Source organism: Centropristis striata, chromosome 4, assembly GCF_030273125.1.
Source record: "Centropristis striata isolate RG_2023a ecotype Rhode Island chromosome 4, C.striata_1.0, whole genome shotgun sequence".
NCBI classification, from domain to species: Eukaryota; Metazoa; Chordata; class Actinopteri; order Perciformes; family Serranidae; genus Centropristis; species Centropristis striata.
The window spans coordinates 33,734,940-33,879,118 of NC_081520.1; positions in this window are offsets into that span (position 1 = coordinate 33,734,940).

Below are 144,179 nucleotides of genomic sequence, written 5' to 3' on the forward strand. Positions count from 1 at the left end.
TGACTTTTGATGGTTTAATAAAGCCTTTTAATAGAGTTTTCTATCTACCCTGTGTGTGTGTGTGTGTGTGTGTGTGTGTGTGTGTGTGTGTGTGTGTGTGTGTGTGTGTGTGTGTTTGCTCTCACGTCACGTGGACATATATCCATTATGGAAGAAAAATATCCCCTACACCCCAGAGGCTCAGCATGTCTTTTTATCAGTTCCTCCATTCATTAAATATACTGCTACTGTTTAACCATTTGACCTCACCATACTGTACCTCTTGTGGCTATTTATGTGCACTCTTCTTCCGTCAATCCAGCCTCTTTTTATTCCAAGCCATTACTTTAAATGACCTTTGGATTTGTCTTACATGTGTCAACCAAGCCTCAAGGAACAGTGATTGGCTTTGAAGCCAATTTGACATGGTGACCAATCTGTGTAATTACCACATCTCGGCCCGTCATGTGATCCCATAGGACCCAAAAGTTGTTTTTCCCATAGACTTTTATTGAGAAAGAGAAGTAGGCTATGTAAATCAGTGACAATTTTTTGAGGTACCTCAACTCCCCAGTATGAACACTCAAATTGCCCTAATAATTATGTGTTATTTGAGCCTGAGACTGAGCGGCCTGAAGGCAGGGTTAAAATAAATGCTAGTGTACTTTCTCTATAGAAGATCCTGGTAATTTTATCCATGGAAGTCGAATATTTTCTGCTTCGTGACTAGTTGTATCTAGTTCTCTTTATACATCCATTATGTCACCTGTTCTCTGTTTTTAAACCTTGTATACTTTCATTTAAAAGTCAATATGATGGAATTTGTGTCTTTGTTTAACCAGCAAAAGTTCCAGAGTATAAATACTCTGCTATGATATTTTTTGTTCTGTTTTACATGGTTTTCCTGAATAAAAAGTAATTAATTGACAAATTCTTGAGCCTGGCCAGCCACTCACACAGTCAGGCATCATGTTTGAGCCTCACTCAGACCCAAAGAAGAAGTCTGTTATGCACCAAGATCGGCAACTAGCAGATTTATCAAAATGGTAAGAATAGTTCGCATATTTTCTTTGTTTATGTTGTATGTGAGCTTGTAACTGGCAATGGCTGACACATCCCATGTCTTCACCCTTTGTAGCGATAACTCCTCTCGGCACTGGAGGTCTTAGGTTTCCTTGGCATCTTTTAAATATGTGTTAGCCTTTCCTGCTCTGTCCCTAGTCTGAGATTACAGGGGAGACTTTTGTTCACAGATCCAAGCTGAAGTATTTAACCAAACTTCGGGGTAAACTCCCTTTCCCTTCCGTCTGCAGTTGGCAAGCAAATGAATGGCAACTTGATTTGGGTCCAAGGATTTATTTGCCACACTCATTGTATTAATATAATAACATAGATGTGCTCCGGTCGCAATTACACGCGTCTTCTATCCATCCTTTTCCCACAATTCTCTCTCTCTCTCTCACACACACACACACACACACACTCTCTCTCTCTCTCTCTCTCTCTCTCTCTACCACACACACAGTGTATATGCTGCTCCTTCTTAAAGGACCAGTCCCCCAATTCTACAACATATGTGACGTACCGTACATTTGAATCTCAGGTGACGAATATGAAAACAACTCTCTAGTGACAATCTTTGTACAGCTGCAAGTCAGTGTAGTCAAGGTCAGACATTTTAGGGAACATAATAATAAGAAAACACATTTTTGAAAGGAGGGAATTTATAAAGAGTAGCAGATGTGTGTGCAACTGGGCAGAGGGATGTGCGCATAGAGTACACACCCTGTTAATCACCTTTTTGTATAACTCTCATTTGATTATTAATGTACCACATTTTCAAAATGCAGCTGCAGGAGTGGGAAAAAAAATAAACAATTATGCGCTACACACATAATGTGCCAGTCACTCTTAATAAGCGTCATTAAACAAAGAACATATTTCCTGCTGAAGACATGTTTAAACTCATTACACTCACATCTGGAAAATGGACGCCATGGAGAGACCTTTGAGTTGCTGAGAAAATAGAGTGACAGAAAGAAGGCAGGAGATGTTGGAAATTAAAGATAAAGAATGCGTTCGTAATGTGTATCTGCGTGTGTGTGTGTGTGTGTGTGCATGGAGCGCTCCTCCCTTACTCTGTCAGACAGGATGAAGATGGATGAAATTGATGCCAAAAATGGAAAGTAAGAGGCTAACAGAAGGTGGCACTGGTGCTATGCTAATAGAAAGGTGAAGAGAAGCATATGGATGAAGCAGAATCAGAAGGGTTTTCCTGCTCTACCCCCCAAAATTTAGATACAGATTACTGCCAAAATAATGTCAAAGCAGGAGTACACTGAAAGGTTATGATGGCCAATTGCTAGTTTTTACACTTTTTAGTGTATTTAAATTTTGTTGGTGAGACTTCCTGAGTAACCACTTTCTAAAACTTGGAGCTTGATGTATATAACCCCGTGTAGCGGCTTTAAGATGGTTGCTCACAGAGAGAAGGACACCAGTCACCAGGAAGTCAGGATCTGCACATTTATTTTATAAACAGTAGCACAGGGGACAGTCAGTACATGCACACGGAGCTGCAGGCTCTCTCACAGTGTCTCCATTACAACAGCTTCAGGAGTTTTGCCGGGAATCTGTGCCTACGTCACTCATGTTTACGTGCACCCCTAGTTAAGGTCCCCCTATGCTCCAGGTGAAATGGAACCATACAGACATTCAGCTAAATAACTATATACACAACAAATATCACACACAGGTTTTGAGAATGTTCACAAAAATAAATAAAAATAGAAATAAAATGAACAACATATTGGCTCAGCTACACCCGCAATATTGCGATATCACTTTTAAAACTGGTTACCAGAGCCATTTTAACAACAACCGGACAATGCCCTTTCACACATGTAGCACTCAACAGGAGATCGTTCTTCTCAGATGTGCTCGCACTTAATGGAAATACTGTTTGGTTTAAGCGAAGGGTGGCACCTGGGTAGAGCAGGAGGCAGCATAGACGCAGACACACACACACACAGATGAATTTCAGTTTAAACGAGTGGCTTGACTTTGCTAATTACTAATAAAGACTGGTGGGCAAACAAATAGTGTATTTGCAAGGTAATGCATTGGTGTTGAAATGACAATAGCCTGAATGAATGCCTCCTGCAGAGCCGTTTTGGATCAGCAGATGCTGTAATTGAAGAAAGGCTGAACAAGGTTCTTTGTTTTTGAGGCTCTAGTAAACACAAATGGCTTTGCCAAGAGCCTGATTTACTACATTCATACATGTATACTGAAGAGAGGTGTCTGTTGTGTGACTTTAAAGTGCTTGGTTCCTCTTTCCCATTCATCAGCACTGCTTTGGTTCCAAAGTTTTAATGAAGTTTTGCCTGCATTTTGAAACAGGTACTATGTCAGTAGTATTGGCACTCACTTAAGCAGGAAATACAAATGGGGTAACAGAGGATTATGTTCATACATAGAGCCAAAGCTTTGCCCATGGGCAACCACATGCACAAAATAGCCGACAGCGGCTGAGGTCTAGGTATCAGTGCTGTAAATCTTGTCACTGATGCACAAATGAAACTATTCTCTAGAAACTACCTCATACTGTGCGCTGACATTTAAAAGGAACAAATAAACAGGAAGTATCTTTCCTGTGTTATTCTTATTTTCAATAACTAATAATGTTACATAAAGATTCCTGTAACGATAAAGGTTATAATCAAAACCAGACATTTGACTCACTGTACCTGTGGTGCATAGGTATAATTAGATACATGCACTGTGTTGCTCTAAAATCAGCACTATGAACTGATTTACCCAACAAAAAGCATACATTACAGTCCTGTATTAGAGGAAGAACACTGTCATCCAGCGATCATTACTTGTCTTTTGAAGCCTAGCTGTATTGCTGATTTGTTTAATCTAGATCTTTTTGTGAAGTCAATTTTGTTGTTGAACTTTGTGTTTTCACTTTTGTTACTGCCCATGTTATAGTTTTGTATATATAAATATATATATTCAGCTGTATGATTTGATTCCTTATTTCCATATCTTCAGTATCTCAGTTTATGTGCCGAAAACCTGAGAAACCTGAGAGAGAAAGACAAGCCAACTGGAAGAAGAAAATCACCTAAATTAATCTGTACAGTTGACATTTTAGCATTCACAAGACATTCCCCTCATTATCTTGATATGATGTTTAATTCAAAATGCAGCTCGTTTTCGTTCAACCTGGTGATTCACTCCCGAAGATCTATGCGATTGGATCTATTTTTTTTTCAATCTAAAAACATGGCTGACCAAGCAACTGCATTAATCCCCTCAGCTCAGTTTACTTCAAGAGAAACTTCTGCCTTCTTATAAGATTGAATAGAATTAGTTTAAAAAAGTAGACTCCTAGACTCCTACCCCAATACTACTAGCACCGCTCATACCACACCCTTCAAAAACCTTGTGCTCAAATCCTCTTCTGTGGTAGTTACTCCTGCGTTGGGTGTCTCCAGCACTCCATTTTGTCATGATGACAAACACACAGACTCACAAGGATGGTAACAAGAGTCTGAAAGATGTCATCACTGAAAAAAGAAGATAAAATATCGATTCCCTAATCAATTATTCTCTGTGTGCGGGTGAGAGCTGCTGTAGCTCAAATAGCCAGTTGCTTGTAGTGGGCATGTTTGTTATCAGAAAAGTAGTGAGTTTGAAGGCAGTGTACGTTCTTAAATATGTTACTTTGCTATATGCTACTTATCTTTCAAAATTCTATAAAGGAGAAGGAGAAATAAACTTTCCACTATTGTTCTGTTGAGATTTGAGGTAGCAGGCTTGACCACTGAACTCCATTTGGTTTGGAACTAGTGAGATTGGTAAATGTACTGTTAATTTAAAGGCTCCTCAGGGGAAGGAAAGAGAGAGAAAAAAGAAAACTAACTGGCCTCAACCTGACCCCTGTGAGTCAAATGCTTCTGGGCTGCAAACCAAGAATCATGTTCAGGCTAAGCTGGCTGCCCACTCATAGAAAGTCTTACTATCACACAATTGATATCACAAGCTCAGATGTTGCTTTTAAAACACACTGTGCAAGGTGGAGACAAATAATGTCTATGTTGCAAAGCCACAAAGCAAGTTGCTTTGTCCAGCACCAAGGCTACATTCTTTAACCCTCAAAACCACAAGCATTTCCAGGGCGTTTTTGCTTTTTACATTTTTTTTTTTTACATTTTACTCACTGTGGCCTTGTATTTTACTGCAATATATAAATTATGCACCTCAGCACAATCATGACCAGAAGTGGGAACAACTCATTTAAACCTTGGAATAAAATGTAATGCATATAGAAAACCCCTTTCCAAGAGCCCACCAGTGTCATAAATGAAAAAAATTGGGTCTCCACTGCTGGACAAATTGAACGTTTTGCATTCTGCAACCTCTACTTGCAACCTCTCCTGTCCTCTCCTCTGTCATCTGTGAAAGCAGCTGTTATGTCTGATTTTCAGTAAATATTTGTCACGCCTCAGCAAAAATGAATCATAGCTTCCCAGTTGCACTAAGTAGTGCAGAATTTAATGTTTTTGACAGAATCAAGTTTTTCAAAATTGTTTATTTTTGGCAATGAGACTTGTAGAATGAAGTGATTTTGACAGAAAAATAATAATTTTATGCTTTTCACTTTTACTAACAGAAACTTTCATAACCTATGATCCACACAAGGACTGTCCAGAATTTCCAATTTGGAAGATAAGCCTGTTTCTGCAGTTTTTTTTCTGCGATAAACAGTGCATTTCTGATGATCTATTAAAGAAAATAGATGTTTCAATGAATGGGGTTCAGAGGGTTAAAGTATATTGAGACTGACGATTTTAAGTGTACAAACTACTTCTGTTGTGTCTATTGTTTTAAAATCTATTAACTGGCATGTAGGAAAGATAAATAGGCAGCTATGGCAGTCTGACACTCCTACACACACGGTTGTTGGGTAATTGAGTCCAGAGCCATCAAAGGTGATTCAAGGTCACACTTTCACATTGGTGCTGTTGGTCATGGGTTAGGTAAACTATAATTCAGCTGCATTTCTCTATACTGTTTTACAAAGCTAACCATTATAAAATGCTCAATATTTATATGCTACAACTTTAGATGACGGGCTGCATCACATCTAAAGATGATGAGGAGAAAAAAGGTTTAAGCTCGATGAGTTTTAATGACAAATGGGACAGATGATGATTTGTTCGGCTTCACAAATCTTTGTTATAGCTGGTGAAATTGTACACATGATGAATGAGAAAATCTCTCATTCTTTAAAGAAAAAAAATCATGTTCAAATTTGTTACCAATTATTGATGTATAATGGATAATAATGAACTTTTCATTAATCTTCCAAGAGCTCATTATTAATCCGTCTTGAATCAATTGCTTATCAAGAGCTCATGATGATGTGAGAACAGTATGCATCCATTAGCCAGTGTAGAAAAATCCTATAATGCTCAGCGACAGGTGTGGAATACAGAACTGTTTGTTGTCATCTTTGTGATTCATGCATTCATTCATTTTCATTAATCGCTTATCCGCACAGCTGACATTGGGTAAAAGGCGGGGTACACCCTGGACAGGTCGCCAGACTATCACACGTACTTACTAAGTACGCAGATTTCAGCAGGTGAGTGTTGTTCCAAATCTAATACTCTGTGGTGCACTTACCGGAAATTACGCTCGCGACAGCCGGCGTGGCTCGTCACCCGCGAAAAACGTCCCGCTTTGAACGGCGAAAAAATTACCCTTTGTGTTCTTTAATCTTTACTTCTTCAATCCGGCAATATGGCTCCATTAACGCAGCAAATGAGGAGAATGCGCCGGCGTCGTCAGCAACGTAACCTACTCCTCCTGATGTTGACAGACAATGCTCCGCTGTTGTTTCGGCCGCCATTACAAACATTTTTTTCGAGCTGAGTGGCTCTGCCTGGCTCCGCCTCTTCCGCTATGTAGACAAGATGGCGGCCATTGAGTGCGTATAGTGTACATCGTTCCACACTCAACGTTTTGACCCTTATGAGGGCAACATCCGGGTCCTTTAGGTACACTTCTTTTCGCCGCGATCAGAATCGGAACACCCTGCGTACTCAAACTAAGTATAGTAAGTACGGGAAGTATGGGTATTGAAACATAGCAATAGAGACAGACAAAGTCAAAGTCAAAGTCAGCTTTATTGTCAATTTCTTCAAATGTAGCAGACATACAAAGGAATTGAAATTATGTCTCTTACTATCCCATGGTGAACACAAGACAATACATTTCTAACACTAAAGTAGACAACAAATAAAGTGCACAGTAGATGATGACATTTAAAAATAAACAAATAAGAGAAGAGAATCGGCAACAATTCAAGCTCTCATTCAATCCTACGGACAAATAAGAGTCACCAATTAAACCTAAGCTGCATGTTTTTGGACCGTGGGAGGAAGCTGGAGATTCTGACATGCAGCACAAAAATGTGCTTACATTGTAAAATCTACTTGTGAAAATGGAATTGTTTAAAGGGACAATTCATCCCCAAATCAAAAATATGAATTTTTCCTCTAACCTAAAATGCTATTTATCAGAGATATCTGCTATCTGCTATTCTCTTGAATATGATGGAACTACATGGCATTCAGTTTGTGGTGCTCAAAGCGACAAGACTAAATAAAGAAAGACATTTGGAAACAGCAACGTCTCTTTCCGGAAGCCTTGACCAGATTATTCAAGATAATGCACACAGCTTTTTGTGAGCAGTTTCTTTGGAGGCTGATGTCTTTGCAAGTCACATCAAAATAATCTAGATTGATAAATAGCACTAGAGGTACAGTAAGAGAAAAAACGACATATTTTTGATTTGGGGGTAAATTGTCTATATATATGTATATATATATATATATATATATATATATGGACATAATAATATGCAGTATTGTATGTATAGAGAAAAATAAAGAATTCAGCAGCGCTGTTCATTTGCATTTGTTAGTGGGATTTCCTGTGGAAGTCAAACAGATTCTGAGGTTAAGCTTCACCTTCCTGTATTCCTCCATTTATCAGTCCATTCATTTCTTTCCTTCTTTTGTTCCCTTACTTCATTATTTATTTCTGACCTTGGCCCTGCAATGCAGAGGCTGCAAAAACCTCTCTTCCACCCCACGTCTCTACCCCACTTCACCTCTCGCTCCATCTCTCCTTCTATCTCCCTCTCACTCCCGCGCTGCTGCCCGCTCTGCATTCACCACCCTGTTATCTCCTTCCATCCATCCCCATTCACCCTTCGTTTTCATTTCTCTCGCCTTTTTTCTCTTTCTTTGAACAACCTCGTTCCATCGGAAACCGTCTCTTTTTTTCTCACTTTTCTGTGTGTTCATCTCCTCAGCTCTCCTGCCTCAGTGCCACCTACAACACAGATTCCTCCACAAATGTCCGTAAAAAAAAAAAACTCCTACCAAAATTAAACTCAGGGGAGACTTGTGGGGGAGGTCTGTGTTTGATGTGTGTGTGTGTGTGTGCACGCGCGTGTCTGTGTGTGTGTGATTGTGCGTGTAGGTGTTTGGGGGTTGTTCATGCTTCTATTTCAGCACATGATTTATAGCGTGTGCCTCCTTGGATGTCTTTGTTCGCATGCACATATGTCTACAGTGCTCGAGAATAAATTGTTATATGATGAAAACTAAAGTGAATCTAACAATTACAGAATTTAGTTGAGAAACAATCATGTCTTAATCTTGCTTGCTTGCTTACGATTGATGGTTATAACATGAATCATATGATGGTTTGACGTAATGAGTGATTTTCCCAATGGTGTTTGGAATGCTTTTATTTGTTGTCACATTCTATGTCCTTCTTCAGATACCATAAAAAATAAGATGGATTTTTGCTCTTGCCACACTGTACTGAACACTTGTCCTTGATTTCTGGTGTAAAATACTGTTAACAGTGTGTTATCTCTCAGAGTGTCTGCCTCCTGCCTCCGCCTTTTTCACACCACATTCTGATCTCTATTCGCCCTGTTGGCAGCTGAAATGCAATTTGCGAGCAATCAATTCTTTGTGACATGTGATGGAATCAATGGAAGGTCGAAGGTCACTGGTTGAATGTTTCCCTGCATTGTCACAGACTTGGAGGTCAGCAGGTGCAGCCCCCTCCCTCGGATAAATCAGGTCAGTTCACCTCTAGATCAGCCTGTTTCCGTTCAGGCTGACAGCTCAGCACTAAAGTAATAGTCCCTCATCAACTGAAGGACGGATGATAATAAACTTCATTTATGTACGACACTTAAATTGTACAAAAAGATAAAAGAGGTGTAGAGCACAAATGCGCCAAAGATGGAACAGAAGCTTTTCCTAACTCATGTTCCAATATTTTTTGTGAAAATCAGGAACGTTCTCATCACAATTACTTATATTTTGATCTAATTTTCATCCACACTGTTGTATTAATATTTTATGTGTGCTAAATCTATTTTAATTACACTGCACTGCATTATGTCTAATAAAGATTAATCACTGGCAAAGAAAGTGTCTTTAATGTCTCAGTAAAGAGGCTCAGGTAACAGGTAAGAACAGGCTTGGTGGTGTTTTTGCTTCTAAGATATAACAATTTCTGCAATAACAACAACAGCTTCTACTGTATTAAACATAATTAATATTAATCCATAAACAAAGATACAATGAAATGCTATCCTTCTACAGACTGTGTGACTTTTTCTAGACCCGGTCCGTGCTTAAATGAACAGTTACATAGTAACAAGTGTGTGTTCATCATTTGCTTTGACACAATCACAGTGTGAGATATATGGATAAAAAAAAAACTATTGCATTGTTTCTGACTGTTGTCATGGGGAATATATATATATACATATATATATATATATATATATATATATATATATATATATATATATATATTCCAGATATAATGAATAATTAGTTAGCTGAATAAATGAGTTAAAGTGAATATGTGTGGTATACTGCATTGTATGTTTTCCTTAATAATGTGTCATTCGCACATCAATGTAAATAAAAAGTTGACAAGCTGTACTATAATGTTAAGTACGTGGTAGTGATGGAAAAAGTTAAAAATGGGAACTAACATTTTAGATTTATTTATAAAATTACGGATTAATATAATTATTGACTGATTGGTAACTTAATAAGAAAACCGCACCAATGCACTGATGTAGATGATGTAGGAGACAAAGGGTTAGTTCACATTAGCCACTATGAAAACGTTTCATTAAAGCCAAATATGAAATCATCCAGTTATTTATAAAAAGGTAGGTTAACATTTTGTTTTTTTTTGTTGTAAGTCAAGCTTAACAAACCCACTCATATTGACATGTGTACACTGAAACAGTAAAGCAGTGATGATGTGTCAGAAACAGCAGTTCCTTGAATGGCCACTTGAGGATTCAAAAAAGGGAGTTAATCCCCATAGAACCCCATGTTAAAATGCCCACCCTTACAACAGAAATAAACATGTTTACATCCTGGTACAAGGCTTAACGTTTTGCAATATTAGGGTATGATGTTTGAGATTACATTCATATTTTATACAGTCAATATGGCCACAAAAAAAATTCTTTGAACAAATTATAAAAAAAAAGTTCAGCCTCACACTAAAATGAGAGGTTATCCAAAGTTACTGCTCTTTGTAATGTTATTTTATTTTATTGTACAGATATTGCTTTGAGATAAAATTGAAAAGAAATATAAATATTTATATATATCCTTCAAGTATGTTTGATTTTAACTTTTTGTTCAGCTTACATTATTTCATTTGTAATGGCTTCTGATGACGGTCTGAAAAGACCTTGTCAAATTAGATTATTTGCCATTTAAAAGTTTGCAGCCTAACCTTTCCTCTGTCTGACTGAACCATTGAGTTTCAAGCACAGTTAGGTGTAATTCCGTATTTTGTGATCCAGTGTAACTCTCGAAAGAAAGCAGTTTTTTTTCAGTTGGAACAACTATTGACCCTTTAAAGTTGTCAGGGCTGCCAGTCAAACTATAACTATGCATTCTAAAGAACAAAATGCACAAGGTTTTAAAGCTGTGATGGAATATTTCTGAGAAAATCAAAGTTTTCAGTGGAGGCCCTCCAAATGTCTCTTTTCATGGTTTATAGCATAGTTGTATTGTTAGCAATGCACTCAGAAAGATAATGAGATCAATTTTTTTAACAGTCAGTGTATATCATTTTCTAGACATACAAAAAAAGGGTTTATGGCTGGTGTTTTACTTCCTGTTAATAAAATAATGAGTTACACATGTTCATGTTGGGTTTTAGTAATGATCATTAGCTCTCTTTCAAATGAACAGACAGAGTCATCCTGCTTGTGAACTTCACTGCTCAGTGGACATTCACAGTAAAGGTCAGTCAACAGGTTTTTTAGGAATGCCGGGAGACAACATCGCAACAGGTTGGGATGACATCATTCCCTCTGCTCTGCTGCAGGCACAGCGATGACCTAAAAACCCATCTGGCTCTGTGTATGTGTGTGTAATAGGCATTTAACCAGAGATAATTTGAGAGGAAACATTTCCTGTCTACGTGTGTGTGTGTGTGTGTGTGTGTGTGTGTGCAGTGTGTGTATGAGCATGTGTTCTCCTGTGGTTGTTTGCACATGCATCCATTTCCTGGTCCATTTGCATGCAGGTAGATACATAATCTAATCTTTTACAGTCTGATGCATTCCTGTGTGCTTCCTTTGAAAGTCTTCATTCACAACACACAATGCTGTATTCCTGCAGATGTGATCCTATTTTCATTGTGCTTGAAATTCCCAGAGATTGTACTGTTTCACTAAGTATCCGTGAGTAAATGCCACACCATTCTGTTTTACCTGGGAAGTAATTTTCATGTGATATTTTTATTTATGTTTTTATAATACACAGCGACAAATGGATGCATGACACACAACGCAACAGTCAATTTGGTAAACCTTTAAAAGGGCAATTAATCAGATTTGGCATGTCACAACAGACAAAACGTGACATATCTCACTTAAAAACAGACTTCTCAGGGTTTCAATTACAAAGGAACATAATGTTATTATATTAGAAGAAGAAATGCTTATTCATTACTGGTAACATGGCATCGATGAGCAGGTGGTAATCAACAGGGGAGCTAGGGACAGCTTAGCTTAGCACTGAATATGATTTGTGAAAGTTTGGGGCTCTCTAAAAAATATATCTATATACAGTATTGTGCAAAAGTCTTAGGCAGGTGTGAAAAAATGCCTTAAATCATTGATATGATTTAGATTTTTCTTCTTTTTACTTACTTTGCATTTTGTTAATTTATAAATATAAATGATAAACATTTATATTTTTGAAAGTATTCTTGTTTTACAGTATTTTTTCACACCTGCCTAAAGACCTTTACATACTCAGAGAACAGAGAATTCCACTTGTTCTCGGGGTGACAAGAACAAGAAAATAGTTCTTTCTGGCCAGGACATTTCATACTTTACATGAAGCTCCATTGCAGAACTCCTGTGAAGTCATTATAGGATCCTCCCACTGCAGCACACGTCTCATTCAAATTGTGACAACAACAGAGAAATTTGTTCTCTCTCCCAGGGCAAGACAAATTTCTCTGTTCTATATATATATATATATATATAAAACCCTTGCAGCATGATTTTTTAGATAATTCAAGAAACATTACGTGATGAAGAGCGATGTTTTAAACATCACAATTGCAGTTTTTTAAACACGTTTTTAATGCACCAAAATAACTTATCTTAGGTTCAGAAAAAAGAACAGGGTTAAGCTTAAAAACCTAGACATAACTTCCAAAAATGGGACACGGACAGAAGTCTGCTGGTTGGTTTTGATAACCATGTGGCAGCTTTATGTAATCATAAACAGATTATTATTTTTCAAAAAGGTGAGCCCTGAAAGCCATGGTATAGAACACACAATGATGATGAACTGTGGCTTTATTCGACTCTCTTACAGGTGCAACCAATCAATTAAATACAATATTGATTACGTGCCAAATTATTAGAGTTGAGTTTGAATTACACACCATGATTCCCAATGCTGGCTAAGATTGGATACATTTTCAAACTCACAATAAAAGCAAAGTAGTGTTAGAACCTAGAGAAAACCCCAGCGTAGGTTGGTTTAATTTAATCAAATCCACTGGGAAGTGGGGAGGCTGATGGACCTTCATAAGCTTTTCCAAGGCAGATTGGTGTAAACAAACACAAAAGATGCTATCTTTGTAAATCTGGAAGTGAGATCCTGAAACAAACACAATCCATCACTGTCACCAGAGATGTTTGATACACCCGGAGAGCGCCACGTTGAATGCAAAAGTACTGTCTTATCGCATGATATGTTAAAGTTAGACCATAAAGTAGACAGACAAAACTTTAAATAGGCTGACACAATTCCCCCAGAACTGGCTATAGGTAATTTAAATGAAAAGGCCTAAGAACAAAACCCCTAAATGAGAGTCCTTTCAGTCTCTGTGGGTTAGCTAAAGCTGCTTTAATAAAACTCCAAGGGGTTTTTCCATTTAGATTCAACTGTTGAAAGCCCAAATTTGAAATGAAACTATTTTGAATTAGAGTTAAAAGTTAGGAATTATCATCTCATAGAAATTCAAGTTGCAACAACTTTCATGTTGGGAGTGGCTTCAAGGACAACAGCACTTTCAGCAAGATATTTATCTCGGCTGTTATAATTCTTCCCTGAAAAGACACTTTTAAACAAGCCAAAGGTTATTTATGATGGATGGGGGGAAGTGCACCTTGAAATGTTGCTTATGATGCAGCTATGAAGCTGCTATGGCTGCCACCCGACTAATACTCAAAAGAACCCGTTGAAAAACACATCAAATGTTCATGAGAAGTTCATGAGACAAGACCTTGATGCTGTTAAACTTAAAAGAACCATGACGGTGGAGATGCTGCCTGCTGATAAAACCAAATGTTGGAAGCATCATTTAATGTTGTATACACACACTGTAATTCATTATTTACACATTATGAATAGGAGGTATGTATGGAGTCTGGGTGCAATTTATTTGATGCTTGATCAGTCAATAGTCTATTTTCTATCTCAGCATGCAAGCATTTGCCGTGTCTACATGCATGTGCAGACAAAGACAGTAATAAAATAATAATGGCAGACACAGAGCAGGTCAATAAACCTCCAGTGTGGCATGCAAAATTCATTTGGCTGAAGAGGAATTACTCAGGAAATGGAAGCATGTTTCATTAGTGGCATCTGTCACTGTGTGGTCATAGAGTAGCTGAAGAAGACTTGTTTTTGTAAAATGGAAATACAAATCAGGTGCATCACATGATCTGTTATTGGGTGCAAGATAAAGAAAATCCAAAAGTCCCCCCTACCAAAAAAAAAAAAAAAGCTTTTACTACCCAACTCCTGAGGGGGATAAAAAAGTAAAGCATCATTTACTGAAATATTAAAATATATTGAATCTATAAAAGAAGATACACGACTGCAATGAAAAAGTAATTTCGTCTCAAATAATGACAAAGTGGGCCACTAAACTTCTGGAAGCCCCCTGGGCTAGCCAAGGTGTTATCAATATTTCATGTTTCTAATAATGTAGTAAATTACATCCAATGGAATCGAACAACACATAAATGCATATTGACAGGATGTTACCTTGCATTCTACATTACACCCAAGGCTTTTTGGCACAAACACTATAGAGAGAGCATGTGTGTGAACTCTTTAATCCTTAATAAGAATCCATTGATTTTAGTTAGTGTGAGGAAGCATTGATTTAGATTACATTACACATGCAAATACAGTAGGCGGTGATTTGTGATGTGTATATGTGTGTTGGCCGACAATACTGTAGACGGTAAAACTGTGTCAGAATATGAGCCACGTAAGAACAGCCATTAAAAGTATTGCTTCGCCGCAAACAAAGTCCGTGTTTGTTATGAATAAAGCAACATTTTTTATTTGTCCTCAGATCCCAGCACTGTTTACAGTTGGTCAACAACTGAGAGGGAAGAGCTACCAGTGGTGGAAACAGTATTCAGATCTCTTAATTCAGTAAAAGTACTAATACCACACTGTAAATTACTCCACTACAAATAAAAGTCCTGCATTCAAACGTACCAGCATCAAAATGTACTTAAAGTATCAAAAGTAAACATACTCAATGGGCCTACTCAGATTGTTGTATATAAAATTATTATAAATATATTATTAGATTGTATTGCATTGATGCAACAAGTGGTTCCTTTTATGACAATAGCATGCAGAGGCAATCTCCCCATTTTGCTGCATTTTCTTTTAATTGATAATTGTTTTGCATTGTCAAAAAACATATTTTCACTTGAACTTTATGCAATTAATATTTGTGGTGTTGTAAACATGTGAACAGCAGCTTGGAGGCAGCCCAGGTTCTATCTACTTGTTACAGCTGGCCACCATTTTGGAAATTGTCAGCCATGGTCATCAGAATGCAAATATGCGATGGCCTAATATCTTGTCTTTTTCCAAATATATTAAGATATATATGTACCAGATTTGGTGCTTTTATCACAAAATGAACAATAGGTTAGCTTTTTTATTTTATGTTGAATCTCAACCTGAAAAAGTAACCTAAAGCTGTCAGCTAAATGTAGTGGAGTAAAAAGTACAGTATTTGCCTCAAAATGTAGTGGAGTAGAAGTACAAAGTTACATAAAATGGAAATACTCAAGTAAAGTACACATACCTCAAAATACAGCACTTGAGCAAATGTACTTTGTTACATTCTACTGCTGGAGAGCTACAGCCAACTTTTTTCTTTCAGAGGCTATAGTGGATTATGATTTAAAGCTACTGGTTAAGTATTGGGATTACTAATACTTTACCAGTAAAGTATATGGAAGATGTCACTCCAAAGTTAGGGTCAGTTTTAACAAGGGAAAAACCAACATGGCCAGTTTGACTTTAATCTCTTGACCTCTGATCTGATTGAAAATAGAACCTATGGGTACCTACGAGTCTCCCCTTTACAGACATGCAAAGACACTCTCCTTATCACATGCAGTTTGAGGCAAAAAGACAGTTCCTCTAATGCTGTTAAATCCAAGCCCCCCACCCCGAAGTCTCGATGTTAAATGTAATAGTAAAACTGCATGAAATTGGTGGTGAATGGATATATATTCATTTCCCCCAACTATTAACACATTGATCTCAACTGCCCCTGCTTCCACTTAATATAATTTCGCTAGTATTGAGTTTCGGTTGAGAGTATTTTGTTTAGAAAGAGTTATTTCTTCTGAGATTGAGGATGCCTGATATAAACATTAATTATAATCTCGCAGGAGTTATTCACACTTCTAATTAAACTTAATCATGGCTTACTTGAAGCAAAGTTCTTATTAAAAACTCAGTTTTATTTATAGATAAGTGGACACAGTAACTAACATTGTGCATTGCAAGTTTTGAATACCTTAATTGAAACTTAATTACATCTGAAGGAAAATGTTCTTATTGTGAAGCCTTTTGACATCATTATAATCTTCAGAGAACAGATACGTATAGCTTTAATAAAGACCATCACTGCAGTGCCTTAATTAGGTGATGTTTAAGGTCACACAAGAGTTTATAGCTAGCAACATTTGAATTTTTAACAACGTCCACAGGCTTCGACTACAACATAGTTAAAGTTAATTCATTTTAAATGCTTTACTGGATGTGTCATTTCAAATGTGGCTGATGTTCTGACCTGTCTTTCCAGATCTAACAGGCATCATTGCTTAAAAATGACGCTTTTTTTTGTCAGAATCTGTAGTAATTTATTCATAAAACTTCACTAGAGATAAGCTGTACTAGAGATAGTTTTGTGTGGGAGACCCCCCCAAACCTAGCCAAACCTGACCAAGGGTGGAGGAGCATGAACATAATTTTAACAGTAGAGAAACAAAATTGACAAACAAAACAAAAAATGACTCAATACCTCCTTGTGTTTTTCAGAAATAAAGTAACTCAGGGGGATAATATAGTTGATTTTCGTTTTGAAGTAATAGGTAAAATACAATAACAAATTTAGAAAAAGGAGAAACATTAGGAAATAGCAACCTCAAAATCATCAGAATCGAGAAGAAACAAAATAATAGAATTGTAACAGACTTCAGAAAAGCTAATTGTATAGCTGTAAGTATTACCCCACCAGGGCCAGAACAAGTGAATCCAGGTCCCGTGGGAGATATAAGATTATTCCAAAATGACAAAGAAGAAAATTAGCCAGGTTGTCAAATTATATTGATTTGGATAATGAATACAAAAAAAATTAAAAATTATTCTGGGCTAGACTAGGGGGATTAATGTGGGCTGCTACACCGGGTGCCATAAAACATTGTGCATGAGCATCATTAACTGTCATGGAAGTTAACAACTGATAGCTCAGTTCACTCTTCATCAATAACATGAGCAGTAAAGCAAACCCGTAAGTGCCTGAAGCCTGCAATCTTTCACATTTCCAGCAAGGGTCGCTAACGGCGGTTCCAAATGAGGCGGCTTCTTACTTGATTTATTACCTCAGAAAAAATTCTTGTTGCAACATTATAGTATCAAACACCAATTTAACTCCCATGGGGTCCAAGGTCCCATGTAGAAAACAAAAGATGATTTGGAGAGTGCTACCTTTGATTGACAGGTCGATGACACGGTGAGCCGTCATCAGGAGAGAAGCAAAACAAAACAATGTGTATCCACAGCACAGCCGAGATCTTATTTGTCATGTTTTCGTCTCACTTTGAAACTTTCACCGTGTGTTTTCATATCATGACAGTTTATTTGAACATTTTGTTAATTAAAAATGTCTTGTTCAGCATTAGATTGTACTAAAAGACACTCCAAGGAGTCAGTTGTTCAATATTTCCAGTAAGTAATGTACATTTTGTGTGAGCGTTGAGTTTATTTTTAGATATACACGTCCTAGCTCCTCCCCACGTAAAGAAAGATGGCGACAGCCGTAACGCCGAAGTTGATGCTTCAATCAGGCAGTCCTCAAACCAATGGATGACGTCACGGTGACTATGTCCATCGTTTATATACAGTCTATGGGTAAGATGTGGACAACCTTGATTATATCATCCTAACCAGGCTACATTATGGAAATTGTAGTATCCAGTGATCCACACCATGGATTAAAAGTCAGGGTAACGCTTTATATTAAGGTCCTTGTAATAAACATTAATTAACAAGTAATAAGGCCCTTGTAAGTCCCTACAAGATGCTTATTAACATTATTGTGTGTTTATAAGCTTATATAAGTGTTAATAATGGCAATACAAACACCCATGACCCACCCATCATGTCTTTGCCATGCCTTTATTAATCTTATTTTGTTTGCTTATTGATATTAAAATATACTTTATTGCTCATCTATTATAAGTTAACTATAAGTTAACTATGCTTTTTGCAACTACCGGATCTAAAGCGAGAACAATGTCTTATTACTTGTTAATTAATGGTTATTAAGGACCTTATTATAAAGCCTTACCAAAGTCAGTATGTAGTATCTTAATGATTGATGGATGAATTTTGACCATTTTATTTTTTAAATGTGTCTCTTGCAGGACATCCAACTTTATGTAAGTCATTTCACTACCCCTAAGCATAGTGAAATGAGCAGCACTTTAAAAGTATATTTAAAAAATCCCCTTGTAGATGTAACTATGTCTTTGGTCAAATGATATATTGTACCAGTTAATTACAATCCAATCTGCAGGAATGCTCACAAAAACAAAACAACAGAACAAAACTCAATTTTGTGCAAGTTATATGTGATGTTGCCACCTGCTCAAGACTTGGCACACCTCTTCCTTTAGCAAGGGAGTCACAACTTTAAATCAAATGTAAAATAAAAATGATTAAATTTCTACAAAGTATTCATCAGTTGAGGCTACAGGAAAGATATGAAATATGAATATGAGGACAGTACTTGCTTTCCTGGCATTCTACACCGACAATTGGTCTTGTCGGTCTTGACTGGTCTTTTTCACCATTTCTCATAAACTGTCTTTCTTTGCAAGAAAATAAAAAAATAAAAACTGTAGATACTGGTATTTCCCAGTCAGCGCACTGACAGATGTTTGAAGTAAAGCAACTTTGTGAGGCTGCTGAGTTAAAGCAGTAGCCTCAGCTATACTCCGAGAATCGATTGATGGCTAAGCATGTACGCACACACTGCTCTCACACACACGCATGCACGCTCTCGCTCACACACACACAAACACACACACACACACACACACGCATGAACTCATATTAAACAGAAGTGGTTCAGCCAGGGGACAGCCAAGTTGTTCGGAAAGATGGAAGGGGGGAGAAGATGGAGAGCAGGAGTGAAGGAGCCAGAACAGAAAGGAAGAAGAGTGGCTTTAGTCAAACTTAAACTCTCTCTGGCACGGATGACTAATCACGTAACTATCTCAGCTTTATTTACCACTCACTTCTCAACTTCAGGATGTCCTTGGATCATAAGAAAGTAGGAAAGTGAGAAAGAAACAATGAGAGGGAGAGTTTCACTTCCCAGTGTCTGTGCTCTCCACCCCACCTTTACACTGATATGACAGACATGAAAGGTGAAATGAGATGGGGTGGGGGGCACACAATGAAGCCCGACATAGACTTATGTCACGTTTGAAACAGTGCAGTGACTTGTCAAATGTTCTTGTTGTCTCAAAGGCAGAGATACCACTGATGTATAATTATATTATGCAGAATGATAATTAATGCATTTGTTCTAGAGTTACAAAAGTTCACAAGCCTTGAGTCTTCATCCAAGTTTACTTGCACATAGAGTCAAGTGGCACCTGAGGTTTCGTGAAAGAGGTTTATTTTTTCTGGCGAACAAGAGCTCAATCTTTCATGATCTATCACTTGAAAGGCTGCACTTTCACCTCCGTGTGATTTATTTTGTTTTGATCCTGTCTATCACAAAGAAACCCACTTAAAACTTAGTTGAGTGGCACTTGTTCGTGGAGCCACATGTTCCCTGAGATGCTCAGGCTTTAATCCTGCTGGACCTCTCTCCCCCGTCTCTCCCTAGTTAAGACAAGTGGACTGCTCACTTTGCGTTGCTAGTTTTGAACAGGAAAGGTGCAGATAATAACAAATTAACATTGGGAAGAAATACTGCAAAGAAAATCAATGGAGTACAGCAATCAATTAGCTACTCATTAGCTAGGTACTCAATGGAGTTTGCTCAATTTTCATTCATTTTATCATTTGACTGATGAAAACTGATGTTGAACACCAGGTTTGAAGGATTTCATGCAACTGAATGTGCATTATCACTGTTTATCAGCTATGTCAAGCACTCTCGCCTCGCAGCAAGAGGGTCGCAGGTTCGAATCCAGCTTGTAGCATTTCTATGTGGAGTTTGCATGTTCTCCCCGTGTCAGCATGGGTTCTGTCCAGATCCTCTGGCTTCTTCCCACAGTCTGAGACATGCAGCTTATGTTTAACTAGTAACTTTAAGTTGCCCGTATGAGTGAATGAGAGCATGAATGGTTGTCTGTGTCTATGTGTCAGCTCTGTGGCAGTCTGGTGACCTGTCCAGGGTTTACGCCTCTCCCCCAATGTCAGCTGGGATCGGCTCGACCCGAGTTCGGATAAGCGGTTAAGGATAATGGATGGATGGATAGCTATGTCAAGGTTCAAAAGCCCACTCTCAGCACATTTAATGGACTGCTTTATTAACATTTATTCTCAGGCTACGGTCGCACATATGCAAATGCAAGTTTGCTGGTTTGCAGTCCATTTGAGAGCCAAGTGGGGTCAACCATACACATGTTCATTATTGCTCAAAGCCAAGACTTAGCTGGTCTAAGTTCACCATATTAGACGAGGTACTATCGCTCTCATAGAGTGGAAGTGAATAGGAGGCAAATAGTTTGTTACATTCGTGGATATGTGACCAGCACCCTGGGCATTGACCTCTAGTGGCCAAAGTAATTATTACAGAAGCAATGGGTGAAGCGACACAGTAGTTCTGTCACACAAGTACCCCTTTTCGACCAAGGCGAACCTAGTTCTTTTGCAGGGCTTGTGCTGGTTCGTAGTTGGCTCAACTTGCAAACCGTCTCAGAACCTGTTTGCTTTTCCACAGGCTCTAAAGCCACGTCATTATGTCGCTATGTACGTCTGTATAAGTCTCCACTCTCTGAACTTGAACTGGCCCTCCAACTGCCTTTTTGGAAAAAGGGGTATCGGAGGATGGTTGGAAAATCTTTAAAAAAATGTAAAAGTTACTGTAAGCATATAATACCTTGGTATTTCTGTTACATCATTAAGAGAAAGGTTGACATCTTTTCATCTTGAGCCCAGTTTCAAGTTTAAGCCTCTTCCTTTTTTCAACCGCTCTCTCTGTCCCATTCTTTTGCTTTTGTCTGTCTCTCAGCACAGTCCCATTGTGTCACAGAAGAAACAAAGGAGCATGGGAGAGGAAATGACAAGGAGAAAAGGAGAGTGGAGCCAAACAAGGAGAAAGGGAAGGGAGGCAGTTGCAGACATCTAACAAGTTCTGATCAAAATTCAGAAGCGGATCAAGTGGATATGAAGTTTGCTTCAAACAAAAGTCCCCCCCTCCTCCCTCAAGCTCTCTTATGCCTCAATTCTCTTTACCCCTGGGGCTCTTATCATCTTTCGCTGTTCCTCATGCCAGCATCTTCTTTTCACACCTCCTCCAACCCCAGCCCCATCCCTCCATTTCCCTTAAGGCCACGGGTAGCTCTCTGCTTTACTCTGTTTGCTTCTTACACCCCTCTCTCCCAATCTGCTCTTACTTGCCTCTTTACTCACCCCCTCCACCCTCCCTCAGGCCCTTTGCTTCCTCTCTCCCCGCAACTGATGAAAGGAGGAATAAATGAAGGAGTGCATGTTAATTTGTGGTGGCCACTCCTGACAAGCTTTAATCAGAGTGGGGAATCATGAGCCAAATCATCCAGAATACAGAGATAGATATTAGGAGCATGAATTTAGTCAAGGTTAGAGGTTTAAAGGGATGTTACTGTTCTATAAAGACTCTTTTCAGTTCACCTCATCCCCTGGTCAAAGATAACAGACAACAGAACAGATTATCTGTGTGTAATTGTTCAGAAAGTTCTAAAAGTTAGGACGGAAGAGTGCCTCTTCCAAAGACTTCTCCAACAATATCAAGGATTTTAAACTTTGAAGGAAGATGTTCATATCAAGGTTTTTTTTAAGTGCATCTGAAAGAATAAGGTTTATTGTATATTGTTTTTGCCAAGAAATTCTGCAAAATGAGCAATACTGACAATCTTCCTAACTTCTTATTCATGTTAGTATGTTGTTGGTGTCTATCTTAGGATTTGTTAATAATGGGAAAATATAATAACATCTACACACTTATCTCTTAAAATATTCTACCAATTCCATCTCAAACATTCTTCAGAAAGACACCTGTGGCTGAATACAAGTCAGTCTTAAGATATACATGTATAATATGGAAATCGTAGGATCTGTAATTTTTTTTTTGTTTTCTGACCATATATTCAGTTTATAATTGTGTCCAATTAAATGTGATTTGAGGTCCAACAAACGGTGGACTTTTACCCAGGAGAGTGGGGTTCGAGTCCCGTGAGTCATGTTTTTGAGAGTTACTTACATTTTTTACGTACCTTGCGTTAGTCGCGTGACCCTTGTAACTACTTCACTTCCAGCGTTTAAGTACAATTATTTACTGTTTAAACTGTCTTTTATAATGCCTTACCAGGAATCTTTTGCCCTAAAACTAGGTCAGTGGTTTTACAAAAAAATCCACTGAAACTACAGTTTCCTTTTTTACAACCGCTAACGTAAATGTGTGCTATTTTTAGAACACGCCGCTATAGCGCGAGCCGTGATATGTATATATGTGCCATAATGGGTGGTACTAACACACGACATCTTCTGTCGTTTAGGTTGGAGAACTTGTTGCCTAATTTGTTTCTCCCTCTTTCTGCTATTCCTGACAATGTGGGTGAGTGAGGTGTAGGTGGAGGCCAACAGTCAGTGTGCTGTGTGTGCAGCTGAAGATATCTCACATCCACTGTGCAATACAACACAGACAGATGACAGCCTTACTGCATTCCAAATCGCACACTTTTTTTTTTAACTTCAAGTTTCATGCTTTGGACTGTGACGGATATGAGCAAGAAATTCAAAAGTTATGACAAAGAAGTTCGTCCCAGTTGTGTGCATACTGCATGCAACAATATGTATGTTGTAAGGGCAGCTGCAATATCTACAAAAAGGAAAAGTGTTTTTGCTAAGGCCCACCTACTTCTCTAATAGTCATCCTATTAAATCTAAACAAATTGATCAGTAATAACATAATTATAACTGTCGCAAACATTTCACATTACAGAGGATAAAGATGTTCTGAAAGCTTTTTCACTTGCACTTCGTTTTTATTGTATCTATTGTGCTTTCTTAATGAAGGTAGAAGTCTTTTAGCTAGTTAAAAAGAACGAGAAGAAAAGAAAAGAAAAGAAAAGAAAAAAAAGGAAAATCAACAAAAGGTAATTGTTTGTTTTATTCCTGGATGGCAGACTATAGAAATGGCACAGTATAGATCCATCATACTTTCTCTCCAAGCCAAAAGGAAGGAAGCTAAGACTGAGATTTGAGGCATTTTCTCTGTATAAAGCACAATAGCACAGTGCGACTATGCATCACTTTCTTTTAGCAGTGGACAGGTGTTATGGCTTCTGCATAATTAGCTGAACTCACACCTGTTATAAAGGATATTTTTATCACACAGAAAATCAGCAGTCTTATTTTACTCTGAACACTTGATTAGCAACAAGCCACCAGCATGAAAGTCATTCGACTTCTGAAAGTCGACTGGCTGTGGCACTGAGTTGAGTTTTTAGAGGCACTTCAGTCTTCCTAATTGGATCGCTCTTTCCTCCTTCTCTGTCTCTCATCAGGTAATCAGTCTACAGTCTCCCCAAAAAAAATCCTGCTGGATGTCAATGGATGGATTTCTGTAACAAGCCTTAAAAAGTGTAATGCTTAAGGGAGTCTCACTTTGCCTCATCTCCTCTTTCTTCTTCCTCACTCTCTCTACCTCTGTAGCTCTCGCTCTTATCAAAGCCGTGATAGTGAGTGGTTCAACACAGTGACAGTCCCAAAGAGGAAGAAAAAGAAAAGGGTGTCTGTTTTCTTCCTCCACTGCTGTGCGCTCCCATCTCTTTTCTCCCCACTCCTGTTTTGATTCGCTCTATTTTCTGCATTGTCACATATCCAACATCCTGCTGAATGAAAATAAAACCAGAGATGCAGATGGAGAATCACAGTTGGAGAGAAAAAGCTAAAAATATGAAGACTTTTAGTGTGGCCAAGTCAAAGAAACTTTTTCTACTCTCTCTCCTTGTCGCTTAAAATGATGCTTAAAGACTTATGATGACTCACAGCTCACTGACTCTTTTAAAGTGGCCTTTCTTTAGCTCGGATTTGGCAACTGTAAGAGGAAAATAGAATTTTTCATGCCATCTTTGACTAACATTTAAGTGTGTTATCAAAACACCATGGCAGCAGTGTGCATTAAAGTAAACTTTAATGGACCAGAGATGACTAATTGTACATTTCCTAATTCAGTGATTAGAGCAGAGTGATGGGGCTATGCTAGGACAGACTTCACATCAGCTGTTAGGCAACAGACCATGCAGTCTCGTATCCCAGCAGAGCCAAAGGCAGCTGGTGCCAGGCAGAGTACACCTTAAAGTAATTGTCTGTGACATTTTTTCACATCTAAATAAAAGTCTATTTTTACTACCCTTCATCACACGTTGATGAAACACCATTCTTCGTAAAAAACAATGTTTGCATTTACTGCCCTAAAGACCTGCAGGAAGGTTGCTTGTGATGTGTTTACAGATGAACCAGTGTTTGTTAAGAGAGTAACAATAGCAGCCAAGGTTTAACATATAAATAAAAAGTCACTAAAGGAACTCAAACATTCTCAAACTGCATCATCACACTGTCAAATTATATAGACACAGTTGAATATCTCAGAGGAAGACTTGCATGCTAAACAGGAGTGGGACCGTCCAAAAGACAGAACACTGGCATTGCCTCTGAAAACAGAAAAAGGCTGAAAGATAAGAGGCGAGAGGAAAGATGTAGATGGATCTGATACTGCTGCTTTTTTTCTTGAGTTATGAACCATAGCATTCATGGTATACCTTTGATGTTCAGTCAGTTTGTTTGACAGTTAGTTAGTCAGTTAGTTAGTTACAGCTAGGCCTAAGGTGCAGTACATGTTTATGTATCAGTTTGTTTCGATTATAGGCTTAACTTTAACCCTTTTAGACCTAGCATGGAATAAGTCCGCCAGAGCAGATATTTACATTTTTTCATGCTTTAGTGCCATTTTTTAAATTTATTAGCATTTTCATGAGCTATACACAATACAACCCTTACATCCCATAATTGGTTTCTCTCGTCCAGATGGTTTTTAGATTGTGTATGTATGTATGTATGTATATATATATATATATGTATACTTTTTCTTTTGTTTTTAGCTGTTTTATCCCTTTTATAATTAGACTGTTTTGCTTTTGACCTGTTGCATTTTGACATTTCCTGTAAAGTGGATTATAAATAAAATGTATTATTATTATTATTATTATTGATGAAATAAATTGATGAAAAGTGCAAAAAATCACACAGAAAATGAAAATCGATTTTTTTATACACATATTTTTCTAAATACAGAATATCATAACTGTATGCCTCAAAAGTGTAATTGGAAAAAAAGTTGCATAAAATCCTCTCAAACCACAGGAAATTTATTTTGAGTGTATTCATCATTTGCTTTTTGAGATACACGAATTGTTTTATAAACTTTAACCAAAGTTCAATCAAATATTTAATATCATCCGTCATGCCAAAGCTGGTGTATTCTAGACGCTGAAGTCTTGGATACCATTGTGCAATTTAAATGTTTCCAAGTTTAGCACTTTTGTAGTCTTTGTGACCAGTCAAAGCGATTTAAACTACAGACAGCGCTCATTCACCCATTCACAAACACATTCACACACTGGTGGCCGAGACTACCCTACCTGCCACCAGCCATCATCAGGAATTCATTCACACACTGAATTAGGGGTTCAGTATCTGGTATACTTCGACATGTAGGCCACCAACCTTCTGTTCAGTGGATGACCACTCTACCATCTGAGCCACAGCTTCCATCCCCCTTGTAAGCGAAATGACCAACATTCATGCCCCTTGGCAATCTTCCATCACCCCTTTCATCCCCTATAGTAGCAGAGAGAGTGCAGAGCCAGAGGGTTGGCTTAGTTCAATATGTAATGTATATATGTAGTCTGTCTGACTCATTGATCTTTTATCTGACCAAGGTTTGTGCAAGTTAGAATCTATGGCCCGGACCATGGCTTTAAATTATTAAAAGCCTCAGGGCCTGATCAGAAGGAGCGCTTTTTACGGGTTGCAACTGTTGTGTAGTTCAGGGCGCTCCTGTAAAGATGAAAGACGCATAAAGTGGTAAAACAAGAGGCGCTCAGCGACACAAAAGCAGCGAGCAAAACTTTTCACTCTCGAACTGTCATTTTTTTAAAGAAAAATCAATGGTGCTGTCTATGGTGCTGAAGTAGCAGATATACATAATTGTGTGGGGGGAGGGGAGTGTTATATTTAAAATAATATATATTCATAAGGTGGTGGTTTACTAGTCACGGGTGAATGGCATAAAGCAGGTCCACCTATCCTGTTAAAATAACATATCACCTGCTTACTTTAGTTCTTTATAGGTCTTTATAAAAAGAAAAGAACGATTAATAACTATAAAGAACAAAAGTAATAGGTGATATATATATATATATATATATATATATATATATATATATATATATATATATATATATATATATGATATAGGGTGTACCCTGCCTCTCGCCCAATGTCAGCTTTGATCGGCTCCTGCCCCCTGCGACCCGAGTACGGATATGCGGTTAAGGATGATGAATTAATGAATAGTTCTTCATAGTTCTGTATAATTTTCTATAGTTCTCTATAGTTCTTTATAGTTCTCTATAGTTCTTAATAGTTCTTTACATTTCTTTATAGTTCCCTAGTTATTTATAGTCCTCTAAAGAACTATAGAGAATTATAAAGAACTATATAGTCCACTATAGTTATTTATAGTTCTCTATAGTTCTTTATAGTACTTTATAGTTCTTTATAGCTATCCATGGTTCTTTATAGTTCTCTATAGTTCTTTTTAATTATTTATAGTTCTCTATAGTTAGTTATTTCTTTATAGTTCCCTATAGTTCTTTATAGTTCTTTACAGTTCCCTATAGTTCTTTATAGTTTTCTATAGTTCTTTATAGTTCTCCATAGTTCTTTATAGTTGGTGTTTTCATCTTTGGTGTCCTTGGTGCCTTTGGTTACCAATTATTTGTATCTGTGCCTTCACACACTGGGTAAACGGAGGCCTACTGGTGTAAATGTGTTCATGTGTGTAGGGCTTGTTTGTGTCAGAAGCTTCCCTTGTCTCACCTCTTATCAGTAGAGTATGCGCAGGAGGACAACAAGGCAACAGAAAGCAGAAGAGGTCATGTTAGGATCTGGAATATCAAAACTAATGGAGACTGTGTGGTGGAGAAGTTTTAGTATAAAGTTGACACAAGGACATCTTCTCTTCAAGAAAGTTTAATTCCTTTTCTGTATGTCTGGCATTTTCCTCCTTTCATTCCATCTCCAGCATTCACTCTGGCTCTCAGTGTGTTATTTTCTGCCTGATATCTTCCCTGTTGTGTTGGTGGGCGCAGTAATGGTCCTCATTGTCAATTTGCGTGTGTAGGTGAATATTTTGTTTGGTTTTTATTCGTCTGTGTGTTTTGGGACCATGTGTGCCTGTATGTGTGTGTTCATTGGAGTGTGTGCATAAAGTATCAGGTGGTAGATTACCTGTTCAGAGAGATACAAACGTGCTGTAGAGTTCACCTGCAGAGCAATGACACAAACAGAAGGCAATAATCCTCCTGAAACACCAATGACATCTGCTATCTCATTACTTCAGCAAAGCACAGATATTTGGGACTGAAGGATTACTTTCAATGCTGGCAAAGTTATCTTTAATTAGTATTCACTTGAATCAAATTCCTCAGATGTTACCTGAGCACCGATAAACTGTAGCGTTGTGAAGTGAGTGCCTTGGCGGGCAGTGTGTACTTTACCATATATATAGCTGCCAACTCGCACATATTTTCAAGCTCAACACATATCACAGTACAGCTTAAATGGTCCTTGGTACAAAAACACTCACTTTCAGCAAATTGAGCAGTCTAACACGTCCACTCGCAAATTATATTTTTCCCCGAAAATGATGTTGCATTTATCTCGACCGATCGCAAGACCGAGACAAAGACGGATGAGCTGCTTACAGCCTTCCAGGAAATATTGCAGTAGAGCCACATCACAGAAAATCACACTCATATTCTCCTCTAAGCTTTTAGTGCACAGTGTGGGCGGCATATTGGTCAACTGAAGAGATCTCATGAGTTTTCAGAGGGCAAAACCCAAACTCAGAGCCGTCCGTCTCCCCTGTGATACCAAGTACAGTTTAGTGCATGTCGTACAAAGAGCCCACTCCATTCTACTCACACCATTATAAACAATGATTTAGTTTAATAGCTAACCATTCCCGCAAATGAGCATAGTGCAAGAAAACGGCAGTTAATAGTCAAACACACACACTACTACACAAACATATAAGTGCAGGAAGTCACATAGTCATATACATGAGTTAATGATTTCATGATAAGCACACACTTAACAATTAAGACATTTACATTATTTGAAAGTAACTACACTTTCTCTTAAAGGCACTATGAAACAAACAAACAGATACATTTCTGAAGTTCTCCATCATCATCCTGATGTAAAAATGTGAGTGAAGAAGGTGTGAGTTAAGGAGCTCCATATCCCTCTGCAGCTCTGCTCCGTGTGTGTCACGTCCACCTTTGAGTTCTCCAATCAAATCAAAAGGATTTGATTAAATCCCCCTCCTACCAATACCCCATTCAACTCAGATATGTCATGTTATAAGAGATTAAGCCCCTTTTCTACTGTTGTTTGACTATGATTTGAAGGACCAGCATATATACTTGAAAGAAGACAAGCCCACATTAATTAAATGCTCTTCTTAAGAGAAAATGGCATTTGTCATTATGTTCCATCATACCTTCCAGTAGTTGATTAAACCTGCTACTGTTTACTGTATACTGAAGATGGTGGTATCTAACTAGAACAGGGATGGGCAACTTGAATGCTGGAGGGGGCCACAATTATTCATCGACACTACCACAGGGCTACATATAGGACCGTGCACTTAACCAGATATGATGAAACTGCAATTTTAAATATGTTTACAGTGCAGGAACTTAACATATTCCATGCTCAAATGCATGTATAACAGTAGAAATAGGAATACAAAAGGTTTGAAGCAAATAAAAAATAACCACATACTTATTTATTTTGTTTTCAGTGCAAGAACAGCAGACCAACATTTCTACAAAGCACTTTTAAGATTTCATGCTCAAAACAGGAAATGACGTAACGGAGAAACCATAGAAGTAACCATGGAGATTAAAAACAAAGCGCACACAGCATTAAGCTTGTTATTAGTTTATGTTTTGTACGTTTTGGAAAACAAAGCTTCGCTGCAAAATGGTTGCTACGGCTGAGCTGATGGTCGCGTTGTCTGCTCTCGGACTGGTTCTTGCCTGAATGTTGTATATGTTTACTCCCGTCACTTCTGCCCCTCCCACACACTGCGCTGATTCGCTAGAGCACCGCCAATCAGATCCGCCCATAGCTAGCACACAGCCAACCAGAGGACCCGATGAGTCTACTCCCCCGATGGCCGACGCTCCCCGATTGAGCATGTCGAATCGGGCCCGACGAGGCCCGACAGCTTCCGCGCTTCCCCGACGCAGATGAACACACCAAACAGACGCGTACCCGATGTGGTCCGACTGTCCCCGATGCCCGACAGTCGGGCTGGTGTGTTCCTGGCTTAAGGTATCTATAGAGCCCAAGCATTTTAGGACACCATGTCTGGAAGTTGTTGAAAAAACCCTGCAAAGTTAGTCTATTTTGGCGATTTTCAAATCGGTCATGTGACCTCTGACTTCTGAAATAAAATATGTCCTCCGTGTTCCCACAAGTCTCCTCTTTACATACATGCCTACTTAACACTTAACATGCACTTTAAGGCAAAAACTACATTGTTTTTCTCATGTAGCACTAATTTGCCATTTCCACCTACTCTATTTGAATATTTGTGCATACTGACGTCCCTAAACAGGCTTTGAATGACATAAACTGGGTATCAGTGGACAGTTGAGACTCTTCTTCTTCTATAAGTGGCTGTGGCAGCAATCGTCCACTAATCAGAGGGTCAGTAGTTTGTGCAGTCTACATGTCAAAGTGTCCTTGGGCAAGATATCTGCCCCCCAAAATTGCTCCCGATGGCTTTACCATTGGTGTGTTTATTGCTCCTGATGAGCATGTGGGAACTTGCATGGTAGCCTCTGTCACTAGTAGATTTATGAGTGGGTGAAGGTCAGCTTGCAGCTCAATTCCATCCAGTGAAAAAGTATGCCACTCTCCCTAATAATGGGGAAGTAACGCAGTGGGACAGCATATAAGAAACCTTCAACATGTAAAACACGGGAGTTTTGGTGCTGTCACCAGAAAGTATCTCCTCAAACCCAAATAGTTTTTCTGTTTTCAAGGTTCAAACCCCTTTTTTTTCTTTTATTCTCACACTTTTAGCAGACAGGGTGCTCTGAATTTATTCTGACATCTACCTTAACTTAAGCTGGACTCATGTACAAGGACTGCAAAGTCCCCAAAGATTTCCAATTGGGTTGCATCACATACATGAGAAGAAACTTGACAGATTATCGGCTTGTGAACACAGAGTTGAAGATCAAAAAATAACTCACCCTTACACACTACATGATATTAAAATAATCTTTGCAGCAGGAGCTACCCATCATGAAGTTTTTTCTCACACACACTCACACAGTGTGTACGCTTTGCCAAGGTTTTTCCCAAATCGTTTTTTTTTTTTGAAGACATGTTCAAGGCCATATTTCATTGAGCCTTTTCACTTCATCAGCGTTACAGTTGCTATTTCAAAAGTTTTCTCTTTTCCTTCTTGTGTTTACTTGTTGGCTCCCATCTAATATGGATCCACACTGGATCCAAAAAGACAGCAGTGGTGTTTTGTCCTAATTCTTTCAATTAGCAACCAGGCAACAAGATTTCCAACCTAAACAACAGAATAAACAGTTTGTCAATACTTTCAATATTGTCAAAATGACCCATATGAGCGTTTCACGGCTCCCAGTACAGCAGAGGGTTCAAAAAATAAACTTAATTATACCCACACGTACAGTTCAGGGTTGTAAAAAAGGCTGTTGTTTCAGTGAATTTATGCTACAAAACCACTGACCTACAAACCATGAGCAATGGAAGTTATTTAAGAAGCATAAGTTTTGTAAAAAGTTGTTTACCTTTGTGTTTACCTTTGTGTTTACACGTGACACAAACCCCATTCTCCTGAGTGAAAGTCAGCTGTTTGTTGGACAAGTCCACCTCCCACCCAAAAAATGTAAAAAATATAAAAAATAAACATGAGTCGTATTTTGCTGCCTGTACAAACGCTCTATACTTTGGTTTTTGAGGGGAGACCAGTCTCCAACCAGGTCTCCGACTATAGCCCTAAATATGTCTGAAGGCAGTCAGGAAGGGAAAATATTATTCCTAAAGTGCTCATATTATCAGATATTCTGTTCCAAACACGAGGTCTAACTGAGGATTCTCCCTTTATTCTCATTCTGATTTTCATTCTCAGTAACTTGTGATCTGAGCCTGCTATAGGGGAAACACACATACGTGCACAAGACACAAATACAGTACAAATGCTGTTGAAACCAAGCTATTTTCTGTGATGGGCTTTTGTAAGTGGTTACCATGGTGAAAATTAGCAAGCCAAACCGACTGCGTTGATTACCCTTTCAGAGATATGGGGATACAAATAGCAGTAGTTAATCTTGTTTAGGCCACACAAATTCATTGTGACAGCTCGGCTGCTTCAGCCCTGCAGACTGTCGCAGTGTAAATTGAACGGACTGATTGTAAGAGAGAGAAAGAAAAGAAGAGAAGGCAACTACTACAGAATGAAAAAAGAAAAAAAGAAAAAATAGTTTTAGGTTTAGTTTGGCTGAATTTAAATTGTTTGCTATCGTCTCAGTGTCATTTAAAAAAAAAAAATTAACTAGAAAATAGAACTGGGGTATTTGTGTGAGAATATGACTTGGCCAAACTGTGACGGTGAAAGGAGGTGGCTTTGGGTGAATTATAGTCCCACCATTTTTCATAATTAGTCAATTAACATGCAGGGAGATATTGGACCCATTAAAAACTTCACAGTCCAAGTTGGCAGGCAGGCTGGCAGACACACACACACACACACACATACACACACACACACACACACACACACACACACACAGACATGCATGTGCAGACTTGCATACAGTTGGACTGTGACTGAAATGCATACACAGCAGTACATGTACATCAGCGCTGAAGAGATCTTTGCAACAATTCCTGTGGACTTAATAACATCGACAAATAACACAGCAGAAACGAACATGCATTGGCTGACTTATGACTATAATGATTACATAGGTTGTATAGGTCATACATCTTCGAGCATAAAACTCTCCCTGGAGGGGACACACACTATATAGAAAACTGTATAAGTTAGATAAAGGAGAAGAAGATCCGCGCCAGTGTTTGGCGGTAAAGTGGATACTTAATCATAAATGTTGAAAGGAACCGGTTCCCTTTTGAGAGTCTATATATGAAGCAAGACAGCAGAGGGAGGTGGAATAAAAAAAAGGTACACACAAAAAAGAACACACTTACATGATGCCCTGCAATGATTATGACATTCATAAAAAAGATTGTACCATACCTATGCACCCGTGCCTGTTTATTTTTTTATGTGGAATTAAATAAATGAACCAATAATCAATAAATAATCCCATTTCACACACAAGAACAAAACATTGACTGTTTCTTTGTGTGAAGGCTCAGAATGAGTAAGCTTGGATGACTTTGCTGTAAACACAATAGAGGAGCTCTTCTTGTGCAGGATGTTTGCTGAAGAAATTCCACCAGCCATTATAGTCTTGCAGCTCTAATTATGTTGTCTGTCTAAAATATGTTTTCTCCAGCAGCTTCCTATTGTATCGCAGCTATTGTTTAGATTGCGTTGCTTCTGTATACGTTTCTTCCCATCTGGCCTCAAACACAAATTGATTTTCAAACACTCCCTGTAATTTTCTGTAATTTCCCATTCGATCGTTTTGCTCCCTTAATGCAGGCATGTGGTTGTGCTCCAAGTTTACTTCAAGGAACGCAAGGAGCGCGACTGTGCTGTTTGCCCCCTCACACACACACACACACACACACACACACACATCGCAGAGTACAGATATTTATTTTTTTTCAGCTGAGACATATGATATCTGACAGAAAAAAGATTAAGAAGGAGTTAAAGGAGGCGGAGTGAGAGGAGGAGGAGTAAACAGATGGGGCAGGTAAATGAAAGTGTTCCATTAACAAGATAAAGTGCTTTAATCTATATTTAATCCCCTGTACAGCTGCTGGGATCATCATCATTTGGTGAGCCATGTAGTGACCTATGACCCATAACAGTCAATACAGCTCTGCAATAAAACCACGCTGCAGCTCATTTGACTTTGTCAATACACAGTTTCCTTCTTGAAATGAGGAAATCTGTGCAGAGGCCATTGAAATGTTCACATAAAAATGCAGCCAAACTATCTTTACTGAATACAATCTCTGAACCCATCAGGTCTGAAAATGATTAGCTTCTGGGGGCAAGGGCCAAAGTGTCTGGGCCAACAGATGGATTACAGCTATCCAGGACAAGACTTCCTCTTCCATGCACCAATCATTGTTTACAACTGACTGATTAGCGACTAGATTTTCTGAAATAAGAACGTTCAGTTTCCTACTGAACGAAGACACTGTCAACTGCGTCTTATGGTTTATTATTTGCAACAAGTTCTCCATTGCATACAACCACATATTTAGCTTATTCCTACCCCCTAATATAATATACAGGAGCAATTCCTAAATTAACGCCCCTTCTTGTGCCATGAAATCAACACGACCTCATACTTAAATGCAACAGTGCAAAATTCAACATTGTCACTGTTACTGTCACTGTTGCAGTTTAGTTAGGTTTAGGCACCAAAACTACTTGGATAGGTTTAGGAAAATATTGAGCCTCATTCACAAACCGATCTTAAGAACAAATTTGTTCTTAAGTCCTACTTACGAAGATTTTACAAAGATTGTGGCATTCATGAATTTTTTTCTTATCCAGGATTTTTCTTAGGAAAGAACAAATCCTACGAAGACTCAGGAGTACTCTTAAGCACATTTCAGTGCTGACATGTTGGCATGGTTGTGTTGTCTTCTTTTGTTAAGTTCAATAAAATACATTACAGTGAATTTTCCATCATATTAATTTCTTTAGGTGTTTGTGATATGGTTCCCAGTGTTGAGGCAATCTTCTCCAGCGTCTCTGCTATCCGTTCCTGATTGTGTAGTACTGTGTATGAGATCAGGCGTGGTCGTGGTCCGTGTGGATGTGCTGCTGCAGGAGGGCTCTGTCCATTCTGGTTCTGTTGCAAGTTGGCTCTGCGGGACTTCATCTGTGATAAAAAAAAAAGGTTGCAACCCCTCAGTCCAATACTAAAGACATATTTTGAGCTTACACACTATGGTAAACTCCTGCCTTACAAGGCACACATTTTATATACATATATATATATATATATATATATATATATATATATTCCAGAAAATAAATAAATTACCTTCCCATTCTGTTGCATTGGGGCCCTGGTCCCCGTTGCTGTTTCCTCTGTGTGGCGTCTACACACGGCCGTGCAGTCGTTTTTATGGGCCCTTTTATGGGCATTAATGGGCGGTTACCTATGCTAATCCTATGTTAATTAGACTCACCTGGCACACTTGCTCATTTTACGAGGAGATGGCATTCATCAATTTAAGAACACAGTTGCAAACAATTCAACGGCTTAAGAACACATTGATGAGTCTGACGTATAGGGTGTTTGACCTATCCATCCACCCTGACCTCCTTCCTCCACGGACTTTTCACTCTTTATACTACCTTACCTGACTTCCTTGTTTGCTCCTGTCATAACAAGCATTACCACTAGAGGTCACCATCTAACAGCAAACGTAAATATAGCTTGTAATAAGCTGCTGTGGAAAGTAATTGGACTGTCTCTGGGGGAGGACAGCCTCATAGGCTGCTTTGCACCATGAACAAGACATAAAAAAGGTAAAACTATAAATTAAAAAAAAAAGCTTGTTGTGCTATACTAAAGTTTAATAGTACATTGAATAGTGTGGCCACAGAAATACATGCATGTTGTTTCGATTCATAGTTGGTTTACAGAAAGAATGGCAAGGTTATCTATAAACTCCAGGCACCAGGGTGTGTACATAGGTCATATTCTTAACCGAGTAATAAATCAGTCACATTCTTTGTGCGACTACAAATGTTATTCTGCAGGCCCAACATTAGGTTTGATTACATTGCATCTTTCCTATTAATTGGACCCTTGAAGGTAATCTCACAGAAGTTCCGATGCTCATTCATAATCTTCCCTTTATGTTATCAGAGCAGCCTGTCCCATTCCACCCCTTGCTGATGCTTTCAATCACAGACACTTAAAAGACAGGTTTAATCTCCTTGGTAGCTTTTGCTTTTCTTTATTTACAACTTAATACTGCTCCTAATGCCTTTGGAGTTCCCTGTTGCACAGAAGCGGCCTCTCACCCAATCACCTATATTTATGTGTCTTGGACAAACTTATCTTATCTCTAAATTATGTCAGCTTCTCTTAAGTACTGGTATAAAACTATTGTCATTTAGTTGAGTATGGGAAAATGATCTTATCAACAACAAGATAAACTAGTTGAGAGTTTAATTGATCAATTACTTCATTGTGAAATTATAGATCGTAAAGTAAACCTATTTCATATCGGTGAGGTAGCAAACTTCAGCAAACTATATTATTGGATTAAAATAAGCCAAGAAAACACTGCCACTCCAGCTGAAGCCTCTGCTTTCTTTTTCTGCCAAACACTTATTTTAGGGATGAAAGTCTGTGACTTTGCATGCATGGCACCACTGAAGCTCTATCTAATGCAACTGGCAACACCAAACCAAACAACAAGTCACTCTGTAACAACATTTGCATTTGTATTGCATTTTTTGTTGATGTGTTGTCTTCATACGGTCATTCTTGATGTCATTTTCAGTTTTATATTCAAGGAAACTTTCCATGTACCATATTCATTTACTCCATTAATATGTCTAGTGATTCATGATTTTTGCAAAGTACTAGGAAAGGTTGAATTGGGAATTTAATTGATTTGAGTAAAAATAAAATTCGAGGCTCAGTTAAAAGCACATCCACACTAGTTTTACGTCACTCAATTAATGTTTAAAAGGGCTAACTTTTAAAAAGATGTTTATAAAAACCTTGTACACTTTTGTCTCTAGCGTTTGACATCATTCAATTATTATTATTATTATTAGTATCTCTACGTCTATACTGGAGGACTCTGCATTGTACTAGAACTAAACATTGACAATGAGTGTATAATTGCCAATGTTCAGTTCCAGTGCTGGAAGCAGCATGCCTGTTATTTACCAAAAGTCAGGAGTTGGTAGAGACAAGCTTTACCTTGAGTGCTTGAGTTTCCTTTCATTGACTAGTCTGCACCAATACCCACCTATAATAGCTATAAATACATTTTGAGAACATTTGTTTTCCCAACCTTGGGGGCATCTTTCCAGTCTGTGTTCCCATTAGCCTCCAAAACTGTGTTTGTTATTATCCAGAGGACTTCTACAAATAGACACAATGGAATTCTGTTGTTTGTTTGCTAAATAAAGACTTTTGAAAACAGTCCTCGGCTTTATTGTTTGTTTTTAATGTTTTTATCAAGACATAAAAAGCGATTAAAATAGCAATCAAATCTTCAAACTATGAGAGTGATTTTGACGACAAAACCCAGAATATTCATTTAAATATTGAAGATTTAGATTACCAAAGAGAAAGAGGTTACAAATAGTTACTATGAATAGGATTTAGGGTTGGAAGAGGGATATCTGGGGGTGATAATAGCTCAGTCTGTGTGTGTGTGTGTGTGTGTGTGTGTGTGTGTGTGTGTGTGTGTGTGTTCGCTGATCAACAAAGTGCAACATCATCCTCAGGAGACTCAGGTTCTACTTGGTACATATCATCTTTCATTGCTGACAGAACGGTGTCACCTTTTTTTCCCACCAACTTTATATGAGAACTTCATCCCTTTCTTCGCTCGTTCTAAACCTGTGGAACAACTCACACTCTGCAAGTTCCAACCCACCAGTCACCAAGTGTTCAAAGTGACTTTAACAGCAGGGACACACTTTCTCCTACAATTGACTTTCATATGCCACTACTTTGAATCGGAAAGGTATGTTCTAGAGAGACTATTTTGTCACCAGGATCACATTCTTTTCTGCAGCGTTTCTGACAGAACATCAATACTGAATGCACCTCAAAGATGCTCACTGCCAACGTTTTTGATCATTTTTCTTCTTCAGTATTCACACTGAAACTGCCACTGAATAGGAATCAATAGCACATGAACATCATTTGTGGGGTTACAGGGTTTGTGGAGGACAATTAAGCAACACTTAGGGGTCAATGATTGACCTCTAAAGGCGAATAGATACTTCGAAAGAACAGAGAAATTTGTTCTCTCTCTCAGGGCTGCAAGAGCAGAATGATGTCATTTTGTTCTTGCAGCCCTGGGAGAGAGAACACATTTCTCTGTTGTTGACACATTATCTGGGCAGAAGTTTTTTCTTGCGTGGTGTACGAGAACTATCATTTGATTGGTCAGAAATTTTAATTTGAATGAGATGTGTGCTGCAGTGGGAGAGTCCTAAAACAACTTCCCAGGAGTTCTGCAGTGGAGTTTCTCGTCCTGGCCAGAAATAATTTTTTCTCGGTCTTGCCATCTCAAGAACAAGAACACATTTATCTGTTCTTGTGGAGTATGTAAAGGGCTTAACCCTTTCTTCACTTTTAAACCTAAAACCATATATTGTCTTTCAAGACACGTCAGTTATTGACATTGAATAATTTGAAATGGAACATTAAAAAATGACTAAAAGACATGGTGCACAGCGCTAAACTTACAGTATACTCTGACTATCTGCATGTAGTGTGCAAAATATTTAATGAACATTATAATAACTTAAATGGAAACCTTTGCTGACTAGGTTTGAAGTTCAAGGTTTTTAAATGCAATTACAAGGAAGCAGTTGTTGGTGATATAAATCTTGAGTGTCTGGCTCTCTCCAACAATGTGAAGAAAATATATTTAAGAAAGAAAATGACGAAGATCACACAAGTAAAACAAGAAGATTCTAAACATTAAATGTGCATGTTAAAATAAGGAATAAAATATACTCCAATAAAACATAATAATTAGACAATTATTGCAATGAGTAGACTGACTGCAAGCATGTTTGTGCTAAAATCTGACCAATTGATTAATTATCTGCATTTTATGCAGATAAACATGCATGTGCACATGTGCAAGCACTAGAGACAGATGTTATCTTTCACTAAACTTGGCTGACATTTGGAGAAGCTGAGACAAAGTCCTGATGACAGTGAGGGGCCAAGATCAAAATGACTCAATTTATGTTGAACTCGCTCACATTTCTTTGACCACATATTCAGCTCAAGGTCTGCTGAGTTAACATTACCAATCATCAAATGCATCATCAAACATGATTAAAAGAAACCAAAAGCACTACAAGAAAAACCTGTTAGTGTAATTGGAATGTTGCCGCTTTGACTATTAAGGGTCTTGTTATGAAATGAACAACAATATTGTTTACACTGATAACTTTTTCAAAAATATATGTATCATTTTTGTTATTTTTTGCTAAAGCCTCAAACTCTGCCTAACATGGTGACTATAATGAGTGAGGCAGCAGAGTGAACAGATCTTTCCTCTGTGGAGCAGCCTTGTCCTGTCTTTACCCCCAAACCTCAGGTGGCCCAATCAAGCACTGGGCCTTTGAAGTGTAACTGACTGCAGGCCTTCACACACTGCTCTGTGTGTGTTTGTGTGTGGATAGTTTGTCTCCCAGCCAGTACATAATTGTGTCCGCATCTGAAAATGCTTCTAATTGAGTGTGTGTGTGTGTGTGTGTGTATGTATGTGTGTGTGTGTGTGTGTGTGTGTGTGTGTGTGTGTGTGTGTGTGTGTGTGTGATCCCCCCCTCAGGGACTGGCATTAAGGAAAGGATAACAGTTGTCCATCTGATCTGTTTCCCATGACAAAAGGGATCAAAAGAAGAGTCAGGTGACTGAGCCTGTTCTCCCTGACAGAGCAGCTAAGCTCACCATGATAAATGGATCCTTGATTGGCAGAAAATGTCTTAAAAAAAAACAGGTTTGCACCTGTAGTCTGTTTAAATGTCATCACACCTGCATTTTGACCCCCATGTCCCCCAGTTAGATAACCGCCACAGCAAAGGACTTGATTCATGGCTAATTCCCATAGACTGTTTAAATAATGGACGTAGTGACCGTGATGTCATCCATTGGTTTTTAGCCAGTTGGAAGCATCAAGTTCAGCGTTACACTCGTCGGCATCTTGCATCGCCAACTTCTTTCCGATACGGGGAGCAGACCATATTTGGACTGTGGAGGAGCGAGAGGGATCTGACGACATTGACTACAGCCTCTCTACACCTCAACCTGACTGAGAGAAGCCGCTGCTAATTCACATTTACATTAACTGGAGAATTAACTGGGATGTTAGATTTGAAAGCGAAAAACAAAAACAAAATGTTTGTTACTTACCTCAGAAAAATGAACAGTGACTCTGTTGGAGTGTCTGTTAGTCCAACCAAACGCTGAACAAGACATTTTTAATTAACAAAATATTCAAATAAATTGTTTATACTGGCTGCAATCAGTCTATTTAATAGCAGCACCACCACATAATACAGCACTGTTTTGTTCCACCAGGTCACTTCACCATTTTTTTTGCAGTATCTCTGTTGAAATCCGACCACATTAGGCCTATAGGGCTTTTTCTATACCACTTATATATTTAAATATATTTATCCATTTATGTTTATACTACTACATGCAACAACCTTGTGAACCTATTTAACATGCTAAAATATATATTCTTCAATGTGCAATATCTGTAAAAATGCAAGTACTCTCAGGAACACAAACAAACACAAAAAAAATATGAATAAATGCATATATATATATATATATTATTCTGTCTTCTGTATCTATGCGCCTGTACCTTGAGTTGCTGTGACAACTAAATTTCCCCATTGCGGGATAAATAAAGTCATATCTCATCTTAAGTTATATGTATTTTACAATACCGTTTTTAGTACACTGAACTACAATAAATAACATATTCACAATCAGATGGGATCAACACGACGTCTTTGATTCATTCTGCCTAATTCACTTAATTCACTGTACATGACTACTTTGGTCATTTGGGAGGCTCTTGCTGTATTTATATTCAGAAATAAAATGTTTCTAATGTTTCCTTCCACCATGGCTGAAATATTAGGAGAGCACTAGGAATCCCAAAATGACATCTGTGGTGATTTCCAAAAGGGGCTATTGGTACGCCACTGTTATTTCACTGGCATAATTATACTGATTCTAACTGGCAGTGCTGACAGTGATAGAGCCCAATGTTGTTCTTCTGGCATATTCATATTCGACTTAAAACTGGCATCACCCCCACAGGCAGACACCACTTTGACAATGTGCAATTTAAACCATCTGCAGTGGTTTTTAAGCCTGTTCATATTGCCGGATATTTGATTTTAGCCTAAATAACATATGCAGAAAAATATATACTGGTGCGACTGTCCTTTAAATAAAGAAGGCCTAACTTGCGAAACACAGAAAGCAGACTGAGGAAGGAGATCACAATAAAGAGGTACATTTCCCTGGAGCTGCACTGTGTAGAAATAAACTGAGGGTTTGTAGCTTCACAGGCTTTTATTTTACCACTATGACGTCAGCTCCTAGGCCAGATGTCTGCTCAACAGATAAAGAAGGGACAAGTGCGCCCTCTCTTCACACTCTTGATCCTCCAGATACCACTCACACCAGGGATGGGATGTGTGAGACTCAGGCAAAAGTGGTTTCCTCCTGAGCAGAACCCTCTAGAACCAGTAACCAATCAGAAAAAGCCATGTCTGCTACCCAAGAGGTTTGATCCTATCAGTAAGAAAGGAGGACCGTGTAGCAGTAACCCTGACAGACTCTGGAGTGCACTGTGATTGGCCACATGCAGGTACATACAATTGCACACACAGCATGCTCTTTACAAGGAGATGGTAACAGAGAATGATGGTATTTCCCCACATGAGTGACTTTATCTCTTCTTGTTCAAGGCTGCGAAGCTCAGGACATATACACGATGGTGCACATTTTGCTGTGTTAGGTGGTGATACAAAGGTTGAAGACAAAATGTGTAAACACTTCAGTGAAGAGTGAGTTAATCACAGTTAGAGACACAACAGGACATGGGTTAATTTTGGTTGAATGGCAATTAGCATTTGTCAGCTATGAAAGAAGTCTGGTAATCCACACATGGTCTCAAACCCAAAATGAGACAATGAGCACTGCTGCAAAACTCATCTTTCCAAATTTCAGCATTAAAACTGCAAGAAAAAAGGACGGAAATGTGTAGAAAAGGGAGTATTATAAATGTATTAACCATATTAATACATATTATGTTACGTGTAGCACACATGCATTTATTAGATTGTATCAGTCACTGGCTAATTTTAATTGTTTGTGTTATTTGTGAAAAGCAACACATAATATTCATACACCACCGTTTCAGCGTTTCTCTGTTTTGGTTCATGATCACTAATGCATTCAAGCAGGTTAATGAGGCTAATGAGGCATCCACCCATAGATCCACCTCTCGCTCTTCCAGTCCAAATATGGTCTTCTCCAAGTTTCTGAAACCAAGATGGCGACAGACGAAAAGAAAGATGGCAACGAGTGTAACGCCAATCTCGATGATTCAAACAGGCAGTCCACAAACCAATGTCCATTATTTATATACAGTCTATGAGAACACCACACGATCTGGGTAGAGCCACTTGTTTTGCACATCGTTATCAGCAGTTATAATTCCCATTGATATGGGTGAGAAGGCGCACGTTCAACCTTCTCGCAGGTCAAGTACGTTGTCATCAGAACATTAAATGGCCGTTCGCAGAAAACTAATCGGTTATGTTTATTTAAACGGCTTCTTTTAGGTTAACTCTCAAAAACTACATCTCTGAGGTTAGGGCAAACTAGCTTTAACAGATAGTTTGATATGTAAAATAAATGCAGGTAAATGCCAGGAGTGAAGTTGTTATGAGGACACCATTAGTACTGGAAGTGACAAAGTTACATTGGTTAGGTAGAAACATGACACACAGAAGTAAAGTGACATAAATAACATTATTGACGAACCCCCGTCTCCTGGGTAAAAGTGCTGTTTTTTTCTCACGGGTTGAATGTTTGTATTCTTCCACACTGTAAAACCAACTTGTTGTCTCAACTAAAATATTTGATTGTCAACTAAAATATTTGACAATGGAGTTCACTCAAATTAATCTTGCTATTTGACTCAATATTTTAAGTTAAAATGACTTTTTGCACAAATCTTTGTTGTATTGAAAAGGAAAAATTAGTTATGATAACAAACAAGCAGCATTGGGTTTTACAGTGCAGTTGACAGTTGCATGATAGAAATATCATCAACAAGCCCCCTCTCTTGCTGTGAATGGCCCGCTTTATTCACACATGGGTTCGACATTAACTTGACTTTGTACTAGAAAACTGGCAGGGTGAAGTTTTAATGTCCTGTCCAACTGATATGGACATGTCTGTCTCAAGTACAGCCGAGAATGTCGAGATAAGTTCAGGGCTGCAGTGCATGTGTGAAAGGGACTTGTGATGTATTGATATCACAAGGCTCGGGTTAATGAGTCCTCCAAATATCAATAATCATTAACGACCCAAATCAATGGCCAGGCCATGGGTATGTAATTATTTATTATTGCTCTGTCCGTCTACCAATGCCTGGAACAATTAGGCAGGGTACTCATCCAGATTGTTGGTTGATTAAGTGCTTTGGATGACAAGGTCACTACCAGGACATCCTCACTAAATAAAGACAGGCATCAACATGTCCCATTTAAATTCTTTATTTCTGTAACAGAGTCTGATTTATGAATATTGATAAGGACTGGGAGGGGATTTTTCTCTAAATCTGGCAGTTTGTTTTCCCACACGTCCTCAACAATGTTTATTACCAGCCTTCGTTAGTTCCTCAAAATCCCCAATTCATCTCTATTTCCCCTCTACGTCATACTTTTTTTTATATAACCCTCATCACTGTGAAAGAAAATTTCCCCCAACCCAATGGTTTCTTCTTTTTTCACAGTCCATGAGTACATTCACAAGTTCGTCGCTGTCCTTTTTCGGGACAATGTTCCACCTGAACTGTTGTTTTTGCTGACTAAGCCTTAATCGAGGTGATTAAACATTTAAACAGATTAGAAATATTAATCCTCTGTTGTTTAAGGTGATGGACAGCCCCAAGGTGGCAGATTTTGTTTGTTCATTTTCTTGTTGTTAATTTTCTTTCTTTTATCTATTCTCTCTGGCGCTGAATGTGTGTGTTTGTACACAAGTGTGTTAATGTGTGTGGCGAAGGCCTATCTCTCCTGAGATGGCTGGAGATGGAAGTAGTTGTTTGTTTTTATCCTCTACCCCTTTTTTCCCCTCTCCTTCCCTTCCTTTCGGAGAAGACGACCGAGTACTGTACCACCCGCTAATCAGCAGTGCTGAGATTAACTCCACAGAAAACCAAACAAACAAAGAAAGGGAGAGATTTTTCTTCTCCGCCTGGACTTGGCAAGCACTTCTCCCTTCCCTGGATCCCTCGTTCCTTGTCCGAACGGAGACAAGAGGGAGTGTAGAACAAAGGAGTAAGCATCCCTTTGTTGGGATTAGGTGAAAAGACAAAGGCTCTTGTCTTAGAGGCACTGGGTGCATGTTTCCCCATCTAATTTAATAACGCGCCTTTGTGCTTATGAGATTTATATATAGATATATATCTATTTTTTGGAAGTGCCTGGCTATGTGTGTAATTGTATTAACCTCACTCTTATGTGCCAACATGTTGGTAGTGTAAACCATGACGAAAGACAAAGTAATTCTAAAAAATCCACTCTGACCTGTTAAATGGCAGGAAAAGCTTTGAAACACACGTGTTTGTCCGTGGATCTCTGTGTTGCTATATGCACGTGTGTTTGTTTGTGATAACGGAGGATGTAAAAATAATAACTGCAATCTGCAGCAGTGTGGCATATCCTTATGTGGTTTGATTGGATTTGAAATGCCTTTGTTAATTTTCGTTCATTTACAGTTCAGAGAAAAAACAAGCATGACGCAGGTTCTTCCCAAGCAAACCTGCATTCTATCTAATGGCCAGCAGGGGGCGAATCCACTGGTTGTGAAATTAAGTCAGACTGTAAAAAGGTCTATGAGAAAAATGACCCTACTTCTTGACATGACTACTTCTTGATTTATTACCTTAGTAAAAAAATCCCTAATGAGATTATGGTCTCAATTGCTAGTTTTAAGTATTTTTCAATAGAACAGTGTTCAAATTATGGTCCCATTTAAAGTCAAATAGACGATAAAATGGCTTAGAGTGGGGCTACATATAGATTCACTGCAATTACTATAACTACCAGGACCATTTACTTTGACCCAGGACAGGTGTGAAACCAAGAGTCAATGTTGTTATCTGAAGTCAACATTACTGTGTCTGGAACAGGCGGCAACCTCCGGGTCTGAGCAGGGAGGCAAACCAGGAAGTGCCTTAAGCTGCAATGCAAAATGAGAAAACTTCTCATTTGATTTCTTACCTCAGAAATTCTTTTTAGGACAACACTATGGTCTCAATCGCTAGTAAAAAATCTTCTTCAAGACAATTGTGTAAATAATGGTCCCATTTCGAAGAATATAGAAGATAAAGAATCGTATGATTTGGAGCGTGGCTACCTTTAATTGACAAGTCACTAAATAAAGTTGTATATCACGTTATATAGATATAAAAAAGCATGTTTACCAGTTTGGTCTCATTGCTTTAACCCTTTCACTGTATTTTTACTTAATGACAGTTTATTTGAACGTTTTGTTCATTAAGAATGTCTTGACTAACAGACACTCCAAGGAGTCGCTGTTCATTTTTCTGAGGTAAGTAACATACATTTTGTTTTTGTTTTTTGCTAGCCAAAACTAACATCCCAGTTAATGCTCCAGTTAATACTAACATGAATTAGCAGCGGCTTCTCTCAGTCAGGTTGAGGTGTAGAGAGGCGTGTAGTCTGTGTCGTCAGATCCCTCTCGTTCCTCCACAGTCCAAATATGGTCTGCTCCTCGTATCTGAAACAAAATGGCGACACAAGATGGCGACAAGTGTAACACTGAACCCAATGCTTCCAATGGGCCACAAACCAATGGGTGAAGTCACGGTCACTACGTCCATTGTTTATATACAGTCTTTGGTCTGGAAGTTAAATGTGACAGTCGTTGACAAAACCCTTTTCTTTTACCCTAAACTTTGTCAAGTGGTTTTATTGCGCAAAGTTAACTGCTTCCTGTGAACACAAGTTTATTTTGAAAAGCCATTATGCATGGAACTAGCGTAAAGCAACATATGTGAATGGGTTCCATGTGCATCAGTATCATATGCAGAGGCAAAAACTTTGACATAAAATCTGTATATAACAAGTTGGGATGAGAACCTGTTGGTTCTGCACATGCGCTAATTGCAAAAACCAAGCAGGTGAACAGCCAAATGCCAATATTGACGCTTAAAAACGGAATTCCACAAACCAGTGAGTGATGGACGCAAACCACATGGATTGCATCCATTATTTTATTCCGTTTATATTTCTCTCTGCACTTGTGTGAGATTTATTGACTCTCCTGCCCTAAACATCACAGTAATTTCTCACTGGGAAGGTCATATTCTATGTACGTGTGCACGTCTGCCAATGTATGGTGTGAACAAGTAACTTCCCTATAACGGATTCATCTCCTGAGAAATCATTACGATGGCGTATGTCTTCCACTGCATTAGCTGGTGTCACATTTAATTCCTTCCTCTGCACAAACCCTTCATTTGAGAGCCTTCTTGTCTTCCATAAAGTTGCCTCTAACCTGATACAACATGATAGCTGTGATTAAACTAATATTACTCCATCCCTTCTGTCTCAGGGTCAGCGGTCCTCTGGGGAATGGGAGGGGCAGACAGTATTCATCACATGTCTCAAGCACCCTATTCTCAACATATTTAGTTTGAGGGAGGGATTTGCGGATGAAGGAAAGATTTGATGGGGATAATCAATTTAGCCGCTAATCCAAATGGCCTTACAGGTGACAGGATGGGGCTATTGACCTTGTGTCAAGATGAAAATCACTTAGAATTAAGCATTCAAGATCTCAGTGTGTCTTCAAGAAGTTGTCACAGAGATAAGAGCCCTTTTGTCTGTGTCTGTGTGCCATACTTCAAAATGATTTTTGCAGTTTTACAGCCGTCCTTTACAACACAGAAAAATCAATACAACCTTAACTAAACCCCTTAATGTAATGCTCATTGCTATTGGCTGCTTCTAACTGACCGATTGCCCTCACTCTGAGTGTTATTGGTAAATCCCCACTTCAGCTTGTCTGTATTCCCCTCACTGGAACCAAGATGTCGACCACTATGTCTGCTTATTTAATTCAATTTTTATTTATTCTGCCATGTGAAAAAAAGTATGTGTTTGGGCCCAGAGCCATGCTCAAACTAATCAGTTTTTCCTCTTCTTGAGTGACACATAGAAATGTATTTGGAAACACCAGACACTCCATCAGCAAGGCAAAGGGAAGAATAAGAATGAGAGGAAGAAGAGGGGGGAAAGAAAAAGGAAGATGACAGAAAGAGGAAGAAAAAAGAGATGAAAGGGTTGGTAATAAAATATTGAGGGCCTGGAGTCAAACTGCCCTTTCTCAAACAACCTGTGACATGTCAAGGTCAATAATCACACCACCTTTTTTACTCTTTGTGCAACTATTTGTGTTCAGTCACCTACACACACACACACACACACACACACACACACACACACACACACAGCAGCGCACAGACAAATAAACACACTGTGACACCTCTGAACCCTCTGCAAGAGTAAATGAGTTCTTTCCTTCGGGGTAAAACTCCAGAGTGAAAAAGTGTTTACAAGGGAGTGTGTGCTGTTTGCGAATGTGTATCTTGTGCGCTGTTGATTGTGTGTGTCCGAGCGTGCGTCTGCATATGTGCGTATTGCTGCGGCACTCGGTCCAGGCGAAACACAGGTCTCGACCCTGTCACTGTGTGGGAGTAGGGAATAGCGGGAGGCAATGGAGCTGGAAACACAGAAAATCAGAACAAGACCTGCTAGAGGCCCCCATGGGCCTTTTTTACAGCCAGCTAGAGAACAGCCCTGCGGCACGACAAAATATGACACAAACACACACCAGTCCTAACACGAGACAATCAGAGGCGTAGAAAGAGTAAGAGGGGAGAAGAGAAAAGAAGAGTTCATTGTTTTGGTATATTATCAATGTGTCTAGATGACACTAAGAGCAAAGGGCTGTCAGAAATAGGAAGAGTAAAACGGGGGATGAAGGGAGTGGCGAACAAAACATGTTAATCATCTCCTGGCAGTCCTTTAGAGGAGACTGGCCTCATTCTGTCCTGTGCATGTAAGTGTGTAAATGCATGTATATATGTGTGACCATGTGTGTGTGTGTGTGTGTGTGCGCAGAGATGGTCATGTCACACAGAACAGCTAATGAATTAAACAAAGCCTGTGTGGGAGTGTTTAAGTGATGCGCTAAGTGCTTAGAGTATGCATTTTACTGGTCTGTGTTTTGTCTCAGAGTTTGTGTGCTTTGGGAGTGTGTGTGTGTGTGTGTGTGTGTGTGTGTGGGTGCAGTTCTCCCCTGCAAAAGAAAAGACTATCTTATCCTTATCTTTGCCTAACAGCTTGACATACAGTAGTGTGGACACAGACATGAGCTGCGTGCCTTGAGTTGAATCTATTCATCGACATCAGGCTGCCCACCGTTAAAACTACTTCACATTTAAAATCCACTACAAAGGCAGTAAACAGGAGAGGGGTCCAGAGGCATACAGCGATTCCTTTAAAATGTATAGAGGGCAGACTGTGCTGTCATTGTGATAAAAAATAACTGGAGACAGAATTACACTTTCTAACACAATGTCAAAACTACAGAAACATTAGCGAGGAATTCTTTCCAAAACAATTCCCCCGATTCCTTAGGTCTAACGGAAAGAGGGACATTATTCTTGGAGAAAAGAAAGAATGCAGCATCGGCTGCTAATTATGTCTCTTCCTGGCACAGCAACAAGTGCCATCTGTAGGATGTACGATATTCTGATCACCACCACCATCTATTTTACTAAAAATCTGGCTTGCATGTGGAGTTTGCATGTTCTCCTTGTGTCACTATGGGTTCTCTCCGGGTTCTCCGGCTTCCTCCCACAGTTCAAAGACATGCAGCTTAGGTTTAATTGGTGACCCTAAATTACCCGTAGGAGTGAATGAGAACATGAATGGTTGTCTGTCTCTATGGGACAGCCCTGTGATAGTCAGGTGACCTCTCCAGGGTAGACCCCGCCTCTCGCCTGATGTCAGCTGGGATCTGCTCCAGCCCCCTGCGACCCAACTTCGGATAACCGGTTAAGGATAATGAATTATTGAATGAATGAATCTACATATAGAAAGACGGTCAGAGATGATCTTCTGCATACCTTGGTTGTAACTAGTGCATAGCAAAATCTGTAGTGTTGTTTTTTTCAGTGTTAATAATTTGATGATTTTGGAGTTGTTTTAACATCGTAGTGATCAAATAGCTCTGCCAGCGTTGTTACATGTTATCACCTGAGTTAGATTCACTTCAGTTGGAGTTGATTTTCAGATTTTGTGACTTGTATGTTCGGCTAAAGACAGAATGCACTTTTAATGTATCGTAAAACAAAACAATGAATGTTAATGATCACATTAGTGAAAGGAAATAACATGATTTTAGGGTTAAAACAACATACACTTTAATGTGTCAATGTTACACAATGTATGTTAACAATTAACACTCACAGTGAAGGGGATTAAAACACGATTTTAGTGTTGAAAATACACTTTCATGTGTCATAAAATAACACGATGTATGTTAAAAAATCAACACTCAAAGTGAAAAGGAAAAACACGATTTTGAGTTAGAAGTGTACTTATGTGGTGTCATAAAACAACAAGACTGTCAAATATTTAACACTATTAAAGAGTTAAAATATTAACACTTGAAGTGTAAAATTACACTTCAAAGTGTAATTTTAACTCAGAATCCGTGAGAACTATATAAACTCAGAAAAAGTGTTAAATTTAACGATCTGTGAGTTGGATTAACACTCCTGATTTTGCTGTGTGGTTATTTGAGTTACTGTTGCTTTTCTATCATCTTGAACCAGTCTGGCCATTATCCTCTGACCTCTGGCATCAACAAGGCATTTTATCTTACTAACTTTGATAGCTCATCTGTGAGATGAGATATTGAGATATGCGCTGGTTCCTTTTCATTCATAAAGTCTTGATAGGCAACCTGCCACCATACCTCAGCACTTTATTAAACTGCTCACGTAGTAATTATATGCTCAAGTGAATGCGTAATGCTCAGTGTTCCCCGAACAAAAACTACATTTGGAAAAACTACTTTCAGTTTTTCTGCTGCATCTACCTGGAACATCTTACAACATACATTCAACACAGTTATGGGCCAGTTTAAAACTATGAAAACCAATTACCCCACTTTTGAATTTAACTTTTTAATGTTTTCAATGGTGTTCCTTCTGTTGTTGTTTGTTTTTTCATTGTGTGTCATTATTATTTTGTTGTGCTCTCGATATCATTGAAAACAAGGGCCCGCCCTCAATGATTCCTCGACATATAAATAAAGGATAAATTAAATATTTAAACTTTTTGTGATTACGATTGAGAAATGTGAGTAAGATAAAAATTTGCTGCATGTGTGAAATTAGCACAAAAAAAAGGGCTAAGTGCTATTTATCATTCTTGATTTGGCATGTGTACTGTCTGTAGAGATGCCTGTCTTCTCTCAAAAGACTAAGATCTAGATTGAGAAATAGAAAGGTTGTACTTTTTTGTACTTTCCATGTAACTTCATTTATATTGATTATCACTTTTTATGCCTTTAAGAAAATAGACATTGACATCTAACTGCTTTTTTCCCCATCAAAGGTTGAACTAAAGATCTGATTTGCTCCAGTAATAACTCACATTCTACCATTTATGCATTTATGCAAACTTTTCACAGCTTTGCAATAAATCAATAAACCGTCACGTTAAGCAGGCTAATAAGTTCTCACATCAATGGGTCTGTAAAATCGAAAGCGGGAAAAAAATGCGTGTTCTGCTCCAGGGTTCGTCTCCTGTTGGTGGGTTTGGCCTTTGGTTGGCCTTTAGACTATGGATTAGACCTTTAAATGTTTTGGCTTTTGTTTGGTTACTCTATTATCATAGACACTATGTATAGATGAGCTGTTAATTAAGGTTAAGTGGTCTGCTCAGCCTTGCGCTACAGTACAAATGATGTTAGAGCATTATAACAGCGGGCTTTACGAGCAGATGCACAAGTGTTTTACATGAATTAACATAAACAGGTGTAGATATGGGAAAAGCATGTATTGTATGGAGGTCCTGTGTATGAATCCACAAAACGAATAGGCGAACACACACACACACACACACACACACACACACACACACACACACACACACACACACACACACACACACACAGAAGCAGTTCTCTTCTGCAGCCTGACCCTGTGAGCTTGTTGAGCTGTGTGATGTGAATGTGTTATGACACTCTCTGCAGGCATGCAAAATTAAACAGGGGCTCCCACAGGAGGGACCATACATACTTAAGCTGTGATTTCCACTGCTTCATATACGCCAGGACGCAGAGAGCTGCTGCTTGAGACACTCTTGCACACGCTTCTGCACATGCACGCACACTCACAGACATTTACACAATGTTGTACCATTGAAAATGTAGAGTTTGCATTATGCATCCTTGCTTTTTCCATACCGAACAGCATGTCTCTGCCTCTTTACAAGGCCATAGATATTACTTAGACACGCATTCCGTCTTTAGACTTTTCTTTGTTTCCGTCTCTCTTTGTTTCTCTCTGGGTATTCTCTGATGATGCTTTTGTCCTTAGGTCAACTTGCATTTTCTATCAAACATTCACTATTTTCTCTGTTTCTTTTGCTGTACATGCTGTTGTTTTTCCCAGCCATATATGCAGGTGTGCACAAATAAATACAACACATGATACAACAATCAAAACTTTTATATAATTAACTGCTATTTCGCCAACAGAGCACATTGTGATCATATATAGTCATGGCAAAAATTATTAGACCACCCTTTTTCATCAATTTCTTGTTCATTTTAATGCCTGGTACAACTAAAGGAAAATTTGTTCGGACAAATATAATGATAACAACAAAAATAGCTCATAAGAGTTTGATTTAAGAGCTAATATCTAAACATTTTCCATGGTTTTATTGATAATAGCAATATCATTTTCAAGAAAACCATGGAAAATGGTTAGATATCAGCTCTTAAATTAAACTCTTTAAAGTAAAATCTTTATATTTGTCAAAACAAATGTACCTTTAGTTGTACCAGGCATTAAAATGAACAATACATTGAAAAAAACAAGGGTGGTCTAATAATTGTTGCCATGACTGTATGAAATATCTGTCTATATTTACTGACAGATTATTTATTAATTATCCATAACCACTTATCTGCACTCGGGTCGCGGGGGGCTGGAGCTGATACCGGCTGACATTGGGCGAGAGGCGGGGTCTACCCTGGACAGGTCACCAGACTATCACAGAGCTGACACATAGAGACAGACAACCATCCACACTCTCATTCACTCCTATGGGCAATTTAGAGTCACCAATTAAACCTAAGCTGCATTTTTTGGGACTGTGGAAGGAAGCTGGGGGACCTGGAGAGAACCCACACCGTGTGAATTACATAAATCACGGCCAAAGAACTGTTAAGCTGAATGAATAAAAATAATAAGGATGCACAATGATACTTGACAACAAGCAGATAGAAAAAAAAATCGCATTCCTTCAACACTACAAAAATATGGCATGAAAAGCATTGTATTTTATGTCTGCATCTGCCAGTGGGCCATCAGGATACCATAGACATAAGACTCACTGCAGGAGAGACCTGATGTTGTCTGCAATAAATTGGAAAAAAAAAAAAGTGCAAACCGGCATTTGCAATCAACCAAAATTTTATGGGAAATATCAGACATGGCAAGAATCCAACCCCATACATTCCTACATTCCTAAAGAATACACTATAGAACATTGGTAATGTCAACCATAACAATATAATTATTGTAAATGTCTCTATATTCTATCCAGAGTCAATCAAGCAAGCAAAGCTAATCTTAGAGATCAAAAAACCAGGGCCTTCTGGCCTTTTTCACACTGAATCATAAAGAAAGGATACATAATAATCAAAGGAATTTGTCATTCCATTTGATAAACAATATATTAATATCATTATACACTGTATCTATGAATAGAAGACAAATATTTTTCAGAGTTGAAACAAAGTCCATCCCTGATCCTGCTTACTTATTAAACATCTACAATCCTTTTGTTTTGTCTTAATTTTCTCCATCACCACCTTGACATCTATTGCTGGCTGATTGGCCTAAACATAGCTCTGTTTTGATTTTAACTCATTTGAAATCTAACTGGAGGCAAAGCCTCTGTTAAGGCATGTCAGTGCAAACAGAACAGAAGGTAATAATATAATACTGCTCTTGTGGAGCAACACAACAAAAGAAGCTAGAGGACCTGGTCCAAAGCTGAAAAGCTGCTGTTCTGCTGAAGAGTCCTTGAGCAAGACACTAAATCCCTGCTATCTTTATGTGCACCACTCTGCGCTGACCCTGACCTCTGACCCCCCTGTGTCGGGAGGAACGTGACGAGACAGTTTCCTGGTTGGAATATCACAATGATATTGAGAAATGCTGTGTTGAGGCCACTTAGTTTGATTTCACTGGCAGTATGCAAAGAAAGCATGCTGTCTTCAGTAAGAAAAAACTTAAAATATGAAATATTACTATTTACTATTTTGTACATTTGGTCATTTAGCAGATGCTTTTATCCAAAGAGACTTGCAGTACAAAAAAAGCAAACAATCAAGGTATAGTGCAATAAGAGCCATTAGTGCAGCAATAAGTGCTAGTGACAATTTGTTAAGGAGTTGAATTGTGGTGTGGTGCTAGGAGAGAAGATGCTCTCTGAAGAGCTGGGTCTTCAGGAGCTTTTTTAAAGGTAGAGAGGGACGCCCCTGCTCTGGTAGGAACTGGTAGTGCGTTCCACCAACGGGGAACAAGAAATGCACTGTTATTTTGTATAGGCAGACCACTCGCTCTTCATGGGGGACTGGGGAAAGAATCTCATCAGAAATCTGAAATACAAAGATCCTGTATATCCTAAGGTAGCCATTTGATTGGCTGTGAGTTTGGTCATGTCCACTTCTGGAGCAGCACTTCTGATTAGTTTTTTGTTTTGGTACAAATAGCTTTCTCCCGAGCAAAATGTATTTTAAGTATAGCAACAGTCTGCTGGGTCTTCACCATTTTCAAAACAACAGTTGTGCATGCATTTTTCCAGATATCCGTGACCACTGATTAATCTTTGCAATTTTGAATCATCCAAGTGGCTCCTCAGGGTAAATTGCAAACCAGAAAAACAACTGATAAACAATGTAAAAAATGATTTACAGTGCACAGTTTGGTTTATCTGAAGAACATTTGAGAAGACAAAGTTCAAACTCTCCACTTAACATATCTTAATGACTGCATGTTGTTCTTAAACATGCGTACGCTCTTTTACACAAATACAATACACAAACTAGAGTCAAATTCAATGCTCAGGTCCACTGGGTGTCTCATTTTCATGGATAGATGTCTCTATTCTCATGCATAGAGAATGGCTCATAATGTTCAGCATCTGAATAATAGAATACCTGAGCGTAACTCCCCCACAAGGGGAGCGCTGATGATGATGATGATGATGTGTGTAGCTGTGTGTATGTTTGTTTGTTTGTCTTGCAGATGGCTTAAAGGTGTGTGTGTGTGAGAGAGAAAGAGAGAGAGACAGAGAGAGAGAGAGAGAGAGAGAGAGAGAGAGAGAGAGAGAGAGAGAGAGAGAATGAAATAGATGCAGAGACAGACAAGGAGTGAGAAAAAGTGGGGAAAAAACATTGTTTCTGCAGTCACATGGGAGTCATTGGCAGGATGAACTTTTTCTCACCTGTGCTGTGATAGACTCCTCTTGAAAGCACACGAGCCCAAAGCCACAGCCTGACCCACTTCAAGCAGAAGAAAGCCAGGCCACCTGCAGTAAAAGCACCAAAATGTCAAACAAGAGGTGCACAGTCAAGGTTCAGTAAATACTCCAAAGCGAGTCAAAGCGAGGAATGACACGATGAAATGATTCAAAGGCTATTAAGAGAGAGTGTCGGCAAAAGATGGAATGAGAATTTGGCCTTAAAAAGGATGAACGGAATGATTTTCAAAGGATTTCGTGTGAGGTGTTTGGTTCAACTGGCCAGTAACTTGAGCAGTCTCATACACTGAGCATCATCACTTTCAAGGTTTAAGATGAATCAAGGTCTACTCAAGTTCTTTTAGCATATCTGGCATGATTTCACTGCTGTCCTGTGCTCGGGCCATTGAGCTCTGGGGAGGAAAATGTTACATGCTCTTAGCTGCAAAAGTCAACTGCAAAAACTTTCATGTTTGCATACACAATAGGGACCTACCCTACCATAGAACTGAATTGTACCTACCAATATCTGAGCAAAGTTGTTCTCATTATCTTTGAAGTAAAGACTTTTAAATTCAATGTCTCCCTCTGGAGGCAATGGATTCATTTCTCAAACGAGCATAGAAACGATCGCGGATCTGAGCGTATATTTCGTCTTATGACAGGGTTCACATGGGATTTATCAAAAATCATATCTATCCAATCACAACGTAAGAATGATCAACTGTTGATAAATACCACGCCCTAATATATACCTGATTCAGACGGCTTGCCTCGAGAGTTTATGACACCGAAGGGGGCAATACGGCCAAAAAGAGGATTTTTTACCTTTATTAGCAAAGTACACCGCTACAAATAACAACAGAAGCAAAATAGACATATTACAGAAATACACAGCGACGGAGGTTCATGAAATAAAACCTCAAGCAAGTTCGGTGAATATTTTACATTTGGAGCACAGATTTAAACATTTTCACAGCTTTTTGGTTGAAGGAGGTAAACACTGTTTTAAAGTAAGTTTTAATTCCAAAAGAAGAGGAATTTCTCAGAGGCAGAAAGTGAAACGCTGTCGTCCAACAGCTGCAACACAACAAACTGGTTTAGTTAGGCAGCATAAAAAGTGAAAAGGAAGGAAATCAGTGGTGCTGTCATGAGAGTAGCAGTGGATCATTCAACTCCTGGTGAGGTTGGAACATTTCATTCATACATCATGTATATAAAGCCTAATAGCTTGGTTCTATGTACAATTTGCTGATAAACGCGGAAAATAGCGATACATTATTAGAGAATATATACAATAAGTGGACTGAAGACTTAGGCGTTGATGTTAAAGAAAAATGGAAAGAATGCTTGTCATTAACATACAAATTAACCACTAATGAAAATCTGCGCCTAATACAGTTTAAGGTAATGACAAGGTACTACTATACTAGGGATAAAATAAACAAGTTCGATAACACATTGTCAGATAAATGTTTAAAGTGCAACCAATGTGGTGACTCCCTTATGCACGCCTTTTGGTATTGTGAAAGTATTAAAAAGATTTGGGGAAGCATACAGAGTTGGTTATGTAAAAATACAAACAGGAAAATTATATTCTCTCCAAGAAAATGTATTTTTCAGGATATAGAGGGGATGAGATATCCTGTTAGTTGGCTGACACTTTTTTCCTCTCTTGTCCTTAAAAAACTAATATTGAAAAACTGGAAGAATAAAGAAGCACCGTCAATAGAGAATTGGAAGGCTTTGATGAAGTTTTACTTGTGTATTGAAAGTTCAATGTCAGAAGACAAAAATAAAAATAAACAATTTGATAGACAATGGAGCCAAATTTATAATGCCCTCTAGAGCATGTCCTCAGAACCCCCCTTTTTTTTTTTTTTTTTTTTTTTTAATTTAAATTTTATGGATGTGTATATACGTTGTATATGTGTATGCATGTGTATGTCAGCTCTTTCCGGTGCGGGTGGGTGTGTGTGTTTTGGGTGTGGGTGTTTGATTTTGATGAAATACTATGAAACTGATATTGATGAAATTATGAAACTGATATTTGTTTTTATTTACTTATTTTTGTTCTTATGTCCTTCCTGGTACCTAATATGATGACCCACAGAAATTAATAAAATAAAATTCTACAAAAAAAAAATAAAGCCTAATAGCTTATATAATATCCAAATATTGTTGTTATTATTCTGAAGGAGAGATATTGTTCACTTCTTTAAATTTAGTAAGAGTTCTGTCCCAGTCAGAGGAGCGCGTGGCAGCGTTGATTTGAAACGTTTCAATTCGGGCTGGTAGAGGAGACACTGATGCTCCGGTGTCCGAGCCGGACAACAGTAATTAGCAGAAGACAACAACATTTAATAGCCTCGGCTAGTATTCTGTTTAAAGAATTTCACGGTCGCAGGGGGTATTTAACTTTAATGATGTTTAAGTGATAAGTTATATCAGCTCCAGGCATCGATACACTGTAATAAATTATTCTGTAGTCATTTCATTTTACTTAATATATTTGATAAAATGTATTGAATATAAATGCGTCCTTGATTTTGAGGCAGTTGTTTAAGCAACTTTAATATAATAATGTTTGAGATGGAATCTACTTATTTTCATCACATGAAATATAATCTTTATTTGTATGTAATTCTAAATCAAGAGAATTTTGAATGAATCCAACACAATAGAATTAGTCCGTTTTTAATTGACAGGCACTTCCTGTTAACTTATTATTAACTCAACTTGTAACATAGTTAGATTTAATTAATAATGTTGCATGCAATCTGTTGCCTCAATTTTATTGAGTAGCTATTGTTTATCTTTTTTTACAGTGTACAATAGTCTAAGAACAATTCCCTGACTCAGATGTGTGAACTTCACACTGACTCAAATTTGCTTACATGAGCTGAGAGCAAACATGAGATCTGATCGTACCCTCCGCTCACGTCCAAATCGATAAATGCCAAAGTCTCCAAAATGAGCTAGCATGCTAGTGTAGCGGCTTTGTACTCTTTCTCTCGTGCGTTGTGTAATTTTATGGTGAGACAAAGAGATCCAATCGGCATCCAGCCATTTATTCTGGTACAGGAACAGTCACATCAGTTGCATCTCTCACACTAACATCTGAAAAATATCAAATTAAAAGACAGTGCAGGTTAGCTAACTTGTAAATTAAAATAAAAGAAAAACACTGTCAACTTTCTACGAAAAAAAAAAAAGGGCTCAACTGTAAGGGAGCTATATAACAAACAAACACAACTTAAACCACCCATCTGCAGTGAAATTAAATTACTTAATATAAAAAAAGACGGAGCTCATAGCTCGTGAACCTACCATGGAGGCACAAGGTCCGACTGTCGATGCCCCCCGGGGTGCACGACTCTAAACCACAGGGGTGCTGCGTTCAATCACCGTGGTTATTGAGAGATGTGTTTTTTATACATGGCAAGTGGAATCAAATTTCTCATGAACTGATTAACTATGTTACACTAGCATCTGATTTGCTGAAAGGAAGGGGTTATCTGAAGGCTACGTTATGAGCAAATATCCTCCTTGATCAGTGTGCTCCAGTTATTTTGTGAGTAAAAAAAGTTTGGACTGCTCTGTGGCGTCTTTCCTCTGACCTGTAGCTCTGTGTCTCTGCATCCCCCTCACTTAGAGACAGCTCTGCTTCGTTTGGGACCGTCTCTCAACTCAAGGATGCAGAAGTGTTTTCAGTTGGTTTAAGCTCAGATGAAGAGCAGCACACAGCTACTTCTCTAAACTTTGTCTATTGCAGAGACCAAAGTCCCAAACCTGAATGGGATACTACCATATCAGCAGAGCAATAGTGCAATGCACAGAAGATTCATTCCTTCTTTTTCTTGAAATATTTTGAAATTATTCTCATTAAATTTTAACTTTATCCTTGCAATATTTTGACCTTTTCCCCCTCAAAATATTACAACTGCTCTTTCTGAAACTCTCAGATATCACAGACGTGGAATTTATCCTGAATATGCAGAAAGTTTTGAACAAGAGCAAAAATCTTGCTGAAACACACAGGAGCTAAGTCCAGGGGTTTATAAAGAATTAAACTGAATTAATTAATCATTGATGTGAAAAGGTGCCTTTTAAAGAGGCTACATCCCAAAACAAAAGACACAAAAGAGGATGGAGAACTAAATCGTGTCCACATGTGTGTTGACTCAGCCGGGATACCATGCATATTTGAAGGAAATACAGAATGCCTGAGAGCCCCATTGTATTATAATTCATTATGTTTTTTATATTTAGAATTTTCAGCTGGTGCCTGAATTTTGTGTTTTCCTGAAAGACATTTCTAGCATAAATGAATGCAAAAATTAGTGCATAAAATTCCCCAGAATGCACAAAATAAAGTCATCAACGCTCCCAGACTCTATAATAAAAAATATGCATTAGTGGCATTTTCTTTTTTAATGTAAACATGCTTTGGGTTTGAAAAAATATTTTAGTTTTTTTATTTTTAAAGACAGAAGATCGAGTATTTTTCCTCTCATTATTTGTCTAAAGCAGGTAAGTTCACAAGTGAGGGCATTGAGTTCTTCTGCACAGAGTTATAAGAGGACAGCTCATTTGTATTAGCAGCGTGTCTGCTGAGTATCTGGGGCCAGACCATGTATAATGTCCCCTCCCTTTCATATGTTTCTTTTTCAACACAAGACGCGACATCAATCTGCGTAGTAAGCTTTCCATTCCGGACCCCTGTTGACTCTTCTTACATATTGAGCGTTTAAAATCTCATGTACACTACAAACTTCTGACAACAACCCCGGGAGAAGATCCTGTTCACAGTATCATAACTCTTTCAATACATTTACTCCTCATGCACGGATACATGCACATGCATACTGCAGTCGCACACAGTGAGCAGCTTTTGAAGACACTAACTCAAAGACATTTCCCAGTAGGGGGAACCACTCACGCAGCAGGTAGTATTTTCACTTCATTTCCTTAGTAATATAGGAAAATAGAGTTATGAGTAATGCCAAAATAATACACTGAGAATAATCTCTATGGGCCACCTGTAAACATGAGGAGCTTCAAAGTTAAATTGTCAACACTTTAGCTAGTTTGTTCTTGTGGCGACGTGGGTAAGCTGTCCTCATGAGGACATTTCTTTTGAAAAAGAGTGTGTGCTTCAGACTCTGTGACTGAAGTTTATGCCAGAGTACCTATCTGCTGGTTTGTCATATGTTAGCAGCTACAGCAGGTGGTCCGCCCTTCGTCTCAACAGATCACAGGTGCTGGAACTCTGCTCTGCTCTCATTATCAACCCAAATTCAATTATGTAATAAGAGGCCTCAGCTCCTATGAAGTTGAATGGAATTGATCTTGATAAGGAGCAGAGACCCGTGAAATCTACAGGGTCTGTGACCCACAGACCAAATAATAAGAAATACTGAGAAGATAGATGAGGCTGCCATGATGAGCAGAGGCCTGCTGTGTATGTGCATGTGTATGTGCATGTGTGTGTAAAAACTGCACTACAGTCCAAGCTTTTGGTATCATATTTAACAGTCAAGATACGCTTTTGTGCATCACCAGTGTACGTGTGGCTGTTTTGTGATTCTTAGTGTGTCTTTGAGACACTTTTTAACAGAGCAAGAGTTAGTAAACAGACAGGTGTTCGCCCACAGGGACTGATGTCATTCAGACAAACACATGTACCCACACATGGACATGCATACTCAAACTCTTTCCTCTGTGTGTATGTGTGTGCTCCTCTGTTAACTGAGTCTCCCAGGCCAGGAGAAGCTGCACACTTGTCCAAAGCACTGTACTTTCATGTCAATTTGCCATTTCGCAAGGGGCGGACAACTCACTGCGCCATTCACAATCTATCTTCGGCCCTGCATGAAAAGTTTCTGTGGCAGAAACTTCTGCATTTAGACAACACTGCTGTTATCTTTATTTCATGACTCATGTTTTTAAAATGAAAATGTTATACTTTACAGTATTCCAGCAGTTGCCAATAAATAAATTAAGCAACATCTGGCCTTTAGTTTATACATCTACAGATGCATCTTGCATGAATGGTGCGAGGTTGTCACAGATTATCATTACATGAATATTTTAGTGCTGGTACTAGTGTTGTTCCTGTGCCCAATTTTATGTAGTTTGTCACTCATGTTGAGATAATTACAGTATAAATTAGAATGTGTTGTGGTGATGTGACCTTGTTACTAAAACTATATAAGTGGCAGTTTTAGTTCCTTTAGGTACATGTTGTTGTTATTGCAATCAAGGAAGATAAACAGTATACTCTTTGTCCTGAGTAATCCTTCCTCCTGCATGTAGATATGTCCCTTGTTAATGAATCAAACAATACATTTGACATGTGGATTGGTCTTATCTTTTGGAGTGTATCTGACTCCATGCCTTTATTTAAATACAACAAAACCTGACTTTAACCTCAAATAGAACATTGAGTATATCCATCATTATATACATTGCCATAGTTTACAGCCAGCACAAAGAAATGTCATCTAGATACACATTTTGATTCCCAATCCCAACACATGGACCGCATGAGACAGTAGCGTAACATCATGGTTATAGGCCCCAGTGCAAATATTTTTTGTGTGCCCCCACCCCCACCCTAAGCACAAGCACACACCCACACACACACACACACACACACACACACACACACACGTTTGGACACACACACACACACGGCTGTGGCTCAGTTGGTAGAGTGGGTTGCCCCCCAACCGAAGGGTTGGTGGTTCGATCCCTGACCATGGCAGCCTACATGTCGAAGTATCCTTGAGCAAGATACTGAACCCCAAATGCTGCGTTCATCGGTGTGTGAATTAATTCCCAATGGTGGCAGGTGGCACCGTTTAGGTCTCCTCTGCCACCAGTATGAATGTGTGTGGGAAAGGGTGAATGAGCGCAGTCTGTAGTGTAAAGCGCTTTGAGTGGTCGCAAAGCGACTAGAAAAGCGCTATATAAGTGGAGGTCCATTTACCATTTACACTCTCCTCATCCTGCTTCTTTCTTTCCTTCCTCTCATTTCCTCCCATACCAGCCACTTAGGGTTACCTTACCGACCTGCCCCAGGCAATTCCATTCACAAAAACAGGGGCCTGTGGTAATTCTGGACAGCTGTTTTTCTTCCTCCTTCATAGGCCCCTGACGGCATCTCGGCCCCGGTGCAGCTGCACCAGTTGCACCGTAGATATTAACGCCACTGGCATGAAACCATGGCAAAAACCAACACTGCTACTGAACTACCACTTAGTGATGAGTCAACCAGAGCTGCACTCAGGCATTGAGTTAGCTATACTTTTGGTCAAGGAATCCATTATAAGCCAACTCATTGCTATATATACACCTGCAACATGATCAACAGTATAAGCCAGGGAGGGAAAAACCACCAAGCTTATTGTTTTTCTGAACAAAAAAAGGACTGATAGAAGCAATCCGCGTACTTCAAAGCCATCAGCAATGAGGCTCTCTTCAAAGACAGCAACTTAAATGAAAAGAACACTTTGTTTCAGCCTGATGCATTGCTCATAAATGTGGATTTACTGCCTCCATGGGTCATGTTACCTTTCCATTTGCCACTGCTGTTGCAGAGGTTTCGGGAAACACTGACATTTATGCAAAAAATCATATATATCTGGGCAATTTGCGAGGGCTTCCAACAGGTTTCCAAATAAAGATGATTTTCACAATAATAATTTCAAAGATTATATCTGACAAACTACCTAAAAATGCCATTATGGCACTGCATAGGGATCTACATCTGGCTCACAGTAAGACACCTCAAGAACTACAGAGGACTCCCACTGCGGGACAGATCGGTGGGCTGTCAGCCTCTTTTGCTTCACTAACGACAGAAAGGGTGATTGAACAAAAGACTGTCACCAAAAACAGCAGAACAACATGTTTGACCATACACCTCAATGGAGGAATGGAACAGGACAGTAGGTCAGGGACAGGGACAAGCTGAAAGACACCATAACTGCTGTGACTGCAACTGTTTCAACAAATCTCGTGTAGATTAGTGCATATGCTGGTTCATATGAGGATATCTCTGTGTGTTTATTCTGTGTATATTTGTGTGGCGACCACTGGGAGTAAATAACCACTGAAGGAAGTTGTCATTTGTTCAGATTTCATTTGGATTGTCTATGTTCCCTTGGCAACTGGTGAAGGGGATTAGTAAGTACTCTATGTCTGGTCTTAGAGGTCAAGGAGAGCTCTCTGTCATTCTCTCTTCTGTCTAACACACACAAACAGACACACACACACTTACACTCATAGACAAAAAGCATTTTTTTCTGTCACTTGCCTCTCTGCTCTTGGTTTAAAATGCAAAGCAGCAGGAGATTAAAAGCCACAGTCCTGAATGTCGGTCTTAGACTGCTGTCGCCACTGTTTGAAAACACATTTTGTGCAGTCGGTCTGAAGTCAATAAGGTTGCTGGGGAGATAAGCCAATAGGCAGACATAGGAAGAGAAGGTGAAAAGCAGACAAGAGAAAAAAATAGCAGACAAGGACAGAAATAGTGAAAGTAGAGAGGTCACTGTGCAACAACTTCAACAAACTAGAACCCACTTATGCTCTATCTCTGCCCATCTTCCTCTATCACCCTCCCACCACCCTCCAATCTCTGAAGGGTTAGATAAGCTGAGTTGGGTGACAATAGCGGTTTTTGAATTGGAGCCCGTTCCAACATTAAACATGCTTTTGGAGATCACTTATTGGAGTAGAATTGGCACACTCTGCTTACACACATTGGCCCTCATTTATCAAATGAAAGTAGAAACAAGCGCAGATCTGAGCATATATTTCGTTTTACGACAGGATTCGTATCTCGCCAATCACAGCGTAAGAATGCTTACACACATTGGCCTTCATTTATCAAACAATCATATGACAGAAAGTGAGCGTAAAGTGGGCGTGAGATCATTTCTACGCAATGCTCAGCATTTATCAATTTGAACGTGAGCGGAGGGTACGATCAGATCCAACCTGGTCTCACAGGAATCTGTGAACTCAAAATCCGTGGAATAGCCACGGAATCACTCAAATTTCCGTGAAACTGACACGGATTTCGATACAATGCAAGTTAATGACAGTCATGTCCCGTGGCTATTCCAACATACAAAGTGATTATGTACATTCACTGAGTGAATATTTAGAAAATAAAACATATATTTCTCGCTAAAAATGTGATCCATTTTTATGCAGAAACTAAGTCAAAATATTGATTTTTTTCACTAAAAATGAGAAAACTGTCCGCCATGTTTTTTGTTCTGACCGCCGGACCTTGAAAGTCACGTGACTTGGAACAAACCAATAGGAAAAAATATCCATGGAATAGCCACGGGATATGACTGTCATTAACATGCATTGTAGCGAAATCCGTGTCAGTTTCACAGAAATTTGAGTTATTCCGTGGCTATTCCACGGATTTTGAGTTAAGCGAATCCGTGGCTATTTCACAGATTCCTGTGAGACCAGGTTCTCAGATCTCATGTCTGCTCTCAGCTTGTGTACGCAAATTTAAGTCAGCGTGAATTCCACACGTCTGAGTTGGATATTTGATTTTAGACTATTGTATCGATGCCTCGAGCTGATAAAACTCTGTGTTTTGTTTTTTAATGGTGACAAAGCAAAACATGCTTAGACTACATAATTTATCAATAAAACATGAGTTAAAATAAATACCCCCTGCGACAGTGAAATTATTTAAACAGAATACCAGCCGAGGATATTAAATGTTTTTGCCTTCTGCTATTTACCGTAATCCAGCTCTAACACCCGAGTAGCAGCGTCTCCTTCACCAGCGGAGGTGCCCGAATAGAAACATTTCCAATCGGCGCTGCCACACACTCCTCTGACTGAGACATCATTCTTAGTAAATGTAAAAAGGTGAATAATATATCTCCATCATAACAATAACAACATTTGGATATTTTATAGATTATTAGGCTTTGTATATCACGATGTATAAATTAATTACTGAAACCTCACCAGGAGTTTAATGGTCTGCTACTCTGCTGACAGCACCACTGATTTCCTTCCTTTTCCCTTTTTATGCTGCCAAACAAAACCAGTTTGTTGTGTTTCAGCTGTTGGGCGACAGCATTTCACTTTCTGACTCTGAGAAATGTTTCTTCATTTGGAATTAAAACTTTTTTTCCCCCAATATATTTATTGTCTTTTTGTCATAATACAATGTCCCATCAATGAAACATTCAGCAACAACTTAACAGTTTGGGACTGGAAATACTTATATTGCATAAACACACACACACAAATAAAAATGTTCCTCTACATTGTTCACAGTCGCCTCTCAGGTAAAGCCTACTATTCCAGCTTTCATGATAATCATGTATGGTTCTCAAAGCTGAACAAAGTTTTTCTGTTTGCCCTTAGCAATGTAAGTTAGTCTTTCCAGTCCAATGCAGTCCAAAAGCTCCCTCATCCACATTCTCAATGATGGAGCGTCCATACTCTTCCAACATAATGCAATAGCTCTCCTGGCTTGAAGTAGTCCAAAGTCCAGAAGTTTAGTTTGTTTCCGTGTTTGTATGAAGTCCTTCGGATATATTCCAAGCACGCAAAGAGTTTTTCAACAACTCTAAAAAACATTTAAAGGAATGGTGGTATTAACCCTTTATCAGGCAAAGAACCGTATTTGGTAACTTCAGTGGATATCCAAAATAAAAAATAAAAACATTTAGAGAAAAAAGTTGCAAATTTACTAGATTGAAGTGGCAAATCTACAAGAAAAAAGTAGCAGATTTAAGAGATTTAAAGTTGCAAATCTGCGTGGAAAAAAGTCACAGATTTACGAGAAATAAGTGGGAAAAAAAACAACCTTTTTTCTCGCAGATTCATCACTTTAAATCTGTCAAATCTGCTACTTTTGTCTTGTAGAATTGCCACTTCAAGTCTCTTAAATGTGCAACTTTTTTTCTTGTAGATTTGCCACTTTAAATCACTTTAAAACAAATATAGTTCTTTGTCTGATAAAGGGTTAAACATCTTTGACAAACATTTTATAGCATCCTTCCAGAAGTTTTGAATCTTAAGACATTCCCATAGACAGTGGAGTAAAGTACCTTTCTCATTCAAACATTTAGTACAGACATCTGGAGTATTAGCAGACATATGATGGAGCTTGACAGGAGTTATGTACATTCTCATTAACCACTTATACTGAAGTAATTTAAACGTTGTGTTTATTGTCTGTTTTTGCGCTTTTAAACAAGCACCGTTCCAATCCGTCTCATGTATTCTTGTATATCTGTTTTCCAGGCGTTTAACTTATCTAATGTTGATTCAGTGCTATTTGTGACCAATAAGTTGTAATATTTAGATACATGTCCCCTCCCTTCTAAATTCACCAATGTTGTTTCTTCAAGTTTTTATAAAGGTGGTATACGTGTTATCTGTTTATATTTCGATGACATATAGCTTTTTAATTGAAAATATTTGAACAGGTGCTTTTTGGGGATTTGGTATCTCTGGCATAGTTGATTAAAAGAAAGCAAAACTCCGTCTTCGTAAAGATCCATCATTTTCTGAATACCCTTCATGTTCCATGACCGAAACCCTCCATCCTTTTTACCAGGTGCAAACAGTTCATTACCCCAAATAGGAGTATATTGAGACAATGCAGGCATATCACCTATGTTTATGTGCAACATGTCAGACCAAAATCGTGTTTTTGAGAAAGGGATTTTTCGTATGCATTTTTAACTTCTTAATATCTGAAGAGTACAATTACAGATTTAATGGTAGATCTGGCATAGACTCCTGTTCGATGCTTACCCAGGCTGGGGGGGAGCTGCTGTAAAGAAATAGTATGATGCTGAGGTCAGTTTGGCAGCCATATAATATCACTTAAGATTACAGTTACTACAGCTATTTGCCCTTGTCCTGGAAGGTAAAGATACAGTGATACAAGCATTGTCTTCAGTTCCTCTTAACATCATTTTTTATCCAGGCTATGCATATAAAATGACTCCTCTCGTCATATCCCTTTCTTTCTCAAACTGCAAGAGTCTTTCATTAATCATTGAGCAGGGTCTGTTTAAGGTATGAACGAGATGAAAAAGGCATTTACTGTATGTCCATAGGTCAATGAAAAATGTGTGATTAATAAAAGATAAAGTAATACATATCTAGGTGGGGTTAGCTTCAGTTCGGTGCCATGTGCAAACACACACATATGCACAAACCCTGTAACTAGGCCTGTCACGATAATAACTATATCGACTTATCGTTCAACATATAAAAATGGACACGATAGTTTTTTTTCTGGACTCAATATATTGTTGTTTACATGCGTGACTTTTCGTGCTTTTTTGTGTTGTGTTTAAAGTAATGCTACAAATGTTTAACAGACAGTACGAATTGCTGAAAAACTATATTTCCCAAGCAGCCATTCCAGCTGTTTATACAGTTTGTTATTTTAATACTAAATTATATAATACATAATGATTATCTCAGTGCAATGTTTTGTTAACAGAGCCTGAAAGTCTATTTTATTTGTTTTGGTTTGAGTGATTATTTATCTAGGATATTTGAATACTTCTTTTCCACATTTCAATTCCAATGTTTAATATTCTCCAGATTTAAAATTTCATTGCTGCGGAAAAGGATGTTGTTTATCGTTTATCGTTTATCGTGATAGTTTCTGGGAAAATATATCGTCCTTAAATATGTGTTATTGTGACAGGCCTACCTATATCCAAAAAATGATGTTCCAGCACAACAGAACTGCATTCTTAATTACTTTTCAAGGAATTATAGCTGCAGTTTTTAACAAGTAGCTTTCTGTAATTAGAAACCATACATGGTTAATGTAGTGAAGTCATCACAGTTTGGTTATGTTTAAGCAACAAAACCACTTGGTTATGTTTAGTAAAATATTGTGGTTTGGGTTCAAATTTAGTTATGCAAATAGCGGTCTCCTGGATTAAAAATGATTTTTGAATCACGTCAAGGACAAATGAGATCCACAAGAAAATATGTTTCCCTTGAAATATTAAGGACAAATCAGTTCAGTTGCTGCTTTTAAGACCCCAGGCTGCATACACATGCACACTTCAACTGCTCAAAGATGTTTACCAAGCAACAAGATGTATAAAGATGTGAAATTTTCTTTTAACAAAATATTTCCAAATGATTCACTCCCTTTGTCTAAACAGGGATTACACAAAACAAAACTAACAAAAAACAGCACAGTTGAATATTCAATACTTTGGCACTACTATTAGCAACCACAACAGGAAGAGTCAAATAGCGTAGAAGAAGAGCTGAAGTTACAGCCAAAAAAGGAAAACAATGACATTAAGAGTTGGTGGCTATGATGACCAAAAAAAGTTTTCCGAAGTCCTACACAATGTTGTTTTTCAGTGCTTTCCAAAATGACATATTTGATTTTCCTGCTATTGGAACAACAACGTTTTCACCATGAGGGTGGTGACTGAAGAGGCACAAACACCAGTTCGAGAAAGGTCATGGTCAAGGTGAAAATAAGCCAACGTTGACTGTCGGTCGAACATTGTAAACAAGCAGGGTGTACACAGCTATAACAGGCCCTTGTCTGTTGCAGGTCTGATGCTATATAAAGTGCTACTGCACCGAACTCTACAATAGCAACTGCTATAGTAGTTATTAATGTATCTTTGAATGTGGACATTAAAGACCAGGGACACCTTTCATTTGTTCAAAAGACAAGCTGAAGTGGCCTTGGGATGTTGAACTTTAGTCTTTTCTTGTAGGTGCTGGTAGAAAACTTGACTCTTGATGGTAATATGGTGTCAAAGCTTTGTATGCAGCAGTTTGCTGTGTCACGGTTTTTGCTTTGTGTGCATGTAGGGCATGGCGTGTTACAGCTATTGTTTTTTAATATTCAAATTTGTCTCCCAAAGGAAAAGGAAGAAAACCAGATTATCATGGTGAGTCATTAGTCAAAGACGGTGTTATGGTGAATGAGGGGCCATTAAAGTGGAGTGCATCTCTCAGCGGAGTTTCTAATAGGATGGGGGTATTTGCTAATACGGCTTACCTTACCTTGTAATGTACTAATCACAGACTTGTTGATTGAGGTATGATTCTGGACCAACCTTAAATTAAATGGCAGTTAAATGACTGCTGTGTGCACCATGGTAACAATGAGCTTCATGGCTTAATAGGTATGTGGGTGGTTTTGTGAAAATGCGACCACATTTCTTGAGAGTAACTGACAGATTCAATTGTTCATGTGAAACCCCATGTCATTGGAAGTTGTCCATTAATATACCAGATGCAGACAAATCAACGCCTACTCCAAGCCAGTCCGCCCACTAGGCAGGACGTTGATCACTTAAACCATGCTTACACTCAGAGACTAAACCAACTCCATCAGGGAGCCCAGTCCTCATTTAAACTCACATAATAGCAAGCAGTCTACAACTGTGTCCCTACCCCATACTGTGTTTGAGCCATTGAGTTAATGGTTGCTCCAGTTCTGCCATAGCTGTTACAAAAGCACAAGCTGTGGGGGTAACTGGGGGTAAATAAGGTACCAATACATTTCATATCACCAATAATATGCAAGAACTAACATTACTGAAGGTGATGTTATTGGAGATGCCCATCCAATCAAACCTGGCAAAAACTAGAAATACCTAAATGTGAGAGAACTTAAAAGTGTCCTCCTGTCTCATCTTGGTAAGAGGAGCTGCAGACATATACCAAGACTTGATATACAGCTCAGTATGAAGTTGACACAACAACAACTCTGCATAATGACTGGACTCAACCAGTACATAAACAACTGTTGTCTGAAGAGAAGATCAGACAGATTTCCTGGCAGGACAACATGACAAGTCCAAGCAGACATAAAACAACCTTTGGGTCAACTGCAGAAAGAAGCAGTGCCAGGGGACTTGCCTCTGATTAGCTCTATCCACTGTCAACTGCCATATTCTGCACACTATCTATCAAAAGGCATTTATAATATGTGACATACTGTCACTAACCTGGCTCTTTATTCGAATCCAAACACAGTTTTCTTAAGTTTTGACTTTGTGAGGGGTTTACGTCTACTGCAGTAACAAAATGCAAACATGAAAAGCTCCATGCTGGCCCTGTTTGTCCTGCTTTTGTCTTTGGCCCATCCAGACCCCATGCTGATATAAGCCCTATGCTTTACCAAGACAGCCTGTCGTTTTTTATGATGAAACCAGATGAGATTTAGAGAGGGATCTGAGGAGAGGCGGGAAGAGGGATGGATTTTTTTCTCCTTTGACACCCCAGTGGAGGAACTACAACGTCCGATTTTCATTTCAGAGTAAAAACTCAGGGGAGTCTGAGTTATGGACATGACAACAAACGCTGTTTTACTGCCCATGATGTGCTCTGTTTGTCCACCTTGCTCCATCTCTATGATGATTCTCTCCCCGCCTGTCTGGCTGACGTGTTTAGTTGTCTGCTTGTGGATCGTTGCGTCTGTCTGCCTATCAATCCATCTTATTGCAAGTCAGTTTGTCTTTCAGTTTGTCCCCGTGTAATTTTGTACCTCAGTCTTGCCTGTCAGAAGGTGAAGAACTACAATGTAATTCTCTTGCCTTTGCCATCGACTACCCGCCCTAATAATGGATGCAATGTTCCGTTCCCTAGCCAATGTGCCTCATTCACATGATCTATCCATCTGCTGTTTTGAACCATCGTTTCCTCCCTTTGTATTCCTTCCGTGGTGATAGTATTGAATGTGCCCCTTTGTGCCTCAGAATTGGCTTTACATTTGTGGTGTCATTAAATGCCTTTGTTGGCAGATCATTTGGTTGTTCATTATATGGGATAGTTTTATGAGCTGTCCCCTGGCTTGTGCAATAGTCATGCTTGTGATACATGCAGATAATTATCCAGCAGCAATCATCTCTCAGATGGTCAATAACAATATGACATTAGGCTGATGGAGTGGAGGTACATACTGTGTTATTGCAACCCTATAGGGATTTACATGAGACCATATACTGAACCTTTGTTTTGCTTCATGAGGTGGAGGGAGAGAGGGAGGGAGGGAGATTGTGTAATATAATATCTGTGGTTTGAAGACAAAGGAAAGGTCTGTTGTGACCATAGCGATGGACATAAAACCACATACCCATGTTATTCATGAAGGGGGGAGATGTGGAGACTAAAAAGCATTATTATGGGAAATGGAAATGCAATGCATTTCGGGAGCCCTCGAGACTCACACATATGTACAGTGTTTTGGTTCCTGTGGTATATAAACTATACAGAGCAGTAGCAATGCTCACACAAGGGACATTACATATGGGAAACTTAAAATGTATGTACTATAGTTTGGTTTTGTCTGTTGTGTCTTGTTAAAAAGGCACTATAAAACTCATCCTGAATCACATGAGTCATATGGTCTTCTAGAAAATTGTTCATTTTTTTAAGCATGTATTACATTCCAAACTACATACTCATACTACAGCATGCGCAAAGGGCTCTACGTCTCAAACTAGACACTTCTCCAATGGTGGAACAAGCTTCCAAACCCCATTCAATCTGCTGAGTCCCTCTCAATCTTTAAGAAGAGACTGAAGACCAAGCTTTTACTGAACACCTACCTAAATAATCTACACAGATGGTATATATATATATATATATATATATATTTATATATATGTATATATATTATATATATATACATATATAACTGTTTGCACTGACCGCTCAGACTACAGAAAAGCACTTACATCCTAATAGACTCAAACTTAATCCATGACACTTGTGTGTTGTTCATTGACTTCATCTTTGCTTGTGTTGTATTAACTCTGAAATGTACATCACTTTGGATAAAAGCATCTGCTAAATTACATTGTAGAATTGTAGAATTGGTCGAACTTACACGTCTAAGTATGCTAACCTTTAACCCTTTATCTGGCGAAGAACTATATTTGGTAACTTCAGGTAATATTTCGAGAAAAAAGTGGCAAATTTATTAGATTAAAGTGGCAAATCTACAAGAAAAAAAGTTGCAGATTTAAGATATTTAAAGTGGCAAATCTGGACAAAAAAATTGCAGATTTATGAGAAAAAAGTGGGGGGGAAAGCACAATTTTTCTCCCAGATTCACCACTTTAAATCTTATAAATCTGCACATTTTTTCTCGTAGATTTGCCACTTTAATCTCGTAAACTTTTTTCTCAAAATATTACCCCCCTCCCCCGGGTCTGTATGTTTTTTTTTTTTTTTTACACATTCTGGCAGTATGTAATATCCTCCAATATTCTCTAGGGATGAAATTTGCAATTTGCAAGTATTTCAATGAGTGCCCTATTAAGGGTTAATAAACTCAGTGTAAATATGACGTGATGAAAATTTCATGATGTGAATAAGGGCATTTAAACTACAGTCACATTCTTGGAGCTGTCCATTTGAAAAAGAAAACTATGGATACTAATATGCCCTGCATGATTACATCATCATGGCTTGTACAATTGACACCAGGATTAATGTTTTTTTTTTATGTCATATTATGACCCTGCCGATAATTAATAACAGGGTGTGATCACAAGTCTATTGCAGCCTCATGTCCTTGTTCTAGCTGATAGTGGTGTGATGCAGCATAAATATTTGCTGCAACAGTAAACAGTAAACCATAAAACATCCCCGTCTACAAAGGTCCAGTTTCAGTTTAACTCAGTCAAACAGAACTGATAACTATTAGCATCCATTTTACAATATGCCAGTGCAAGGAAATAGCATTCTGTGAATGCAAGTTTGTGGAGGATGAGGTAGAAAACATAGACCAGAGACTGAAGATGTTTACTGCATCCCAACAGCCTTAGGCACAATTAGTTCAATTATTGTGTTGCAGCAAGAAGTGGAGAAAGATGAGGGGATGGAAGAGACCTCACAGAGAACAGTAAAGAGAGAGAAGGAAGAAGATGGTGGGAGGTTCAAGGTAGGAGGAGGAACGGATGTGCAGGACACAAAGGGAGTAAATAAGAAAAAATGAGGAGGGGAGGTTTAAGGTGAGGAGATAATAATAAGGTCACCAAAGGGCAAATTTGTGATGATCGAATCGTTCTTTCTTATTGATTTTGGCTGTTGGACGTTGTTATTGTTTTATATTGAGGTCAGAGGACAAATGAGTGAAATTGGATGCAATGTATGCTATATGAACATACACAATCACACATACTGATAGAAAAAACACAAACTCTTGTACACAGATGTTAAAATGCTCACACAGACTATATGCTGACATTAACATGCACACATTGGACACAGATTGCTCATATGGCTTGCTAACATACTGCAGATTTTCCGTGACCATGTATTGGCTTAGGGGGATTATGCTTTGGAAGACAGTATGTTTCTGAAGGTGTAGAAGAAGCTGTAAATGAGCTCCAGATCTCTAGAGGCACGTATGAAACCACCGGCATGGTGTGTGCATGTGAAAAAACATATTAATGGTCAGTTCTTTTCAATGTCTTTCTACTTGTACGGCTGTTTGTTAAACTGCTGGCTCTTTTCTCTCTTTCTGTCTTTGCTCTACTTGCTTCTATTCTATCACGTACTGCCCTAAATCTAGTTCAGTTAATCAATAAGCTGGGAGGATTTTTACCTTCACTCAGACAACATGTGTTCAATATGTTTTTATGTGTTGTATATCTGTGATTTTTTTTATCTCAATTTGCACCCAGCCCTGTTATTCAAAGTTGTTTTCAGGTATTTGTGTGTATAACAAGTGCATACCTTTTTTTTTTCCAAATGTGTTGCATCATTGTATGGCCTGTTGCAGAAATACCATCAATATATCATCATAACTGGCCCAAGGGAAAAAACCAATAAAGCATAGAATCTTTAAGAAAGCAATATTATTTTGAATTTCTTACTCAATAATGCCACCATCCTGAGTCAACCAAAAATGTTTTCATTTATTCATTTATTCATTTTACTTGCTTATTTCTATTCAGGGTCATGATGACAGGAGCTGCTTTTTTTAGTTCCTTAAATTGCATGCAGGTTGAAAAAACTAATGTGATTCTAATTTCATGGACACTTTCACTTTGAGTTCAGGCTGTTGATTCATGATTCTTCAAAACAGCTGTTTAACAAAAAGCAATCATTTATATCGACAGAGTTCCCAGAATTCTGCACACAAGCACAAAGCTCCTTTCCTTAAAAAAAAGATTTTTTTTTAACCTTTTTAATGAACTTGAGCTTTTAAAGTAAAGGGTTGATAGAGCGACTCAGCATTTTCAACAGTCTTGTGTGAAATCTGAGTGTTGCTAAATTGCGTGTTACATGATTAAAACAGCTCTGAAGCCTCATAATTCTTTACACTAATACAGACAAGATGTGACACCACGCCTCATGTCAGCTTCACTACATCATCCCAACACTCATACACACACTCATATCATCCCCTCATCACAGTTGTCAGTCCTCCGCTCCACTATATATCGTCTCATTTCCATAAAGAACTACATTCTGTATCTATAATTATTTGTGACACAATAGCTTGGCCGGGAAAGACAAACATAAATCCTCACACACACTTATGTTTTTCTTTTCAATCTAATCCTCCGTCATCTTAAGTTGTAAATGCCATTGTTGAAATAATGGACTCATTTCAATTTAAACATTGCCTGAGAAAGCCTCAAAGCACGTGCACAGTCATCACCCCTGTTATATAAGTCAACAATTCTTCATGTGATGATTTCTTAATAAAGACCCCCCTCACTGACAGACAGACACACACACACACACACACACACACACACACACACACACACACCGACATTCAGATGCAGAGAGACAGAGCAGCAGCACATCTATCTCAGTAAGTCTTCATTATGGGTGATATGTCTACCATGCACTGCTTTATATTTAATAGTGATAAATATAGCAGAGTCTTCATTGCTGTTTCAGGGCATGGGGCATACATCAACAGGAAAAATGATGTGTATATATAGCAAGTTTATAGTCTTTATCCTGTCATCTGTGTTTCAGCGCTGTGATTAATGCTCTTATTTAGAGGCTGATTTAGACCTTGACTTAAGAGCTGGAGAATGGTTAATGGTTTTTATTTTTCAGAATTCAGATTTATAGATTTTGTTTTTACAATAGTTTTACAGTATGTGAAGCTTTACTGAGCTTAAATGTCGTCAAGTCTGAGCTTCTAAAAGAAAAATGTACAAATGTAGCACCTCAGTTATACTGGAAATCATTCCAACGACTTAGAGTATGTGTGACCTGAGAAGATGTGGAGCTGGGTAAAATCTAATAAATATATATATATATATTATATATATATATATATATATATATATATATATATATATATATATATATATATATATATATATATATATATATATATATATATATATATATATATTCTTCTCAGTGGGTGACTTCCTTGCATTTTGATCTGGCAAAGTTTGCAGACAGAAGAAAGTCAGGAAAGGCTAGGGCTTCACGTTGCTCATAGATCTAAGCAAACCACTAGAGATCATTCTCTCCCATGGCTTAATGCACCCGCTGAACCAAAGTAACTGAAAGGTTAAAATATGAGGCACATACAAGACATATAAGCAAGTGCACACACAGACAGTGATGTCAGTAAAAGCCATTTCTACCAACAGTTAGTATAAGTTAAAATGTTGAATAACTTGTGTAACAGCAGCATCCCAGCACACCCAGAGGCACACTAACATACACACAATTTTGGCTGAGGAGCAATGTGTTTTATTTTGGCCATAACTGTTGAACTGTTTCTTTTCTGAGATGTCTATTGGTTTTTGTTTGAAATCTGCTATTCACAAAATGACCTTAACACAAGGTTCACAAACCATAAAAAGCTATTAAGTGGACCTTGAGTTAATATTATTTTTGTAAAATTACTGTTGCCAAGGTCAAGGATGAACTTTCTCACTCAAATACTGTTAACAGTTTGGAAGGGAAACTGTGTTGGGAAGTCTGTCGTAAATGCAAAGCATACCTGCACTATATAAACTAGTATTCATACGTATACCACTGATGATACTGTACTTATCTGATCTATAGCATAAGCATCAGATCCATATCACATCTCTGGCTGTTTATTCTCTATATAATGTCTACTATTAGCATTACTATATTATACCTGCAGTGCCTAATATGCTCATAATGTCAATACTGTATGTAGTGCATTTATATTCCTTACTGCTATTCTACATTCTATATATAGTCCATATTGTATTGTATACATTACAATGGCCTTCACTGCTTGTTGCACTTCTGGTTTGATGCTAAACTGCATGCTGTTGACTCAGGACCCGAGTCAGACCAGAGTCACACATTTGATTACACGTGACTTCACTTCGCCTGAGCTTTTTGACTTGAAAAAAACTTGTTACCTTCACCTAAGCCCAAACATTTAAAAAAAATGTGCCATGAATCAATTATTTCCCCTTCATTTTCAAAATCAACTAGCGTTAACAGTATTAATTCCCAGCAAGTCAACACACTTAATTCCCCAGATCCACTTTGTTTGAACCAATCTGGCAACATCCAATCAAGTTGCAGTGGAGAACCATGAAGTGAAGAGAACTACTGAATACAAATTTTAAAAAGAAATGAAGATTTGTGCAAAACGTATATACACTCACTGGCCAATTTATAAGGTGAAGTGTGTACCTAATGAAGTGGCGGTGTGGTTTTCTGCTGATGTAGCCCATCTTCTTCAAAGTTGGACATGTTCAGAGATGGTCAGAGATGGTCTTCTGCAGACCTTGATTGTAACGACTGGTTATTTTGGCCACGGGGCAGTCGCACCGAGCACTGGCCCCTACAGCAATAGCTGTATATATACAGCAATAGCTGTAGGGACCAGTGGGCCCCACCTCTGTCTGTACCTGTACTCTGACAATAGAGTTTAGTCTAATATAGTCTAAGGAGGAAACCAGATAGGTTCCAAACTGTTTAAATCATTTAAAGCCAGTTCAATACCAGTTTCCCACACAACCAGCAAAACTAGGTAAACATGGTAAAGTACCAATTTAAAGTAAATGCGATACTACTGCTGCTTTTCTGGAGCCAGTGAGTTGAGTTTACAGTTGAACCTATAAACAAAGTTCCACAAACTGCTCAAGGTGATAGCTTATGTGGCAGAGATTTTACCTTGACTCCATTCAAGGAGTCTTCAATGGAGAGACAATCAGCTTGCCACTTTAAATTTGTTGAGCATCCCAAGCCACTGCATCACCATGAAAGCATACGAACATCATGGCAAGATGTGCATTTAACCACACTGATTTGTAAAGCTCTCATTTTTTGGCGGAGGTTTAAATCAGCACAAATCTCTGACAAGAATGAAAGCCATGAGCGCAATTTATTGCAAACAGGATTTAATCTGCTCATGCATTAAATTGACTCCTGATCCTGGGACACACAGCTTTCTCAATAAAGCAGTCTCTGCTCTTAATTAAGCCAACATGAGGCAAATAAAATAAATCTGTAAAAATATATATTCAAATTGAACAACATTGTCTTAGGCAATCCTTACCCAGACAGAATAATTAAAACCACTTCAATTTGACAGTTCTCTGCCCTCTTTTCCCCAACTCCTCATCCCCTGCATTTGTCCCTATCTCTTTCAGCACGCACACTTACACAATTAGCCCCAGTCCAGAAGGTAGTAGGCTTAGCAGCTGGAAAGATGGAGATACAGAGTCTCGACTGGAAGACAGGTTTGTATTTTTTAGCAGTTTTGCCTGCGTAAAAAAAAACAGACATGACATCATTTCCATAAACCGAGATGAGCAGCCAATTTTTGTGAAGACATTTAGCAGAATGTTTTAATGTATTCCTATAAATGGTATATCCTGAGAACAAATGGGTGTATATTTGAATATTTCCCATTTAGAAAATGTGCCACTTTTAGGCATCAGTGTATCCATCATCTGTGTGTGAAAGATTGATGATGCAGTGCAAATACAAGATAAGCGTTTAGAGCAGTGACTGCTAACAGTCACCATTACTTTCCTAATGGCTACATACTGTACACAGATAAAGTGGAAAAGGAGCCCAACTAATGCTTGAAAAGTTTTATGGAGATTAAGACGAGAGGAATTGTTAGATTCCTTCCTTAGAGAGTCGGCTGGTTTGCCTGGTATAAAAGTTCAAGGTTAATTGATTGTTTATTTACAACGCAGAGTTGCACCACTGAAAACAGAGGTAGTCCCTTTATGGTACATAAGGGAAAAAAGAACAACTATTGTTATGGTGAAGTGTGGAGGATGAGGTGCAGTTGAGGAGTCTCTCAGCCTGAGGAAAGAAGCTGCTCTGTAGTCTGACGGTGCGGCAGCAGAGACTCCTGTATCAGTTCCAGATGGCAGCAGAGTGAACAGGCTGTTCCTGGGGTGGGCACTGTCTTTTAGTATCCTTTGGGCCATGCAAGGCACCTAGTCTCACCATTGATGTTTAGTAGATGCGTACCAGTGATGTACTGGGTGGTTTTAATCACCTTCTGCAGAGCCCTCCTGTTCTAGGCTGTGAACACCCCATGGTAGTTTGTAATGTTTCCAGTCAGGATGCTGTATATTGCTCCTTCTTTAAAGTAAACTTGAAATGGAATTGTGGCCTTCTCAAGTTTCCTTAAAATATACAGTTTTTTTCTTACTGTTTTTTTATTTTCATTACTTCTTCCTTGGCTCCCATCGGAGGCAGTCGCACTTTTCTCTCGTCTTGTCTTCTGTCTTACACTTTGAGTGACTCTCTCTGCACTGCCCTCCAAACTGAAAAAACATGGATTTGATCAACTGGTCTCTTAGCGCAATTGACACCATCTTCTCAACGAGAAGCCTTGGTTCGGGGGAGCCCAACTGTTCTGCTGGGATGTTTGCAGCTGGCTACACAATTGACGCATGGGAGAGGTGGCGTGTTGTGCACCTAGCGGCTCTTTCCGTGGAGACAGCTGTCCAACGCCCCATAAGGCTGCCCGAGATGATTGATGCAATGAGCAGAGCTGTCAGCTCTCAGACTGTGGTCACAAACTGCACTTTGGATAAAATCTTGGATAGATTGACGGCCCTGGAAAAGCGACTGGATCAATCCGGAGACCAGTATGGACAAGATGGTTAGCTTGCATGCTGCCACTTTAGCCTGAGCCCAAAATTCCAATCTTATCAGGCCTGCCCTAAACAGCCCTTTATCAAGGCTGTTACTGGATTACAAATTCCCCTGCATGTGCACTACAGCGAGATAGATCTATCTACTTTTTCCCTGCCCCCTCAACCTCCTACAGACACCTGACTGTCTGCTGCTGTCTGGGGCCTAAGCAAGGCTGTCTGCATAGCAACTGCTATGTTATCGCTTTTTGACATTCCAGCGAGCTGAGACGCGGACTGATTAGGTGAAGGGCAAAGGCGGGTCTCAGGCTTATACACTCGAACTCCTACACAAATACAGATATACAAACTTACTCCCGCCCCACCCACCCACCTATCCCACGCCTTCGCCGCTTCGTACCCCCAGCGAGACAAGCGGGTCTGTGACCAGCACTGTAATAGCTGCAGGACTGGATGGCTGCTTGACTATGCTGGCTCCCCCCTCCCCTGTGGCATGTCAGAAGTCTGTTCATGTTGTGAAGTGTATTGTGTATGTGCTTATGTTGCTTATATTTTTCCTCCTTTCCTCTCCTCACTTTGTGCTGTATTTATTTTCTTTCATCTCTGTGTCCCTGTCCTGTCCACCTCTGTCATATTGTATGTGTGTTTTAAATATACGTTCGGATGGGTTGATGGCTATCTTTGTTGTAGTAGTACTTGTTACTGCAATGACAATAAAGGTGATGCTGATTCTGATTTCCAGGTACTCAAAACTTGCTCCACATCAGCCCCACTGATAATAACAATAAGATCTTCGGTTTTGATTACATTGAGCAGAAGGTTCCTCTATGAGAACCGACTTTGCAAGGTTGTGAATTTCCTTTAGATATGAAGTCACACCATTATTTGTAATCTGGACTTCACAACAAAATTCTGTCCATGTTGGGGATGGCAGTCATGGCTGTCCACTATTCAACAGGAGTGGGTTGATTACAAAGTCCTGGGGGGCTCTGGTGATCAGCTGTAGAGTGGAGGTGGTGTGCCCTCAAGTATCGAATGTACCTACAGTTGCACAGTGTGGTACTAAAGCCTGGGTGCTAAGTTTGCCAACCAATTTCATGCGTGAGATCATATTGATCGTGAACTGAAATAAAAAAACAGCATTCTGAAGTATACAAACTGGTGAGGGTCCAGGCTGGTTGAGATGAAACCAGGAACCATCTCAAAGCTGTAGTAGGCCAAAGAGAAGAGGTTGTTTGGACTAAACTCTGCAGACTTTTTTTATGTTCAGGGCCAATATCTTGAAGCAGGTGGCAACACTCTCCTGTGACAGTGATGCTAAAAAAATGTCAGCAATGGCATCAACTAGCTGTTTGGCACATGTTCTAAGTACACAGCCAAGGATGTTATCAGTCCCAGCAGCCATTCCAATATCTTGGTTTGATGCATGTGCTTTGGTTGCCTATTTACTCAGGTTTGGTGGAGAGTGGGCTATTTGCTAACTGTTGGGTAACAGTTGGGTAGGAGGCCTGAACCAGCAAACAGATTGTGAACACTGATGAACAGCATGCTTGCCTTGAACCTGCAGAGACTAACGTTGCAAGGTGTGTGTTGTTTAGTGCCGTTGATATGTGTGTGTGTGTGTGTGTGTGTGTGTGTCATGGTTCCCTCTCAAGAAATACCAGATGGTCGAGGCACAGCAGAAGGGAAAACTGTCATTATTTTAGGCTTAGACTCTGTACCAGTGTATCTGCTAACCTGTCTGTGTCCCTAAGAGATAAAGAGAGAGAAATGAACAGATGAGCTCTTGATATAATACAATAAACACATGATCACTGCTAAACAATGATTGTCTCAACAGTGCCAATTTGTCCCAGTGGGAAATTAGATTTTGTGCTTTAAGTTCACTGCAATAAAGTTATCGTAAAATCATAAAATAATAATAAAAACTGCAAATGGAAATGAATGCAATCCAATTACAATATCACTTGATGTGGTTTGGCATCTATAATAAAACACAGTAGCTCACCTCTCCCTTAGGGATAATATCAAATTATTATCATTAGAGAGGACAGATTGTATAAGCTCTGTAATAAGATAATAATAATGCTTAAAAAAATACCCTCACACATAACTCTGCTGTGGTGTGTGTCTGTGCATGCACAGTACAAATATGAGATATGCACATGAGCATAAACCACCAATAAAAAAGCATGCATACACAGTTACACAAACAGTGCAAACTCACACACACACACACACACACACACACACACACATGCACACACACACACACACACACACACACACACACGCACACACGCAAACACACACACACACACACACACACACACACACACACACACACACACACACACAAACAGACACACAGACACACACACACACACACACACACACACACACACACACACAAAGATGACAGGCGTGACATTGAGATAAGGTTCTAATGAGGCAGAGTGAGAAAAACTGATTAGGAGAATCCAGTGTGAATGTTTCATTTCTTCAGCCTTGTGTGGAACTTCATTAGACTACTGTTAAGGAGATAAGGTATTCAGATTCAGTTCCAGACAGATAAGAGCAATGAGCTCTTCCACATGCATCCAATACTGCATCAGCATCCCTATCCAGTGAGGGAGGCTCACCTGGAATTAGGGCGATGTATTTTAATGACTCGCGCAATTAGGAAACATTTGAGATTAAAAGTGCCCTTAATGTGTCCTATTTGTAATCAGAGTCATTTGAAAAGAAAATACAGGTAAGGCTGGAGAGGCAATGTGCACTGTGGGTGATGCATTGCAAAGAGCAGCAACCAAAGTGGGGTATTACAGTAAAGTAGAGGCGGAGTGAAGTGGAAGTGGGGAATGGATAGTGAGATAAAGTGAGGTGTGTGGACAGAGGGAGGGATGGAAAGCTAAAGAAAGGATTAGCCATGCGGCGAACCGGAGAGGTTGAATAGGTAATGAAGGAGACAGGCCAGTAATGCATGAGAATAGGATAGAGGGGCTTAGCAGCAGTCGTGCAGTGCATTGATTACCTCTATCTGTCATTAGCTATAGTCCCTATACCTAGAGGGTTGGAGCTGAGGAGGGAGGTTTGAGATGTGTGAGCGAAACAAAAAATAAGAGTGGAGGAACATAAAACCCACTCTGTGCTTTTAAACCTAAGCTGGTAAAGGTGCACATTCATTTGGTGTTTCAGTTTACAAACCCTCCCGCAACATGTATCCCCGCCTTTTCAGTGGATTTTATAAGATGTTGGGCCAATTTAATGCTTATAATTTTTATTTTATAGGGACCATGAAATGTAGTGTCATAGTAACACACTGTAGCCGTAAAGAGAGCAGATGTGCTCGCTGCTCTGCCACACCTGCTTTGTGGGCTGGAAAATGAACCAATGAACTCCACCACTTCACACAAATCAATCACTCCAGACGAGTCAAGACCTCAGCCAGACCACTTATGGTCATGAGAACAACACATGTGTGGAAAAGGTGTAATCGTACTGTATGTTGTTGTAGGTTCCCAGTCTGTACAGGAGGGAATACACTGTAATACTGTGAATTATTTACTCAGCTGTCATTTATTTCTCTAATTTGGTTTTATTTTGTTATTTAAATGAACTGGAAAATGGTTCAAAACACTCTCAAATTAGTTTCTCATTTATCAAATGCAGTAAAAGAGTAGATTAAGTCTTTATTATCTTGGGGGGAATCCTGCTCTGCAGCCAGCAGTCAAAGTCTAAAACTGACTTGCTTTACTTACTTTACATATAATTTAGCAGTGGTAGAAGAAGTATTTAGATCCCCTTCTTCATTTAATGAAAATTCACAGACTGAAATGACTCCACTACAATTAAAAGTCCAGCATTCAAAATGGACCGACTTTTATATATATATATATATATATATATATATATATATATATATAAAACAACCTGAGTCGGCTTTATATATATATATATATATATATATATATATATATATATATATATATAAAACAACCTGAGTCGGTCCATTTTGAAAAAAAAAAACTAATATTATTGATGCATTTGTGTGAGCAGCACTGTACTATTGTCAAGATAGGGCTGACAACTTAATATATGGATGAGTGGTTTCATTAATAATAAATGCATAATTGCTTCAAATAAATCATTATGTTTTAATGTTAAAGCTTGACCTGAAGATAACTAAAGTAAAGCTGGCTGCAAAATGTAAAAAGTACAATATTTGCCTCTTAAATGTAGTGGAGTAGAATCATAAAGTTACATAAATGAAAATACTCAATACCTCAAAACAGTACTTCAGTAAATGTACCTAGTTACATTTTACCACTGTATTTAAGACAGTTTTACACAACGATGCATCAGGAACAACGGGTATGTTAACCAATATTTTGCCTTTCCTTAATAATTGAACTATATGCATTATGGGCTGTTGTCATTAAGGGAGCATCTTATTTATGCATGGGGCATTTACACATTAGTGGCTTTGTTTGCCTTTCTTTAATTAAAACTATAATTTAGAAGTAAGAAACAGAATTAAATTGTGCAAAGCACTGTAAGACCTAACTGCATTAATGACAGCAGTGCCCACAGGAAAGCAGTTCAACCAAGCACACGCACACAAACAGATACTGTAACACTGCCTTTAACTAAGACATTTTGAGTCAGAAAGTAGTGTGATTGGGTTCACTGATTCTTGCAATCTTTGATGTTAATGCTGTCTGTGAAAGTTGCCCTTTTATAGCAATGAGTGGGTGGTGGCCATTTTCTGCTCTGACTCTTCTGGAGAGCCAGCTTAATCTCCCAGCATGCTCTAGTGGCCCAGTGGGGGTCCTCCACTTTGCTGAGAGAGGTGGCCAGCGAGCTGCCTGTTGCCCAGCAACTTCGAAAACTGCATGAAGTGTCTGACTATTTGTGCTTGTGTGACGGTGTATGTGTGTTCAGTGAGTCATGAGAGCCAGGACAAAATTAAACCACACAGACAGGGCTAATGAAGAATTCAAAGGGACCTGAGCTGATGCAGGGAAACAACACACACACACCCACAAAAACTTGCAGGCACACACGCACACACACAGTCTGAGCCATATACAGTCCAACAGCTTGGGACTAGCTTGGAAGGGTTGTTAAATTAATTCTCAGATAGGGGTCTTTTTGCAAGGATGTTGTTTTGCAGCAGTAAATGAATTAGCTAAACAGCAAAGCCAGCGTGCACAGAGACAGCCACTAAGCTCCCATCTGGCTAGTACTTTACATGGAGGCCTGTCTAACACATCGAGCACTACCAACATAATGGAGTCATGTGTGTGTGTGTATGTGTATGCGTGTGTGGAAGAATGAGACACAATAACAACAAGTACAGGATAATCTGGGGTCAACAACAACTGGGTGTGGAGTCCAGAACACTGATGTATCCTGATGGTTTATGCTTGAGGTCAAAGTGACCCAAATAACACCCTTTAGTAAGCAGTATACACAGGACTTTTTATATACCCCAGAGCTACCATCATATTAATGTTAACCAGTTGTTCCAATGAATTTAGGGCAATTTAGTATTGTGAATGTTAGGTCAAATTTCAACATTACTTACAACAAGTTCTCCAACAGAAATGACCAATATATGCACTGCAAATGTGTACAAAAATGTCAGCTCTGTGTGTGTGTGTGTGTGTGTGTGTGTCAGTACCACAAATTATGGCATGTAGGCACGTATCGCGGCTCGTGTTTCAGGGCACATATGTAGGTATCGCGGCTAGTTACAAGGATCATGTGACTGACGCAAGTTACGTTAAAAATGGTTTACTTTTGATTTCCCATGGGACACGAACCCTGCTCTCCTGGGTGAAAGTCCGCTGCTTGTTCGTGTTACTTGATATCATACAAGTAACAACAACTTCTTTACACACAGTAGTGACAAAAAATATCACTGAATCACCAATTAAGTAGAAAATAAATCTGCAACTATTCTAATAATCAACTAATCTTATTCTTCTTTGGATATTTGCCCTGTTATCTGACATTTTAGACCAAACAATAAAAAAGCTACTGCCTGGTTGGACACAAAAAGCAACGGGCAATAATATCAACGAATCAAGAAAATAACCATCAACTTCATCAAAAATTCATATTATTAGCAGCCCTACCTAGTCATTGTTGTCGTCTTCATTCCAGTTGGCTCCTCTTTATTCTTTGTCCATGTGTAATGTCTGTCTGGTTTATTTTTATTTATCAAGCCATTCTGGACGACAAAGTCTTAATTTAGAGATTTCCCAGAATGAGCTCAGATTACAAAACATGTATTTACTGTCTGTTGTTTTGATGCAATATAGCACACAGACTGGAAGGAAAGCTTGGAAAAGTCTGCAGAGGGAAATTACATTGAGGTAGATGCTAGCTCAGGCCAAATTTAAGTCCATTGTAAATTCTGTGGCAAATGGCTCCATTGGTAATAGTCTTTGTCTGATGCTCTTTGGTCCTTTTTAGTGTTGTTTTCTGTTTTAGTATTGTTTTGTCTGTTTTGTGTCTTTCCGTGAACAACTTTTTATGTGGCTGTCTTGTCCGGTCTTCTTTAGAAAAGAGGTCTTTGACGGCTTAAGTACAGGCTGAAAAACATTTAGCAGCCAAACGAATGGTATAACTACTAATTTAATGTTATAAACATATGGCATTCTGGCATTGGCTTTCTTTTGCAAAAGCACAGAGGAAAAAGTTTCAATCCTTTTGGACACACATACACACACTGGTGCCTAGAATGGGCGACATCATTTGCCAATAAACAAGATGAGCTGAGAGATTAATTTCCTAATTAGTTACCACTTGGTGACATTATTCACATATATGGTATTCATTTTCAGAGCTGTGTTGACTGTACACAGTTTTATATGCCAATTCATCTGAGTGACCGCTTAAGTCATCAAAAAACATTGAGTGTGGCAATGTAATATTTCAAACTCTGTCTGTCCTTTAACGTCTTCTTGCTGAACACTGATAACACTGTGTCATGGCCAGTTCTTTCTTGTAATTTGAGTCTCAATCTTGCATAGTCACACAAGCACAAGATCGCCATAGGCAGTTTTTAACCTTCCTTGTTCCTGACATTCTGATACATCTGTTCATTTTGTTCAGATTTGATTATTGTAATTTTCATCTCTCCCTGCAACCTCACTTATCCACCAAAAGCCTGCAACTTGTTAAAAACACTGCTGTTAGAATACTTACCAGTTCCAGGAAATCACTCATCTTTCAAAACTGGTTGGCAATGCATGTCAGAGCCAACTTCAAAGTATTACCCTGACCTAAAAAACTGTTCTTGGAATAGCACCGCCCCTCAGCCCTCATTTAAACCTTATACTGTTCACCTCCATGCACAGGTTCTCATGACTCCAGTTACAGTACCGATCCATTTGAGAACATATTCTCCTCATCCTCATCAGAACAGTTCCTTCATTAGAGACTTCTCACCTGCCTTGACCTTGCAGATTGGCTCACATCTGTTTACGTTCCAACCCTCAATGTTTTCTGTTTTAATTGTGTTGTTTTTTGCTGGAATAATTATTACTATCATTAGCTTACTTTAGTATTGCTAGTTAATTTATTCTTGCTCCATTGTAGAGTTCGCTGATAACTTATTTTAGCAATGAATGATATATTTCCAAAAAATATGCACAGTTCAGATGATATCTAATGAAATATGAGCAGCTCCCTCAGTAGACTACAACTGGTTCAATGTTAAGTTTAACAATGTTGCTCAATATTCTGATGACAAGTAAACATTTAGGGAGCCAGCATGTGGTCGAGGACCTAATAGGAAAATTTTAGTTGGCAGAATTGCAACCAGATGATTTCTAAGTAGTCCTTTGTAGCTTCATATGCTTGTTAGGGGGGTGCAGTTTGACGCAGTAGCCAAGTTGTGTATTAGCGTAACGTACTGTTCGGCTAAGATTCTATCAAAATTTCACATTAACTAGTAATATAAATGATCATGTTATGCTTTCAATTAATTAAATGGTGTGAGACTAAAGTCTAACTTCTTATCTTTCAAACCATATATTGTTTTAACTGTGTACGTTAGGCACGGGTTTACCAGAGTCGGCAAAAGGACGCTAACGCCGGTGAATTAGCCGTGTGCTTTCTATATCCCAAATCGGACACTTGGATCTCCTTGCTGTAAAACAATGGGGGCTACTGAGTTTTTCAGAGGAAATTGGATGTTTCTGGGTAAGCCAAATAAATAACACCTTTATCAACCTTCGTTATCAACACACCTGGACCGTACTTCGACCTTCACAATAAAATACAGTACAATAAAAATACAGATATACTTTTAAGGTCGTCGCCTGAGTGTCGCCCAAGCGTTCTTACTAATTTCTCTCATCAAAGTTACTTTCGTATTGTACAGTCTCAATTATGAAGTGAATCAGAATAGTGTAACTGGCAGATGTGGACTTGGTTTAGATGTTGAACAGAGAAGAGACTGTGGCGGCAATGGCAGCTCCTAAAATGGTTAGCATAATTCTGCAATAGTATCAGTTCTTTTAGAACTCTAGTTTTTACCTGACTACCTTTGGATAATAGAAGTTTGCCTGTGATCGACAGATGGTTGAACCAGGGATTTTTTGTAAGTGCCTGCCCAGGTTTCCGTGACGTCTTTTCAGATGGTTTTTAGCAACAAACCATCTGTCATGTCAGGGTAGTCATTGCGTCCAATTTGTCTTGTTGTAATTTGTTTTAAGACTTTCTTGATAACGTGTTAAGGCACAGAGCTATTAGGCTCTTGTCTACATAACCTTTCTTAAACGCCCTGAGCAAATCTTGAAGTCTTCGGGCAGGGTCGTGCTGGTTTGTTCAAGCTCTCAAGACTATCTACCTCTCTCTCCCTTCTGTGTGTAGTTGTCCCCATTCTCCACAACCCCATCCACCATAGACACTCTACCTCTCTTCCTCTCGCTTATTTTTATTCAGTCTAAAATTGTCAAATGAGATTTAATACTGGAGCTGTCAGGCAGGCGACTGATACCGATCAATCTCCAGAAAGCTGGGGAACGTGATGGGACAGAGCCCGGTTCCCACAGAGAATAACTTGGAATGCTTATCCACTGCATCAAATGCATGCTAAAAACACAAAGCAAAGGCCATGAGTTCATGAAAAATCTGATTTCAACTTTTGGTTGTTGTAACAGCCGTTGGCAGACAACTAGGAAGCTGTATTACCATGGCCTTTTAAATCATCACTTAGACAAATCCAATACACCAAAGATTATTGTAGAGCAGGAAAGCATCCATATAAACATCACAGTGATCTCAGTGATGAATGGTATAATTTACATACAGTGCTTATTATCTAGTAGTGATAAATAAACAAGGCCCTTGTAACTGAATGAGATCACCAGGCATACATCACTTGACTTATTATGTGTATCTAGTGTGTCATTATACTGCTCAGTAATGTGATTAATGTCATTACTTAGAGCCAGATTCACCTCACGACTTAAGCCTTGCATAGTGTTGATTAAGATTAACCATGGTGGAAAATGAAGAGAAGAAAAAGAGAAAATATTTTATGCTCACTGCTATGCCAGGATGTTGATGATGACACACAGAAAAGCTGTTTAGTGGAAGACAAGAATAATTGGATTTTCTCACAAGAGATCAATTCTGGGGGCATACACCTGTTGTTACATATGTGTATAAGATGATCTTAAGAATGAGTGTATGTCTGTGTTTAGGGAGTCATGGTGGCTTGTTCAAAAGACAAGAGTCCATGACCAATCCGCCATGCAGATTCAGTCCATAACTTTATGCCGTCTTGAGCTCTCGGTGAGATTACACTCAGGAGGACTGATTAGTCATGTTACCTTGGTCTCAACAAGGCTTTGTTCAGTCAGTCAGTTCGGTTTCTTTTCATAGGCTCCCTAAAATACACCAGCGTACACACACACACACACACACACACACACACACACACACACACACACACACAGCTGACATTTTTGTACACATTTGCAGTGCAGATATTGGTTGTCATTCTATGTTACATTTAATGGCTTTTTCCGACACAAACCTGGGCGAAGCAAATTGCAGTGCAGCCAAACATACAGGGAAGAGGAGACAAAACATGTTTGCAATGTGTACACGCAGACAATCTGCCAGTTGTTTGTTGGGTGCAGGAGCGAGTGAGCAGGTAAGGTAATGGTGGCAAGGTTACAGTACATATATGTTAGAATGTATTTCTTTGTAATTCTCCACAGCATGCATTCTTAAACTCAGCAAACTTGATACTTATGGTATGTGTGTATTTCAGCAACATACTTTGTGTCCACTGAACAATTGGGTAAGATATTGATATGCTGACCATGCACTGAACCAGCCTGATCCAACTTGACCATATAAGCTGTGACCACACCTGACCAGACATATATGTTTAGTCTGTGTGACACGTTGCCTATGCAAAGTTCAGCAACCTGCTATGTCCAAGAATAACTGGCACTGTGCCATGACAAGTATATATGGTGCCCAGACCCTCTGTAACATGTGACATATGAGTCTGACGTCGGGCGCAATAAACAACCACTTGTTTTCTTCCGCTATCAAACCACAAAATGCATCCTATCAATATATGACAAGAGGGGAGTGCCGTGGAGCTGTGGAGGGGATGCGCTATACCAAAAATAATGTTATCACATTATTCACGAGTAGTATTGAGGCAGTACAGTACTGATTAGTGTAACTTACCTGGGTGATGTAAAATGTGACAAAAGTAACTTAAAAAGACAACACTGATTTTTGGTTCCACTGGGGACACTGGGGGTGTCCTGCCCTAAATGGACTAATGTTGTCATTTCCATCTTGACTTTTATACTCCACAATCTCACTTTTGCCTGGGCCACCATCATAATTAATAAGGCCACTTGAACAATAAACATAAATGGCTTATAAATAGCTCTTGCACAAAGAGCACATGGGGTCGTATTTGGGGGAGGACAGTCTTGTTACTGGTGGGCATTGTTGAGTGATGCTGTGGCAGAAGGAACAAACCTCCTGCCAAAGCGTTCCAGGGCAGGGGTCTGCTTCTATGACCCGATGAAAGCAGTGTGAAGAAAGGGTTGTGCTCTGCATGTCATGGCTTTGCGGTTAAAGTCTGAGAGGTAGGGGATGGGCATGCTAATGATTTTAGAGCCCTTGTGTGTAATGCATATGGGTGTGTTTCTTTTGAAGGCAGTTAACATGGTAAAGAAACAGTGGGATTCATCAATGAGAATGGGTTAATACAATGTACTTTTGTAGATCAGCAGCAATAGGTTAGGGGCAACAGAAAATACTTTGAGTTTGCAAATGGTCAAGACTTTTCTGGCAGCATGTCAGTGGTGTGTTGATCAAAGCTCAGTTTATTGTCCAAGGTGAGTCCAAGATATCTAAAGCAATCTACCCTCTTGGTTTCATCATTAATTCAGCTGGGGTGGTCAAACTATACAGCCTGATATCACCAAAGTGAAAATAGACGCTGTGACAATGAATGACACCATGAAAGACGAGAATGTAGAAAATGAAAAGCAGAGGGCCAAGCACTGACCCCTGTGGAACCCCTTGGAAATAAGCAGCAGGGGCGGAGTTAGCAGGTTTGTGAATGGACAGATTGAGACTAAGCTGGAAATTATCTAAGGTTTCAATTGTATTTTCAGACATTACAGAACATTTCATGGAAAGGAGAGGTTGTTATTGGCGACTTATAGTTTTTAATTCATTTTTTTTTAAATATGGTGGCATGATCTGAAGCATCATAATGGGTAAAGCCGTGCTACTCATGTAATATGTAAACCGTTTTGTGTGTTTTAATTCCAATGAACAGGGACTCATCTCTAAGAAAACAGTGCCATATTAGGTAATTAGGGCTACAGATGTAGCGAGTGAACTGTTTGGCTCATATCGTTACTGGATACAAACTATTTTGATTTTTCGCAGCACATAGTGCACCTAAAAGGCTTTAGCTCTCTTTCTTTCTTCCTAACCCAATCTATTAATGACTTGCTTTTCCGTCTCTCATTTTCACTCTGCCTTTGCTCATCTTCTGTGACAAAGGAGAGGCAGCAGTGTTACCAGATACCATCAATAAACTCAGCAGCACATAGTTCAGACAAAGACATACACAAACACCGTCTGCCGATTGAATGCAGGTAATTTTTGCTGTCTTACGTGGCAAAACTTGCAATGGTGCTGTGCCATTAAAGGTCCATGTGCTATTGATCTTAACACAGAGGGGAACTGTTATAAAAAGGAAAGAAAAGAGAGGAAGAGATGGGGTAGAACAAATCTGAACTGCTGCTCTATTGATTCAAATGAAAGCTCACAAAGAATTAAAGCACAGTAAGAGGGGTTTTAAATTAAGGGCCACATAAAAAGTAAATGGCAAAACAAGAAGTTAAAGTGAGAGGTAAAGTAAGTACCTATTAAACAAAAATAATGAGGTTACTTAAAGCTGGGGACAGAAAAATCCAAAATTGTTTCAGAGGTAACAGAGCCTTGATATACTATCAATTTATTAAGTGGATATGACTAATATATTAGCAAACAATTACCAACTCACACATCCAGACACAGAGCAACAGGTCATGGTTCTCTTTTGCATTATCCACTCAACCTATACTTATCATTGGTGCATCAACCAATGAGAACATATCTTAACCTTTTGTTTGACACCAAGCACTTTTCTGAGATGCTCCATCATTTCATGTCCCACGAGAAGTGAGGGATCATGAGATCACACCGAAATCCATCTTGTCAGGCTTCAACTGATGCATTTTTTGATAAATCAGTGTCCTGTGAGGAGCTATTGGTACCAAAGGCCTCTGGAGGCTCTGGAGGCAGATCATTCAGCCAATCACCTGCTGAGCATTTTTTTTAAATGCCTGCCTTTTTCTAAACAGTGTCCCATGACGGCTTCTTCGATGTTTCTGTGTAACAAACCACATGTCAGGTTAGCGCAGCAGCAGCTTGTCTGACCTCTGTAGGCTTTCAAATGCTTTAAATGGTGGAATTTGTGAATTTTGGACCAAGAAACCTAACCAAAGCTAAAAGCTGTTGGAAAATAAGTGCTAGATTTTCAAGTATACTTGCTTTCTTTGAAATGATTAATACATTTCTTTGCCATTCCAAATTCTATATATACAATGTGACTTTTTTAGGCCTTAACTTTTCTCAGACATCCTGGTCATTGCAGCTCGACCTCACATTCCAATTCTTCATCTGTAATCCAACAATGCAAGACTTCTAGTGTGTCACAGCCTTGGAGTTTTAAACTGAAAATATACTGTAAATGTTTTCCCTCACATTTTTTTTTAAAGTTAATTGAAATGATAATGTAACTGGTCATTAGTTTAACAAGCCACACAGTCTTGAAATTAATTTTGTCTTAGCAAAGCTACACAAAGAAATGTATGATCATAACCTGTCTAAGACTGGATAATACTACATAATAAGACTCAAATTTAAGCCTAATTTTGGATGCAAATCCTGTTTTTTTTTTTTTTTTTCATGTTTCATGTATTGGCATACAGCCTTTTGCAGTGTAGTTTTGAGTTGCAAATAGTTTTAACAAATAACTATGTTCTTTTTTTTTTTTTTTTGCGGTTATGCAAAATTAATCCGAAACAAAACCCTTCTAATGGAGCAGGAATTATACAGGATGCTGTTTGTGGACCATGATAAACAAGGTGATAGTATACAAGATGCCGAAAGACAAACATGCATGAAACGCACACATATCCATCCCAGTGGGACTATAAAAAGTCACTCTTGCAAACTAGCTATCGATTGCCTATTACTGTGAGAAACAAATGTGTATTTGAAGGTGCCAGTCTAATCTTTAATGTATACATCATGCATAGATTATCTGTTCATTAAAGTGACAGAAGGTCTGGCAAGAACCGCAGAACAGGAGCTTCCCCACTCTCTATTGCTCCTCTCTCTTAGTATGTTGGCATGTAAATGGATTTTTGGTTGGTTTGCTTACCCGTGACTTTTGCATGTAATCAATGGGAATAATTAGAAAGAGGGGACACGTTAATGTCTCATTAATGGGAACATTTCAATCTCTTTCCTCACTTAATGTGAGTGCGTGTGACAAAGAGAGAGAGAGAGAGAGAGAGAGAAAGAGAGAGAGAGAGAGAACCCACCAAGGGCATTTGTTCTTATTAAAATGATTTCAGAGCAGCAATTAACCAGACTGGCGACACTATCACCATTCCCAACCAATCAGACAGCCACAATTCCAGGCCAATAAAATAATCTTTATTCGTGGTTACACAAGAGGGAGTTATTAAGCAGGCTGGGAAATAATTACTGAGGATTCTGGGTAATTATGTCCAGGATACGGTCCAAGCCTCCAGATTCATTAAAGGCCCATTTGGTATCGTGTTCAACCTTATAAATTAAAGGTATATCCACATATATGATTGATAAGTTTGACTTACAAAAGGATAATCATCTACTTGATTTCTCACTGATCGTATTACAATATTGACCTTTTTATATTACTTTCTGATAGAAAAAAGGCTTTAATAGCTTTGCACTGCAGGTTTCAATGCTGTGTTTTTAATGTTGCTGGTAAGGCTTTAGTCTTCTAAATTCTAGTGATTTCACAGATAGTTGCAAGATAGCAAAAATGACTCAATGGGATAACGTATCCTTCAGTGTTTTCACAAATACTGGTTAAAAAAAAAAGAAAAAGGGAAAAATTAGCATGGAATGCATCAGCCGCTGATACATTTTAATGGAGAGCTTAAATGAATAAATGTTGTGCTTGAAGAGTGCACTATTATTTTTGACTTTGATTGTATTTTCAGAATACAAATACACCATTACTAGTAATGTGATTTCTGCCTAATGTGTTTGTTGAGACCGAAGATAAATTATCTTCATTCATCAGCCTGAGAATTAATGGTTCATGATCGCTCCCCTATGCTACTCACACATCATATCAAATTTATTTATTTTATTTATTTGTAACTCACTTTTGACAAACAGGACAGTAAACAAGAAATACTTTGTAGACTATCCTAAGCTGTCTGTAGGGTAAATGTTGCCAAATTGTGTGCGAAATCCTTAGCGTCACATTATTGAACAAGGGTTTACCATCGTAGTACACTATAGTCACCTCTTTAAACTAAATTAATTTTAAAAATGATCCTTCTGAGACAATTTATGATTTTTTGGCAATAATTGCTGTCAGCAGGTTTCCGTATTTGACTTATTCTGTTGTTCAGTTAATAGTCACAAGAAGGGAGGCACGATATTATCGGCACATCATCAGTCTCGGGCGATACTGGCTTTAAATTAACACGCCAATATCTGCCATTATAATAAACGGATAAACGGTAAATGGTAAATGGACCTGCACTTATATAGCGCTTTTCTAGTCGCTTTGCGACCACTCAAAGCGATTTACACTACAGACTGCGCTCATTCACCCTTTCACACACACATTCATACTGGTGGCAGAGGAGACCCTAAACGGTGCCACCTGCCACCATTGGGAATTCATTCACACACCGATGAACACAGCATCGGGAGCAATTTGGGGTTCAATATCTTGCTCAAGGATACTTCGACATGTAGGCTGCGACGGTCAGGGATCGAACCACCAACCCACAACCTACTCTACCATCTGAGCAACAGCCGCCCCTATCTGCTGTTTCCTGGATTAAACAACACCATGTCCCCGGCACGAAGATGAGCACAGCGCTACGTGATGATCTCATATGCGTCTGCCTGCAGCCTGAGAGAGGTAGAAGCTGAAATGTCTGTCGTGTGAAAGTTTGTCAAAGTGTCGAATACGGATAGCAAAACTGCTATTTGCAATGACTTGTCAGCATCGGGTTAAAATAAATAATTCTGTACGTAAGTGTGTGACATAGTTAACGGGTTAAAATAAATAATTCTGTATGTAAGTGTGTGACATAGTTAACGGGTTAAAATAAATAATTCTGTACGTAAGTGTGTGACATAGTTAACGGGTTAAAATAAATAATTCTGTATGTAAGTGTGTGACATAGTTAACGTATGTGGCGTAGAACGTGACAGTCACATACAGAATCAAACTCCCAAGTTAACTTAATACCTAAATTAAAATAAGTTTTGGTTTCAAACGGGGAACGAACACTATGTGAAAGTCTGTTTGACCCCTCCATCCACACCAACCTCCTCCCTTTGCAGACTCTGTTGCTCGTTATTCTCCATCATAATAACCATGGCCACAAGAGGTTGCTACCTAACAACAAATGTCAATATGGGTTGTATTATGAGTTGAAGTTAAACCACTACAGGCCAGCTAAAACAAGATTTTAATCTTTTTTTTTTTTACTGCTTTTATAAAATGGTAAAATGGCACAACAGAATGGGGATCCTGAACACCTTGACCAATAATTATAGACAAAAACACAATTAACAATAGCAACGATCAGATAATGGAGAAAATCTACACATCCAAATATCAGAAACTGAAATTGCCAAGCTTTTGACCACAGACTTAGAAACAATACATATTTTTTTAATTCAGATTCAGTTCAACACTTCCTATACCTGTGCCACACAGCATTAGCCTACTACTTATGTAACCATGGTTCAACTCCAGAGGGAAAACAAACAAAACAACCCTTTATGGTATAAGGTAAGCTACAGGCACCAGGTTTAAGTGCTTTAGAGGTTATTGGTTTTGATATTGGTTGAGCTCGGGAATAAGTAACAATCTCATGTCAAAGCAACACATTCAACCACAAATGCCCCTACTGAGAGTCTGTGTTGAATCTTATACTATGAAAGACTAATTTCTCATATGTTCTTTGATTCATGTGATACCAGCTCAGCCCTTTGTGGTTTTGAATGGCAGTTTCTTTCTAAAAAAGTAAAATAAATAAGCACTGATTACAAGCTCATTCTTTTGATGCTGCAGCATTAAGGCCCCACACTGAGTCCTTGATAACGCTACTACGACAGTGACTATCATAATGATTTGGAGAACTCACTTATCACTAATAATGAGGCTTATTTAGAAGCCCTTTGAACAAGATGTTGGCTGATTAGGTTTTTATTTTGTTCGAAAGTGTTGTTCTCCCCAAATGGGCTGAATCCAATAGTATAAATTAGGCTCATCATATTTTGATTAGACTTTGTCTCCAGCTACATGAGAGCTGCTTGGACATTTCAATCTGGCTCTTTCTGTCTCCTCATGTCCCTCCGTCTCTACTTGAGTCTCCCGCTTTCTGTGTCCTCCATGTCACATTCTCACTTTCTCTAATTCCCACTTCTCATCTCTCTCTCTGTGTCTCTCCCCTCCTCCCCGGCTTTTTCTCTCCTTTTCACCCAAGTATTCAGGTGTAAACCAAACACCCTGATAACTGCAGTGGCTGAAATTGATGTGACACATTTCAAATTTTCTCCAGTGCTTTAATACAGCAACTCCCCTCCCCATCCCCACCTTCTCTCTCTCTTTTCAATATCCCGCTCTCTCACTCCTTCTCACTCTCTTTCAGGGAGGTGAGCAATTCTAAGCTAGCAAAGTGATTCCATTCTGCAGGCTAGTTATTAAATTTGTTTGCAAATCTCTGCCCCTCTCGCCACCCACCGCCCCCTCCCTCGATCTCTTCCTCCTCTCATCCATCTCTTCATCCCTCCCTGCTCTTGGCCCTCCGCCACGGTCCCGACTGTCATCAACATTCAGACCCATAAAACCTACAACGGCAATGAGAAATAGAGAGAAATAGAGAGAGGCAGGCCAATGGAGAAACAAAGGAAGAGCGCAAGCCAGAAGAGAGAGGAGAAAAACAGATTATTTCCTAGAAAAATAGCCAGCTGCTATATTCTAAAACATGGAGCACTCTTAAATAATCTCTTTTATTACAGCAATTTGTTAGCGAGCTCCTTGTCTGCACTGGGGAGGTGAAAGTGAGGGACAGTGGATGGGAAAGAGAGCAAAGGAGAGAGTTGACTGGTGAAAGCCAGCCGTGATAACACTAATGAAGACGGCTGGCTGCGGCCGGCACATCTCATACATCTAATAGGTACACTGCTAGATGAATATTTATACTGACGATAGAGTGGAGGGCAGAGGAGTGGAGCTCTTAGGCACACACAGAGTCACAGCCTGTCATATGTGCCACAGGCAAACACTACAAACACAGACAAACAAACAGCATCTCCACTCCACAAAACAGCCCAGGAGAACCATTCTGACACCTCTACCTGGGATATTTGCACTTTGTGACACGGGTTCATGCATTAATGTATTAGATAAGTCAAATGTAATGGTCTAATAATAATATCCCCATGACTGTGCGCCGGCTCAGGCGTGGATCCAGGATGGACCAGCAGGGATGGCAACCTCACAAAAACATGTCCACCCCACTAATAATGAAAATTGGTAGACAAGTGAAATACTTTGAACTTTTCGCACAATGAGCAGGGTGCAACACAGACTGTTTCACAGAGGCATCATGTTGTTTATCAAGCTGACCGTGGCAGGATGCCCAACTCGCTGCACCGTAGGTGAGCTCTGATAAAGAAAAGCTAGCAATACAGCAGAGGATAATAAGGCAGATTTACACCACTGGACAGGCAGGGAACTTAAATCTGTGGCCTATGGCTGATAGCTCATAGTGTGATGTGTTAACCCCTTGTCATTCTGCCCCCTTTTTATTAAGAAGTGGGGGTTGTCATCAGTGGATTTTAAGGGGGAGATAGCAGGTCAACAATAAATGCCACATAGAAGTGGTGTACATCATCTGAAAGTTGTTCTGGTTATACATTTCTAATAACCATGGCTTAAATAATCATTTAAGCTTTCTGAAGTCCATTTCTTGCTCAACTATGTCCCAGAAGTTGTTGCAGCAATTGTTGGGTTGCTACTATTTATTACAGACATTTGGTGCTGAATTAGGCTTTTTTTTAAATTTGAGAATGGAAAAAGATGGTAAAAAAAACCTCCAGAACATTACATCAATACACCAAGAAAATTCCATGCTGTGATTTGGTTTGAAAAACGTTAGACATTTTGGGGATTTCAGGGGGTTAAGTTAAAGTGCAAAGCAGAAGAAGGTAAGTATGAAAAATTGTACTTAAGTTAACAGATTAATTCTTATCAACTTGCAAACTTGTCAGAGCCTCCTTTATAATATTAAATACGACAGTAATGACATTTATAGCATTACATATGCACAGATCTTGAACACATTTTTGAGTGTGTATAATTAATTGTTTACCTCAAATTCTGCTTGAACCTTATCCCCAGTGAATGAAAACAAATGCTACAGAGGATTATGGGAGAAAGACTGTAGCAGCCTTGTGGTAACACAGTGTGTGGTGACAGAAGGTCAGGGGACACATGGTAGACTAACTGTCCAGCACTCAGGGTAGCATGGACACGAGGACCTAATATAGCTAGAAAATGCAGGTTTTCCTTGAAAATGTGAATGTCTCCAAATAATAGTTTCATTTTCTGTCTCAAACTAATCTAGTTGGCTGATTTTGATACTTCATTTTACTGTTTTGAAGTTGGGAGTTTATTGCTTCTATATTTGACTAATTGAATATAAGAGAAAAGGTGAGAATTGAAGCAATAAAGAATACTGTTTCTTCATTGTGTAACCCACTGCATTTTGGTTTACTTTTATGAATAACCACCACTTCTGAAAGCAGTAAATGTCTAAAACCAAATATAACAAAGCAATCAAACCGCCCCCACTGAAAAATAACAGAGACAAATTAAACAAGTAAAAATATAAAAAAAATACATAAAACCACAATAATAATGAAAAATCCCAAATATCCACACTGCAGAGAATCATTACTGTATCATCCTTAGGACTCAGTGCTCTGGGTTTGTTTTGGTTAATACAGACACAATTACAGAATGCTATATAAACACATTACTTACTAGACTCTAATTATCATTAGAGCCTGAGTATCACTGTGTATTCCCACACAATATAATAATTATTTGTTTGGTTGAAACATTAGTCCGTACTGGTGCACATCTAAATCCAATTACATAGAAACCATAGTACATAAGTGACTCAGTTATGCTCAGTTGTCAAAGAGTTAAGCACTCATTTGATGAAGCCATGTCATCTTTAGCTGTAATGATAGCTCCACTTTCAGTGTTAATAATTCTGAACTGTAATTGTAATTTTACAGAGGGTAGTTGGGAGAAGAAAAAAGGGAGAGGTGTTGTTCTGTTTTTGCTTCTTGAAAGGTAACATTATTTTCCAATATTGTCATAGGGACAAAATTGTTGCCATTTTTCTAATCTTCCTGAACTCACACTTCAGAGGAAGATATATAAAAGTACTTGTTGTTTTTTTATTATTCATACAGTATTTCTTGTATTTTAAACCCATGTATTACATAAAAGAGTCAGTGAATATTGTGAGTATCAACCTTTTGCAACCTCATAATATTGACAAAAAGCAACATTTGGCCATCATCACATTTTTCTGAAAACATTTTTGCTAATGCAAACTAGTAGTATGTAAATAGGCTAAAGAGATTTGCCAATACCAACCACAAAGACACAGATTAGTGTTTGTCAAAATGACTCATATGAGCGTTTCGTGGCTTGCGGTACAGAAGTTTTGGTGAATTTTAGGCTACAAAGCCACCGAACTAGGTTTAGGGCAAAAAACGTCCTGGTAAGACGTTATGAAAGAACGTCTTACCAGTTTGAGTTTCTTAAAAAAACGTAAAAAAAGTTTTTTTTTTACATGGGACATGAACCCTGTTCTGTTTGTTTGAGCCATCCACCCCCTGCCTTCCCGAGTGTGCCATCTGCCATTTAAACAGAGGACAGTCTTAAACATAAATGAGTCATATTTTGCAACGCCCTGTATTGTCGTTTTTGAGTTGAGACCAGTCTCAAATAGACAGGGTTGAACAGTGAAGATGAAGTTACAATGCTGAATTTGACTTCATGGATCATCCATAAATATTAAACAATAACTCACAATTTGAGCCACTTTTTTTCAAAGCAAAAGGGTTAGATAGTAACATGCATTCTAAAAATTTAAAAGTGGTGCTCGAGTTCCAGTGAAACTTAAAAAAAAAAGCTGTTTTCTTCCAAGTTTTTGTGGTAAGCTGAAATGTCGACTGAGCCACAGGTACCTCATATTCCTTCACTGCTTACAGCCCAGCAAGGATGAGAGGAAATTGACAAATAAAAGTAAAAAGGGAGTGCGGGGAGGAGAGAGAGGAGGGGGTGGGGGGAGAAGGAGAAGGTGAGATATATGAGAGAGGTGTGCTAAACCACTTTTCTCGCCTCAAATCAAAAGCAGAGTGGTTTTCCTATCTGGCTGTTAAAGGTAAGATATGAGCCAGGCTCTGCACTCTGACAGGGTAATGTACCTGGCTGCCAACAAACACACACACACGTATACACACATACAAAAGCACGGACATGCACAAGCACACAGGTGTGAGACACAGGCATACAAACACACCTACACCTACAGCAGCCTGACACATAAATGTAGGTCCACAGGAAGAAACACACACCAAGACGCACAAAAAGCAAAACTATAAGTGGAAGATGACAGGATAATACACATAAGAAAGTCATAGTCAAGATAAATAATGTTCGCCATTGTGTAAACTGTGTGTGTGTGTGCTTCAGAGAGTATGCACACACTGAAATGTGCTGCTGTGCTTGAATGTAGCCTATGCCCACCAAGGTGACTCAGCAATTGTGTACTGTGCGTGCAGCGTGTGTGGGGTCGTCCGTGCATGGGTGTGTCTGTATGTATGTATGTATGGGCCAGGCAGGAGGGCTGAGGCCCAGAAGTACTCGTTCATGTTCCAGGTAAAATATCTCGGGTGAGTTTTGATTCATTTCCCTGGAGTTGAAAAAGACAGGAAACTGCTGAGTATGAGAAAAAAGGATGAGAGGAGATGAAAAAAGAGGGGGAAGAGGTATGGTCATGTCATTCGCCTCCAACTTCATGCCTACTCCACATCTTTTAGATTTGGACCATATATTTCCCCTTTCTCCTTCTGCATCAGCCTTCCACTGTATCACACCACAAGCTCTCTGTATCACTCCACAACATTTTGTGTGTTAAAGTTTCGTTGGCATCTTAAAAGTCAATGCCAGCGTATTGTGTAGCAGCAATCCTCATGTAAAGAATAAACTTTTCAGATATATTGATGGTAGTTACTAATGCAACCACTCATCCCTCTAGGTAAAAGCGTTCTTTTTCATAAAGACCAGCAGCTGTGGTCAGCTTAAATTAAAACTAATTCAATATTCTCCAAGCCTTGACAAATTCTGGAGCAACAATAAAATGCAACTTCTGAAACAACTGCTGCATATTCCACTTCAAATCAGTCCCTTCATGGGCTCAGTGTTACAAATATTACAGTTTGTGGCCAATAAATGGCAATAAATACACAAATTTTATCAGAGATGTGGAGCTAAGACACCAATAGCACAGAAACAGATTTATTTGGCTTTAGTTGGTGAATGATCACACAAACACCTTCAACATCATCAATCCCTTTACACTGACTTTGTCTCTTTAACATTGATGTAATTTATTGAAATAGTACAAAATGTAGGCTGTATGAACAAATGTGTATGCCCTGGCCCATTAAATGGCTGTATGTCTAATTTTAATTGTGGTTTGCATACTGTATCTTTACCCTGATATCTAACAGTTTGGGTTTTTATTCAGTCACAAACAAACAAAATATGTTAAGTTCTTACTGCCTCGAAGACTTTGTGGAGAGTTGGTCAAAAAGTGACCCTTGCTAAGTCCTGCCCCCTTGGGCCTGGTAAGCGTTGGCAACCAGCATGTCAATATGGCGTTTTCAGCTATCTTGGTTAAAGATAATCTAAAGGAAAAAATAGCAAATATCTGGAATAATAGTGATACTACAATACGCATCTGAGAGCTGCATTCACAATAGAATTTGTTGGCGGAGTATTGTGAATTAAGAGGACAATAACACTGAGATAAAAGGATCTGATAACCCACGCCTTGACCCTTGACAAGTCATGCAAAGCACATATACAGTAACAACAAATGTTCTTGCACAGCAGGGTGAGTCAATATATTGTTTTACTATAAGCAAGCATTTGGTTTTGACTCATTGCAGCATCAGAAATGTTTTTGCCATACCTCGTTAGCAACGTGTGCTGAGGTTAGCATAACAAGCTGCCATGCAAGGCGGTCACACTGAAGAGGACAAGTGAAACTGACCCGTCTCACCTGCACTATAGCAGATATGATGATCACCACATTGTGGCTAAAGCAAACTGGAGCACAACGCCTTATCCCCGCTGCTTTCCAGAACCCTTCAGACTGCTGTTGGACTCGCAGGTTACATTTTCTTTTGGAAATCCAGAGTTAACATCAAGACAAAACCCTGAAAACTTGACAGGCCTTCTGTGTCTATGGTTGCCAACATAGGATTGGATGAACCTGGTCTCACAGGAATCTGTGAAATAGCCACGGATTCGCTTAACTCAAAATCCGTGGAATAGCCACGGGATAACTCAAATTTCCGTGAAACTGACACGGATTTCCCTACAATGCAAGTTAATGACATGTCCATGTCATATCCCGTGGCTATTCCATGGATATTTTTTCCTATTGGTTTGTTCCAAGTCATGTGACTTTTAAGGTCCCGGCGATCAGAACAAAAAACATAGCGGACAGTTCTCTCATTTTTAGTGAAAAAAATATTATATCAATATTTTGACTTAGTTTCTGCATAAAAATGAATTTTGATCACATTTCTAGTGAGAAATATATGTTTTATTTTCTAAATATTCACTCAGTGAATGTACATAATCACTTTGTATGTTGGAATAGCCACGGGATATGACTGTCATTAACATGCATTGTAGCGAAATCCGTGTCAGTTTCACGGAAATTTTAGTGATTCCGTGGCTATTCCACGGATTTTGAGTTAAGCAAATCCGTGGCTATTTCACGGATTCCTGTGAGACCATGTTGGATTGGATGATGGCTGTTCTAGGGAGGGGTTTAGGGAAGGGTCAATTACAGTTTTGTTTTTGCTGTGCAATTCACCCTAACCTTAAGCAAGCAGTTACACAATGCATTAAGCAGCTGTGGCCCCCTTAAACCACCTCAGGGAGTTATAGTTTCGAAAATGCTGATGAGTCATTCTCAGAACTCCCATAGGGGTTATTGTGGAAGGGATTAACGGACAACCTCCTGTTTGTTGGATCAATCTAGCTGTCAGAGGATCCTTACATGAGCATAGTATCCACCCTTTTTCACTAAGCGTCAGTCCTTGGGTGAAAAACACTGACCTTAAATTTTCATTGCATATTCAAGGTGAGCCAATTACTGTCTGCACAGTATTCGGACCTTCAAATATAGATATGTTTTCAACATTAATGCACACATGAAAGTATTAAAATGTCTCTCTTTATCCTTTCTCTAGAGGCTGCTAACCTTCGGGTTCAGAGTGAGGTCAACAACTCTCAGAGTTTTTGTTTAGCCTGCTTTTAAATGGTTTCTAAAAGCCTAAGAACTTAAGTGTTTTATTGCAAAATGAAAAACCATTTTACTTCATAACTATTAAATATCTATTTTACATCATTCACTATTTAAAAAACACACACCCTTCCATCCAACCCACACTGACACGATAGTAGAAATATGATTTTTCTTTTTTAAGAACCAAAAAAAACCCAAGGTTTTGCATTGTGGCAGGTTTCCAAAATGAAACCCTTGACATAGACTTCCAGTTACAAAGGGAGAATTGGGATTGTACAACTGTCCCTTCCTATCAAGTAGAAAACAGTACAATATGCTGTGGAACAGCAGCGTCACAGCTGCCATCATCAGGTTTCTGACCTCATGATGAGTTGGAAGGAGCAACCAGGTCCAATATGAACTCAACATGAATCGTGAATGTATCCATCTGTTTCTCCCTGTTTGCATTCAGCATGTACGAGCTCATTCATGACTGAAGTTACTTCAGGGTCTTATATTTCTACATTTCTTTGGTCTTTATCTTTCATGAGCATGCGTGTGATGATGACTGCGTGTTTTCTGTTGCTAAACCACTGGCTCTGATTCCCTCCTTCACGATGGTCTGTGGCCCAAAAGCAGCAGCACTGCAATTATTGATGAGGTTCACTTATCAATAATTCAGCCATACATCTGATTAGCCAATAGGATTGATGATGGGGCTCTGCACTGAATCCTCACACATCAATCCTATACTCGGCTCTGGGCTGTTGTTATCTCTCCCTCCCATGTCTTTCTGCCTTTTCTGTCTTTGTCTCTGTCATTCTGTCCGTTGATCATTTCTTTCTCTCACGGCTTGTTTTTTTTCTCACATTTCTTTGCTTTTTACCCTGTTTACTTTCTCTCTCTTTCCCTTCACATTCTTCTCTTCCCAACCATCCAATCACTCTACATTATAGATATCCATCTGGCTCACTTTATTGTCTTAGCAAGTCATTGATACATGTGTAACTGGCTGCCACTTTGTCCTGAGAGAGCCCCGCTGACATCAACAGGTGGCAAATGTCACTTTGACCAGAAGACAAGTGAGAACGACAGAGAATAGATAGAGGTGAGACTCCGGGTTGGGGGGTAGAACCGTAGGTGTTCGTGTCAAGGAGAGATTTAGGATAGGTTGAAGGACAGGGAGAGTGAGAGAGACTGAGTCAGTGGTTATTCGGACGGAACAGAGAGCCTTTTTCCAGGACAGTGGGAATCGATACCCAAGCTGCCTGCGCTCACAACCCCCATGAGCACAGTAGAGGCCCAAGAAGTAAAGTGTGTGTAAATTTGTGCATGGGTGAACCCCCCTCCTCCCTTTCCAGTCTGTGTTTTTATGTGATTTTGTGTGCTCGAGTGTGTTTGTCTGCAAGGCAGTGAGTGCAGAGAGACGGAGCACCAGAGAAGGGAGGGAAGAGAACTTGCCAGCAAAAGAGCCCAAGTGTTAATTACTTATCGATCCAATTTGGCAGATGACTCCCTAAAAATGCGGAGGGCAGCTCAGTGCACAGCTCAAAAGGAGAGAGAGGAGACAATCTACTGTTCAAAAGTCCCTCGGACTCCCATCTCTGCCTCACTAAATGTTTACTACCAATTCCTGGCCTCTGAGCCATGCCTGGCTGCGCTGCTTACCGCCTCCTTATCACTTCCCAGTGATCTGACTCCTGTCTTCTCTCTGTTTTACTTTCGTTCCACATTGCCTGCTTTCATTCTATCCTTCACATCTCATCTATGTCCTCTAACCTCTCACTTTTTCTCTCTGCTTGGTTTTCCCTCGCTCTCCCCGGGATCCTCCTGTGAATCAGTGTCTCTATCAGTGTTCCTTATGCTGTAGCATTTGTGTCCTAAATCTCCCTGCCTTGTTTTATCCTTGTTCTTTCACCACAGCACTCATACTCTTCCTCTTTTCTCCATCACATCTCTCTGTTTCTGTCTTGTTCTCACCCTCCCATTAGTTTTGCTCTTCATTTTGCTACCCCACCAACCCCCTTAACTAAATCCACTGCCTGCAAGAAATGGCTTTCCACTGTAAAGGTTGGATAAAGCAGCACCCTGCTGCGGACTGTTTGAATATCTCTCTATTTCTGTCTTCTGCCCCACAGCTGAAACTTTTTTTCTTGAAATACTGTCTATAAGACAGAAGAAACTGTTTTTCGACAATGCCTGCTCCATAGCATGATAAACTGTTTGCACACACATTGTAGCAATCATATTCACTGTAACATTTAAGTGGAAACTTCACTACAGAGTTTATATTAAGGAAAACAAAGCGGCTGGATGTTTTACATTCAAGTGATGAAACAAGATGATCTTTAAATATTAATACCTCTTTTTTTTTACTTTGTTCATTTACTCAAGTTCTGTACTTAAGTACTATTTCGAGGTACTTTTACTTTACTTGAGTATTTCCACATTTGTAACTTTATACTTCTACTTCTACTGCAAATATTATAGTTTTTACTCCACTACAATTAGCTTACAGCTTTAGTGAATTTTTGGGTCAAGATTTAACATAAAAACATGATCAAATTAAAGTAATTACGCATGTTTATAAATTAAACCACATTAAGTATAATAAAAAGTTAAAATGAGCCCTACATTGACAGCAGTAAAACACTGCTTACATAAATGCATCAATAATAATAAATTATAATAATCTAATAATATATTTAGAACATATAAAACAATCTGAGTGGGTCCATTATGCATAATGAGTACTTTTACTTTTGATACTTTAAGTGCAATTTGATGCCGATACTTTTGTACTTTTACTAAAGTTAGTTTGGAACGCAGGACTTTTACTTGTAGTGGAATAATTTCACAGTGTGGTATTAGTACTTTTAGTTAAGTCAGTGATCTGAATACTTCTTCCACCACTGGTCACAACTCCTTGAGATGACAAGAAAATCATCAGGTTGTTCTCACACACACACACACACACACACACAAATACATGAATACACTTGTATACATATAGTTGTGGTCACAAGCTTTGATTCTGCCATTATGATGCTATCCTTTGGTACTTTGCATGAGACGATGAAGTACAGCTGAGGCTGATGGGAAAGTTATTAGTTTTGCAGGTATTTGCTGATAAACCAAAGTATGCTGATGATGGTGCTAGTGGAAAAGTCAGGGGATCACCAAAGTTATTACAATTCATCCTGAGGGGGGACATGAACGTCTGTCCTAAATTTCATAGTAATCAATTCAACAGATGTTGGCACATTTCAGTTTGAACCAAATGTCAACCCATTGGCAGAACTGGAGGAAAATCCAAGGGATCACTGAGGGGTCCATCCCCTGGGGACTTCTATATTCTTATTGAGTGCCTCCGGGTTTTTGTACTTAATTTCATGGTGATCCAATGAAGAGTCGTTGAGATATGTGCCACAAATCCAAAAATATTAACCTCATACTCATATTATCCTCATAGAGAAAAAGTCAGGATATCCCCAATGTCACAAGGATTCATCCTCAAGGGACAACAAATGTATGTACAAAATGTCACGGCAACCCATATAATAGTTGTTGAGATATTACTGTTGATCATTGCCATTCCTTAGGTCCTACTGCTCGCATGAATAAAAAATAATCACCCTCAGACTACATATGCTGTGGCATATTGTCAACCGATAAAATCTCTTTGGGCATTTTTTGTTTCTAAGTTTGGACTCAAATTTATCCTCAAAAATATTGTACCTGAACCTAATGGGTACTAAATTGCTTTTTCTGCTTTCAAAAACAACTTTTTATTACATTTTAAGTATCTAAAGTGATTAGAGGGTCTCATAAATCTCCAATGCTATAGTTATTCTATTTGTAACAACAAATAAACTTGAATAAATGCCCAGAGAGGCAAACTACATTATTACATGGTAGATGCTTGCTTGTTTACTGTGCACAAAGAGCACAATAATATATACAAAAGCAATGACAGTGATAATGTTGGATAAAGTGTGGATGGGATCCAAGAAAATCAGAAAACATGCCCTGCCCCCTGCTGCGGGAATAAACAAAAAAGGCACTTCATGTTTAAAGCACTTGTTTTTCAAAGCAACCACATTTTTTGGAAGTACAGTTAAAGCAAAGCTTATTATGATCATCATACATCATATTTACCTCTGCCAATAGATGTTATTTTTTTGGTTTGCTTTGTCTTTGTCTGTCTGTCAGCAGGATTACAGGAAAAAAAATACTGACCCTACTTTCGTGAATGTGATAGCCGAGGAAGAACCCATTGAATTTGGAGTGGACCCAAATCCTCTGGTGGGTATAAAAATCATGTGATATTGAAATAATAGGAAAAAAATGTTTGTTTTTTTTAAGTATATTTCATGGCTCATCTGCTCTTTGTAATGCAAATACTGGAAACAGCTATCAAAATTCTGAAATACAATAATGCAATAAATGCAATAAAATACATTTTCTTTGTATCGTACATGTTGTTTCGACATTAGGACAAAGCTCATGAACACACCAAAAAGAAGAATGACTCCCCAACACGGTAAAATGGGCCCATCCAAGAAGCACATGAATGCTTGGGTCTGCACTCACTAAATGGCATCCTAATTATCTGTTTTTTACACTTGTTTCATTCATATTCATAATGATTTTACCTGAGAGAGTGTAACCCACTCTCCTATTTAAGCCCTATTCCAGCTACCTCATGTTTAATTAACCTTCCCTCATCTCCCATCTCTTCTTGCAATGTCCTTCTTTCTGGCTTAAACGACTCCCTGTTGAAAAAGGTCCACTGTGTTTAAAACACTGCAGGGCGGATTATAACAAGGACTCGTGGATTTGACCACATTACTCCAGCCTGGACCATTCTGCGCTGGTTTTTTATGCATGCTAGGACTGATTTTGTATAAAATATAACAGTCTTATGAGGCCCTACATTCCTCCACATGCTTTGGAATCTCAGCAGGCACACCTCCTCGTTATCCCAGGAAGAAAACATTAGGAGAAAATAAAGCCTAATTCTTTATGCACTTTCTTTTGGGGGGGGGGGGGATTTAGCTCTCAGCTGCTATTAGGAAAACTCACTATTGGTCTTTAAATGGAAACTCTGAACATATGAGGCATAGTCTTCAGACCTTGTTACCCAAGTGTGCAGGCTGAGTGCAAACCAATCCAATGCAATGGAAATATATACATTTCTGATATAGCTTTGAGTTCACGATTGAAACAGTGTTTTGTGTATTTGAGTTTAATTTCACTTGTTTATGATGAACAAAAGGGGTATTCTGTGGCAACAATAGAGCACTACAACAAGAATACCTAAGATAAAGCCTATAAGTACATAATGTATCCTAAAAAAATATTGGTTATGATAGCCAAAAGCATAAAAAAATCTGTTTTAAAATGGGGTTTTTTGCAGGTGACTATGCTTGACCAAGATAAGATCTACCTCGGCTTTACCACATGTATCATGCATCCAGGGGCACACTTGTAGGGCAATAGAAGTGTCTAACTATGATAACGTTATGATGGAGAAAGATTTAGATGTTGGGTCCCAAACAACTGGCTTCCAGACTCTATCCATTACATCAGGTTATAGTAAAACCCTCCTTTTATGCTCTCTGCGATTTTTGGGCTGGTGCAAAGGAACCAAAGTAAATAGCCCCAATGAAATAATGCAAGTAAGCAAAAATACCCATACATCAACTTTAAATAAAGTATTGGATATAGCTGCAGAGCTCTAAAAGTTATACATCAGCCAATAGCATGCTTGTTAAATGTCAAGGCCTGGTCAAAAAACAGCACCTACGTCAAGAGACCCCATGCATTTCATCACTTCTGATTCAGCATCATCATGGGCATGAATAAGCACCTAAAACAAATCTGCAATGAGCTCCAAGTAGTGACTGGCCTTCTAGTTTTTGGAAAATAATTTGGAAAATTATCAGTTTATTGACATGTTCAGGCTTAAATAACACGTTCAGTGGAATATCATCTGCATAGCAATGATTGCCTTCAGAACGACTTATGATGAAATCTGTGGAAACAAAATAGGGCTTAAAGCAGAGTCTGGTGTTTGATGGCAAGAAAAAACAGCATATGTCAAATGTTTGGTAGTTAGGCCTTTTGCAAAGGGCCGTGACCAAAGTCAGCTTTGATTCATCATGAACTAGAGTCGCCATTCGTGTCCATTGAAACCATGTGATTATGACACTGGACTCTCTAAGTGGTCTTATTGTTGGTGCTTCTGTTGCAAAGACAACCAAATAGTTTTCTACAGAACTATTAACAACATAGACACACTCTTTCCAAAAAAACTATGCAACAGAGACTGTGATCACTTGATTTTCATACAACAAATATATTGCTGACTGGATTGCAAGCCTAATTGGATCTATCTATTTCTGCAAACATATCATTAGCAACATGGCTGCCGCTAGCAACCTGGCTACTGTACAAAGCATGACACACCTACAACCAAAACACCTGCCAGAATTAATAAGTGGGCAGGTTTTTTGTACTGATCTAGCTAAGAAGAAAGAACAGTTTAATCAATTTCCCTCATCACTTTATTTGCCTCCTCGGTCAAGAGAGCTCTTTTTCTTTAGCGAGGTAAGAATTTTCACTCAGTTGTTCCACCGTACACATTTTTGTTACCTGGGGATAGCTACTGTAAGCAATTTTGTTGACTTGTAAGCTATTTTGTTGAATTGCCTCTTGGCAAAATGCTCTCCAGTAGGCAGTGATGCAGTTTAAATGTCTAGGGCTTTTATTGTGAAAGGTAAGTATGGAAGTAGTGAAGCTGTAACGCCATTGACAATGTGGGAGGCAATAAAGAGTTTGCCATCATGATTCAGACTAGTCTCAGTGTTAATATGTAATTACCTTTAGAAGTAGAGGTGCAATTTAGCGCCATCCTCTTCCTCTTTTTGTTCCATAAATCAAGCCTTCATTTTCCCAGGAGATCGTACCAGGGTACAGACAAGATTGCATCATGAAAGGAATGTTTATAGGGAACCAATCAAAACACTGATGGCATCATTATTATGTAGCAATTACATTGTGTGATCAATATTTCCTCATAATAAATTAAAACCAAAATACTGGCCTATTGCAACTTTATACTACAGATGATCAAATGCTTGTTGTGTCACCTATGCAGCACGCTCATCATATTATAATGAGTCACATTGTACTAGATACATATAGGTCTGTCCATTCTTACCAGCAAAAAAAAAAAAGTAAAGAAAATAAGAAAACACAATCCAGCTCTAAGCTGTGTTATTAAAATGGCTTGAGCAAGGACTACCTTGCTAAAACTTTTCCTGGGCGATAATTCTACTTCATTTGTCCAGCCTACGAAGACAATCCGCCAACTGTTCTCCAGGGTGATGAGGACCATATGCTGTTCGTAACAACAGTGAATACTGATACTAGCCTGACAATGCAATTTCTGATGGAGATTAGGCAGCTGCAGAGTCATTGTAGCAAATACTAACAAGCACACTCATAATCAGGACACATCTACAGGACAGAAAGTGAGGGGCTGAAATATTTAATGTGGTATAATAATAATACCAATGGATCAAATGATTATACTCATCATGATAAACGCACAGAGAATTATCCCATGACTCTGCAGTTCCCCTTGACTGTCTGCAGTAAGTAGTTAGTTAGTGGAGATCAAAAACAGAGTTAAAAGTACAGTTCACCTAACACTCATCAGGGGGGAAGAAACATGCCTCCGAATGAAATGGTAATGTATGTTTGGCTTCACAGCTTGCTTCTACTGCATGGCCCAAAAAAATATCTACTGCAGATATAATACTTGTGTGCGATTGCATGTTAATGCTTTGTGAACCGGGGCCTCACTTTGGTGGACAGCAAAAGCCCACAGATTGGTTTAACATATTGATTTTCTGCATTGTGCCCTGAACCAACACACCTCTGCTAGGACACCAGACATCAGCAGAATGTGACAAACACACATAGAAATTCTCTGCCTTTTACCCTCAGTGTACAATTCACAAGCATATCAGTTTTGGATGAATTGTCTGGCTGTAGGATTTGAATGGATTTGAGTACTGGACACACATAGGAATGTGTTTGTGTCTGAAAGTCAAAGAGATAAAGAAGTGAAATCCATACATTTTTGATTGAATGTGACGTACTTCTATTCTATTTCCATACAATTCGTGCACACCGCCAGTGCCTCTGATTTAGTTTGTCAGTCGCACAGCATACAAAATCATACTTTCCTAACAGAAAGCAGTCCAAGTTCCAAAAACTCTCTTGCAGAGAAAATAGTGTGCAGTTGATTGACTCCTCTTTCAGTATTTACTTTTCTTGCCTGAGTTCTGTGACTCCAGCTTAACTTTCTGACCCCCAACTAAAACCTCCATATCCCGGTCTTCTGAATCCAACGAATTCTCTCATTTCTCCCCACTCTCTTTCTCTCGTTTTTTTTCTCTGTCTCCAGATGGAAGTTGAAATGAATCTAAATTAATGAATATCATTACAGCCTCTTAAATAGCTGCACTGTATTACTAACCCTTCTCGGCTTTATCTCCCTCCGCACATGGGTCCCAGACAACCAAACCTCTCTGGGAGATACAGATAGAAAAAGGCTAACTACTGTTTTATTTTTTTCCCTCCAAATGGAAGGAAATGCTCACTCTTTCTTTCAGCAGGGGAGCGAGGCATGCCGTAATGAGTTTTGTGCTTAACGAGGGCAGTCTAATGCCTGCCGACATGTTTTTACTGCCGATATCAGTGTCCTACAGTCTGTTCACTTTTAGGCAACATGAGCCACCCAATGAATAACATTTTGTATTGTTTTAAAAAATGAGCTTGATATTGTGTGTGAGTGGTTTCTTTTTTTTCTCTTTCTTTTTCTCCCTACGGGGATAGTTAAATTATGAATTAAATGTCCTTTCATTGAAGATTTATTTGCCACTTGTTTTCCCGTAGAGTATTAAGCTGCTGTGTTCGTCTTCTTTTTCTTCTTCTTCTTCGTCTTCTTCAAAAAACATCCCTCTAAATAACTATGACAATTTGCCAGATTACATCTGTTTATTTGAGGATGGGACAATGAATATTATGCTTTCTAAATTAAAATAGAGACATTTCACAAAGTGCTCGAAAAAGTAAAACACAAATTTGTATTTTAGCATTTATACTGTAAGTGGATATCTTATGATGACTTGAGCTTCATTAGACATCTGAATATTTATTTAATAATAATAAGAATAATCTAGAAGAAGTTTTCTAACCCCTAATGGAAAACTGTGTCTCTCTTTTTTCCCTGAAACCTCTTGCTGCATGTGAGATTGATCTGTTTGTTCAAAATCAACTGTTCTTGCATTTGATACATGTGAAGTATTTTTGTTAACTCTACTGTAAACTAAACAAAAATCCAGTCTGCCTCAAGCTACAGTATACTGCGGACATTTTACCCATATGAGCCGCCATGCAGCCTCAGATCTTCTGCCTGTGACCTTCCTGATGTTCCAAATTCCTCCAACAGAGACCGGGCTTTTGCCTTCAGTGGCTCGAGGCTTTCAAACACCCCTCCTGAGGAGCTCAGGCCAACAAAATCAATATAACTTCTTTTCTTTTTTTAAAACTGCTCTGAAGCTTATTTTTGTTTGTTATTTTTGTTTGTTATTCTTTTTATCTTCCATCCTGGTGTTCTACTACAACATTGTTATCCTCTATTCTTATCCTTCTGTCTTGTGGTGGGTCTTTTGATTCAAGTGTTTCATTAAACTGGCTCTCTTGCTGTGGACATATGCACTTGTGCTTGTTTTTTTTTTTTTTTTTACATCAGCCCCTATAAGGAATGAATGAGACATGTATGCAATAAGCATGTCTTAAGTTCACTGATATATTGCAGTTGATGCTCACATTGCAGCATAAATGCAAAGTCACATTGCCGATCTCTCATGGCACACTTTGATTACCATTTATTTGACTAAAGAAGGGGTGAGGTGTGAGTGTCTTTGTTTTACGATGGAGTGGCAACCTGTCGGAGGTGTTTCCCTGCCATTTTGCCAAGCGCGTGTTGTAATTGCTTCATAACAGGTGCAGATAAGCGGAATGAATGAATAGAAATGTAAGAATGGAATAGCTCTCAGAAGTATCTTTCCCAGTCCACTTAACAGAGAATTAACAGCCAGCGTGGATGCTGTTCCCAGTGTTCTGAGTCTCCTCACTGTGTCACCAGTTTAACACCCTGAGATGTGTCGGAAAATTGGGCCGTTAATCGGCACTCCATAATTCATGTGTCTCTGCTCCACTCCGCGTACCTGCTATCTGGGTATAGGTGCAAGACTCAGAAACACATTCTGCATGTGTTGTGTGTGTGTGCATGAAACATCCTTGGATTTATTATGACTGAATGTGTAGACTCTATATAGACTCCTATATAGAAGCTTAAATAACAATAGCTTAAACATCCTACAGTTTTTAAACAGGACATTGTCCTGGGACAAGTCTTATAGCTTGAATCATTCAGGTTCAGTTACAGTGGTCACTGAATGATATGAAAACCAGACGGCTGTTGAACTTTAGATTTTTCTCTGCTTTTTTCCAAAGTGCATGAATTATTGGACTTGTGTGCTGTGTGTATTTATGTGAGTGTCAGTTGTGGCTATTTTCTCTCCTCTGCTCCTGATCAATGGCCCCTGCCTGTGATTCTGCTGTCTTGTAATTACACCACTGTCTGCGGCGTCTCAGTGTTTAAAAGATCAAACACTGTCTCAATCCTCTCGCAGGGCACAGATCTAAGAAGAGTCAGCTGTCGCTATAAAAGGTCACTTCTTGTGTTTTGATGCCGCACAATAGGCTTTTTTCTGTGTTTTCTTTTTTTGCGTGTCTTTGTGTCTTTCTCTTTGCTGTTCTCTGTCTTACTTTCATGTATGGGGAAAATGTCAGTGGCACTCAGAAGTGATTATTGAGCCGAGGACAGCAGGTGGAATCGGTTGAGGAGGTAAGAGAAGCAAGCAAACAAGAAAGGGACGAATTAAAGAGCTGCAAAAATAAAAAATACCAAAAAAGGAATAGCCTGTGATGCTGTCCAACATACAAAGGATTGTGTGCGTGTGTGTGTGTCCGTGTGTGTGATATGTGTTTGTTCTTGATATTAGTACATCTTGCCACGTTTCTACTCATTTCAGGTAAAACGTTCAAAAGTGGCAACAATTATTTTTGTAATATTTGTATCACAGAAAAAAATGTAAAATATTGATTGCATTCAAGTAAAGTACTTTTTTTTAAAGAAAAAAATGGTTTTGCTGTAAACAAACAAATGCAGTGTGTTTCATTTTCTTGGCAATTTCTTTAAAATAAAATATTAAAAAGCACATCTGCAGTAGTTTTATGAGAAAAAAGTAAAAAGTAATATTTCTGTTCTGTTTTTGCTTTTACAAAAGGATCGTAAAAAGAAGTCCCCACTTGGATAGGGAAAGGTGGCAGTCCACTGTTGGCAATATAGGTGTGTGTGTGTGTGTGTGTGTGTGTGTGCGTGCATGCGTGTATGAAAGCTAATCTATCTCATCCAGGTGATTATTAGTCATGTTGTTCAATGCAGAAATTGTGGTCTGAAAGGTTAGCATATGGCTGTTACATGATATTAGCTTTGGTACACATGTGGATAGATAACAATGTATCAAAGATAATTGCAATCACACTCTTGATTAAATACATAAAAATAAGAGAGAGAAAAACAGGTTTAGTCTAATGTATATTCCCTTAAATCACCTCTTGCTTTTGCTCATCTATTTATTTGGTTAGTACGCTTTACTCCATCAGCAATAGTTAATTGATGTGGCACAGGCATCATACAGACAGTCTGGTAATGATTTCTATATCTGTTCATCACAGAAAAAACACAACACGATACAACACACATTCTGGGACACACACACACACACACACACACACACACCACCATGCCCACACATTCACGCCGCAGCTCTTCCCACATGAAAAGGCAAACATTACCACAAAATTGCACGAGTTACACAAACAAACACAATATCGTGTCCGGCCTCAACGTGACTTTAATACTACATCGATCTGTTCTGGCTTTGGTCTATGAATAACGCTTCTTTACTGTATCTCGCTCATGTTATTCTGAAGTAGCAGCACTGGGAGGAAGTGACTCACTGTGAACGAGGCGATTGATCTCAGTTTGGATCGTGGCAGAAACGAGGATAAGAATATTGAACTAAAAGAAAAAATGGGAAACAGTTAAAAACAAACCTAAATTTACTAATTCTGAAAACTAAACAGAGAGTGTACCTGTGAAAGATTGGCAGTTATTTACTGCCACATCCACATGTAAATGCCTACATTAGTCATGCAACATAAAAATGTTAAAAGAACGAATGTTTTCTGATCTGACGCCTCTATTGACAGAATAATATTATTTGTTTGTGCCTTCCAAACTCATTACAGACCATGAACAGATTAATTCAGCTGAGAACAAAAGAGGAACATTATCATGGAAGTACAAGAAATATCTTGTATGGCTCTTAATCTTCCATTAAATAAATTTCCACAAACATAAACCAAGCAGTATGGTGAGGGGTACAATTAAACAGGGAGGAAGAGCTGTGTCTAAAAAAAACATAAAAAAGATGCGAACACTGCCCTCGAATAACTGTTTGTGTTGTACAGGGTTGTGGTGCACATAATACGCTGCCGGAATAAATACAACAAAGATAATAATTGTGCTTTGTACAGATCTGTACTACACTTATTCTAAGTGAACTGAATCATTAGAATCTATTCATCAAAAAGATAAATACAAAAGATTTGTTCACCAAATCATTCAGTTCTTATCAGAAGTCACTGACCTGAAACACGGCCGAGTGTTTAGGTCTTCTCGTGAACTGAGAACGGCCGTGCGTGAATAAGCAAATGAGCTGAGAATTTTGTTTTAGAATTACAATTTAGCTAAAGCTACAGTTTGTTAACTGAGAGCTGCTATAACAATCATATTTTTGCAACATCTAATTACTTCCTACTTCAAGACATAAGAGAAATAGAGAGGGGGTGAGCTTAAGCGACTGCGACTCTCACAGGGCTCCCGTTCACTGTACTAGTACGTTCAGTGAACGCATCACTGACTTACCGATGCTGAGGCAGAGAGCCAATCAGGGCTTCCGTCCAATTTACTAGTACCCTCAGTACACAAACCAAAACACTGACTGACCATGCCTACAGAGAATGGCAGTTTCTTTGAGAGGGAGCTCCGGGTCAGAAGGTGGCGATAGTGCACATATTACACTGGTTGCCAACCACCGGTAAAACACAAAAGGAAGAAGAAGTCTGGATGGAGGGGCGGACATTAGCAACTCCATGCTTACGCTACTTGGCATTTAGTGTTCTAGAGAGAGACACTAGACCGGACGGAAGTTGATCTGAAGTTGAGAAAAGAACAAAACTTTTCGGGAATTGATTCAGTATGGTTCGTTCACCTAAGCACTTCGTTCTTTTAACCCTTAATAGGGCACTCATTGAAATACTTGCAAATTCCAAATTTCAACCATAGAGAATATTTGAGGATATTACATACAGCCAGAATGTGGACTGTGGAATGTGTAAAAAAAAAAACATACGGACCTGGGGGAGGGGGGTAATATTTTGAGAAAAAATTTTTATGAGATTAAAGTGGCAAATCTACGAGAAAGAAGTTGCTTTTTTTTCACTTTTTTCTTGTAAATCTGCAACTTTTTTCGCGCAGATTTGCCACCTTAATCTAGTAATTTTTTTTTCTCGAAATATTTATTTTATTATTTATCACTTATTTTAGATAGATGAAGTTACCAAATATAGTTCTTTGCCTGATAATGGGTTAAACAAATCATTCGTGAACGAGACATCACTAACGATACTGTTTTCAGAAGAAGACAGTAATCGGTTAATTAATCTCTCTTCACTGAATAATTAGCTGACTGATTTGAGACAACACTACCCTGTCGAGTACATAGTGTGCTGCAAGAAGCGTACTAGTGTTAAAATAAAATAATAATATCACTTTTTAAAAAAAGAAGAAAGAATGCTTTGGTCAAGCTCCGAGCATTATTGTGGAAGAGTTGTCTACCTGCTATCAATCAACATTTTGTGGGGCTAAGATAATAAAGCACTTGATCAGTTCATCTGCTGGGAACAAAGGGATGAATGCAGTGTCCTCATTACTTCACAGGTACTTTGACAAAAACCTTCACAAAAATCAATCTCCCAATCTACATTTGGTTTTTGGCAGCCGGCCTAGTTCATGTCAGATTGTCTATTTTTCGACTTTCCTTTATTCACTTCTCCACACACACGCCCGGTCTTATCTATCTTGCTCCTGTTATTTTCTGCACTCCTTCCCTGTTCTTTCTTCAGTCAATCATAAGTGAAGCAGAAATTTGGTTAGTGGCATGAGGCTGGATGTAATCCAATAACTGGAAAACACCCACATATGCCTGAGACTCTGTGAGGTTCTCACACACAGAGGCACACGCAGGCGCATGAATACACAAAACACTTTCGCCTTAGACTCCACTTGTATTTTCCTGTTCACACCTCTGATTTAGTTAGGTCCCAGAGGCAGCTAAGTTGCATTATATTGGCACCCAAACATCAATTCCTCTTCTTATGCATTTTATTACTCCTTTGCTAAGTGACTGTTCTACTTCATGCAGTAAACTGGATTGTCAGAACACCTTAAAGCAACCATCCTCTAGTCATACGTCCAAAGATATTTTACTGAAAATATGTATGAACTTCCTCAGGTATTGAAAATTTTAAAAATACACTCACAAACACATATATCTATGCATTAATTCAAAGCACACCTCTTCTGACTTTCTTTTAAATTGCTGTATAAAATTGCGGTACCTCAAGAAAAACACAACATTTTTGAGTGAGTAGAACGAAAGCTAGAAAACTGACACTAGAAGTATTAGTGGCATGGTTAATTTTTAAAACATTCCATCTGCTTATCATAATATTGCTTTTGTGTTCCCATTGGTTCTGGATTCATCACACTATATCAATTTTTTGGAAAACCTCACATGACTCTGAACGACCTCCTGTTGAATCCACAAATCACGGGTAACGCTCAAAGAGCTCTCTATTACTGAGTGACCCACACAGAAACATGAGTCATATGGAGGACAACTGAGCAGCAATGAGATGAGATCAGAGCAAGCTGTTCACTTACACTGTAGGATTATTTTTCTGGAGAGTCATTCATCACTCCAGATCATCTGCTATGATCTGTTTATGAAGCACATCTGCTCAGCTGACTATTTATAGGGATCCAGGCGTGATAGAACATGCTCTTGCTCACACACGTACACACACAGGGAGGCTGGCCAAGCCTCCACTAAATTGGTTTACTTCCAGTGAAACTGACTGCATCATTTTGGAAAGGTAGTTGCAGAATGATGATCAAATGTTGCAGCTAACGGTGAAACAGGACTACTTTATCTTGTTATGGTTTGACTGTACTTTGAGTTAAGCAGTGTCAAACATTTGCAACAACTTTCAAACCCATAATATTTTGACTCATGGCAAAAACTTCCTGGTAGCCAAAGGTGATATGGCTCAAGATGAACCAAGAGTCTATTGTTTCGTCAACCGACCCAGTATAGGGATTAAGTTTGCATTGGACGATTCTGCACCTCGCAAATACATGCAAGCCAACATCAAGCGTCAACCCTATATGTGGTGGAAAGTAAGAGTCTGGATGTCAGGGTGATGGATGGATGGGACTGGAGTATGCTTTCTGGCACAAACCTTCAACTAACATTTGCATTTTTATTACCTCTGACCACAATCTTTTCCTGGCCTTAACAGACTTTTAGTGCACATGTGCTGTGCATTGACACTTCACTTTGTAACCATAGTAATTACTTTTAAAGTGATGAGTGGTATAAGGGTTATTTACTTGAAATTAAGCTGCAAGAGACTGGTCTCCCCTGAAAAACATCAATAAAGGGTGTTGTACATGCAGCAAAATATGACTCATATTTAAGTTTTAGGCTCTCCTCCACCGCCATCTCGCGGAGCAGTAATGACTGGCAGCGACACAGAGTTTAAATATGACAATCGGGGCAGGAGGTAGGGGATGTGGATGGGTTGAACAAATGGCAGACTTTCACCCAGGAGAACGGGGTTTGTGTCCTGTGTGAAAACAAACGTAAATTATGTTTTTTCGCAACTTACCTTTTTACGTAACTTACGTTTTTTACTTAACTTCCATGGCTCACGGTTTGTGGATTTATTTTTTTGCGTAACCACACTGTGGTACAGTGAGCCACGAAACACTAATTTTGAAAAACGCTCATGTGTGTCATTATGGGTGGTATTGATAAACAGTCTATTCTGTCGTTTAGGTTGGAGATCTTATTGAGCTCCAACCAAGCAGAACCTGCTGGTCTGAGCAGTGAAGCAAACCCGGAAGTGCCTTAAGCCTGAAATCCATCAAAAATTGCAACAGGTGTCGCTAATGGCGGTTGCAGAAGAAATGCGGTCCTATCTATTGCAATACAGAATGATACCACTTCTCACTTGATTTATTACCTCAGAAAGAATTATCATGGCAAGAATATGGTCTCAATCACTAGTTTCAAATCTTCTTCAAGACATTATGATGTTAACTGTATAAATAATGATCCCATTTAGAAGGAAATAGATAAACAAGCTTATGATTTGTGGCGTGGCTACCTTTGATTGACAGGTCACTAACATAGAGAGCAGCAAAACAAAACAATGTGTATCCACGGCAGTGTGTACATCTAAATAGCCGTTAACCTTTGACCCTTTCACCATGTGTTTTTATTTCATTAAAGTTTAATTAAACATTTTGTTCATGTCATAATCTAATTTTAACATTTTGTTTTAGTGTTAATACTTTAATTTTAGATATGCCCGTCGTCGCACCTCCCTAGTCCAAATATGGTCTCTCCCAGTTTCAAAAAGCAAAGATGCCATAACAATGAACTTGATGCTTCATTTCAGTTCACAAACCAATGGGTGACATCAACGTGACAACACCCAATATGTCTATGGCAGCAACCTCCAGGATCAATTCTCAAACTATAAACTGGATGTTTATTCCACCATAATGTCTCATTTTCTTTGTCAATATGTCCTTCAGTTTGACACTAGGCACGTTTGATTTAATAAATAATTTAAAAAAACTGTGTAATATGTAGCCTAATTAGTGATTACATGATTTATTTTTCAAGTAAATCAGCCAACACTATGCCTAACCCACACCAAACCATATTTTTCTGTATTAGCACAATATTTTCTGAACCTTAATAGTGTAGTAGTGTTAATAATGTAGTTGCTAGGCACAGATATTGTTGTGGTTTAGAATGTACATTTATAGTCAGAGACATCAGGCCAACTGGTGAGCTGACTAAACAGTACTGACTGTATTATTACAAATAGCATAGCTGCAATCAGTCAGATAATGATAGAGCTGTGTTCTCTCAAAAAACGGGAATAGGACATAGTACACATAATGCAATATGCAGGGAAACAGACACATATGACGCACACACTAATGTATACACAAATTAAAGGACACACAGTTCCCATGCCCTGTGTACTAAACAGTTGATGAGATGCGTGTCTTTGCATAAACACATTTTCTCAATCCCTCTCGGCTCCACTTCTTCTCACACACACACACACACACACACATACACACACACACACACACACACTAAGCTGAAACACAGAATCATGTATTGTATAAGGCACTGCATTATCAGGATCATGAAGCTGCACTTGTTTTCTCAGTACTAGCTTACCTCCTCTGCCAAATAACTGTGTGTATACAGAGATAGGAACAGAGGAAATGTGTGAGAGGAAGACAGCGATGAAAGGGGAGAGGAGGACAGATGAGCGACAGAAGGCAAGGAGAGAGGACACCGGGATGAGAGAGAAAAGTGGAAGCAACAGTGAGAGAGAAAGAAAGAAATACGGAGGGCCAGAGGGAGAGGGTAAGCGGGAAACCCAATCTGTGAGTTGATGGGGCTCCTCAGCACAGCGGCAAAATCAATTTGACTGGTGCTGCTTCTGCTCTGAATGAGAGGCAAGGATGATGGAGCGAGAGAGGGAAGAAGGGAGAGAAGATGGAGAGCAGGATGGCTGGACAAGGATGGAGCTGTGGAGTCAATAAGTGTGTGGCAGTAAAAAGGGAGAAAATGGATGGAGGGAATAAGAAGGAGGAGAGGAGGATGAGGTCAGGGTGGGGACAGCAACCAGAGAGAATGTGGAGTTTACGGATAGGCAATATAACACATGCAGCCACCTGATGTTTACTTGTGGATATGAAAAGAGGGCAACTTTGAGATATACAGTCAATAAAACAAAAGTGAAAGGGAAAACGTGCCCTACATACTGCAAAGAGTACCCATCAGTTGCTGACAAATGCTGAGGGATAGAAAAAAAAGCACATTAAAGTGGATTTAAAGTGAAAGTTGCATTGACTTTCAAACAGGAATGAGTTACTTCACAAAATATGTAGTTCACTCCATCACTCTTTGTTGCCCGTATGCATTTTAAATAAAACCAAGGCAATGCATGGCTCTGTGTTACATAAAACAATGAAATGCAATTCTGAGCAAATCCAAACCACTTAAAACCTGATCCGCTTCAGTCTAAAAATAACTACTCTCACTTAAGAATGTCACTTGTACACTTTAGCTGTTGACTGCTGTAAATGAGTGAACTGTCTGCTGATGGATGTAGAATTTAAATGCCCTGTAAGACCATTGATTGTGCAATAGAGTTTGTTTTAACAACTTATCAATAGCAGTAAACAAACTCCTTGACTTTTCTGAAGGTAAGGAAACAATAGAGCTGACCACCATTATACTTCTGCTGGAACAACACTTGAACTAGAGCTTATTAGCTAATTGCCAAGAGAGGGACAGCGATGACCCTTGTTTTGTGATCAACAAGGTACAGGCATCAAGCCATTCTACCCATACTGGCTTTGGCTTGGCTTAAATAGTGTTGTGAACAATGTGATTTTTTACAGTGTAGGTGGAATGAAAAACTTTTTAAAAAATGTGCCCTAAAAGCCTTAAACCTGCATTCTTTCTAACAGCCAGCAGGGGGCATCTCCACTGGTTGCAAAAAGAAGTCACATTGTAAAGAGTGAATAAGAAAATGGCACTAATTCTCACTTGATTTAGAGTTTATGGTCTCAATCTCTAGTTGCAAGTCTTCCTCAATACAACATGATCTTCATCTTCTTAAATAACGGTCCCATTTAGAGTAAAATAGACAATAAAGCAGGGTATGCTTTAGGGTGTGGCTACCTTGTGATTGATTGGGCACCATCATGGGTGTTTCATGTCAGAACTTGACCAGTATGCTTCTGGTACATGAAAGTTAGTCGTAAAATTTAGATGAGCTAATAATGTCTTCTTCAGAGTTTAGTTTAGTTGTAAATGTTTTTTCATGTTTGCCCCTTACTACCAAGCGAGCTAACTAGCACTAGCTGGTGCTCCATCCTGATGACAACAGCAAAAAACCAAGATGGCGACAACCAAAATGCCAAACTTTAGTCTACAAACCAATTGGGGATGTCACAATGGCTACCTTCACTTCTTTTATTAGTCTTGATCCTAACGGTGTATGCTCTCGAGGTGTGTGGACTTTGGTGCATGAGGTGAAGGCATAGCATTATACCTGGCCCTACAGTGTGTGTAATTTGTCTGTGTCTATCTGAAATGAACAGGAAAAGAGAAAATAAAATACTGAAAATTTGGAATAAGGAATGTGGAAGGAAGGCCCATAGGCTTTGAACATCATCACCCAGGGGGTGCTAGTAGAGGGAAACCTCTCTGAAGACATCAAATAAAAAGCTGGAAACTTCTGGAGTAAAGAACTACTGTGAAGAACCACAGTCTCCACACTCATCTCATACATGTTTGCTTCTTTGTTTCTTTCCTTGTTTCTTTTGCAAGGTTTCTCTCCTCTCAGTTCTCCCTCTCTTCAAGACAAACAGATTTCAATTGAAAATGGATCAGGGTACCAGACGGAATCAGCTACATATATGTTTCCTATTTTTTGTTATCAACATGAATCAACTTTAAACAATTCTTCAGCATTAAATGGTAGCCATAGCAGCATCAGCTCTGTAACTATCCAGTTTTAGTTGCTCAGTGTTTCCTACACAATCCACTGAAGGGAATATCAGGGCAAAAGTAATAAATGGTAATATGTAAAATGTCGATGTAAATTATATTCTATATAATTATTTTACCTGTGTAATAGTTTTGTTCGTCTGTCAACTAACCGGGTCTTTTACGGAGACTATAGCTTAAAGTAATTGTGTGTGTGCAAGTGTGTGTGTGTGTGTGTGTTCCCTCAGTCACCCTATCCTTATTGTATCATGAAGGCTGCTACCTCCAGAATGGAACTCCTTATTTTCTCATTGCTGCTGACAGCCTCAGCCAAGAGGCTGCTATTTTTAAAAAGGAGTGGGTGACTGTGCAAGCTAATAAACGAACACACACACACACACACACACACACACACAGGCAAGTGAGCTTACTTTGCATAAAAACAGAGATATATGTTCACCTTAAGTCAGTCTTGCAACAACAGGCACGTTCACATAAGCACCTTTGACATGTGTATCTGCACACACCTTTATGAAACAAAGAGATATACACACAGACACACAGACACACAGACACACACACACACACACACACACACACACACACACACACACACTGTATTGAGCTCGTCAACTGATCTCCTTTTATTTAAAGCTGCCTATGAATAGTGTTACCATCTGACACCAGCATACAGCTAAAAATCATTCCTGATCTAATGTAGCGGAAGATGTTACCACATCTGTTCTTGCACATTAAGGGGCGGAGAAGCGGACAAAGAGACAGAAGAGAAAAGGAAGGCGTGAGAGACTGCAGAGTTTTATGTGTAACTCCAGCATCCCCTCTCTTTCAAGTTGCCTTTCTTCAACAGCTGTACTCCACATCTCTTTGTCTGTTTCTCCATCGTCTCACAGTATCCTTGTTTTCCTCTCTGTGTGTATTCATATTCTCCCCTCTTTGTTGGTTACACTCTCTTTCATGTTCTCCACAGCCACCATGATTGTCTCTCTCTGGTCGATACAGTGACACAAATCTCTGTCTCCTGTCAGACTAAACTTACATTCCTGTCTCTGTCATGTGTCCAACTCATGCTCTCTTCTCTACCCTGTGATAGATACTGTATATAGACTGTCTATTGGGATAGTTTTGTAGCCTAATTAGAGTCTCTCACTGACATCAGTCTAACGTATGGCTATTGACCATCAGGGTCAAATGCATTAGTTATTGTGTTGCTGAATGCCTTATTTATTTCCCACCTCTAAATGCAAAGCAATTAGGCAGATTAAGGCAGCATAATGTTCACTAGAACTAATGACTACCTCAGGGTTGCACAATGGAGGGGATGTCTTTGGAGCAAACATTTTCCAAATGATTTATTCAAAATGATATATTTATAAAGGTTAGTGATTATGAATGTAAAAGTTGCACATTCACACTACACATGAAGTGTGTGTGTGTGTGTGTGTGCAGAATATAATGTACTGTAGGTGACTGCACATATGCAGTTTGCTGAGTGCAAGGGTAGAGCAATGGTTAGAGCATGTCATACCTTTTGATTTATGACAACAGAATGAGCAAAAGAGCAAGTCTGATTTCAGAGGTGGCGTGGATAGAAACACAAACACATTATTGCTGCGTAATATATTTCTGTTCTATTTCTGTTTATACAACTGCAGTCGAGCAAACACTTTAAATAATCTGGCTGTTGTGATTTACCATATTAATGGAAATATATCAAAGAAAAAAAGCTGTATTTCCATCTGTCCTTTAACAACCCAGTTGCCACACTAAATATAAACATTTAACATGTCTTCAAACCACAGATAGATTGATTCTCAACATTTTTTTTTACCTTAAATATGATGAATGTGAATGTTTCTGAACCGCTGTGATCTGACTGTGACATGTGATGGTCGCTGCTTTGAACATACTACAAACACATTGTAAACACATCACCAGTGCTGTTTTAAACATGTAAAAATGACGACCATCAGTAAGATTTTGTGCGACCCCCCTAACATGACATGTCAATATTCAATGGCAAGGCAAGGCAAGGCAAGTTTATTTATATAGCACAATTCGGACACAGGGACATTCAAAGTGCTTTACAGGGGCAAAATTAAAATACATAAAACACATAAGAAGACATTTAAAAGCGAATAAAAAAAAAAAAGTGAATGAATAAAACATTTAAGAGCGAATGAATAAAAATTACAGGTTAAAATGGAAACAGAAAAGTCTTCAGACTTGATTTCAAAGAGCTGAGAGTTGCAGCAGACCTCAAGTTCTCTGGGAGTTTGTTCCAGAGATTTGGTGCATAAAAAACCAAACGCTGCTTCTCCTTGTTTAGTCCTAATATATATATAACTCTGGGGACTGTAAGTAGACCTGTCCCAGACGACCTAAGGGCTCTGGACGCCTCATAACATATCAGCAGATCGGTAATATATTTTGGCCCTAGACCATGTAGGGCTTTATAAACCAACATTAATATTTTGAAATCAATTCTTTGAGTGACAGGAAGCCAGTGTAAAGACCTCAGAACTGGGGTGATGTGATCCAATTTTTTGGTCCTGGTGAGTACTCGAGCAGCAGCGTTCTGAATTAGCTGAAGCTGTCTGATAGATTTTTTTGGAAGCCCTGCAAGGACACTGTTACAGTAGTCAAGTCTACTAAAGATAAATGCATGGACAAGTTTTTCTAAATCTTGCTGAGACATAAGCAATGCACTGCTCTACTACTGCTATTCTAACAAAAGGTAATGACTTTTTACGTAAATTCCGTGGCTCTCTTCACCCTCTTAACGCCTTCACTTCCGGCATTTACGTACATTTATTTAGTGTTTAAATGAACGCGTTACCAGGATTTTTTTGCCCTAAACCTAGGTCAGTGGTTTTGTAGCCTAACTTCACAGAAACTGCAGCACTTTCTACATCCATGAACCATATGTGTATGTATAATGAGCTACTTCCTCGAGCGATCCGTGATATTGTGAGCCCCGAAACGCTCATTTTGACAAAAGCTCATGTTGTTATGAGTGGTATTGACAAACGGCGTATTCTGTCGTTTAGTTTGCAGATCTTGTTGTCCTTTGTCATCAATAATTGTGCTGTTTGTTAGAGTTTGCGATTTTGGTGGACAATTTGCGACTGTATTTTTTTCTGTGTGGCCTCAATCACATGCTTGCTCCCTTAATTGGCAATCTGTATTTATAGCTTTGAGCCCCACTGCTGTAGGCTATATTGAAATGTATCCGTATGAATCAATACAGGAGAAGATTCTCCAGACATTTTGTGTTCGCTGCATATGTCTGAAAATTAATTGAGAACACCATTTAAGCACTCACTTTTCTAAATGTATGTACTCTACCACTTACAAAATGGCATTCCCTTTAACCAAAATCAAGAAGACTGATGGAGTAAAATGAAACAATCTTACTTGCAAATTGACATTTTCCCCAAATACTCTCAATTTCTGCTCCCGTAGACATTCAGCTATTGATTCATTGCACTTAAGTTCTTAAGCAGCCCAGTCTTATTGTTTATTAAAGGAAATGCCCCTTAAATGTATTTTAGACACATGTATTTATCAATTTAATTGTTAAAATGGCAAAACAGAAGGAATCAATTTGATAACTGATGTGATCTGAAAAAACAATCTTGCTCCGGGATGGTTGCAAATGATGGAATGAGTCAAAGTGTAATTTAGCCTTTGTGACATTGGCCAGAGTGTGCAGGTCATGTGTTTGATACGTTGTATTTCTGTGCTCTCGCTCCATGTCTAGCTCCCTTCTCTCTCTCTCTCTCTCTTTGTCGGAGTGACATTGAAACAGACTGCTTATCCCTTGATCACTGCCAGCTTCATTTGTCTCAATTAGCTACGACAGCTTTTGCTTTTCTCATGTCCACTTCAATTAGCTGGTTTCGCAACAATGCAAGTGTGTCTGTGTCAAAGGCAGCGTGTGTATGTACGCATGTCAATGTGGGGTTGAAACACGGATGGAAAGGAAAAGAGGGATCTTTTTCACATCCTCCTTTCCTTTCCTGGGCACTCTCCCTGACACAAACACGAGCACATGCGCGCACAAGCAAAAGAGGAGCTGTGTGAAGAAGTTAACTGATAGCACCTAGACTCAAACATATGGAAATTCCACCTTTCTTGTCAAAACTAGTGTAATGTCTGTTGTTTATGAGCGGGAAGTTTGTGGAGTGCAAGTTTCAAAAGGATGAGATGAGTGAAAGATGGTTAACACCTTCTCCCATGTCACTAACAGGTTGAGTCTAACTTAAACACACCATATGCTTACTCACCAACAACATCAGTTGGTTTTCACACCTCGTGAAACGGGCTTTCTTTACTGAAGATGCTCTTACAAATGTGTTACTCTAAAGCGTGACTTGTTTTCTTTGCTCTAAAACCAGTACTTAAGTACTAAAGTAAAGTACCAAAGTACTTTTTTACTTGTCCTATTTTTGTTTTACCCATTTTTAAGAGCACATATAAATAAAAGGCAGCTGCTGTTGATACTACTAGTAATAAAATTGCATAATCTTGTGATGTTGAATTTGCATGATATCTCTTCAAGCAGGTGCTGACCTTTACTTTGATAGCACCTGCTCTTTCGTGAGGAATGTTACTGAGGAAACATTGCAGCCCTTTCACTTGGTGTCTGCTTCACTTGATTTGTTTTTACATACTCTTTCCCTGTCTTTATATATATATATATATATATATATATATATATATATATATATATATATATATATATATATATATATATATATATATATAGTTTTCACACTGACTATACTCATATACATCATGTGACTAATTTTGTTAACACTGCCATGTAGCAGGAAAAGCGTTGAATGCTATATTGCAAAACTTGAAAGCCCCCTGCAATGTTTTTTTTTTTTTTTTTAAAGAGTATTGAAACAGCTGAAATAGAAAATGCTGCAGACTGACAGTATGCAGACATACAGAACCTTAAACAAAAATAATCTTAAAATAATAAGGAGGGGTATACATGTGTTTGTGATTAATGTTAAGCTTTGGAGCCTAAGAGCTAAATATTGCTTTACTTTCACTGGAAGGGTAGGTGTCACTTCAATGAACGTTAGCATAGGATGTGGGCAGTGTAATATGTGACGCGTTCCATCAAAATGAGTCGGAAGTCGCAGCCGCCCATTCTTGTAAAAACATGTTTAAACATGAAAAAGGTGATTTGGGGCTGTTTGGGGGTTTTATGCGTTTCTGAATAAGTAAAGTGTCAGCTTTAAGACAATGTTAACATTAATATGAAATTCAAATGGTAAGAATAGTTTTTATGCTCTTAAACGTAAAGTTGTCAGAAAGGTTTCCGCGGCACACAGACAGGCTGAATGGCGTGGTTGTCAGACAGTGGTTGAAGATCGCTATCTTAAATAGATGGATGAATGTGATGAGCACATTGCAAAACTTTTCAATTTAATCAGAGTCAGAGACATGTGATGATAACTGGACAGAGTTAATTATGGACTATTTCTGACTAATGGTAAGTGCTTATAGTTTAGCTACACAATCCTCTTTTTCTCTGTTAGTAAGGGCTAATAAAACTCACTAGAGCAGGCTAAGAAAGCAGCTAATAATCCTGTGTGATAACGTCAGTGTGTGTAATGTTAGCCCAGGTGTGGGCGTGTCAGGTGTCTACTGTCTCCTATAAATTGCCTTTATTAACATAATGAAGAAAAGTGGTGTTTCATTCACTCAAAAAAGTGTTGTTTCTGAACATAATCCAGGCAGTGATTACCTTATCACCACACAACGGAGGCTAATTATTAAACAGTAATATACAAACATAATTTGTAGGAGACAGGGTTGCTGTGAGAGACACAAAGGTGAGGAGATGTTTAGGCTTTAACAAAATAAACAGCCTAAAGTATGGTAAAAGTATAGTAGAAGTATTGTTTAAAAGATCTGATATGGTGAATCACAAACTGTGTGGTGAATATGTTATGTTTCTGAATATGGGGCCTGTGCAGTCTGTCTATCAGTCAATGCACTGATCATATTGAAGCAATTATATGGAAATGATGAGGCCTTATTCAACCATGATTCAACATGATTTAGCCAGCCCAAAAGGTCTGTGATGAATGCATTTTTCATCTCTGCTATTTTATTTTGTAGATGAAAAACATTTGGTTCTTCTTGGGAAGCTACCATATGACTGAGAGGATGCACTGTGAGAAGCAGCAACACCAGAGGACTGCCTGCTTCCTTGATGCATGTGACAGTTTAATTATGAAATAATAATAAATACATGTGAAATAATATAAAATGTATTATGTATTATGTATTATTATTATTATTATTCACAAAAAGGGTCATTGTCTACATATATATATATTTTTAATTGTATGGATATGCACTTAAGTGAGTGTAAGCACATGTGTGCATGTGGCTCGATATTTAATATTTTATTAATATTCTTCATATCATTATATTTAAAGTAATATTATATTTATATACCCATCATATATTCTGTATTACATCATATTTACAGTATATTTGTTCATATTTTATCATTATTGTATTCAATATGTTTTGGATTCTTGTCTACATGGGCTTCTCGGCCTGTACTGTATTGTGGATATGCTCGTGCACGATGTTACATGCACGTGGTCAGGTGCATGTGTATGTGTGACTACACATACAGATGTGCAATATCACTTTTGACCCAAAAATATTGTGTTCATTTGGAGTCTAGTCTTCATAAATGTGTTTAATCCATGTGAAACATGGCAGAATCTGTATAATTTTCTTTAAAGCATTTTTTCTCAAAACTAACATTTGATAATTCAAATTTTGGGTGAGCATACCTCATGGAATATTTGGTGTAAACACATAATGTTGGTATTGACATAAAGCTGAGAGTCCCCTCTTTACAGACGCATCAAAATCTCAAAATGTGTTTCTGGGTCAATGTTACTCAAATTGATGGAGCAGGTCACATATTCTCACTGTGCTAACTTAGTAGCATAAGCTAACTTTAGTCCATAATGTTTTCTTTGATTTACCTCACCATACATTTGGAAAGACAGAACCTCATATATGAAATTATACTTTGAAGATAAACAGCAATCACCATTTTTATTACAGGTGACCAGTGACCCACCATTCCTAATGAATACAATACAATTCTCACCCTTTAATTTGTCTCTGATTATTCTGCCATCCTGGGGCCCAGCAGGTATCCACCATATTCACTCTGTACTATAAATACAGTTGGTGAAGAGACTACCTGCGAGCAGTCATTTGCCCAACAATACCCCCGATATCCTGCCAACATCGCGATGTTTCGTTTTTGACTCTGGGATTTTTTGAGGTTGACTACCGAATCTCTGAAGTCAACACACATTTCGCATGTTAATCTCTAGATCTTAAGCTACATAATGATAAACACCTGTGTCACAAAGGGAACTTCTTCAATGTTGTCTCATGCAATCTGCTTTCATTATTCATGTTTAAATAGTTCTGATTAGTAAAGAGAGAGAAATCCTACCAGGCTAGAAATACAGGTGCAGACACATCGACTGGTCCCTTGCCTGTGGCTGCAGTTGAAAGACAAAGATCAAAGCAGTAAGGCTAGACATACCTTGGGGAACTGAGGCGAGGGATTTTCCACTAAGCAACAGGAGTTTGCCAGTGTTCCTGCAGGCTTTGACCAAATTGATCGATCTGGGTAGTGAGAATGCGAGCGTACACAATGCTGGCTCAGGACACAAGGTTATATTCTGTTATTATGTAGTCTGGAGTCATGGTTGGGGACAGAGACAGATAGATTCTTGAGTGTCATTCTTTCATTCACAGACTTGGAGCAGTTCTCAGACTCATTCTGACACAGTATCACTCTCTCTCTGTCCCTCAGCTCTGCTTTTTCATTCTTTCTCTCTCTTTCAGTCCTTCCTTTTTCCTCCTCTCACTAGTCGTGGGGGGGCAGTGTTCCCTTTTGTTATGTTGGCCCTCCTCCTTGATTCGCTCCCTAGATGTTACCATGGAAACTACAAGACACTACATCACCTCAAGTAGAAGTTTCTCGGAGTGCTTGTCTGAGAGTGTGTGTGTGCGCGCAACTTTTAAGTATGTGTGTGTGGGTGCAGCTCTATGTCAAAACGCTGATGCTGGATTTCAATTTTACTGACACTGAACTGCGTAAATAGTGGGACATCCCCCCCTTAAACCACACACACACACACACACACACACACACACACACACATACACACACACACACACACACACACACACACACAAACACAACCTCAACCAGGAACAGTTATTAGTGCAAAGTAACAGTTGCAAAGGAAGGGGGTGGGGGGTAAGAGATTATGAAGTGTACGGGGGGTAATCGTGACAAAGGAGGAGACCTGACTATCCTACATCTGGAAACAGTTACCATGGTAACAGAGGTACAGTAGAGATGGTTTTAAGAAAAGATGGCTTTTGTGTCACTATCCTATGTCATAGCAGTGGCACAGCTACCTCAACACACATAAACCACACACACACACACACACACACACACAAACATCAACAGATACATCTAGTGGTTGAGTAGTTTACTCCTTAGATGGGAATGTTGCAAGTATCTGTCAGCATGATGAAGTAAAAAGAGTAGGAAATGGATGGTGAAGAAAAAATGAAAAAAACTAGATCATAGAGTAGGAACTTGTCTTTTCCTTTCACTAAATAATTTGAGTTGAAAAGAGGCAGCTGTACAGAAGAACTGAGTATGCAAAGAAAAGTACATACACATATCTTGTGTGTTTCATTCCAACCTAATTATGAGCTCTGAATGCCACTTAAGACTATTTTTCTTGAAATAAAAGTTACTTTTCATGAGTTTGAATTCATATAAAGAGGGCTTTTGCTGTATCATAAAAGGATGCCTTGATCAGGATTGTAATATAATCACATTAGTGTAAGTACATGTGGCTCCACTGACTGCAAGGACAGTGTTGTGACTGTGCAGATCTCAGTTCATATCAGCGAGGCACTGCTCCTTTTTCAGAGCAATGGAGCGTGGGATTAAATGCAGACCCTGGATCAGCTGGTATGACTCATGCTGTGCTCTGGGCTCTCTCTGCACTGTGCTGGGTCAATGAGACGGAGTAGGCGATGATTATGAGGAGAAAAGAGACACACACAAACACTTCTACCATCAAAACCACGCTGCCTCTGTTCATTACTGGCTCTATCCCTCTGAATAACCAACACGAGTGGAACCGGTATACATAATGACAAGGACATAGAATCTGTGACGTCACTCATAGCTTTGTGCGAAGAGATGCTTTGAAGCCTGCAGTTGGGTTTACTGCTTACTGCCCTCCTGGCAGTTTTTAAAAAGCCAGATTATCTGAATTTGGCCACTGTGGAGGAGCCTGAGGGGAGCCGGGGTGGGTCTAGTGAGCAGCATCTACTGTTGCAGAGTGTGATAGCTAAAGTAAATCAAGGCAAACACACGTTTACTTTAAGGCTTAGTATCTTCTTAATGCAAACCTTTACAGAAGCACCACCATGACAGTGAATTAGTTTCTGTGAACATCTAGAGGAAATTGAAATTGACTTTGTATCTCTTGCAATGTAGGGTGTTCCCCTTCACTTAATACAGATAAAAATATTTTCAGAGCCATCATCATGTGGCCATAAGAGGAACTGCATTTTAAAGCACCACTTTATTGGCAGAAATGATCAGTTTGCCACTTTCAACAACAAGGTCTCTTCTAGTTCATGATATAAGATAGATATTTGAGATACTATATAGTGCAATTGGGTGAGAGAGTTACTTGTAGCAACAGTACAGGAAACCTCCGAACCAACAACCAAAAGGAAAAAATGGCATCCAGTACCTTGCCTATATGAATCAAGCTAGGATAATAAGGGGGGGTAATTAAGGGTTAAAACTTAGCAAGTATGTTGACCGACTTCAAATGAACAAGAGGCAAGCAACCACATCTTGATATAAAAGTACAAAATTTACTTAACTTGAGCATGGCAATGGACTTCAGAAGAGACTGGTGTCCCCTGAAAAACGTCAATATAAGGTGTTTGTGTAGGCAGCAAAATACGACTCATATTGTGTTTTAGACTGTCCTCCGCCGCCATCTTGCTGACATAGTAGTGATGATTAATGGCGATGCAGAGTTTAAATGGTGGATGCCTCATAGGGGACAGGAAGGGAGTGGACGTGGATGGGTGAAAACAAAACTAAACAATTAAAAAAAAAAGTCCATGGCTCAAGTTTTGAGAATAACATTTTCTTTTTACATAACTTATATTTTCATATATTTCCAACATTTTTATAACACCCTACTAGGAAGTTTCTGCCCTAAACCTAGGTCAGTGGTTTTGCAGCATATTTTCACAGAAACTGTAGCCTTTTTTTTTTACAACTGCTAACTGTACATAGATGTATAATGACGTGTGTTATTTTTAAAAACGCTGTGTGAGCCAAAAATAGATTGGCTAGATTGAATAGATAATTTGGACAAACGCTCACTTGACTTGTTTGGGTGGTACTGACAAACCGTCTATTTTGTTGTTTAGGTTTGAGAACTTGTTGCTTCAGAAAGCCACACATTATTGTTGTAAGTTGTTAAACACCTTAATAGGTTTATTCCACTAATTAAGTAAATTTTGTTCGAGATTTATGACACACAGTGCTGAGCTGCAAATTAATTTTCAGATTCCAAGCTTTCAAATGGGTTACACCACTTCTATGTGGCATCTATTGTTGACCTGCTATCTCCCCCTAAAAATCCACTGGCCACAACCCCCAATTCTCGATAAAGGGGGGGGGGGGGGGGGGGGGCAAACGTGAAGAGGTTAAAACTAGGTGAGAGAGCAAGCATGTGGCAATTCCTAAGAAATCAATACAAAGACTCTTCCTGTGGAGTATATGACTGCTATGGTATTTCTGTTACAAACCAAACACACAAAATACTCAATATGAGACAACCAGCTGAATAAGATTCCCCTTGTACATGCCTAACACACACACACACAGGGAGAGAGAGAGAGAGAGAGAGAGAGAGAGAGAGAGAGAGAGAGAGAGAGAGAGAACACACGTTTGCTATTTATTTCTAGATGCCGCAATATGAGAGCAAAACTGTTTCATTCAGATGCTTAGCTGGATGTTAAGTGAAGCCATGGGAACTTGATCTTTCTGCATTCTCAGAGGATTCAACATGTCACCCCATGTGATAAAGGACACAGGTCTAATGAGCAGACAGTACTGAAGATGTAGTGTGCACAAAAACACTGGTTATCCAGGTTAAAAGGGACAATTTTAATGAGTAACACTGTTTATAATGAAGTGTTTGCTCAAAATCACGGCACGCCAGCAGCAGCGGCAACAGCAGGATGCATGGACACGCAATCACATCGTTTCCTCGACAAAGCCTGTTTTGATTGAGTGGACCTTGTTGCCAGAGGGGAGCTCCAAAGTGGGTTAGTTAGGTGAACAGCAGCACCTCCAGAGATTCTTCAACTGGCTCAAAACAAGATATCTGAGCATGAGGAATCAGCCAGGCAGTAATTGTGATGGTGTGTGTGTGTGTGTGTGTGTGTGTGTGTGGTTGGGGTGGGGGGTAAGGACAATAGCAGCAACAGCAGCAGGATTTCAATGCAGAACTGCCCGTTAGAAGAGAAGTTAAAGGAGAGTATACAAGTCAATATTTCTGTGGGCAAAAACCAATTAGCCTAATCTTAGAAATATCTGATATGTAGGTTGAAAAACAGTCTGAAATAAGGGATTACTGGTCCTGTGCTCTTCTTTCTTTCTTTCTTTCTTTCTTTCTTTCTTTCTTTCTTTCTTTCTTTCTTTCTTTCTTTCTTTCTGCCAAATAACGTGGTAGTTAATTATGCACACCTGTTGACTGGTTTAAAAAAAAAAGTCATGTCTGATTCATGCCCAGTTTTACCTTTTTTTTTTTTTTCTAAAATAAAGTATGTTATTTTTATTTCCTCACTACCTGTACATTTTTTTTTTTTACCAACCTTTTGTTTTTTTCTGTATTTTTGTACAATATCAAGCTAACCAGAGTCAAATTCCTTGTATCTGGACACGTACCTGGCCAATAAAGATGATTCTGATTGTGATAAATCCATGAGAAGTAAAAGCCCAGTGCTGTTATCTATAGACAAAACATCCACAGTAAAACTAACTATATGAGCATGTTGTATGTTGTTTTACTTAATTAATATCACTGTATGTATTAGCTTGACGTTGAGCCACTTTTGAAGGCAGCGCTGAAATATCACATCAATAAATTGGGTCTCTACTGGATCACATTACTGTTACACTGAGTGAAATTCTGTGATATTGTTTGATTTACAAACAATTATGCTCCAGTGTATCATTTGGTGTTTCCCATGTTGCGCCACAAATTAGATCAATTAAAGAGTCTAAAGTGGTTATTACGCCATTGACAGTTACCTTTATTAAAATGACACACTGCTCTGGGTTTTATTGCAGAAATGTGATGTTTTATACCTTTAATGGTATGACTTAATGTGCTTATAATATACTTTTTTACTTTTATAAACACTCAGAGCAACTTTTCGTATTAATGCTGATTCACCTAAATAAGGCAATTGGAAGATAATTTATGAGTTGTGCTCATGATCTTAGTTCTATTTTAATGAAGTCATAACCTCATCAGGGAGAGCCAGACACAAAGGAAATGAAAAGAAAATAAGCAAACATATGCTCTTTTTACCACTGCACATTTTTTTCCTCTTTCCTCTGACAAAGGAGAAGATTAATACATCAGATGCGTAACTGTGTGTATGTACGTGCATGAATGCACCCAAGTCTTTGTGTATACGTGTATTTGTGTGTATTTGGGCGCGCCTGTGTGTACATTTGTGGGGATATGTTTATTTACATGTTTCTTTTACGCCTCTCTGCACCGTAAGCATTTCTACTACTGGTAGAGGAAGCTTTTTACCTGTTTGTCGAAACCTTAGCCCTGCTCCATGTGGGTTGAAACCTAACAGGAAGCTCCTCCTGCACTCTGACTTTCTGAAAAGTTTATGTTATGCAGAAAACTTTCCTAAGTGTTTTGGAAAGTTGAGCTGGGAACACTGTGTCTAATTTGAAGAAAAATGCGTATGTGTATATGTATGTGTGTGCATTCATGTCTTTATCTGTTTGTGGCTGAGAGCTTGAAGGCACATCCTGCTGCTGGTAAATTACCCAAAGCAACGTGGTGTGGGGAGGAGGCAGTGGGAGGGAGTGTAGGAGAGGTGGAGTGGGAGATCGAGAGTGGAGGAGAGAAAGGGAAAGACAGAGAAGTGATCATTTGGAACCCCAGGTCTTATCAAACATTGTTAGTGCACCCTACTGCCTCTCATTTACAATCTTACTGTTTTTTCTCTCTCTCTCTGAGGCGTACTCGCATACAGGCAGATGCAACACAAATACTGACAAAAACACATTAGGAGATACAGAAACATGGGGATATAGAATTTATTAGCACAGTAGAAGAAGTTTATTATTGTTACTCTGTTATACTTTATCTTCATTCTACTGTATATACATTACATTTTCATAGCCCTATATATAATATACAGTATATACAATAATGTGATTTATACACACACACACAGAACGCTCACATACAGAGTTGGACATGCACACACACACACACACACAAGCATGATATATACAAAACACTACACACACACACACACACACACACACAAACATAATATACAAAACACTACACACACACACACCCTGCAGATACCCACAGGTATTGGGGGACAGGCTGCTATTAATCCAACAAGGAAGAAACAGTGGACTTTCCCAGAATGCACTGCAGCACATTGCATCACTTCTATTGCTCCCTTGTGAGTTGATACTCTACTGTACTACAAATAAGCAAGCCGTGGAACGTGTCAAGTGTGTGTGAGTGTGTTTGTGCACATTAGCATAGCATACAATATGCATTCATTGTACAGTAGGGATTATACATGCAGCTCAATAAGATGATAATACAGGCAGGCTTAGTGCTCAACGTGTCTTTGCTAATGATGACGAACATGTGCGTCTTTATGGGATTGTCAGGTTTGAAGCATAAGCATGAAAACTATATGATAAGATATTCTGGACAAAACAAAGTCGAACTCTCTGGGGGTGATAAAAGTATCAAAAGTTATTCTGCCATTTTTACATTTTTATAGCTTCCAGTATTGTGTCTGTCTCCCTGTGGAGCTGTGTATGGTTCAAAATTTTTGTATAAACCAGCATTTATAGTCAAAGAAATATTATAGTGATCAGAGTGCAGGATAGAGACAATGAGATGCTACATGGACTGAAGGAGCAAAAAGAGTTTATGGGGCCAAAACATTCAGTTAATCTGACATTCTAAGCAGAGCAAATTACAGAGATTGCATGGATTTGGTGTTTTGCTCAACACTTCCAAATCTATTACACTTGGTAGTTGATGGACAAAATGTATGCATCATGACGTGGCATTCTTTAACAGGGGTGGCCTCTAATTACTGGATCACAACAGGCTGCTTAATCTGCCAAGTGATTGAAGATAAAGGTCATCAATTGAAAAAATGCTAAAAGTGGGCAAGGGGCTTGGACAGAGGCAGACATGGGCTGTGATGTGTGAGGTGTTAACATTCTTTTTTTTTTCCTTTTTTTAAAATTTGTTGACAGAAAAATTCCAACCAGTTGACTCTATGTCAGTTTCAAGGTTCAGTGCTGATTTAAAACAGTAGGGGGGCGTGTGGAGCCATCATCAAGCCATTAAATGCAGATTTTTATACATTTGGTAAGATATGTCAATATTAACACCTAGATTTATGTTTTCCATGATATTATTTAGTTATATTATTTAGCCTTCAGCCCAAAAAAACTTTAAATTTAAATGTGCTGGACCACTTTAACATAATTTAAAACTATGATAACCAATAACTGTTTTTCACCGCAACTGTTTTTAATGTTTTTCAAGTATTTTGTCCGTGCTGTTTGTTCTTCATTGTGTTTTCTCTGTACTCTCGACATCATTGTAAATGAGGGGTTGCCCTCAATGATTCCTCGAGAAATAAATAAAGGATAAATTAAATGAAATGAACAGTCAGACTGGAATCTTCCCAGTCAAGAACTCATTTTTCAGATTATTCCGTCACCACGTGAATGCAGTGCGGATGCCCATTTTGCAGTGTCACGAAGAGTGGAAAAAATAATTTGTGTATCCTCCCTATGATTAGGATCCACTTCAAAATGTAATGGGTGCTTCCTTGGCCCATGCTTTGTTCTTATCCCAAATTTTAATGAAATTGGGCCAGTAGTTTCCCCGTAATCCTATACTGACAAACAGGTAAATGGACAAACAGAAAATCAGACAGAGCCAAAAACATGATCTCCTTGTCGGAGGTAAACAAAAAAAAAGAAGAAGAAATGTGTTTGGCAGAAAGACGCATGAAGAATTGAAAAGAACTAGAAAAAGTAAATCAAATACACTGGGTAACACTGACACATTGATTTTGCAATGAGGAGGAGAAGACGGTGAAAGGGGAGGAGAGGATGAGTTGAGGCAACAGGAGAGGAGAGTGGAAAGAATGAATCACTTTGATTTGTATTTGTTCTTTGCCGGATGATACCCAGACACAAGTGTTCTCATAGACCATCTGTAATGATAATAAAATGAGCATGCGGGCACATGCACTCATGTTGCCATATCTAGCATTCACACCACACTCATGAGATAAAGAGCTTGCCAATTAGTCACAATACAAGATGTCTAGTCAGTGTAAATGTCCAGCCTACCTCATTCTGTCTCTCTGGTCATGGTCAATTATGTTAAAAAGATAGTAGATTATACAACAGTGATGTTACTACAGCAAGTAAAGGAAGAATGTAGAAGCTTTACCTGCATTATTTTTCTCTATGTTTTCGTAAGTCTATCCTACATCAGACAACTTTTGGCCCATATTCTATCAAAATTTCAAATTAACCCTTTATCAGGCGAAGAACTGTATTTGGTAACTTCAGTGGATATCCAAAATAAAAAATAAAAATATTTTGAGAAAAAAGTTGCAAATTTACTAGATTAAATTGACAGATCTACAAGAAAAAAGTTGCAGATTTAAGAGATTTAAGTAGCAAATCTGCGTGGAAAAAAGTCACAGATTTATGAGAAAGGAGTGGGAAAAAAGCAACTTTTCTCGCAGATTCACCACTTTAAATCTCTTAAATCTGCGACTTTTTTTGCACAGATTTGCCACTTTACATCTCTTAAATGTGCTTTTTTTTTTCTTGTAGATTTGCCACTTTAATCTAGTAATTTGCAACTTTTTTCTCGACCCCATTTTGATATCCACTGAAGTTACCAAATATAGTTATTCGCCTGATAAAGGCTTAACTACTATTATAAATGATAATGTTACGTTTCCAACTAATTATGGTATGTGAAACTTGAGTCTAACTTCTTATCTGTCGGACTGTATATCGTTTTAACTGTGTACGTTAGGTTTGGGTTTACCAGAGTTGTCAAAAGGATGCTAACACCAGTGAATTAGCCGTGTGCTATCTGTATCCCAAATCGGATTATATCTTTTCGGTGTAAAACAATGGGGGCTGCTGATTTTTTCAGGGGAAATTGGATGTTTCTGGGTTTGCCAAATAAATGTCACTGTTATTAACCATCCTTATCGACACACCCGGACTGTACTTGTGTCCTAAATTTCACACTTAAATTGTCAAGTATGTATGAATCAATTATATCGACACTGGTGGTGCCGATCTTTCAAAATTTGAAATGACCATGAAACACTGGAAAGTGCGGCATTGCAGATGTGTCCAATCAGGGATATAAGCGTTGAACAGTGTCCGATGTGGAATATAGTAGTTACTATAACTAAATGATAAAAACAGAAATGGTCCCATTTTACTTACCAGTATTTGCATATAACCAACTAAATACTCCACTTTTTGACAGCACATGCATGGAGCTGTAACTGTCAGTCACATTTTCTAACTCCTCCAGGGGGTTTCTCTGCAGAGAGGCATCCTGGGGGTATCTGATCAGATACTTAAATTCCCTGAACCGGCTCCTTTCAACTCAAAGGAGCAGTAGTTCTAAGCAAAGCTCCTCCTGGATACCTGAGCTCAGAGGACACCCAGCAAAGAAGCCTCATTTTTGGTGGTTTGAATCTGCAATCTTGTATTTTGGTCAGTGCTCAAAGCTGGATTCCATACACGAACATAAATCCAGTAGTAAATCAAGAGTTTCACCTTCAAGCTCAACTAAGTCTGGTGCAACACTCACATTAAGCTGTTGCAGCACTGATCCACCTGTTGATACACACACACACGTCCAATTACACCTCCACACTCGGAAGGCTGTTCCGTTTGTGCTTTATATCAGTGATAGTAAGGACTCTGACCAAACACTGAAAGCAACAGAGGCGTTGGGAGCAAGCACAGCAGGGATGTGAGTTATAACCATGATGGACCTTAAAGAAAGTGGAAATCTGTTGCACAAGTGCAAAATAAGAAGCACGCATACTTTCATAGAAAAGTCATGCTGTTAAATGAAGCACACTGTTTGAGACTCTAATGGAGTCATCGTCAGGAGTGACAGATGGACATTACTAAACAGATATAGGCTGTTAAACTTGTAGGAACTAGAATAAGCACTATAACCTATAACATCATGAGAAGGATCTCTGATCAACTGAGTCAAAGAGTAAATTGTTGGATTATAAAAGTCGGCTCTATGACTGAATCAGGTAAGTGACTTTCAAAGTCACCTGATGCTAATGAACCGATTGCATACATTAAGACACAGAGATGAGGGTGGGGTTTTGATTTCCTGACTAAAGGCGGGTTTGTAACTTAAGGGACAACATAAATAAATAAAAAACAACTGCACAATCACATCATTAACTGCTAAACTTTTGTGTACAAGGAAATGAGAAAAAGAGAGGAAGGCTTTTAATTTCAGCCTGTTCAGGGGAAATAAGGGGTTTGGGTGAGAGAAAAAAATCTGCTTAATAGACTGCTGATGTGCTGAATGATAGATCTGTTGAATGTCCATAAAACCTCTTTGGTGTAAATTGCTCCAAGTTTCTTGAAGTTACTCGAATCTCTCCAATCACCTTTTCCAACTCCAATTTTCATTTCCGCCTGCCCTGTCCTTTTTTTTTTTTTTTTTTTAACTCTTTTTTCAAAAACTGCTTTCTTTCTCTCCTTTTCTCCCCTGCCCACCCTCACCCACCCCCAGTCTTTCTTCACCTCTTTTCTTTTCTCCTATTACCCATCCTAATGATAGCCAGTCTTCACAGAGAGGGGCACTGATGGCACTGAGCGCCTATCGTTATATTTAGATCTAATTAAAGATCATTATAATCTATCAGCACAATGGAGACCAGGCAGTGATAGAGTCTGGGGGGAAGGGGCATGGGAGGGAGGGAGAGAGGAAGAGAGTGAGAAAGAGAATGCGGGTAGGGGAAGTGCAGGAGGAGAAGAACTTGTGTCATCAACAAGCTCAAACACCCCCCCCACTACCCCATATTGTTCCATAACTACCCCCTTGAATTCCCAATTATCAAAATGTGATTACAACACATTACAATGATTGCAACCCTCGTACAGGCACGAGTGCAAAAAAGGAAAAGGAGGAGTGAGGATAAAGTACTGAATAATGAGAGGTGTGTGAGAATATGCTTCTCAGTGTCATTAGCATCAGGGAGGGTGATTCTTTATATGGTATTAAAATGTAATTGGATTAGCCAGGGTGAAGTAGTCCATTTAAAACACATACTGTATAAAGGCAAACACAGTCTGGCACATAACATAGCCGAAAACTACAATAGCGAGCCAGCAAGAGTTTTCATCAGCGAAATAGCATCTTTGTAATCTTTTTTTACTGTTCAAAAGAAGGGCTAAGGAAGGCTTCCAAAACCCCCTCACCACCTTTATATTTCCTCAGTTGATTTTTCACAGTATAGCCCTAAGCTGACTGTGAAGTGACAGAGAAATAGAGAAGCAGTGGCATTTGCCAAACTCTTTTCTGTATCAGTTGTAGTACTGCAGTTGCCATGGAATTGCTTTAAAAGCAATAGGAATGGGTGAAAATTTCACTGGCCATGTCTCATATTACTCTTTCTTATCAGCATCGGCTCTTGCCAGCAGCTTCATGGAGCTTATCGTAGCCGCGGCCAACTCCTTTTTTCCTTTGAATCCCAAACTGAAAGTATTATTACTTTATTTGAAACTTTGGGCCACACAGAGGATTGCCCAAATGGTCTTTTAATTGGAAATCAAAGAACATAATACATTGAGTAAACCTGTGGCAGTCCCAATTTGGCATCTGACTAGAGAACAGGTTATTACCTTGTTCTAATATTCCTATGAAAAGTAAAGGGAATACTACAATGTTGATCCCCGTGGCTCTGTCCATGGTGCTGATAGAGGAGGCTGGGTGGATTCTTTTAAACATGCACACACACCGACACACACATGCATACAAACACACAAAATGGGCATTTGGAATAAACGTGAACAGGTGGATAAAGCGTTGTTATTGTTTTTTCCATTACATCCTCTGATATCACACACTTTTTTCATCAAATGTGCTGAAAAAGGAGAGCAGTTTTAGTCTTGCATTTCCTGCCTGTGTCATAAACACAACATGCACACCCCCAAAATAAACACACACACACACACACACACACGCACGCACACACACACACACATACACACACACACACACACACACACACACACACACACACACACCAAGACGCATAATAAGAAATCATGATGACTCTGTGAACACTCTCTCTGTTTGCCGACATCTAACAAATCCTCTTTTATTTAACCAATGTAATGGCTGGAAATTAATTTTTCATGCCCCTTCCTTGTTCCCCCATTACCAGTGAATTATACAAATGTGTGTCAGTCCTTCGTGCTAATAACGTGGGTGCAGGTTTTGTGTACATGTTGTGCAAGTTTTGTGAACTTGTGCTGCAGCTGGATGCTTGGCTGGGTTTAATTAAGCAGCAGCGAGCTTCTTATTTCGCACTTGTGCAACAGATTTCCACTTTCTTTAAGGTCCATCATGGTTATAACTCACATCCCTGCTGTGCTTGCTCCCAACGCCTCTGTTGCTTTCAGTGTTTGTATCTGTGTATTTGTGTTTATATATTTGCATTGGTGTTATCTGTGTGTTCTGTATAGGTATGAGCTTGTCTCTCCGTGTGTGTGTGTGTGTGTGTGTGTGTGTGTGTGTGTGTGTGTGTGTGTGTGTTGCTCTCGCTGTTGCTGCTGTTATCATCACCCCGAGGCTGAATGAATAAAACAAGGCCAAGAGAACGAGAGGATAAGAAGAAGAGGTTACAACACTGAAATATAGACAGCCCATACCGATACAAACGTATACACCGGTGTGCTACTTTCGCTTTATCAGTCAGCATTTACAAACAGCTCTCAATGTTTCAGAAGCAGACCGTCAGAAGTGGGAGAAAGAAAGAGAGAGGTAGATATGAGAAGAAAATACAATTCATGAGGGAGGCTGAGAGAGGTTGGAGGTCACATATAACGTTGGCTATAGATGTCAAAGCAGGCAGAGGAGCAGATAAAGAGCAGATAAGGAACAACA